At 51.9% G+C, this 140,387-nt stretch overlaps 1 protein-coding gene across 6 annotated transcripts; it reads left to right on the top strand.

Annotated features, from left to right (window-relative positions):
• The first annotated feature begins 11,775 nt into the window (after positions 1 to 11,775).
• Positions 11,776 to 100,702, top strand: LARP4B (La ribonucleoprotein 4B). Of its 6 annotated transcripts, none has more exons than XM_032349892.1 (18): positions 11,776 to 11,865; positions 38,740 to 38,874; positions 39,460 to 39,519; positions 56,626 to 56,776; positions 57,369 to 57,509; positions 70,071 to 70,149; positions 71,628 to 71,764; positions 77,817 to 77,920; positions 80,842 to 80,952; positions 82,313 to 82,366; positions 82,450 to 82,659; positions 85,060 to 85,166; positions 85,683 to 85,934; positions 86,912 to 86,957; positions 95,700 to 95,864; positions 98,161 to 98,285; positions 98,380 to 98,488; positions 99,845 to 100,702. In XM_032349892.1, exons 2-18 carry the CDS (start codon positions 38,794 to 38,796, stop codon positions 100,115 to 100,117), a joined length of 2,205 nt encoding a protein of 734 aa, XP_032205783.1. In that variant the 5' UTR covers positions 11,776 to 11,865; positions 38,740 to 38,793; the 3' UTR covers positions 100,118 to 100,702. The 6 variants fall into 6 exon arrangements, with proteins under 6 accessions (XP_032205783.1, XP_032205781.1, XP_032205780.1 ...); XM_032349890.1 differs by having other exon boundaries at positions 11,797 to 12,062; XM_032349889.1 differs by lacking the exon at positions 11,776 to 11,865 and adding an exon at positions 29,192 to 29,844.
• The last annotated feature ends 39,685 nt before the right edge of the window (positions 100,703 to 140,387 follow it).

Here is a 140,387-nt window from a genome sequence, read left to right on the forward strand (position 1 = left end):
GGTCACGGCTGCTCGGAGGAATGGCTCTGCTCTACCAAACCCCTGCTGGCTTGGGTTCTGCACCCGCGGGGGCCAGAGTCACAGGCCCTAGGGGGCTGAGGACGAGGAGGAGACCAGGGCCTGGGAGAAGGGCGTCAGCCCCCATGTGCAGGGTGCACCGTTCAGAGCTGACTGTGGCAGAAATTCGCCCCCCAGAAGAGCGCAGTGAGAAGATGGGTCACAGCCCCAGACCACACAGCAGTGGTGCTGAGAGGGGCAGGGCAGCCACTGCATGGGTCCAGTTCTGGGAACAGAGGAAGGGACAGGGAGCAAGACTGGCACAGGGACTCATGGCTGTAGCCAAATAGGCCAGGTTTCTGGGCAAGACCGATTCCAGCAGGAAGTGGAGACAGAGACAGGGGCGGACGCTGCGGCCAAGATGGGCCCAGATGCCGGAGCGCCCCTCACCCCACGGGCCATGGTGCCAGGTCCGGGCCCGGCCCCAGCACTGCTTGTGCAAACGCTTTCATTTGTGCTGCTTGGACTGAGAAGGAATCGTGTACATGAAGCAAGGTAAATAGTCCCAGGGAACACGGGGGCCACGGGGGCCACTGACGCCGTTCCTTGGGTGTCGCAGCACGTTTGAAGGTGTTGCGCGAAGTGTGGGAGGGAATCCCTCAAGCCCCTCCCCCAGTTCCAGCTCACCTTCCCGCCAGCACCCCAACCCCGTTATGACTGTGCCAGACCCGCTCAGGACAGCCCCTCCTTGCTCCCGGACACCGCTTTGCCCTGGCTGGGAATCAGTGCGGGGCCTGCACCGAGCTCCCGGGGCGAGGTCGGCGGGACTGAGGCGGACCCTGTGGGCTGCGTGGGAGCTGCTTGGGAATGGACCGGCTTCGGCTGGGGCCCGGCGAGCGGAGCCGCCTGACACCCGCATGTGTGCCTCCTGCCTCCACACCCGGGGCTGGGCCGTGTGCAAACTCGAGAAGGGTCAGACCCCAGAAGCCCCGAGCTTGCCTCCCCTCCCTGCACAGTCAGAGCCCGCACAAGCTCGCAGAGCCGCGTGCCAAAACGGGACGCTGAGGATGCTGAGGCTCCGGCGACGCTTTGAGGGGTGGGGGAGGCCCGGGAACTGCGGCGATAAAGGGGGGCTGAGTGTGCGTGCTGCGGGCTCGGTGGGGCTCGCTGGGGCTGCCCAGCTTTTCCTCCCATGCGGCCAGGCGTTGCTAGCCCTACGAGCTCCTCGCTCATTGTCCGAACCGCCCCAGCATCTCCGAGGCCTGGGCGAGGACGGGCTGCGTGCGGAGGTCGGGGCGCTCTTCCTGCCTCTCGGAGCGGCCCTCTCTGCTTAGCAGACAAGGGGAGAGACCGCAGGCTCCGTGCGGTTAGCTTTCTCCTGGGGTGCTTTCTGCAGGAGAAGACCGGGCCGGACCTCTTGTCTCATAAAGGCCACATGTGAACGGTGTGTCAAGATACAGTACAAACCCGTGTCCCTAAGGGCGTTTCTGCTCCTGGGCTCAAACATCCCCCAGCACGCCTGTCCCAACAGACAGAAACACGCGCTCTGTGGACCGACGCTCGCACGTCCTTCCGCGCACCTGCCTCTCCCCGGAGAGCCTAGTGTGTAACCCAGCCTGACGCAGACTCGCAGCCTCCGCTGCGAAACAGCACGCCTTTGCTCCTTCCTGCTTATTAAGTGAGCGTGGATGAGTCATTCAACCTTTGAGCCTGTTTCTTGAGCAGAAATACAATTAAAAGGAGAGGGTAATGCCGCCCTGCTGATTTCACAACGTCGACATGATGGTCCGGCGGACGGGGAGTGTGAGAAGGCGACCTCACTGCAGGAGGTCACACCACGCAGGGAAAGCAGCTTTGTGCCCTGAGGACGACCATCTCCAGCCCAGACGTTTTCAGGGTCGCATTCTACCAAACACTTACTGAATTAACTCCACTTCAGCATATTCTCAGCCAAGACACAGGAAAGGAGGGAACGTCTCTCAGTTCATGTCAGGAAGCTCGTATTTCGTGGGCTAGTATCATCCTGACACCAAAGTCAGACAAAGACAGAACAAACATGGGGCCCCTGGGTGGCTCAGTGGGTTAAAGCCTCTGCCTTCAGCTCAGGCCACGATCCCAGGGTCCTGGGATCGGGCCCACGCATCGGGCTGGGAGCCTGCTTACCCGTTCTCTCTCTCTGCCTACCTGTGATCTCTGTCAAATAAATAGATAAAATCTGAAAAAAAAAAAAAAAAAACAGAACAAATGAAACAAAATAAAACCCCCCAAAGCCCTGTAGACCTAAAAAATGCAAATGCAAAAATTCACAACCAAATGGCACATAGAATTTGGCATCTATAAAAACAATTCCATACCTTGACCAGGCTTCTTTCCTGACCTTCTCCCTACCCCTTGGTATTTATACCTCTATTTTTGACGTATTTTGTCTTCTGATTATTTGCCATTTTGTTACATACTATCTTGTTCATAAATGTCTCATCTCCCCCCAAATACTTCAGTGTTCTTGAGAACGCGGCCCATATCACATGCAGTATTTCCTTTGTATGCCTACAAAAAATAAGCCTTTTGTTGTCTACCCTTTAACAAACCACCGGGCTCAAGAGCAAAGCTGGGACTTTGCCAGCGCTCAGTGGACGCTCCTGTTTCTTGGGGGGAGGAAGGGGAGCATATCAAGAACTACGCTCGCCTGTGTGCAAGCAAGGGCTCCGGTCGGGGGTCTCGGGCCTGAAGGATCCCGATTTCAAGCAGATCTGAAATAACGCGTGTCTTCATTCAGTAAAGGTTATGCAGCCAGAGCTGGACCTGCGGGTCCCTTTACTGTCTTCCTGCAGAAGCGGCGTTCTCTGAGCAAAGAGGTCTCAGTCTGACGGAACTTTATCAGAGGGCGATGTAGTAAGTCCCATGAATTCTCTGTGTGGGAAGCTACCCGTCTTCCACTCTGCCACGAGAAACAAAGTACGGCATACTTAGAAATTTCAATTTAATCCCATACTTAGAGATTTCAAAGTGAGGAAGGAAGGGTGTGCCCACTGAGATATAACTTACAGGGCATGCCGTATTTTCTTGTCTTTTTTCCCCAAAGATTCTATTTGCCTATTATTTGAGAGAGAAAGAGAGAACATGAGAGCGCACAAGCAGTGGAGGGGGAGAAGCAGGCTCCCCGCTGAGCAGGGAGCCCGACCGAGGACGCGATCCCAGGACCCGGGATCATGACCTGAGCCAAAGGCAGGTGCTGAACGACTGAGCCACCCAGACAACTCTAAGCCGTATTTTCTAAACGTTCCAGTTGGAGTCTTTAAACAGTGGATTCTACATGCGTAGATGGAGAACAATCCACTTCTACGCGTGTAGACAGAGAATGATCAACTCATTTTACTCTTTTTGATAACATTGCTTCGAATGTTTGGGAAAAGCAAACAGTGCCATGGGCTGTGTGAAAATCGAGGAATAAGCCGCTGCTGTCTCTCCCCCACTCCGCTCAGTGGTTCACCAGTGCGTGGAAGGTGCGACCGCGGCAAGTCCTAAGTCGATTGACATGTTGCACCTAGAATGAGCAAAAATAAACCAGGATAGAGGGCATCAGAGAAAACCGGCACAGAGTAGGGAAATACTATTTCACAAAACTTTAAAAATTTGTGGCAGGATATGCACAATATAAAATTTACCATTTTGACCACTTGGAAGTGGCATTAAGCCCCTTGACGGTGTGCTGCTTCCGCTACCACCATTTCACGAAAGTCTGGCTGGGCATGTGTGTGTGGTGTGTCGTGGGCTCTCATAGAAAATGTACTTTTTTTTTTTTCTAAGATTTATTTATTTATTTGACAGAGAGAGATCACAAGTAGTCAGAGAGAGACAGAGAGAGAGAGGGAAGCAGGCTCCCCGCTGAGCAGAGAGCGCGATGTGGGGCTCGATCCCAGGACCCTGGGATCATGACCTGAGCCAAAGGCAGAGGCTTTAACCCACTGAGCCACCCAGGTGCCCCGAAAATGTACTTTTTAAAAGATTTTATTTGTTTATTTGACACAGAGAGCGCACGCATGTGCAAGCAGGGGGAGTAGCAGGCAGAGGGAGAGAGAGAGAGAGAGAGACAGCAGACTCCTCGCTGAGCAAGAACCCTGACCCGGGGCTCGATCTCGGGACTCTGGGCTCATGATCTGAGCTGACGGCAGGCACTTCATCGACCGAGTCACACAAGTGCTCCTTAATATGTATTTTTTACTGCGGGTCATGGTTTTTTCAAAAAGCATGGAAACCCACATAGGCTCACTCTTCTTCTGTGTTAAATGATAGAAATTTCATGAACTCTGGGACTCTAGCAGAGCTAAGCATGAGATGATTCTAAAGAAGAGGGTAAATTCAGGTATTTGACATAATGAAAAATTTGAAATACGTATCTGCTCTCATGTGTGTTCTGCCTTTGTTCCTAGAACGAAAGCACGGGGGTCGTACTCCGACCCAGTGAGAACCCCAGAGGTCGGGGGGAGGTTGGGAAGTGTTGTCCTGTGTCACTGAGAGTGGGGATGACGACGGGCAGAAATGGGCGGAGGGGCCTCCTGCGGTGGCAGCTGTGACTGAGATGCCCGTCTTTGTGTCCCGAGGAGACGCCAGTGTGTCACGCCGTGGATTAAGTGCGTCCTACGTCTAATCAGAGTGACTGAGATATCGCCAGAGGAAAGCACCGTTGTGATAATGCCGCCATGTGGGGAATTATAATCCCCCACTCTGGCGTGTGGGGTCTAAGGTTACGGAGTTGTCGGAACAAACAGGAGACAGAGGTAGGCATCGCCGTGCAGTGCTGGGAAAAGTGCAGCCGGTAAGAACTGCAGGTCCGCTGGGTCCCCCCAGGGAGCAGAGCTGGGAACCAAGGCCGAAGCCTCCGGAGGCTGGCGCGCGAGTTTGCCGCTGGGAGGACTTCCCTTCGGCACACACTCACTGACGCCGGTGGCCGGGAAACGACTAGGATACAAACTGTACGACTGGCTCCTGCCTTTGCAGAGTTTATAAGGAGCCAAGAGAAAGGACAGCACACAAGCGGCGTTTCTCTGCCTTGCCGCAGCAGCTGGTATTGCAGGCGCACCTTGAAGGACCGGGTCCCGCCGATGATGGGGTGAGGCAGGTATTCCGGGAAGGCTTCCCGGAGGAGGTGCACGCGTCTGCCTTCTGTCTGGGAAAGAACCGCTGACCACTTCCAGGAAGAAAGACAGGAAAGACAGAAGGGGAAGCACACTGGGGCGGCGGCAGCTCAGCGTGCTTGGGGACTCTGGCTGGTCTATAATCAGGGAGGGAGATGCCAAGGCCTGTCAGGCGGGTGTGGTTAGTGGTTAAAAATGGAGCCCGCTGTCTTTCGGGCTGTCCCCTCTGTGAGCTCTTCACGGCTGGCGAGCAGCAGGGTCCACACGTCTCTGATGACTGCACGGGGCGCCCATTTCAGAGGAGTGAGGCTGACAGTCTTCATTAGAGAAGTTTTGCGGGGAGAGGCCTGCCTCTCAGGAGACGTGTGGGAGCGTAGCCCGGGGCACCTGCTCGGCACCTGCTCGGTCCTCCGGGAGGGGCGGGGGCCACGCTCCAGCTGGGGTGGCGGCCCGGTACAATCAGCAGCGAAGCTGGTGGTCGCCGTGGGCGCTCCAGGCTCAGGACACAGGCAGCCTGCCTCGCCGGGGCTTCCTCTCCCGTTGGGGATGTCTCTCATTTCTCAGCAGGCGGAGTGTCCACAGATGCTGGGTTAAAAAGAGGTGTCCAGTGTGCCAGGTCCCCAAGATTAAAATGTTCCCATTAATTTAAAAAAAGTTTATTTAGCCCAGTTCTCTGCCTGAAACATCCAGGCAAGTGTCTCCAAATGTGTCTCATCAACTCCTCCTTCATTTGGCTCAGGTCTCCTGGACAGGAGAACTAGAGGGGCAGCCAGTTGTGCTGGAAATGCGGTCTTTTCTGGGACCTGGAGGCGGCGAGGCTCCATGCAGCTCAGCTATCCCAGACGACCTCCGCCGGAAACGGCAAGGATTTAAGCTGCAGTTCCCGCCAGGGTCCTCCGTCCGCCCTGATGGAGCCGCTTTCCAAGGAAGCGCGCATCCAACCACAGGAGCCTCGAAGGACCAACCTGGGTGTTCACCGTGGCTTTCCACAGAGGAGCTAGACTGAAACTGCATGGAAGTTTCTCAGACCCTTTCTCGAGGTAGGGCCTCTCTTCCCAGAATTTCCGAGCTCCCGGAAGCCCCGCACCTCCGCTAGCGGCCCACAGTTGTGAGGCTCTCCCTTCTCCTGTTCCCTGCCCCGAGGCCTCCCGGCCCTGGGCGGGGGGGGGGGGAGCTAACACCCACACCCACCGTCCCAGCCTCTGCAGGGGAAGACGTGGGGGTCTCGCCGGACAATGTTCCAGAAGGCCCTGGCGCAGCCTGGGAAGAAGTCCTCTCCCGCTGCTTTTGAGCAGGACATGCTTCTGGGTTATGCCCAGACAGTGACTTGAAACCTCCCATCTCACCCCCGCAGTTTTGTTATGGTGGGGGAATTTAAACACCTCCAGGAGTGGGGAGGAGTTTTGGGAGCCCCTACACGAGGGGTCTATCCTGGAGCTTGGACAGCGGCCTGCCGCTGGCCTCTGTTCCCACTGACCGCCTCCCTATCCGATGATCTGGAAGGAGATCTGAGACATCAGGTCATGCCGCTCCCTGAGGCTTCAGTACTACCTCTAAGAGCAGATCTCGCCTTTGCCGAGTTCCCAACTCACAGACAAGTCGCAGCACTTCGTACCCTACACCTAGACTTACGAGTCAGCTTCGGCCGCACTCTCTGTGCGTGGGAGTTCCGACCGCGTCCACCATTGCAAACGTCACTCTGACGGAGCAGCCGGGGTGGGGTCACACACCGCATTCACCTGTCACGTCTCCTCTGTTGCCTTTGATTTGGAAAAGTCCCTCAACCTTTCACTGTCATTTATGTCCTTGGTATTTTTGAGGATCAGGGGCCTATTGTTTTGTTTATGTCTTTGCTTTAAATTCGTGATTGTTCCCTCTTATTAGTTTTTGCACTTTCAGCAGGAACGCCACATAGCTGAGGTCATGTCCCCTGACATTAGGAGGCCACCATTATTGGGGATGCCAACTTTCAACCCTTGAGTCACATGAGGTCCACATGTGTATCCGCTGGAAACACACCCTGTCCCCCTTGAAATCACCGAAGCGTGCGCAGTTAGGGAGCTGTGAAATGGCGGCATAACTCGTCCCTCAACAGCCTCCCCCAGTGACGTCAGCCTTCCCGGATGACTCCTGCCCGGACCGCATGACAGCCGCATGGGACTTGTGAAATCACTCCTTTTCGATGTCTCAGTCAGCTTACTGTAAAGAAAAGCTTTCCCTTTTCCTTCCTCATCTTTAGTATTTTTTTTTTTTTACTTACCATGTATTTGAATTTCCTAGGATGAACTCATGCATTCTTTCCCCCACCCCCAACGTGTTCTCATGTATTACTGTCCTATTCCTTCAGACACTACCACTAATTTGACTAAGCTAGTTCCTTATTATATTTCTATTCGAGTGACTTTTTGGGGACAGAGCTCCACCAAAACTTAACACCTTTTTTGAGTCCCCTCTTGCCTCTTAGTAAAATCTCGACTCACTGTCAAATCCAAATATCCAAATCACTAGACCCCTGGGGTTCTTCCTTCCTTGCCCTTTTGGGTCCTGTGCCCTCCACACACCTCACCAACTTGACTTTTTGCCTTGCTGTGCTCAAATACTTCTGTTTTGACCTGGACTGGCCTCGCCCTCCTTGCCAGGGTGCTTCTCTGCAGCCTCTCCACTCTGGTCTCCTTGGCCTTGGCTCACTTCTCACTCAGATTCCCCCTGCAACTGGGCTCTGGCCCCTCCAGTGCTCGGCCTCCCCAGGTGCAGGTCCATGCACGCACCGGGGGAACCTTTCACGCACTGTCCCTGACTGCCCGTCCACTTGCTGTCTCCCCAGCACTTAGCACAGCCCTGGACGGGAAGCAGGTACCTGGTGAGGACTTGTTTAATTTAATAAGTGAATAGTTCTAAATCATTAGGAATAAAGCTTGAGCATTGTGGCTAAGCCACAAATGAGTTCCCTAACGTAGAGGTGACTTTTGATGGTGCTATACACAATGGAGAAAAAGTGTTTATTTTTCACAGAAAATGCTGGGAGAATAAAAGAAAATGTTCTCAGACACTAGCTGAAATTTCGGCCTTTACTCAGAGAAAAATATGTTGTTTTTTTTGATTGGGCAATTCAGCAGACATTAGGGAGGTCTTAGGCACCCCTCCTCCCCACCACACACACACACACACACACACACACACACGGAACTAGATACCACAGATGGTTTCTACCTGTGCAACTGGCCACTGTCAGGCCTGACCGGCACGTCCGTGGCAAATTCTAGCAGTGTTGACAGAGCTATGAATACAGCACTATGACGACCCGGAAAGGAAACCAACCGTCAAAAAAGAAAAGGTTTAAATGGTTGACATTGAGCAGTACCTTGAAAACAAAGCCTGATTTTACCAGAAGTGGAAGGGAGACGGACAGTCAGGCAGAGGGCAGAGAACAGACGTGTGTGTGTGTGTGTGTGTGTCTGTGTGTGTGTCTGTGTGTGTGTGTGCACTGAAGAACCCAGGTGCTCAAAAGTGAAAAGAGGCTCCAGGCTCACCAGGAGCCCCTGAGCCTCCTACTGCTCTTTCCTTAAAAGGACTGTCAGGGACGCCTGGGTGGCTCAGTCGGTCAAGCCTCTGCCTTTGGCTGAGGTCATGATCCCGGGGGAGCCTGCTTCTCCCTCTGTCTGCCACTCCCCCTGCTTGTGTTCCCTTGGCTCTGACAAGTAAATAAAATCTTTTTAAAGGGACTGTCAGTAAATGGTACCATCCTACCGCATAGAGCCCGCGCTTCACTCCGTGACCACACCCAGTGTCTCCCCCAGAGTCAGGTGCATGTGATGTAGGTCAGGTGTCCGACCCGAGGGCAGGGAAAGAGAGGCAAGGAAACAGCTGCCCTGAGGACCAGTTTGTGAAGGGCCTTCTGCTCCATAAAACACAACCTGGACTTGACCCTCCATGGCCATCATCAGAGGACGGCAGGGAGGATTTTTAAGGAGATGTGTGTTGGCACCGTGACTGGGGGGTGAACAGATGTGGAACAGAGACCGGCCACCATGCTAGTGAATCAGGAGAGAGGAAACAGGAAGCGAAACCATCCCCACGGGGAGGAATGATTTCTTAGGTGGGATAGGTAGAGCTCGTAACTGTATGACATGGGAAGTGAGGGGACCATGGGTTGAGAAATTTACACTGAAAAAAATTTTTTTAATCGATCTTATCTTTCTAAGCGGAAATGCCATAAAAATGTGTTTTGTGGTATAACCTCACGTTCCAAGGTGAAAATGGGTGTTTCTTTTGAAACACAGGTGAAAAAAAAACCAAACAAAAAACTAAAACCAAAACCAAAACAACACAGGGGTGCCTGCTTGGCTCATTGGGTTAAGTGTCTGCCTCTGTGCAGGTCATGATCTCAGGGTCCTGGGATTGGGCCCCTCGTCTGGGCTCCCTGCTCGGTGGGGAGCCTGCTTCTCTCTCCCTCTGCCCTTCCCCCTGCTCATGCTCTCTCTCTCTCCCTCTCTCTCAAATAAATAAGGTCTTTAAAAAAAACCCACAAAAAACAAAGGGGAATAAAAACCCAGTTTTTCTTTTATTTTGTAAATTTTATTTGTATTTTCACTCCAGCACAGTTCACTTTCAGCGTGATATTAGTTTCAGGGGTACAATGTAGTGATTCAACACGTCCATCCACCGCCTGGTGCAGGAGCCTCCCCACCGCCCAGCCGCCCATCCCCCACCATCTCCGTGCTGGTGACCAGCAGTGTGAGCTCCACAGTGAAGAGTCTGTTTCTTGGTTTGTCTTTTTTTTCTCTGTTTGTCTGTGTTGTCTCTTAAGCTCCACATCTAAGTGGAATCATATGGTGTTTGCCTTTCTCCGACTGGCTTACTGCATTTAGCCTAGGAGCCTTCCGCTCCATCCGTGTTTGTGCAAATGGCTAGATTTCAGTCTTTCCCATGGCTGAGTAATACCCCACTGCACCCAGACCACGTCTCTTCATCCATTCATCTGTCAGCAGACACTTGGGCTCTCTCCAGTCTGGGTGTTGCGGACATTGCTGCTGTGAACATTAGGGTGCGGGTGTCCCTTCAGATCACTCTGCTTGTATCTTTTGGGATAAAGACCCAGTAGTGCGATTGCTGGGGTGTAGGGTAGCTCTACCTTTAACTCTCTGAGGACCCTCCACACTGTCTTCCAGAGCCGCTGCACCGGCTTGCATTCCACCAACACTGCAGGAGGGTCCCCCTTCTCTGCATCCTGGCCAGCACCTGCTGTTCCTGGTGCTGCTGATTTTAGCCCAACAGGTGTGAGTGGTATCTACAAAGAGCCAGTTTTGACTGAAGAAGGATCACACTGTGTGAGTACGAAAGAGGAGATGTCATTTCAGTATAAAGATGCCATTTCAATAGGAAGTATTCTCGGATCCCTTAGGTTACTGACCTTTTCCGTAATTTAGGAAATTATCTGTGTCAAAATGTCTGCTTCAATGTTGACACAGGCAAAAACGGTGGAAGTCTCCCACCAGCTTTGGAGAATTCCCCATCTTCCCAAGCTGGTCTGCAGCGCTGAGTTCAGCCGTGGGGAAGAGGGGTCTGGGCCCAGGAGTGGCCAAGTGCAGGGAAGCAGGCCGCGGCACTGACAAGGCCCCCTCGACCCGCCTGTCCCCTCCGGAAGGGAGCTCCAAATGCTCGAGCTCCGCGCTCTCCGCGCTGCGGGACGTTCCACTCTTCCTGCCTGTTACGAAGTCCTTACAACGATTTTATTTTTTAATTTATTTAAAAAAAGACGTTTATTTATTTGCAGAGATCACAAGCAGGCAGAGAGAGAGAAAGAGCGATTGAGAGAGAGAGAGAGGAGGAAGCAGGCCCCCGACCAAGCAGAGAGCCCGATGCGGGGCTCGACCCCAGGACCCTGAGATCATGACCTGAGCCGAAGGCAGAGGCTTAACCCACTGAACCGCCCAGGCACCGCCCCCCCTTTTAGAATATTTTTATTTATCTAAAATGATTTTAAATATCATTATTTAGCCTGTGAGCTTTCTTGCCACTTGGACGTGACAACGTATCAAAGGGGCGCGGGGTCTGGGGGGGCCGAGGCCTGATTCTGCGGGGAGGTGGGGGGCGCGGCCCCGGGGTCGTCGGGGTTGGATCGCGGTGCCGGGAGTCGAGGCAGGGGTGTGGCGTGTGTGGGTCTCTGCCCCGGGGGAAGGGGGCGGGGGGCGCGGTCCCGGGAGGGAGGGCGGGGGTCGGGGGGGGGGGTGTCTGCCGCTGCCCCAGGGAGAGTGGGGGCTGCAGTCCCGGGGTCAAGGACGCGGAGGGTGCGGTCCCTAGGGCCGGGGGAGCGGGTGCGGCGGCCGCCGGCAGACGGGTATCGCGGAGCCCGGTCCACGCCGCGCAGGGTCGCCGGCTCGGGTCGCCGCGGGGGCGGCGAGGGCGGCGGGGCGGGGCCGGGAAGCGTGCGCGGCATGGGGCGGGGCTGCGTGCGCGCCCGCGCCAATCACAAGCGCCGCCGGGAGGGGCGCGCGCACGGAAAGGCCGGGAAGCGGAGGGGCGGGGCGGGCGCCGCGCGCAGCCAATCGGGACGCCGCGCCGCCCTGACGAGAGGCTCTCCCGGGCTCCGAGCGCCAGTCGGCAGGCCGGGGGCGGAGTGCGCGGGCGCGCGGGCGCGCGGGCGCGCCGGGCGGGACTTCCGCCGAGCCCCGGAAGCGGGAGCTGTGTGTTCTCATGCGAACGGGAAGGAGCGTTGGGGCGCCGGAGTCGCGAGGTTGAGACATTTTCGGGCCCGAAACGGGAAGGAGCCGCCGCCGCCCGCCGCCAGCCCGCGCCGCGCCGCCCCCGCCGCTCGTCCGGGCCGGCCGCGCCCTCCCCGCCCCTCCCTCTCGGCCCGTCCGCGTGTGGCGCGGTCGCCGGGCACCGGGGCTGCGGCGGTCGGCGGCCGGGCGGCGGCGGCGCTGCTGACAGGTGAGCGCGGCGGGCGGCGGGCGGGCCTCGGTGCCGGCGCTCCCCGCTCGGTGCCGGGCCGCCGCCTGGACCCGCGCCGCGCCCGCCTGTCACGGGCCGCCATCTTCCCGGAGGACGCGGCGGGCGGAGTGCGGGCCGGACGGGGCCGGGCGGCGGGCAGGGCCGCGGTGGCGGGGCGCGGGGCGGCCGGCGGGGCAGGGCCCGAGCGCGGGGCGGGCCGGGGGGGGGGGGACCGGGCGGCGCGGGGGGGGGGGCGGCGGGCGGGGGCCGGGCCGGGGTCTGGGGCCGGGCCGGGCCGCGCCGCCGTCCGGCCCGCACTGCGGAGGCCTCGCCCTGCCCTGCGCCCGGGGGCCCGGCCCGGCGGCCGTCCGGGCGGGGAGGGGACGGGTCACGGGGACCAGGAAGTGGGGCTCCTGTTGCTCCGGGCGTGTCCGGGCGCTCGCGTCCTCCCCTCGGGCGGCTGCAGCCCAGGCGGGCCCCGGAGGCGCTGGAGGAGCCGGGCTCGGGGGCCGCGCGGTGCGGGCGGGTCAGCGGCGTCCCGGCAGCGGCCGCCGGGCGCGGCCCGTCCGTGGGAACTTCCCGTCGGCGCGGTTCCGCGCTCCGTCCGGCGCCGGCGGCCGCGCTTCTGGACGCGCCGCGCGGGAGCCCCCGGGAGGGCTTCGGGGCGTCCGGCCCGCCCGGCCGCGGGCTGTGTGTCCTGCTGCCAGGGGACGCTCCGAGCCGCGGCCGGGCGGGCGGCCGGGCGGGCGCGGCCTGCGGACCAGCGTCGTTGGCGTCCGGGGGTCCCTTCGGGGCTGCGGGTTCTCCTGCCGCCGCGCTCCGCCGCCTGAGGGACGCCGACGCGCCGGAGTCGGGGCCCCGGGGTCGTTGGCGGGAGGGCGGGGGAAGGACGAGGTCCCCGTCCCGGGCTCTGCCCTCGCGGGGCGCGGTCTCCCGGCTTGCCGCGGCCGCTCCGTCCGGGCCGCAGCCCCGCCGCTCACAGGGGTTGACCGGCGGCGGCCGCCCGGCCTTCCCCGCGGGCAGCGCAGGAGCCGCCGCCGCGGGAGTCAGGCTGCGAGCGCCCGTCCGCTGCGGTGCGCTGCGGGGCCGGAGGCCTCGGGCCGGCCGTGCGGGGACCGCTGGCCTCCGTCCGACGCTCGCCCGCGGCCAGAAGCGCGGTTGGCTCCGCTCCGGAGCAGGGCCTGAGCTCACTGGCCGGCACCAAGGCGTCTTCCTGCTCGGCAGGGACGGTCCTCGCGGGGCCGCGCTTTCCTCGTCTCCTCGTCCGGTGTCGGCCTCGCGGGGCTGCCGTGCCCCCGTCCGTGGTGCCGTCTCCGCCCTGCTTGTACGACCACTTTGTCCCCGACACCTGCGGGCGCCGCGGGCCGCCTCGCTGTCCCCGTTCTGTCCGCCGTGCCCGTGCCGGCGGCTGGACGGCGCCTGCCGGGCTCGCTGGCGGCGCGGTCGCCTGCCTTTGCGCAGGGGAAGCAGGATCTGAGGCTCAAGTGTGCATGTTGAGAAAGGGGCTGCCCCGTTGGAGTGGGAGCCGGAGAGAAAATGGGGGTGACCAGTTAGCCGGTGAGTGGGCTTCGGGAAGAGCGGCTGACCCTGGCCGCACCGGGAGGGCCGCGCTTGACTTTACGCAGGGCTCCGGGGTTGTGCTTTCTTTTATGTTTTTATGTTCTTAAAGAGTTTGTGTACTTGGCAGCCGGAGACAGCAAGAGCAGAAACAAGCAGAGGCAGTGCGACAGGGAAGGCAGGCTCCTGGCTGAGCGGGCGCTATCCAGGACCCCGCACCATGACCCGCCCGAGCCGGGCGCTGAGCCCCCCGAGGCCTCCCAGGGATTGTGCTTTAAAAACAGTTGGGAGTTGGAGAATTTATGGAACTTCATATGACTTCCACTAATAAGCACAAGTTTTGACAAATACATATTAAAACTGTGCGGAAACATTCCAGTCGCTTGTTTTTGCGAAGTCTTCACGTATGGTAACACACGGTTCTGAAACGCAAGGTGCAAGTCGAGAGCCCCAGGTTGTGAACAGTCATACCGTAAGCAGCGCCTTCAAGGAGCCCCAAGACTCTGAGTGGATCTGCAACAGTTTGACAAGTTTTCTAGTGGGAGACCCGAGGGCCTGTTACCAGTGGGAAGTGGGTGCGGCCGACTCCTTCCACTGTTACTTCCACGGAATGCTGCAGGTCAGACTTTCCGTCGTGATAAGTAGCGTTATTATTTAGGCCTTCTAATTTTAGTAACATGCTATCTTTTTTTTTTAGATTTTATTTATTCGACAGATCACAAGCAGGCAGAGAGGCAGGCAGAGAGAGAGAGGAGGAAGCAGGCTCCCCGCCCAGCAGAGACCCCCTCCCCCCAATGTGGGGCTCGATCCCAGGACCCTGGGATCGTGACCTGAGCCGAAGGCAGAGGCTTTAACCCCCTGAGCCACCCCGGCGCCCCTGACGTCTGCTGTCTTCATGATGGTCCCTCGAGATTGTTGAAAGCGGTGTAGACAGAGGATACTTGGAATGCTGTTCGTCGTGTCGTCATGTTCAAGGCACGAGCGAGTGTTAAATATGGTTTCAGAAGCCCTGGTTGTACTCTTGCAGACTTCGCTCATACTTAAGGATTTTTTCAGATAGGTAAAGGCAAGAAAATCTCAGTATATTCTTGTAATTCCTCCTACAAGGCCATTGACTCAACAGTTTTCTAATGGACAGAAGAAAACAAACACTGAGGTTTGTTTTTATGGAAAATACATGGTTAGAAACAGAAACTTGCTGGGCATTATTGCTTATGCTGTTCTGTAAGATTTTATTCCTGTGAAGAGTTCTCTTTTCTGTAAGAGCTCATTTCGGAGTCTGCAGTCAACGAGGCCCTGCCTTTGAGCGCACAACTCACCAGATCTGATTTGGGTTCAGTTCAGTTCAGGCTGTGCCGCTCGGTGTTGCACTTGTTGGTGTCCCTGGAGCGACTCCGCTCCTCCTGCAGTTCTCGGGGTTGGAAATTGAGTTTCTTTATAGGAATATTGAAAGTGGAAAGTTTAGGTTCTTTTATTAGAAGGAAGAGAACTCCAATGTGGAAATGATTTTTTTCCCAATGTTCCAACGCTTTATTTTTCCTGCACGTGTCTTTAACCTCAGGAACAGCTAAGAGAAGTGTTAAGTCAGCTCATACTTCCTTCCGTTCCTATTTTCCCTCACCCCAAAACTCCTTCTGTCCCTTTGATACTTTTTTCCTTCCTTTGATACATTTTTTTTTTTTAAAGATTTTATTATTTGTTTGACACAGAGAGAGATCACAAGTAGACGGAGAGGCAGGCAGAGAGAGAGAGAGGGAAGCAGGCTCCCCGCTGAGCAGAGAGCCGGATGCGGGGCTCGATCCCAGGATCTGAGATCATGACCTGAGCTGAAGGCAGAGGCTTAACCCACTGAGCCACCCAGGTGCCCCTCCTTTGATACTTTCATAAACTATCTTTTCACCATTTTTCTGTGAATCCCTCATAGCTTAGTTAATAAGGGCTGCTGCTGAGTGATGCCAACACTTTCATGTCCTCTCTCGCGGTTCGGTTTTTTCTTCAGTGTCCTTCCTGCTTCCCTGATAGTGAGACCTAGGTCACAGAGTGCATTGTAGAGCACTAGGACATTTCGTATTTAAGTCACATTTGAAAGCGTGCTACTTAATTTTTAGAGGGAGTTTAATAATCATTGAGATGAGACTTAGTTTTCACTGAAAGTGTTCTTAATGGAATTTGGAATGCATATGTATGGGCTTAAAAACTTAAAATTAGGATAGTATTTATTTGTGTGATAAAATAAAGTGCCTTTTTTATTTGCAACATACCATTTTACTCAAACTGCGGCCAGAGCTTGCTTTACAGGCATATCCTGATTGCTAAGCCCTTGTAAAAACTCCTCCGTGACTGTCCCCTGTCTAAATGAGAAACGCCCAGGGGCCCTGCTCCAGGGGCCTTGGCATTTCTGCGTCCTCCTTGCTGGCTGGGCTGCCTTCCTTTGGCCTAAGCTGACCACTGCGTCTCCCTCGGAAGCATGGAGTTGCAAGTGCTGTTGCCTTTGCTCCCCGTTTCTCTGGTTGAGATGGAATCTTCTTCTTTTTTTTTTTTTTTACTTCTTCGCTCTTTAATCCATCTTTATAAAGGTATTTCAGGAGTCCTTCAGGAATCCTTGCCTTAATTTCTAAGGTTGTGCTTAGTGCTTTGCTGTTTCTGTAGCAGCTCAGGCACAGCCCCTAATGAATTAATGTAAGCTCCTGTGGGTGAGATCTCTTTTGTTTGTAACCTCTTTGGGCAGCTTAGGTCCAGGTGCACTATACAGATCTTCTCGACTTGTGGTAGGTTATGTCCCGGTAGACCTACTGAAGGCTGAAAATACTAAGTTGAAAGTGGGTTTCATGCACCTGAGCTAGAGTATCACAGCTTAGCCTTGTTGGCTGTAAACAGGCTCAGAGCACTTACATTAGCCTGCACTTAGGGCAGAATCTTCTAACACAAAGCCTATTTGTTTATGAAGTGTTGAGTATCTGTCTCCTGGAATTCACTGAACACTGTACTGACAGTGACAGAATGGTCGCATGGGTGCAGGACGGTAGTCAGTGTATCTCAGTTGTCACTCCTCTGATCTAGGGGCTCACTGGGAGCAAGATTGAAATTCAGAGTTTGAGGTCCGGTTTCCACTGAGTGTGTATTGCTTTTGCACCATTGTGAAGTTGAAAAATTGTAAGTCCAGCCATTGAAGGTTGGGGACCCATCTGTAGATGTTTAGTAAACTTTGTTCAACCAGCTGGAAAAAGGCGTGTCTGAAGACACCTCTCATTTTGGTTGTAGGGAAATGATCGGCAGATTGTACAGTTGCACGCCTTTGTAAACAAACATAAAAATCTTCACTTGAAATGATTGCAGTAGTGCACAGTTATACAAAATAGACAAAATATTAGTGATTTGATAGTGGTATCTAGTGCATGCTGTGAATTGGATGGAGTCATTTAATCATGTGACCTAGATTGTACCCTTTCTCAGTCTTTAAAAACTTGCCCCCTTTTAATAAAAAATGTTTCTTGGCTTTAAAGTTAAAGCAGATTGTATTAACCTAAAACAAATCAATTACAATACACAAAAATTAAATTTATTTATTTACTTCTTACAAGATTTTAAAAATTTATTTGGCAAGAGAGAGACACAGCAAGAGAGGGAACACAAGGAGGGGAAGTGGCAGAGGGAGAAGCAGGCTTCCTGCTGAAGAGGGAGCCTAATGCGGGGCTTGATCCCAGGACCCTGGGATCATGACTTGAGCCAAAGGCAGACACTTAATAACTGAGCCACCCAGGCACCCTGGGAATGTATTTTTAAACTTCAGTGGGTTTTTCCATTTTTCATTTCCTGTAGAGAGTCTTCGCTTCAGGATTTGGTAGGAACGAAAGGCAAGAGGTTGTGCCTTCCTTGAGCAGGTGTGTTTGATCAGTAAGACACTAGCAGTACGAAGACAAATGATGCCGGAACTTTTCACTAAGGCTCCTGGTCTACAAGGGATTAGAAAAGTGGGATGTTTTATTTAAAGGAAAGCAGGCAGGCATTTGGATTCTTGAAGCTTCCATCCCCAACACTTACTGACGGCTCTCAGCACCACACTCGGTCGAGTGGTCTCGCTCTTACTGCAGCGCACCCCGTGGCGCACCCTCATCTCCTGTCCCTGCCTTGGTTTTCTCTGTAGCGCTTACTACATTGTAACGTACCATGTCATTTCCGTAGGTCGTGTATGGTGTGTCTTCTGGGGCTTGAATTAACTCTGTAAGCTTGAGGGTTTCTATTTTGTTCGTGGACAGGAACCCAGGCCTCTCAGTGGTACAGAGTATTCACCACATAATTCATGAATACATCTGGGGGCTAGAGTGGTGAACAAAAGGGATGGATTGCCTTGCTTTTTGGAGCTCATGGGCCACAGGGGCAGGTGGATGACCAGATAACCTCATATGAGAGCCATACATTGTGCTGGCCTTGTGGGCCTCGCGGGGCCAGGAGGCTCTGGAAGGAAGAGTGTGGTGGGGCAGAGTCAGCCTGCTGGACAGGATGAGTGTCAGCGATTCCCCGTGCAGGGACTTGGACGAATAATCTGAGGGAGGCTCAGTAAAGAAGGGCGAGTCAAGGTAGCGGCTGGATCGTATAGAATGTGAGACGTCTTTGTGTAGGTGAGAAGTTCTCTCTGTATCCCCAGAACAGTGGAAAGCGCTTGGAGGGTTTTCAGCAGGAGAATTACATGACCAGAACTGCCATTTTAGGTGATTAGCCGGCTTTGTGGAGAGTGACACGAGAGGAAGGAGAGGGCACACATGGGCGGGCGTTCCGCACGGGTCCCTGGGGTGGAGGGCCCTGGTGTTTATGCTTCCATGCGTCACGGGGGCAAAGGCCAGGCCCTGGCCTAAATGGAGAATAGCTCGCTTAGAAACTCATTCAGTTTTATTATACAGAATGTTTAAAGTGATGGTTTAAAACTATGCCTTAAATTTACTAGTGTTTAACAGTTGTAAAGTACATTACATCAGCTTTTAAGGTGGGCTAATTATTGACAGATCCCTTTTTAGAAACATTGCTGAAAAATGAGAACATCCTGTTTTCAGACTTCAAAAAGCTTTGTTTTACTGTCAAAGCTCAAAATATAAGAACAAAAACAGTGATCGATTTGATACACATTTACAAGTCACCTTAATTTACAAGTTGATTATAGCTCTCTGAACATGTGAAACATGCCCTTTAAGTATTTTTTTTTTGAAAATACCGTGTCCTTTAAAACCTGTTCTTTAAAGACTGCTTTCCGAATATTTCTCTTTGTTGATTACTTTATGTCTGTTTTATTCTTCAGTCTTCCGTCTGTGTAATTCCTGCCCCATCATATATATCTGTTTATGCCCACAGAGGTGCAGTACGGTAATCCTTTGCTGCCTGGCTTTTCCCAGCTCTGCAGAGTCATAGGATAGCAGGCACTTTTGAAAGTAGACTTGAAGTCCCTATGGAAAGTTACCTTTTAGCAATCTAGGTGTTTAGAATGCAAAACCATTTTCTCCTTAGGAGGTAAAAACATTCAAATAATTGGTGGGACGCTGGTTGTCATTGAGTGCAGAAGTTTAGTGTGAAAACCTTTTTGGATGAAACTTTCCTTGGGATTATTGGAAGTTCCATGTTCCTTTTTGATTAATATCCATAACTCCAGTGCTGCTTGTTTTCAGACTCTAATGCTATTTCCGGTTTCCCTTCAACAGGTCACTTGTGTACAGACCATTGTACAAATGAGTAACTAGTGAATCAGCAGTATTTTCTTCTGCACCTCTTAAACACGGGGGTGGGGCCAGCAGTGCAGACCGAAGGTCTGCATGACCGCGGGTCCGCACACTTCTTTCTCTGTGTTGTTGTGTTTCCATTTCTTCTGCTGAAATCATTACCTTTCAGGCCTCTGTGCCGGAGAATTGACCCCTAAGGGTAACGGCATGAGGGAAGAAGAAGATACCTTTGCAGGCCGTTTGGGGTTCAGTCGATTGAGCTCCTGTCTTCAGTCAGGCCGTCATCCTAGGATCGAGTCCTGCAGCAGGCTCCCTGCTCAGTGGGGCTGCTTCTCCCTCTCCCCTGTCTGCTGCTCCCCTGCCCTCTTTCTCTCGTTGTGTCAAGTAAATGAATAAAATTTTTTTTAAAAAAGAAAGAACAACATGCATCTGCCATACACATCTGCAGGAGTGTCTGTGACCTGGTGAGGCTTCCCTCGGAGTGCAGCCTCTTCCTGCACAGAGTTCCTTGAGGGCCTCCTGACCTTGAGTTTTAGGAGGTTCGGTTAGGCGCATGGACAGTCTTGGCACTTGTCCTTTGAAGTTCAGAATATGGAAAGTGTGCTTGTCACTGTGCAGGTTAACAGGTGCTCTGTTAACTCACTGTTTTTCTTGAAAATGCAAGATTATAGCTCAAGGTAAAGAGCCATAGGTCAGATGTTTTCCGAGGATCATTATGTGGCCATAAATGCTATTACTGGGCGGTTTTATGAGCAGGGAAATTAAAGCTAGATCATTAACTTCCGGTTTACGGTTTACGTTGCCGCGCGTTGCTGTGGTAAGTTTGTCGGACACTTGGAAGCATCGTACTGGCCGAGTGTTTAGTAATGACATAGTACATTTGATCAGCCTTAATCCAGTTGCGTGGAGAATGTTGTTTCCATCAGCAGCATCGGGCACTGTGGAGTTACCAGACGGGGACGAGAGAGAGCTTTTGTTCTTCTGCCCTGTTCCTGCAGTGCTCTGGGTGAGTGCGGTAGCGCTTGGGACGGTCGCTGTCTGAGGCTGAGTGTTGGTCTGCTTTATTTTATTAACTGAGATTTGATAACTTATTTCTGAAATAACTGTCAGAAAAATAGTGTAATTCTGCAGTTCCTGTTCGAGGATTTTGGAGCTTTAACGACTCAAACTGAAGGCCCCAGAAGTGTAAAGTTAGTGCAGAGGCAGCCATTTAGCAGGCGGCAGAGTGCTGTGCCTGTGCTGTCCACTCTGAGCTCAGCCCTGCGTTGTGCTCTAATTACAGACCTCACATAAGATGCTTCTTAATAGTGGGATTTCGAAAGAAAAAGTGAAACTGGTAAAAGCGTTCACTTTATGTATGCTACAGAATTTTAAGTTGGCATTTTATTATTTTTTTTAAAGCAGAATCTTAAAGCTGCTATTAAACTGTGTTTTTAAAAACATTTTTAAGAAAAGTAAGGATATTGTTTGTCATGTTAGATAATTTAACATACTGGCTTTAATTACCTTTGGAAGGCGCTAATAGGTCTTCCAGTTTGTGTCCTATATTAAGACTGCGGTTTACATATTGTCTTTGAGAATTAGTTTGAGAAATTCCCAAGAATTTGGTAGTTTCCTTCCTAAACGGCACCGTGGTATCTCGCTGCTGGTGCAGGGTTCCGTGTTCAGGCTTCGGTAGTGTCCGCACCTGTGTTCGTGCTCCTCCCCTTTCGGTAAAGAGGAGCTCGCACCTGAGAGAGGATCACTTCGGTGACGCGCTGCCGACGCGCTACCGCCTCTCCCGGCCGAGTTGACTGGTTTACCGTCCTCGGCCGCTGTTCTCGCCCGCTCCCTGCCGTGTGCAATGACTTCAGATTTTAGCAGCCTAGAGTTTGCCTACACAATGTGAGAAATGAATGCAGATTGCCACAGTTCTCATCCTCAGCAATGTGTTTGGCTTGGAATTCAGAGGACCCAAAATCCTTGCTTGTTTTTGTTTTCGTTTTTCAGAACACCTGTTTTGCTATTTGGAAAACTGAGGCCTGGAGACAGTTTGCTTTACATGACATGATGAAGACCAGAAAATGGGGTCTATCTTGTTTGTTTCTTCTAAGTCCATTGAAAATAGGACCCAGCTCTTGTATGCATTAGGTACAGTAGCCTGATACATTTGTGGCCTATGCCACAGCCCAGCTGAGCTTCAGAAATGCTGGTTTTATTTAATTAAATTAATTAATTAATTTTTTTAAAGATTTTACTTATTTATTTGACAGAGATCTCAAGCAAGCAGAGAAGCAGGCAGAGAGAGAGGAAGAGAAGCAGACTCGCTGCTGAGCAGAGAGCCGGATGTGGGGCTCTGTCCCAGGACCCTGGGATCATGACCTGAGCCCAAGGCAGAGGCTTTAACCCACTGAGCCACCCAGGCGCCCCAGAAATGCTGGTTTTAACCAGAACATTTTAATAGTACTTTTTATAGTGAGTGTCATTGGGGTCAGGGGCTCCCCAAATCCCAGGACGGAGGGAAGTTCATTTACCTTCCTGAACAGCCTCTCAGAATTATTGGAGTTGATGCGGACTCTGATAGTTTGCTTGGAACATCTGTGGTGTTGTTAAGTTCATCTGTTGAACTCCAATCCTGACTGAGTCGTGATCCAGTTATTTCTAAAATGGAGATGGGGGGCGCCTGGGTGGCTCAGTGGGTTAAGCCGCTGCCTTCGGCTCAGGTCATGATCTCAGGGTCCTGGGATCGAGTTCCGCATCGGGCTCTCTGCTCGTCAGGGAGCCTGCTTCCCTCTCTCTCTCTCTGCCTGCCTCTCCATCTACTTGTGATTTCTCTCTGTCAAATAAATAAATAAAATCTTTAAAAAAAAAAAAATAATAAAATAAAATGGAGATGGTATTAGGGCTGGGATACATATCCTTTGGTATATCAGAATGAAAGATTATCTAAAGTGGTATGTATTTTTGAACTCATTAGCTGTGGAACTTAAATTCTTTTTTAAGAGTAGTGTCAGTTTTATAAGGAACACTTCATGCTAGGTGGTATTCGTTGCATTTCAGTATTCCCTTTTAGCATGGTCATGCTGGGCGGTGTGAAAGCAAGCTCAGGTTGTCACACCTGGCCTTTGAGCCCTGTGCTCAGGCTCCGGCTGCTACTTTGTGAGTCAGGGTGGTGCTTCGTGGCTCCTCGTGTCCGGCCTTTGCCTAGTAATTAGTTATGACTGCATTGGTGTTTAATCGTGCTCTGTGCCGTACCTGCCCTCAACACGCCCACGGCAGGTCAGATGAGCGTGCCCGGTGTCGCTGCCCGGTTAGTGGGAGTCAGGGTGCTGGGTGCTCCTCGAGTCGCTGCTCTTGACCACCTCCTCAGATGTCCAGCTTGCTGTCCGTAAGCTTGCTGTCCGTAAGGTGGACTAGGGGGTCCTTGAACTTCCTAGTCTGTGTTTAACATTCAGGTATAGGTCTGTTTTCCCTGGGGAAGGACTCAGCTTTCAGCAGATTTTCAAAAAGATATTTGACCTCCACCTTCAGTACAAGTTATAGTTTTAGTGTGTTTGCCACTTGGAAGTTCAAGGATTCGTTGTTATTTTTTTAGTTAAATGTGATTTTTTTATTGTCAGCATCACCGTAGTTAACTCTTCTGCATGCTCAGATTCCAAGTACACACATATGCACACACACATACAGCATCTCGAGAGTATTTGAGATGAAATGAAAATGAACCCACAGTAATTTTGCCCCAACCTAAAAACACTGCCTTTTCCTACATTAACACATTTTTATAGTATGTAGCAACAGAGGCTTTTACTGGGCATCATCATTTTAAATACCAAGAATTTCTTCTCATGTGTTTATTGCATGAAAAATGCAGTGACTAAACAAACACGTATCTGCTGAGGTTTTGTTCTGTTAGGTTCTGTGTCATAAATACAGTGACCGAGAAGGTAGACTTTCCTGCCTTCCCAGCACTGAAGAGACAGTGTGCATTTGGCGTACACCGTCCCTGGGAGTGAAGGGCTCGCAGCCCAGGCAGTGGAGAAGATGGGGAGTCCCAAGTGCGGGCCTTTGGGGATGAAAACGACGGAGTGGAAGACCACCTCCTGCATCAGAAAAGTCATCTACGAAGAATTGGTGTGGGGTTGGAGATGCAAAAGAAGTTGGGGTGGTAATTTGGTTCAGAGATGATGGTTATCTGAGCAGTTTTTATCAGTAATAGAGATCGGGAGACAGATACAGGCTTATTTGAGAGGAAGTTCAAAGTGTTTTGTAGATTTCTGGATTGGGCAGCTGGGTAGATGATCTCTTTCCTTGAGACGGAGGGATTGTCAGTTTTTGTTTATTTGTCTGAAATGAGAAGGGTGGCGGGAATGGGTTTTTTCTTTTTTTTTTTTACAGATAATATTTTACAGATCTTTTTTTTTTTTTTAAAGATTTTATTTATTTATTTGACAGAGATCACAGGCTGGTAGAGAGGCAGGCAGAGAGAAGCGGGGGGAGGGGGGAAGCAGGCTCCCTGCTGAGCAGAGAGCCCGATGTGAGGCTCGACCCCATAACCCTGAGATCATGACCCAAGCCCAAGGCAGAGGCCCGACCCATTGAACCACCCCAGGTACCCCAGGAATGGATTTCTTTTAAACAGCTGATTTTGAGGAATCTGTAGGTCAAAAAAATGGTCTGCGGAGGGGCACCTGGGTGGCTCAGTAGGCTAAAGCCTCTGCCTTCGGCTCAGGTCGTGATCCCAGGGTCCTGGGATCGAGCCCCGCATCGGGCTTTCTGCTCGGCAGGGAGTCTGCTTCTCCCTCTCTGCCTGCCTCTGTGCCGACTTGTGCTCTCTGTCAAATAAATAAATAAAATCTTAAAAAAAAATGATCTGCAGATATTTGCTTAGTTACACTGATGTTCGATCTGTGGTGTTCACTGAAGCCATGAACGCAGAGCCCAGGGAAGCACAGCTCACGCCGGTGAGCCAGGTGCGGCGCCTAGTGGCCCGTGGGCCAGGCCGGCCGCGCCGGTGCCACCTGCACCCCGCCGCCCTCTTTCTCTGCCTGCCTGTTACACTGTCGGCTTAGAAAAGCCAGTGCAGTGCGTTCCCAAACTTTTTCAGCGCAGTTAGACTCCTTAGTGCAGTTACAGGATTTAACTAATAGAAATTGATAAAAAATAGTGGAAAAACATCCGTAGGAAAACTAATTTGAAAACTTGGGAGTGTCTCAGTAAAAACAAACCACTAAGAAAACTATTCACTTGGGTCTATGGATAAGACAGTTGTAAAAAATTGGAGAATAATTATTCCAGCAGGACGGTACCGTTCACACTTTGAAACTAAGCTGTACGTTAAAGAGACAAAGTGGAAGTCTTAGGTGATGCGTTACGGTTTATGTGAGAAGAAAAGACGGCTTCGACCGACCGGCTCGCTCTAAGATGAGATCCCACGGGAAGGAGCCTGCACAAGTCGAAGTGGGTACGGACCGTGCCCGGGCTTTAGAGTGACCTGCTTTCGTTTCCAGTTGCTTCCGGCCACGCAGGGCAAGCCAGCGCTTCCCTGCGCTCTGCGGAGGAGCAGCATCCGCGGCGGCGAAGGGAGCGGGAGGCCGGCCGGCCGCTGGGATGACCTGTGTCCCGTGGCCTGGGGGAGCGTCTCCGCGGCAAGCGGGGAGCCCGTCCCTGGGAGCGGCGTCTCCGGAGAGGCTGCACCTGCCCGGAAGGCGCCCAGCTTCTCCCGCCCGTCCTGCCGGTCTCTGCTCCGGTCTCTGCTCCGCCGGCCTCCTCCCGCTCAGCTCCTCGGGTGCTTCGTGCTCCGAGGGAGCCCCGGGAGCGTGTCTGAGCGGTGAAGGAGGGAGAAGGGGAGCTCCGGGCGGAGAGTGGGGTCCAGACCGCGGATAGAGGACCAGTGCGCCTTCCGCGAGTACGTCCTTGTAGGATTGATGTATTCGAGAGAGAGGGAGAGCACGAGTGTGAGAGCTTGAGGGGGGAGAGCCTGAGCCTGAGGGGGGGCGGAGGCCGAGGGAGAGGGAGAAGCAGACTCCCGACATGGGCTCGAGCCCAGGACCCTGCCATGATGACCTGAGCCAAAGGCAGACAATTCCTCGACTGAGCCACCCAGGTGCTCACTCCAGACCTTCCTTGAGGTGGAAACCACTAAGGAAAAACTTGGTCATTTTCATGAAGGTTTTTCAGGTTGTCTTACGTATAGGCTGTCCTTGGGTCCCTAGCGTTGACTTAGGAGGCCTGATTTTCAGGAGCTGTGTAGGAGTGTAGTTGTTACGGAGTATCTCCCTCTCACCACAGTGCTAAGAAATACACATCTGTTAGGAATGTGAAATTCAAGAAAGGAGGACGCGCTTTAATGTAGGTTTGAAATTAGGCGTATTATATCACCACTTAGAAAGCTATTAAATGGCTTTTAATTTCTTTAAAGACTTACTAGAGTGAGCCACCGCAGGACAGCAGGGGCAGGGGCAGGGAGAGGGAGAGAGCATCTTGAGACAGACTTCCCGTTGAGATCAGTCTGACGCGGCTCCGTTCCACGACCCAGAGATCCTGACCTGCGCGGAGGGCAGGCGCGTGCCCCACTGAGCCCCCGGGCACGGTAGTCGCCTCTATCACTTCATCTGTCCGACCGGACAGCTCGGGACTTCGAGCCCTGCTCACTCTTGGGAATGTTTTCACGACTGGCCGAGTTCCATGGTCCTTCATTTGGAGAAACACTGTTCTTCCTTTGTTTTGATTAACTGGCTGTTGATAACGCAGATCAAAAGTACCTTTTCTGAAAGTAAAGCTTTTTTTTTTTTTAAAGATTTTATTTATTTTTCAGAGACAGAGGGAGAGAGCGCGAGCGAGCACAGGCAGACAGAGAGGCAGGCAGAGGCAGAGGGAGAAGCAGGCTCCCCGCCGAGCAAGGAGCCCAATGTGGGACTCGATCCCAGGACCCTGGGATCATGACCTGAGCCGAAGGCAGCTGCTCAACCAACTGAGCCACCCAGGCGTCCCTTTTTTTTTTTTTTTAATTTAACATCTTTGCAAACTGCATGCCTGTTACAGGGTGAAGAAGTGGAAATAGTCTGTCAGTGTCAGGTGTACAGGTTTTTGTCGTGTTGGCTTTTCTTAAATTTAACTTTTTTTAAGTAAACTATATATAGTTCCGGACTTCACACTGGTTTTCCACCTCTGGTTCTGATCTTTGGCCCCCTCCTGGGTCAGCGGCGTGCGGCTGTCCGAGCCCGGCTCAGGGCGCTCTAACGTTGTAGTTCGGTGACCGTAGATGGAAAGGGTAATAAAATGTGATCGGCGTTCCTCGGGGGAATGAAAGCTGGACGAGAAGACCGAGGTGCATGGAGACTTTCCTTTGAAAAGCGTTGAAGCAAGGTCCTATCCAGAGCCTTGTTTTTTTTTGAAGAGGGCTTCGGGGTCTCTTGAAAGACTTTTTTGTGGTGTTGATTCTGACCTTTCCTTGGTGCAGCTGTACACTGATACTACATTAAGCCGTCGGCATTTTTTGTGTTCAGATGTAAAAGAGCGAAAGTGAAGATTCTTAGGGAGAGTGTGGATTATCTCAAGAAGATGATGCCATGTTCAAAATGAAGTTAACAAAACTGTGTCATCAAACAAGGGAGAGCCACATACAATGCAGTTCCCTGGGGTAAAAATAAATTCTGAAAGAGACTGAATGGGCCAGTTCTGCTCTTTCCATAAGGTGATAATACAGATGAAATGCCAGCAGTAGGCCTTCTTTTTCTGCCCTGGACACTAGACACACTTGGCTTGCACTCGGTGGTTGTGTGTGGCAGAGGTGGAGGTGCCCCTTGACCCGAAAGTGCCTGGGTGGCCGTGATCCTGGGACTGAGGGGGCCTGAGTAAGGCCTGAGCGGTTCAGCGGGCTGTCCGTCTGGCCGGCCACTGGGGCAGCTCTGGCTGGCCCGGGCTTATGGTTTACAATAGGGGAAGTGGTTCTTAATGGGGAAATGATGATGGACAAATGGAGGTCAGAGTACATTCCAAACAGGCTGGATTCGGGGCAGTTACCTTTTCAAGTATGGGATTGAACTTTGTGGAAAATAGATCTTCCTGTATTTTACTCCTTTCATTTTAGATGGCACGGAGTAGACAGGCTGCATTGTGTCCGTAAGGGCGCCGGTTTGGGCTGGCCTTGCGCTTGCTGGTCGTGTTCAGACAGGCGTGCGGACCAGCTGAGCTCGTGCCCTATGTAGCTAGGCCTAATGTGGTCAGTGCTCCTTCCGTCTGCTGCTTTTGGGTGAAAAGATGTGTATCTGTTTCGGGAGATGGTCTTCTGGAAAAGAAGTGACTCATGGTCAGAGGAAAAGATAGAGTTGGAGGGCCGAAAGGCGCTGTATCTAAGGATATGATCACCCACCCCAGCTGTGTGCCCTCTTACAAAATAACCATCACAGTCACACGCAGGGTAAGAGATAGGACTTTTTAGTCTTCCTATTTGTTTCACTTGTTTCAAATAATATTTTATTTAGGCTTCCTTATGACCAAGTATTGGACTGGTAGTTTGAAGTTTGTCAGAAATGCTTGTAACCAGAGGGTTAATGAGATGACCTAAACTCTCCCTTTGTTTTGTGCTATATTTTCATAAGAATTCCAGCTAAGACAATCTTTTGAAATAATTGACCTCTTCAGAGTGAGATAACGTGTCATGCATCATTTTTTTTTTTTCTTTTGAGGTAGTGTGGAGAGAGGCAGAGAGAGAAGAAGAGAAAGAATCTTTTTGAAAAAGATTGTATTTATTCATTTGGCAGGCAGAGATCACAAGCCGGCAGAGAGAGGGGGAAGCAGGCTCCCCGCCGAGCAGAGAGCCCGATGCGGGGGCTCGGTCCCAGGACGCTGTCCCAGGACGCTGAGATCATGACCTGAGCGGAAGCCGAGTGCTGACACTTCACCCACTGACCCACCCAGGCGCCCCGCCACCAACCAGCTTATTCATAAAGCTGGAAGGGACCTTTCTGAGTGTGTGTGTGCAGTTTCTAGAGAAGTTCTAAAAAGCTGTTAGTGGGATAATTTTTAAATGTAACTTCGGGGGTTTACTTCTCATGTGGGTACTTTTCTAGTCCTGTTGGCTAGAGAAATAAGTGTGTCTTGTGTCTGATTCTCTGCCCTCTCTAGGAGCAGAATCTGATCGAACTGTAAAAAATAAGTTCCCTTTTCCCACTGCCGGCTCTTTCAGTAGAAGCACAGGTGTACATGTGTGAAAGGAAATTAGAAAAATTAATCTGGAAGCTTACGGGCAGCATCTGTTCAGGACTGTTTCCCTACGGTTTCCTACAGTTTAAATGTGTCATCGAGCAGCCACTCACTAAGGTTGGATTCCTTCCTTTCATTTGTTTGTCTTTGCGCGCCAGCCACAGTTGGGGGAAGGGGCTCTGGAGAGAACGGGCTGTCGTGGAGAGAGTGCGTCTGAGAAATCGCTCTCCTGGAGACAGCTGTCTGTTGCTCTGTGAGTGTTCGCGCTCTTCAAGCCTACAGAGTCCGTGGAATATATGATCTTTGTAAGGTGCTGTGGAAGGTACACAGACTAACCTGTAAGACAGGATCCCGCGATGCAGACAGCCGCTGAGCCGCGAGAGAAACCGGGCAGTGCGGCCTGCAGCGTTCGGGGATGCGGAGGGACCCTGACGCCTGTGGCAGTACTTCATTTTCTTTCTTTTTTTTTTTTTTTTAAAGATTTTATTTATTTATTTGACTGACAGATCACAAGTAGGCAGAAAGGCAGGCAGAGAGAGAGGGGGAAGCAGGCTCCCCACAGAGCAGAGAGCCCGATGCGGGGCTTGATCCCAGGACCCTGGGATCATGACCTGAGCCGAAGGCAGAGGCTTTAGCCCACTGAGCCACCCAGGCGCCCCAGTACTTCATTTTCTTAACGCCTCCATTTAGAGGTGTGCAAATGGAGTTCCTAGGAGAAAGTTGCTCTTCTTAACAAATGTCCTTCCGGATCTGCAGACGCTGTGATTGTACTGGAATGACTTGATGTAGCTTCTTTGACCATTTCTGTTTTTCCCAAGGAGTTTTAGTTCTAGAGGTCTGGAGGTAAACTGTCTCTCTACAAAGTATGTCTAGACTTTGAAAGTAACAGATTTCGGCTTTTCTAATTGATTCTCAAAGGGCATCATGTAGTACTCTATTAAGGGCAGTCTCTAACGTTTTCCACCACCCGTTTTCCATATTTGGATAAAACTATGTTTACTTACCTAGTTGAATATTCATTTACGGTTTGTGGAAAACAGTCCGAGCAGTTCCCGGTGTTCTCAGAAGGCGAGTCTGTGCAGCGGCATCTTGTCCTGTCCCGCTGCTCTTCTCAGGCTCTGCCCCTGAGCCCCTTGCTCCCAGCTGCAGACTGCTGGAGGTGGAAGGCGCCTTAGCTGACTTGACCTCTCCCTCATTTTGGGGTTGCAGGCACGGAAGCAGAGCGTGGAGACAGCACTGGAGCTACGCCACCTGTGTACGGGTGTTACTGACAGAAGGACTCTCTCGGGGGTGAACTGTAGCATCCATTGCTGGGGTACATACTCCTCCCGTACCCTGTATGTAAGGACATGAAACACCTGGGTTCCTTAAAGAGGGTCGGATAGTAGGGGAGAAGCCCAGATCTGGTCAGTGCCCCCGAAGAACCGGGAAGGCTTTGCGTGCCTGGAGGAGGGAGAGAGGAATGGGAAGGAAGCTCTCCAAGACGGAGGAGCGGCCCAGGCCGGAAGAGAGGGTGTGACCTGTTGAACGCTGGGTGAGGGGAGAGCCTGGAGGGCGACCTGGGGACGCAGAGACTCTCGGCTTCAGAGGAATGTTTTTAGATCGAGAAAAGAGGTCTTATAGCTGGTCCCCATAGAGTAGAATCTCATCTCATATGAAATGTTTTACATTTCAAGGTCAACTGATAAAAAATTATCTGTATACTTGAAAACTTCCCAGGAGGGTGCAACAAATCATCTCAATGCGGCGCGTTTTTCTTTTGGCATTCAATCAGGTCTTCGTCGTATAAAGAGATGAAATATTTGGCTTCTATTTAGGCACCGTGTTGGTTTTTTAAAAAGTGCTTGTTTTTAAATGCTTTCTTCAATCATCTATGCACCGGTGCGCTATGGCCGGTCCCCCGAGAAGGGAGGAAGGAACGGAGACGGGCTGCGGAAGCTGCGGGGCTGGCTCGTGTCCCGGATGCCCACTGGCCTGGGTCGGCGGGGTGAGCGGCCTGCCCTGCTGAACTCCTGTGTGGGCACACAGAGTGGCAGAGCGGAAACTAGATGTGTGTCTGCGGATGAGCTCGCTGTGTAACCGTGACTGAGTCACCCCTGAACTCACTTTCCCAGTCCGCTAAGTGGGCAGGAGACCTTACGAAGAGAATGGAAGTCGATTCTGTGACCTGTAAAGCTCTTTGAGGAATTATTGCATAACAGAGATCCAAATGCTAATTCTTTCCTTTTTGGATTTCTAATACGCAGACAAATCCTCTATGTTTACACACCACCTGTCTTGTAAGCAGGGGGAAAAATCATGTTTAAGAGAGTGATATCTTCATTTTGATTGTTTTAGAAATTATCGAGTTCTTCAGCTATGGTTCTCGTTGTTTGAAGCATGCCAAGCACATGGATGAAAATAAGGATCTTGACCTCTCAAATGGTTTGAGTTATTTCCACTTTCTGGCTATCATGTTGCGATGAGTATTCATGTGCGATTTTTGGTGATGATACGCGCTTTCTGTCCTCGTGGGTGTGTATCTGGGTGTGGGATTGCTCAGTCACTCGATGAGCTTGTGTTCAGCATCTGCAGCCGTTTCCCAGAGGGGCCGTGCGGCCTCCCGTTCCCACCGGCAGCGTGCTGCGATTCCAGTTCTTTCCGTCCTTGCCAACACTTGTTGTTTGTCTTTTGATTATATCCATTCCAGTGAGTTTGAAGTGGCATTTCGTGTTTTGGTTTGCATTTTGCTAATGACTAATGATGTTGAGCATCTTTTCATGTGCTTATTGGCCATTTGTATGTCTTTGGGAAAATGTCAGTTCAGACTCTGCCTGTCTTTTACTTACTTGTCTCTTAAAATTGGGTTCTAGGAACACGCTCTTCCCTCTCTAGCTCCGTATATATACACATATCCTTTACGAAGTATGTAATTTGCAAATACTCTTTTCCATTCTCTGGGTTATCTTTTCACTTGGCTGGTGCTGTGCTTTGAAGTCCAAAAGTTTTTAATTTTGATGGATACCAGTGGATTTTTTTCTTCTGCTACCTGTGCTTTTGGTGTCCTCTCTAAGAGGACATTGCCTGACCCAGGCCATGAAGATTTACTCCTATGTTTTCTTCTGAGTGTTGCAGTTCTGTACTTACATTTAGGTGGTTTTTTTTTTTAAAGTTTATTTTACTTTTTAGTAATCTCTGTACCCAACATGGCGCTGGAGCCCACAACCCTGCCATCAAGAGTTACGTGCTCTACCCACTGAACCTCCTGAACCTCCCAGGTGCCCGTATTTAGGTGTTCGATCCATTTTGAATTAATTTTTATGTACAGAGTTGGACAGAGTCCGCCCCCGTTCTGCTGCACGGGGATCCCAGTTGTCCCAGCACCGTTTGTTGAGAAGAGCTTGCTTCCCCCATTCAAAGGTCTTGGCACCCATTTGAACATTAACTGACCGTAAACGTGAGGGTCTGTTTCTGGACTCTCAGCGCTATCTGTTGATCTCTGTGTCTCTCCTTACACCGGTACCACACGGTCTTAATTGCTGTAGTTTTGTAGTAGGTTTTGGAATTAGGAAGTGTGAGTCTTTTGGCTTTGTCCTTTGCAAGACTGTTTGGCTATTCTGGGTCCCTTGAATTTCCATAGGAATTTTAGGATCAGCTCATTAATTTCTGCAGAAAAGGCAGGGGGGATTTTGATAGGGATTGGGTTGACTCTTTAGATATGGGGACTGTTGCCATCAGAATACTACGTCTTCCCATCTGTGAACATACGGTGTCTCCTCTCCATGAACACAGGCATCTGCACATCAGGACTAGTTTTGTCTTCTGTTGGTGGTTCTCAAACATTGTGGTCTTGGGACCTCTTTGCACTTTGAAACATTATTGCAGATCTTTAAGAATTTAGTCTGTAGGGCTTATCTTTGTATTAAAAATTAACACTCAAATATAAAAAGATTTTTCTTTGACAATAATAACAAAGCCATTACATGTAATATAAATAACAGTAGTTATGATAAAAGGTAACAGTCTTTTCAAAAAAACAAAAAATAGATGAGAAAGACATTGTTTTATATTTTTATAAATCTCTTCAATGTCTAATAGACTCTCAAGTCGCTTCTCTCTTTCTGCATTTGATATGTTAGCAATAGGTTATTTTGGTTGAAGGATGAGAAGGAAATCTGACCTTACACAAATACACAGTTTGAAAAGTGAGGAATCTTTATTTAATAGTCTTTTCATATAACCTTGGCCATTCTCTGTAACTGCCCCAGAACCCCACGGCAGTTTACGAGGAGAGAATGTGTGGCTTTTTGGCATTGTTGTGCCAATTCGTATGACCTGGGGGCCCTGGGAAGGTCTCTGGGTCCCCTGACAGGCCCAGGCCACCCTTTGTGACCCTCTCTCTTAGAGAACAGGACTGAGTTATGCATTTTCACAAGAAAAATGCTGTGACACCCATTTGGCAGTTTTATTAATCTGTATTGACAACCCACTGGGAAGGGAGTTGGATGCTTTTCCTGCTGGATCAGTGCTTACTCCTTTCTAGAGGAAAAGTGTGATGGGGCTCCGGGTTGTGTGCTTGCTTGGCACACATGCAGCCAGCAAGCCCGATGAGTTTTATGACGTGTGTGTGGTTATGAAACAATAAGGTATTCAAAAAATTGACACCACAGAAATGAAACAAAATAAAAAACTACCCCTTTTTTTAAACACCTAGTTCATATTATTTTTGCATTTTCCTTTTTTTTTTTTTAAGATTTTGCTTATTATTAGATTGAGAGAATGAGTGGGGGGAGCGACAGAGGGAGAAGCAGACCGCCTGCTGTGCGGGGAGTCTGATGTGGGACTCTGTCCCAGGACGCTGGGATCATGACCTAAGCCCAGTATATACACAGGATGGGGCTCAGTTGGACAAACGCTTAACCAGCTGAGCCCCATCCTAGTGAATATACTTGTAAATATTCACGGTTAGTTATGTGAATTTTAGAACATAGCTGTAATTATCCTGTCCGCAGTCTGATACCCTGCTTTTTTAACTTAATGTAACCTCTGAATATTTTAAATAGTTTCTGCTTTTCTATAATTATTTTTATTTTTTTGTTTCTTGCTAAAGCTGCTGTGAACATGGTTTGTGAAATAGTTTAGTTATTTTTATATTATTTCATTAGCACAGATTTTTAAAAAAGATTTTATTTATTTATTTGACAGAGATTACAAGTAGACAGAGAGGCAGGCAGAGAAAGAGAGAGAGAGAGAGAGAGAGAGGGAAGCAGGCTCCCTGCCGAGCAGACAGCCCAATGCAGGGCTCGATCCCAGGACCCTGGAATCATGACCTGAGCCAAAGTCAGAGGCTTAACTCACTGAGCCACCCAGGCGCCCCGGCACAGATTTTAAATAACAGCAAGTATGTGAAGTTTTAGATGGATGTTGATACTATATCCTAGTCAAATTTTTCTTTTTACTTTTTATTGTGGGATTTTTTTTTTAAAGATATTTATTTATTTGACAGAGCGAGCGAGAGCACAAGTCGTCAGAGAGGCAGGCAGAGAGAGAGGGGTGAATAGGCTCCCCGCTGAGCAGAGAGCCCATGCGGGACTTGATCCCAGGACCCTGGGATCATGAGCTCAGCCAAAGGCAGAGGCTTAACCCACTGAGCCCCCCAGGCGCCCCTATTGTGGGAGTTTCTAAGCACAGAAGGAGAGAGGGAGGGAGCAGAGCAGCCTCTGTCTTCAACTGCCGGCTGCGTGCTGCAGTCCTGTGTTTTTGTTTCTTAAATTTACCAAAAAATTATTAGTGTATTTTAAAGCAAATTCTGGGTATGTAATGTCATCTGTAGTCTTGCAGTTTATATGTTTCCCAGATAAGACCTTTAAACAGATGTAGCACCTGGTTTGTGCCCAGTGGAATCAATAATCATTCGATAATACCCTTTGTTTCCTAGGCAACAGTCAGTTTTTCCTGTCAAAAATGTCATTCTAAAATTAATTTATTTCAATCCAGATACAGTTCTCACGTTACGTAAGGTTATTTTGGTTAAAGCTTTTGTATTTTGTGGCAATAAAAAATCCCTCCCATTTTTCCATGTCTTAAGTGTGCTGCAGAAATGAGGTCATCTGTCTTCTAGAATGCCCCACATTTTGGATTTAGCTAATGGCTTTGTGTTGATGTGATTAAACATGTATTTTCCAGAATTTCCTTTGAATTGGGAGTTCGATCGAGAGGTCTGATTAACGACAGGTTCTTTTCTTGGGAAGAATGACTGATAAATGGTGCTCGCTGTTCCCATCAGGAAGGATGTACACCTGGTCGTTGCACTTTCCCGACAGGATGGGAAGTTGCTCTGGTGTCCCCTCTCGTGCAGCCGTTGGGAAGTCCTCCATCAGCTCTGCCCCGGGCTTGAGCAGACATCAGTGGTTATTGCTTTTTTATTTCATTAGCTCTTGGAAACAGTTTGATTTTCCAATTTGGTCTCTCAGTGTTTATTAGTTGTGGCTCCTGTACGGAGAGCCGTTCGCCCTGACCAGCTGCGTGGCTGCGCTGCAGGCGTCACGCGGGAACGGCCGGCCGATGACTGCTGGCCTGGAGAAAGCTTCAGAGAGGTGACTTGGTATCCTGAGATCCTCCAGAGGTGACCGGCGTGGTGTGTGGATTAGGACACGTTTGTTACCCGTTCGTTCTTTCCAGGCTCTGTCCTTCTGTGGCCGTGAGAGCCCTGCCCTGCCCGCTGCTGCTGTGCCGAGACCGCAGGCAGGCTCCCGGGCTTCCTCGCTGTCATACTGAGTGCGGCCCAGGTTGGCGTGACAGAAGCAGTCTCCGGTGCTCTTGGAGAGTGTGGACAAGCTGAGGAAAGCCTGAGGAGTTGTCACGGGTGGAAGAGACCACTGAATGCCGTGGGAGGTCCCAGGCGGGACCCCCGAGACCTTAATGAAGATTTCATTATGAAACAGACACCTCTGGTACATGGGAGAAGGATTCTTTCGGAACCGATCCGAGACAACCATCCTCTCCCAAGTGTTTAATAAGACTGATTAAACTTTTAGGTGTAGCTTTGGCAGGTGAAATTAAAAATGTCCAGCTAGCATAGAGACCACAGGACAGGAAGGAGGCCCTTTGATTTCATCTCTGCCTTTTTACTTCCAGAGATGAAATCAAACCAGGGAAGTAAGTCCTTTTGTTCGGCTCAGGAAGGCTTTGTGAAGGCTTCCTCTGAACACTATCAGGTTTTCAAATTCCTAGGTCTTATGCTGGCAAATGCTTTGTTTTGGTGATACCCACCCCCCTCCCCCCCATTTCTCTTTAAAGCCTGGAGACCTACTCTTTGGCCATTCCTGGAAGCAGTAGTTTAAATGGTTTAAGTCTCAGGGCGGTTTGGGGCTCTTGAGTGAGTGATGAAAAGGTGGTTTTGTTATTTATTGAACTCTTGTCAGTGTTGCATCATCGTACTCTGTCTTTATTTTAGATTCAGACATTTGATAAAGTCTGATTTTAATGCTTTGTACCTTTTGTGCTGCTTAAACAAGGTGGAGATCAGTAAGGTCTTTCAGGTGTAGGACTTAGAAGAACAGTGCACGTTAGATCAGTAATGAAGAGATCTTGTGGTGTGACGCCAGGAGTATTTGTTTGGGGACAGGAGGCCTGGGACAGACCAGGTCGGCTGTGTCTGTCGTGCTAGGACACTGCCCTGCTACCTTTTCAGCCTTTTGTCGTGGAACATTTTCAAGCATGTACAAGCAGACTGGATCGAATTGTGCACCCCCATGTCCCTCTTCCAGGGGGAGCAAATACGAACTCCCACCTCTCTGTCCGCATGTTATTTTGAGGAGAATTCCAGACATCACATTATTGACCCTGTATATATTTCAGTATGCAACGCTGTAAGGCCTGTTTTTGTTTTTGTTTTTTTAAATTAAAGATAACCATAGCATCATTCTCACGTGTTCGAAAATTTAGTAATTGTTTGATACCATCAAATATCCCATTGGTACTACTTCCCTGATTGTCATTTGTTTGAATTGAATAAAGCCACACAAACCAAGTAAAGCCATGGTTTGGCCAGTACGTGCATCTTGTGTCGGTTGGTGTTGAGGAAGCCAGGCTACTTGTCGGCGTATTCCGCACCCCTGGGATCTGCACGGGCACTGTTTGAGGCGAGTTGGTCAGTAAGGAGCAGTAGGTTAGCCATGAGCCCGGCCTGGGTGCGTGCGTACTGGTCGTTTGTTTGTTTTGCAAGACCACTTCCTGGCCTTGCTCTGGTTCTGTCAGGAGGCACAGAGTCTCTGACTGAAAAAATAGAGGTAGTAGTTGTAATAAAGGATTCTTACAGTTGAACTTCCCCCTTTTGGCTCTCTTACCTTGTTTTTAACGAAACATTATTTTTCGTTGAGAATCTTTCAAATCGAGGAGTTCGTGGTGGTAAAGTGTTTACAACACCTTCTGGGTGCCAACACGTAGTTAGCATCCCATGACTTCATTTTCTGGATGTGGTGTTTGGGGAGAGTCGTGTCCGTCCGTCCGTCTGTCTCTTCCTTTCTTTCTCTTTTTCTTTCTTTCGGTTGTGTTGATTTGAGAGAGAGGGAGAGAAAGAGTATCAGTAGGGGAGGTGTGGAGGGGAGGGAGAGGTGGTTGTGCAGCAGAGCAGGGAGCCCAGGGTCGTGACAGGAGCCGAAGGCACATGCTTCATCGAGTCACCCAGGCGCCCGTTGATGTTCGTTTCTGTGATAGTTTCACATGTTGCAGACTCTTACAGTTCAGCATCTGATACTCTGATTTTGGAGGACGTCGCCGTCCATCCATGAAACTGGTCTGTTTCAGGCGTTTCTTCGCTTCCTGCGGTTTATATTGCCAAACCTGTCAGCACAGGAGTGATTTTGTGCTTTCGTGCCTGATGGTAGCATTGACTGTTGGAAGAGATTACCTCCGATCTCCAGATGGTTTCATCCACAAGAGTTTTGGGAATTTCTCATAAGCAGGTTATCGAGAGTAGGGAGCACCATCGTAAAACTAAGAACCTGCCCGGTTACCTTGCGAGACACAAGTAGCGAGCTTTTAAGTCTCTGTATCTGGCCTGTGGCTGCTGTGTTTCAGGAGAGCCTGAGAGGAACCTGGATTAAAGCCAGTCCTAGTGGTGCCCTGTGGCAGCGCGACGCTGCAGAAAGAGGGAAACACCCAGAGGTCAGCCCCGGGTGTCTGAGAGCCCTGGTTCTTAAGCTGATCGTACGAAATAATGAGTATTGTTGTCTTCAAGAGTTATTATTTATGCTGTTTGGGAAAATCAGGTGAGATCTCTTGTTGGAAGTTCAGTCTCTAACTGTTGAGGCGAATCGGCGCTTTGGAAAGTCTGCTTTGCAGCAGCGGGGCTCCATCCCAGGACCCTGGGATCATGCCCGGAGCTGAAGGCAGATGCTTAACCACTGAGCCACCCAGATGCCCCAGTCCTGCTATCTTGAGGTGGTTTTCGGTTTGTGTGGATCAGGATTTTGAAGGGATTCCTTTTTAACTAATTATTGTTTATTTCTCTTTAAAACTCTCGTTCTGGAACAAAATAAATTAATGGGGCCAGTCAGAATGATACATGTGAATTTGGGATTCATCAAAGCACAAATTGGAGTCCTATTCATTTTATTATTTTCTGTTTTTAAGAAAATGGTTTTCTGAGTATGAGTGGGTTTGTATGTGTTAACACATGATTTCTAGTCTTAGTATATTCTTGGGTTGAATTATGGGCAGATTCCTTTTCTTTTTTTTTTTAAGATTTTATTTGTTTAAGACAGAGACAGAAAGAGAGCCAGCGAGAAAGAGAGAGAGAGAATGTGCGCACGAGCAGTGGGAGAGGGAGAAGCAGGCGCCCCTGCTGAGCAGGAAGCCTCATACGGCTCAGTCCCAGGACCCTGAGATCACGACCTGAGTTGAAGGCAGACGTGTTACCTCTGGAGCCACCCAGGCACCCTGTGGGTAGATTTTTTTAACTACCCAGACTGCAGAGGCGCCTGGGTGGCTCAGTCCGTTGGGTGGTTGACTCTTGATCTCTCCTGGGCTCTTGATCTCAGGGTCATGAGTTCAAGCCCTGAGTTGGGCTCCGTGCTGGGCGTGAGCCCAAATTTAAAGTAAAGAGGTAAATAAACCGCTTGGACTCCAGAGGGATAAACACATGCCCTGGAAAACCTGAGAGTTTTAAGACTTCCTAGTAACTTAATTTCGAGCATCCGTTGTATTCTGTACTTCAGGTTACTGATGTGTTGTCTTCTGTTGTTTCACAGCATTCTACGGTCGCCATTCAGCTTCTCCCAGTGCAGCCACAAAGCAAACAGCTCATGACTTCTGATCAGGACACTAAGGTCGTGGCTGAACCGCAGGGCCAGCGAGTCCAGGAAGGGAAAGACAGCGCTCATCTGGTGAGTGTGGGTCGAGGCCAGAATTGGCCTGGTGCCTCGCTCTCCTTTTCTCGTCACAGAGGCTGTGAATCAGAGGAGTGACTCTGGCATGCCTTAGAACCGAAGTATTGGTGTTATATTCTGAATAAGTTCATGGGGAGCTTAGTAGTAGAGGAAGCAGTAGTGGGTGAGAGAGAAAACATGTATCTCTAGACACTTAAAAGCTTTTGGAGTTGAAATCACCAAGAAAAATGCAGTGATTTATAAATACTGTAATAACATTACACCTGTTGTACTGGTAGGTATTTAAAGAATTAACTAGGCCTGTAAAATAAATTTGGACTGCTTTTAAGATTTTACCATATCAAGCAAAGCAGATTTTTAATTAATTTTCCCCATTGAAACTATAAGGAATTTTGCTTACAGTGGTCAGTTAGAATTTTAATATATTTTAAGTTTCTAGGCTCCCTCATCTGTCTGAATATTATTGGTTTGTCATGTAAAAATGTGTTTTTCTTAGGGGTTTTGTTTTTGCTAAGCTACTGTGGTTTGAAAATACTGCTTTCCATTGTAATGATGGTGTGTTTGATGTTTTCAATTTTACAGATGAATGGTCCCATATCTCAGACCACTCCTCAGACAAGCTCCATCCCAGCTCTGAGTCAGGTAATTCACAGCTGAGGCTCACAAACAACTGTGTATGTAACAAAATTAGAACATGTTGATGTTTCCCAACAAAGGGGGGTCTGGTGGTGGGGGGGTCCCGTGTGGGTTGTTGTAAACGGCCAGTACTTTGTGTCCTCCTCTGACTTCTGTGTGTGCCGCATGTCTGGGTCTGCAGATGGGTGGGCCGCATGCTCGTTTAGCCTCGGGTACTCATCTCCGTGTTCTTCGTGATCCACTGGTAATCTGTGGGCTCTGTATGATTAGAGCTACATTTTGAACGTCTTTGTTCTTTAAAGTACACAAGTCATAGTAAGCTTTTACTAAGAAAATCAGTTTCACATTTTGGCTGTGGTGAATGAAAGAATAAGCAAATGGAGATGCATTGGTGTTTAACTGTCTTTGCCTTATGCGCATACGCGTATGTCAGGTGCATTTGGAGCCGCTGCAGCTTCAGCTTGGCATCTTCTAAGTGATCTTATAAACCTGGCACAATTAAAAAAATAAAAACTTCTAAAGTAATCTTAGAAAACTTAGAGTAAATTTTGTCCAAATTGCAAGCAGTTCATGTAGCAACTGAAGGAGGGATTGGATTGCTGATCCTTTTAATAAGGTAGAATTTTTTTTTTTTTTAAGATTTTATTTATTTATTGGACAGAGATCACAAGTAGGCACAGAGGCAGGCAGAGAGAGAGAGGAGGAAGCAGGCTCCCTGCTGAACAGAGAACCCGACTCGGGGCTGGATCCCAGGACCCTGGGATCATGACGTGAGCCGAAGGCAGAAGCTTTAACCCACTGAGCCACCCAGGCGCCCCCATTAAGGTAGAATTTTTAAAAATGAAAGATTCCCTCCAAACTATTATTATTTCATTGTTGTTATTGTATGTGTACTTTTTTTGTATATTGTATTTTACATTGATTTTTTAAAATGAATTTTATAATATTTTAAGTAGTTTAAGATCCCAATACAAGACCTTTAGTAATCTAAAAAGGAAATTATACAGAAATCATTAAAAAAAATCTTTTTAGGACCAATCTTCTTCCTCCCCATGGTTGATTTATGGTCCAACATAATATTCAGATAATCTTTTTAAAACTTATTGCAAGGATAAAATTAATTTTGGATTTTTTTTTGCCTGTTTTATTAATTTATGCATAAATATTGACACAAGATCTATCTAGAAAAGAACTGAAACACTTGAGCCAGAGTGTAGAATTTCACTTCTGTATAGAAACAATTTGCAACTAGTACTGCCTGTATATGCTTTGTCACTTTTAAGAGCTAATGCCCTGTAAGAGACCCTTGATGGCAAGTTCTTGGTTCGGCCTTGATCTTTTGCAGCCCTGGTGGCCCTTGGGCACATCCCGTCTCTGATGAAAAGTTTTGTAAAATGTGGATGTATTATTTGCCAGTGTTAACAGGGTGTTGCATACTTAGGTTTTCATAGGATCATTAAATAGTAGAGCTCAAGGTGCCCTGGGAGATATCTAGGCTTATAACAAAGCTTTCCTTTCTTTTCTTTCTTTTTTTTTTTTTTTTTTAAAGATTTTATTTATTTATTTGAGAGAGATTTATTGAGAGAGATCACAAGCAGGCAGGGAGGCAGGCAGAGAGAGAGGAGGAAGCAGGCTCCCCGCTGAGCAGAGAGCCCGATGCGGGACTCGATCCCAGGACTCTGAGTTCATGACCCGAGTCGAAGGCAGCGGCTTAACCCGCTGAGCCGCCCAGGCTCCCCACAAAGCTTTATTTTCAACAAACTTGAGCATCTTTACAGAAAACGAAAGGGTACCACATTTTTATGGAGTTGTAATCAGCATACATACATTTCCCTCATCTTTTCCCACATGGCATGATTTTGTCTGTGTATCTCCTTGGCCTTGCCATTATGGTATTTTCTTTATATTGTAGTGCTCTGGTTCTTTAGCCATTGGTTTGTGGGCATTTATATTGTTTTCTTTCTTTCCTGCTGTTACAAACGTCATGGCTTTGAAGAGTTTTCTAGCTGGCATCGTCTCGGTGCGCCCGAGTGTGGGCGTGGCTGTCGGTGTAGAGCTGCCCGTGTTTCGGTGGCTGAGTGGGAGAGTCTGGCAGGCTGATTGGGGAAGTGGTCTCTTGAAGGTTCAGCCTTCCTCCAGCTGGACATGGCTGAGAGTAGAATTGCCGTACTGGTGCCCAAATAAATGTCTGAATAATTCAGGAGCAACTTTGCATTTATCCAGTGGTAATATCAATCCTATCTATTGTACAGCGCCTCGCCCCTGCCACTGAAACCTTACTAAATAGTAATTCTTCACGACCCCAGCCAGTCAGTGAGCATCAAAAAAAAAAAAAAAATGATCTTTAGCTCATGAAGTTGAGACCCAGAGAGGCTTAAGTAATTTCCCCAAGATTACTTATCTGTAGAGTGGCAGAACCATGATTTGAACCCAGGCAACCCCGCTTCAGAGTCCAAACTCAAGGTGAGATGCACCTCCTCTCTGGTGTCTGTTATTTCATTTAAAAAAAGAAACAAGTAGAAAATAATACCCGAAACAACCTATTTGACTGATCTCTGAGTGGATGGAATTAACTTGGGATAAAGTTGTGAGGATTTTAGGTGGGGAATAGCATGACTTGTATTTTAGGAAGATGACTTTGGCTTCATTTGTTTTTATAGATAGTAGATTGTAGTGAGCAAAGAAGGCAACTAGGAAACTGTTAACGAACGGAGGTTAGAAGTGATGATGGTGGATCGGACTAGGAATGAACGGATTTCAGATATTCTGGAGGTGGGCTTAACCACATCAAGTGGTGGATTGGGTTGGCGTGAGGGGGAGATAAATCGGGGGTAGTGGGACAGCTTGATGGATAGCGGTTTCTTTTATTACGAGATGGAAAAAATTGGAGCAAGGTTTGTGGAGGGGAAATCCAGCTGGTAGAAACTCAAGCAAGCAGTGGGGGGGGCAGTGGGCGCAGTTGGACCCCAGTGGAGTGGTTGGAGTCTGATGGGTTTAAGTTTGAAATAAACAGATAGAGATTTTATTACTTGATAAATTTATTATATAGAAAAGACCATTAAAACTATGCAAATATGGATTGGGGATATATAATTGAAAAGTAACTGAGTTACTACTTGGAATAAAATCAGCTCTAATCCTTTTTTCCCCCGCCCCGTAATATTTTGCTTATCTTGATAGACGTTGATGTCCCACAGTGGCATTCTTGGCTTTAATTTTTCTTTTCATTGATTCATCCTTTTCTAATCACCTGTATTCCTTTTATAATTTGATTAAAATTTATTTAAGAAGTTATGTTCTATATTATTTTTAAAACATGTTTCAACTGGGGCACCTGGGTGGCTCAGCTGGTTAAGCATTGGCTTTCAGCTCAGCTCGTGATCCCAGGGTCCTGGGATGGAGCCCCTCATCGGGCTCCCTGCTGGGTGGGGAGCCTGCTTCCTCCTCTGCCATTCACTCTGCTTGTGCTCTCTGACTCTCTCTATCAAATAATAAAATAATTAAAAAAAAATGTTTCAAATGTCTTAGTTTTCTCTCAGCAGTTTTAAGACCCCAAAGGGCAGGAACTGTGTAATGGACTTCATTGATACATCTTTGCAAGGCATACTTACCTAAATTGAAAAATCTCATTAATATCAGCACGTTATAATTGATAGTTTAGTTGTTCATTCTAAAACTTATCTTTATCTAATCACACATACATCTGGTTACCATAGGAATTACGTGTAATATCCAGAAGTTATAACTGCCTAATCTTTCGTCCCACTTAACTTCAGTAACACACAAAACTGTTCTTGTAAAATCCTCCTCCTCCTTTACGCTATCGTGCCACAAATCACATCTTTACCGCTACATGCCCAGTAACATGGACTTAAAATTTTTTTTATGCACTTGCCTTTTAAATCTGTAGAAAATAAAAAATGGAGCAGTAAATCAAAATAATAATCCTGCCTTTTGTAACTGTCCGTGTATTCGCCTTTGTCAGAGAGCTTTGTGTCTTCACACAGCTTTGTGTTACTGTGTCATGTGTTGCACTTCAGCCTGAAGGACTCCGTTAGCCTTTCTTCCTGGGCAGACCCGCTGTTAACACACTACTTCAGCTTCTGTCTCTCTGAGAATGTTTTAGTTTCTTCTTCAGTTTGGAAGGACAGTTTTGCTGGGTAAGGAATTCTCAGCGGAGTTTTTTCTTTCAGTGCTTTAACTGTATCCGCTCCTGCCTTCCCACCCTGTGAGGTTCTGGTGAGAAACTGGCCGACGCTCCTACTGAAGAGCTCTTGCACCTTACAGGAGGCTTTTTTCTTGCTGCTTTCAAGATTGCTTTGTTTTTCAGCAGTTTGATTGTAATGTGTCTTGGTGTGGGGCTTTGTGTTTATCCTACTTGAAGTTTGTTGAGTTTGTGGACTTGTAAATTTGTGTATTCATGAAAATTGGGAAGTTTTGGGCTACTGTTTCTTCAGATTCTCTTTTGCCCTTCCTCTGTTGGGACTCCCACGACGAGTGTGTTGGTCCACAGGGGACATAGATGATCTCCTGTAAGTCCTTCAGGCTCTGCTCACTTTTCTCTGGTTTTTTGTTTTTTTGTTTTGTTTTGTTTCTTTTTTGTTTTTTTTTTTTTACTCCTCTAGATAATTTCATTTGTCCCCTGTTTAAATTTGCTGATTCTTTTGTCTACCCGAGACTGCTGTTGAAAACCCTCTAGTGAATTTTTCAGTTCAGTAACTGTACTGCTGTGCAGCTCCAGAATATTTCCTTTTGGTTCTTTTTATAAATACCTGTCTCTTTGTTGGTATTCTCGTTTTGTTTGTATATCATTCTCCTGGCTCACATTAGTTCCTTGTCCATTGTTTTTCCCTTGTTCTTGGAGCACATTTAAAAGTGTTTTCAAGTCTTCATGGAGTAAGTCCCATCTCTGAGCTTTCTCCAGGATAGTGAATTTGGTTCCTTTGAGTGAGTTGTGTTTCCCTGTGTCTTTGTTTGCCTTGTGATTTTTGTTGTTGCCGAGAACTGGGCATTTGATTTTATGTGTATAATGTCTTACTGTTTTGAGGCTTTCCCAAATTATTTTTGTAAAGACTGTCCCTTGTCATCTGTGCGTTCATTGAAGTCTCTGTTCTTTTAGCTTGTGTTAGCAAATGTTTTGACAGAGACTTCTGTTAATGCGGGGAACTGAAGCAGATAGTCCAGACACCTTCCTCACCGAAGGAAACAGTAGAGAGATTACAACTGCCCTTTCTGGTCTTCGTACACTGGCTGTGTTCTGAAACAGCCCCTCACTGATCAGCTCAGTGAGCTTAGAGACTTGGGGACCAACCCAAGGAGAAAGCGAAGGTCTTCTCCGCACTCTTCTGAGCGTCTGTCTCGCCTGGGTGTGGCTTTTAGAATTTCCCGCATACATGACTGCCGTTGATTTCCCAGAGCTTCACCCTAGCTTTTGTGGGCTTCAGACAGTCCTTTCTTTACTTTATTTTTCTTTTTTAAGATTTTATTTATTTATTTGACAGAGATCACAAGCAGGCAGAGAGAGGGAGAAGCAGGCTCCCTGCGGAGCAGAGAGCCCGATGCGGGGCTCCATCCTAGGACCCTGAGATCGTGACCTGAGCTGAAGGCAGAGAGGCTTTAACCCACTGAGCCACCCAGGTGCCCCTCTTTTTTTTTTTTTTTTACACTTTAAACTGAAATTTTTTTCAATTTTTAAAGATTTTATATTTTTATGAAATATGAGAGAGCGAGAGAGCATGAGCAAGGGGGAGGGGCGGAGGGAGAAGCAGATTTCCCGCCGAGCAGGGGCCGGACTCAGGACTCGATCCCAGGACCCTGGGATCATGGCCTGAACTGAAGGCAGTTGCTTAACTGACTGAGCCACCCAGGCGCCCCTTTTCGTTGTTTTCTTGATATTTCTGAGGGGAATGAAAGCTTGGGGATTCTTAGTTCCCCATTTTCCTCAACTTTTTATAACATTTTAAATGAGAACGTTTTCTAAGCTGTTACTGAATTGATTTTCTTTTCTTTCTTTCTTTCTTTATTTTTTTTAAAAGATTTTATTTATTTATTTGACAGAGAGAGATCACAAGCAGCAGAGAGGCAGGCAGAGAGAGAGAGGGAAGCAGGCTCCCCGCTGAGCAGAGAGCCCGATGCGGGGCTCGATCCCAGGACCCTGAGATCATGACCTGAGCTGAAGGCAGAGGCTCAACCCACTGAGCCACCCAGGCACCCCTGAATTGATTTTCTAATAATGGGGAACTACTGATAAACTCTACTGCATGTAACTTTTACAGAAATACAAAACTTGATTGCCCAAACCAATAAAATGCAAATTAATGACATTCATTTAGTCTGGCAGGTGATGTTTTATTGGAACTAAAGCTGCATCGCCAGATACTTGTGTTAGTAGTTCCCCAGGGTTTCTTCAGCCTGAGCTGCTGTACGCCACATGCACAACTTGCCCGTGACTTTGCTGGTGCGTTTCTATGGCATACCTTGTGTCGCTTGGCCCTCACCAGGCGTGAGTGAGTTTGGGACACTTTTTTTTTTAAAGATTTTATTTATTTATTTCACAGAGAGAGAGAGAGAGAGATCACAAGTAGGCAGAGAGGCAGGCAGAGAGAGAGAGAGGGAGAAGCAGGCTCCCTGCTGAGCAGAGAGCCTGAAGCGGGGCTCGATCCTAGGACCCCAGGATCATGACCTGAGCCAAACTGAGCCACCCAGCCGCCTCTGATGCTGGGACATTTTAAATCCAACTCTTCTCAACAGAGCAGGTCAGTTAAAGTATTGTTGCGCCGTGCTGCTGTGCTCCTCAACTTATGTACAAACGTGGGCATGTCTTTAAGATTTTGTGTTTACATCTTTTTAAATTAAATTATTTACTTGAGAGTGAGAGAGTGTGCACGAGTGTGGGGAGAAGCAGAGGGAGAGGGACAAGCAGACGCCACGCTGAGCACGGAGCCTGACATGGCGCTGGATCTCATGACCCCGAAATTATGACCTGAGCTGAAATCGGAAGGTGGATGTTTAAGGGACTGAGCCACCCAGATGTTCCTGTGTTTGCGTCTTTTAATCCTTTGAGAGCACCTGCAGATTCCGAGGCCAGTACAGAGCCCGGTTTGAAGTAGTTGATGGGACCAGCGCTGAGACTTGCTGTTCGCATGCTTTCCTAGAGGCACAAAGAGGGACCAGCGTGTGGAGATGGGAGACGGTAGTCCTGCCTAGTGGGGGGGATGATCTTACAAAGGATGGTGCGATTGGAAAGCTTGGCTAGGAGTCATGACAGATGGGCAAACGCAGGCCGTGCTGGGGTTGTTTGGTTGCGTTCCGTGGATGAGCTAGAGAAGGTGAGGAGGGAGGCATGACAGAGTAGGAGGTGGCTCTGGAGGTGGCCTGACGCCAGAGTGCGTGGACTTCAGTGGGGTGTTAAGGTTCTGACCTGAGTATTGTACTTACTGTCCTCATGCCAACTCTTCAAAACAGCTGTTGTTGGCCCCACTTTACAAATCAGAAAGCTCATAACACAGAGTAGGTGATATTCCAAAGCTTATGCATGTAGTAATCCAAAACCGAGCCTCACACCTGGACGGTAACCTGGACTAGGAAGGGTTTTGGGAACTTTCAAGGGACTTGGTGCTGTTGGCCTGGTGGGTGTTGATTTTCTTTTTTTCTCTCATTTGCTCTTTCCTTTGTCTTAGTGAGAATATATAGACATCTGTGCAAGTGAAAATAATAAAGTAAACCTGATGTGCCCATCGTGACCTTGAAGAGCCCCCCCCCCATTTTGCTACTGGTATTTTATCTCTTCCTTCCCTATACACACACACTTAAAAAAAAAACGATGTGTATGTATTTACTTCTTGACTTGCTGGGGTGTTTGAGAGCAAATCCCGACTAGGCGCCATTCACCATAAACACGGCCGTGTGTGTCCCTTGTGGACACCATTCTGGCGTCGCGCCTCGCAGGTACTCCTCGGTACCTGCGGTCTTGGTTCTCAAAGCCGGGAGTGAGCTGCAGCTCCCGCTGCCTGTACGCTCTAGCGAACACGTCTTTGTTGTCGTTCTCCTTGGGGAACAGACCCGCTAACCCTTGGGTTGCCGTCATCCCATGGCATGTAATTCAGAGAATGCGGAAACAGCGTGGAAAACGCGGGAGTCTGGGAGGGCTTGTTCCGGCTGGGATAACAATGGCAGGGTTTTTTTAAATTGAATTTATGAGAATAGGAAAAATACTACGAAAATTATGTATTGTTCTGCTGAGGCTTTGGATTCCACGTGGCGTTTGGTCTCTAGTGCGTGGCGGAGGATGGCTGCTCGGCAGGGCCTGTTGTAGTTCGGGTTTGGATTTGAGTGGCAGGGACATGTGACTGCTGTGCAAGGGGTTATTTTTGGTGTCTGGGTGTCGGCCTCTCGTCAGAAGTCACAGCAAGTTAGCGCGAGATGCACTTGGGGAGGCTCCGACAACGGCAGGCATGGTTGTGTGAGCTTTTCAACTTTCGAACATGGGTTGTTGCTTCAGCAAAGAAGTAAGCAGTGACAGGGACAGCGAAAAAGCTGGCCTGTTGCCGGAATCTGTGGAGGAGGCGGAGTCAGGGCACCAGATAAGTAAAGCTTTGTCTTCATTACTTGATACCCTTGAAGGTGAGGAGCTGCCCAGCGTCCGACATGGAGGCGGCGGCGGAGCGGCTGCCGAAGCTGCTCTGTGGGTGAGGGCTTCCGCGAGGACGGGGCCCCCGCGGGGGCTGAGGCTGTCGTCGGACTCTGTGTCCCCTCCTGTGCCCCAGTTCCTGCCTAGGTCTGAAAGCGTCGAGGAGAGAGAGACGATTTCAGAGGCTGTTGCTCTTGAGCGCGGTTGTGGCCGTGTGTCGGTCACTCGCGGAGTGAGCTCTGTCGGGGAACAGGGTTTCTCTGAAGACATTCGTCCCAAAGGTGACGAGGCTCTGTCTTCTGGCCAGGGCGTGCAGGGAGGCGCCCTCGTAGGGAGCCATCTCGGCCGTCCTCCAGCCGCTCGCATAAGTGCCCTCACCGAGCACGACAGGGTGGTAAACGTTCAGATCCGAAGTGACAGTAGCTCTTCAGACAGGTCTGGCGGGGGGGTGACGGGCAGACACCCTGTTTGCAGTGGTCACCAGGCACAGGGGGCTCGGAGAGAGAGCGAGTTGTACAGTGTTTGTGTTGTAGATCCTGACAGCCTGGGCCTTGCCGAGGAGCTGTGTGCCCCTGTGTGTGGCGCAGCTGCCGGGGAAGACAGTTGCTCAGCTGTCACCTCTGAGGAACTTCGCAGAGGGGCCCGGCCGCCGGGGAAGGCTGCACAAGGCCCAGGACAGTTAGCTGCCCCGCAGGAAGAGCGGTCCCCACGGGGCATGCCCAGCCCAAATGAAAGGAAGGAAGTTTTTAAGGAAAATACTAAACCTGGTTTGGAACTAACAACTGTGTCTTTAAGGGCTCACGCTTACACCGGGTTCCCTCGAGATTGCACAGAAAGCAGCGCAGTATGTAATGCGGGCACACTCCCTGCGCTTAACCGTAACGTGGGCACTAGCTCGCCGGGACGTGTGTGTGCCCTCCCTGAAGGAAGTGAGAACTGTAGTCTAGAACAGGTAAGTCCCACGGGTGACTCGCACGTTGATTCACTAACCCACCCTTCAGAAACGGAGAGAAATGGTGAATCTGGGGCTGTAGCAGCGAGCGTAGGCCAGAGCTTTAACTCTGAAAAGGAAAGAGAAGATAGTTCTTTGAGACCACTGAAAGATAGCGATTATTTCCGCTTTGATGTTAGCAGGCCAGAAGGTAGTCTGCTTCCCCGGAGTCTAGATAGGATTCATCCGAGTTGGGAAAGCTGTGTCCCTTGCCTGAGCCTTAGAAACCAGCGTCTTCCCATTCATGCCAGTTTCCGAGAAGCAGCCCGTAACGGACCCGGTGATGCTGGACCGGCCCGCCTGCTGGGGCCAGCCATGGCTGGGGGGCAGCAGCCCGGTGTCTGCGGCCTGGGACCTGGAAGCATCCAGCCTGTGAACAAAGCACACTTGTCTTTGCAATCTGAAAGTAGATCATCTTACCCAGATAAGGATAAAATGAGCATTTTTGAAGAAGAGGGTCATGGACAGAGGGCTTGCGAATGGAGACCTTCACATCAGGTGGCAGACCTGTGTGCAGACCCTGGGGCCAGCGCGGCCCAAGCACAGACCTGCGATGTAGCTGCTGCGCTGTGCAAGACGGGCGCGGAGGGGGTGTTCCCCAGAACAGGCACCCCGGAACTCAGAAGCTCCCAGGAAGTGCCCCCAGATGGCAAGTCTCCGGACGGCTCCCGCTGTTTGCAGGGTAGTTTTATTTCCTCTGCGTTTGCTTTTGCCGGCCCAGAAGAACGTGAAACGGGCCTGTGTGTTAAAACGGAAGATGTATGTGTGAAGAGCGCAGTGAGCGACCGGCCAGGGTCGGGAAGTGCCCGAAAAGAGTCACTGAAGGCCAGTCCAAGAGAGCCCCGTGAGGATGACAGAGGAGATGTGAAGTCAGGCTCAGAAACCGCCTCCCTCTGGGGGACCAGCGCAGCACCCCACGGGGCGGCTTGCGGGCTGGCGACCTCCACCGCGCCGCCTGGTGGCAGCAGCCGCCGCCCACAGGAGGGCGGCGCGGCCGGAGCCCTGAGTGCTTGCAGACGGGAGGGTCCAGGTCGCGCTCCGCCTCTGAGCCAGGGTTCGAGTTCGGGTGAGCAGAGGTCACAGGTAGGAGAGACGGACTCTGTTCACAGCCGTGAAGAGGCAGGACTGCAGCAGGTTTGCTCAGACTCGGCTGAGGAGTGCGTGGATGCCTTAGGGGGTGGCGCGACGGGGTTGACCGGGCCGGCAGCAGCAGGTCAGGGGCGGGAGAGGGACAGCATCCACGCGTGCCAGGTGAGCACACACGCACGCCACATCGGGCAGAGTCGTGCCAGACCCGTGCCCAGTGGCCCTGCGTGGAGCGGCGGAGCGGACATTGTGGGAAGTCCACAGGTTACTGTCCGAGAAATGGAGCTGGGGGAGACTCTCGAGGCATGTTCCCGTGTGGCCCGAGTGGACGGATGCACAGACCCTCCTCACGAGGTGCTGCAGGTGGTTCCCGTCCCCCTAGGGGACAGTGCAGAAATAGCAGTGCCATATGGCGGGGCCCGTGTCGTCCCCCTCCCAGGAGACGCTGTAAATACACCTGCGAGTCCCGCAGGAGGGGGCTTGCCCAGCTTCCCAGGGCCGTGGTGCTCCCCGCCTCTGCATGAACCCGCCTGTTACCCAGTGGGAGCGTTTGCGAGTGCGACGTTTCCTGAGGGACTGGCCGACGGCTGCCGGGAGCATCCAGAGGGCTGCGCGTGGGCTTGCGCCGTCGGGAACGAGGCCTTGGAAGAGGAGCAGGTGCCCAGCGCGTGTCTGCACGGGAGGCCGCCGGCCGTAGAGGTCGCTCTCTTGTGGCTGGAGAAGCCCCCCTACCAGCTACCAGCGGCAGAAGAGGCTGTTCTCTGGGGATGGCAGAATAGAGGTGGACAGTTAGTAAGTATGTTTATTGGTTTTTATTATGGGGGAAGGCTGGGGCTTCACGTGGAAGTTTTATTCTTTAAATAACAGACAGTCATTTGAATGTTTATGTCAGGCCGTGAGTTCTTTTTTTTTTTTTTTAAAGATTTTATTTATTTATTTGACAGAGAGATCACAAGTAGATGGAGAGGCAGGCAGAGAGAGAGAGGGAAGCAGGCTCCCCGCTGAGCAGAGAGCCCGATGTGGGGCTCGATCCCAGGACCCAGAGATCATGACCTGAGCCGAAGGCAGCGGCTTAACCCACTGAGCCACCCAGGCGCCCAAGGCCGTGAGTTCTTGTAGCCTCAACTTAACCATTTCCCACTTGGGGACTGTGACTCAGTTTACCACGTGATATATTTGGGCCAGCGTTTGTGGGCCGGCTGTCGCTGGCTCGTGTCTGGCTGTCGGACGCAGCTCGGTGCAGGCCTCTGCGGTGAGGGCGCGGCGGCTGCTCCTGAGGGCTGCCCTGCCCGGCCCGACCTCTCCCTCACCACCCGTTGTCGGAGCGGAGCAAGCGTTTGTCCCGTGGCATTTTAAAGTCCTTTCACAGAGGCCACAGTCGGACAGTAGAGAAGACTCAAAATCTGTGCTTTCTGCTACACGTTAGCTACTTTTCACTGGTGTGGAAGTCTGTCTCGTGTCTGGAGAAGCCCCTGCAGGCCCTGGCCACAGGGTGCTGCTCCTTGGAGAGGCCGCACGTGCCGCTGCAGCCGCTGGTCGGTGGAGCGGCCTCTCCGCAGCCCGCGGCGAGCCTGCACACCGCCAGACGTGCGGCCCGCCCTGCGCTTCACGGTCCTTCTGGACACGCGTGACTGAAGGGCAAACTTCTAACAGCAGAATCTGGTTGGCTCAACCGCCGGTTTGTTTTGTTTATAAATTCAGTTTATTTAAGCTATAAACCGGGACGCCTGGTCGCTCAGTGGGTTAAGCCTCTGCCTTCGGCTCAGGCCGTGATCCCCGGGTCCCGGGATCGAGCCCCGCCCTGGCTTTCCTTCTCAGTGGGAAGCCTGCTCCCCCTCTGTCTGCAGCTCCCCCTGCTTCTGTGCTCGCTCTTTCTCTCTCACACACACACGTAAAAAATTTTAAAACTAAAAAAAGTTCACCCATTTTCCCAGCCCCCCGCCACGGCCACCAGATTTGTTCTACAAGCTTGGTTCATTTGTTCGTTTTTAAATTCCGCACAGAAGTGAGATCATAGGGTGTCTGTCTGACTTGTTTCCTTCAGCCGAGAACCCTGACAGTTCTGTCCGCACCGTTGCAGGCAGCAGGACTTTGCTGGTTTCATTTACGACCGAGTCGTGTTCCGTCGCAGCAGCAGACACTCGGTGGCTTCCATATCTTGGCTTCTATAAATAATGTTGCAGGGGACATCCGGTGCAGATACTTTTTTTCAAATCAGTATTTTTGATTTCTTCAGGTAAACATCGGGAAGTGGGGCCGCTGGATCTTATGGGTTTCTACTTTCAGGTTTTTTTTGTTTTTTTTTAAAGATTTTATTTATTTGACAGAGATCACAAGTAGGCGGAGAGGCAGGCAGAGAAAGAGGAGGAAACGGGCTCCCTGCTGAGCAGGCAGCCCAATGCGGCACTCGATCCCAGGACCCTGGGATCATGACCCGATCCGAAGGCAGAGGCTCAACCCACTGAGCCACCCAGGCGCCCATTACTTTCAGTTTTTTGAGGAGCATCCATACTGTTTCCTAGAGTGGCTGCCCCAGTCTGCATTCCCCCCAACAGTGCATGGCCTCCCTTGTCAGCATCCTCACCAGCACTTGTTGTTTCTTACCTTTTTGATGATAGTTTATTTACCTTTTTAAATTTTTATTTTATTTATTTATTTTAAAATAAAGATTTTATTTATTTGTTTGACAGATAGAGATCACAAGTAGGCAGAAGGGCAGGCAGAGACAAAGGAGGAAGCAGGCTCCCCGCTGAGCAGAGAGACCGATGTGGGGCCCGATCCCAGGGCTCTGAGATCATGACCTGAGCCGAAGGCAGCGGCCCAACCCACCGAGCCACCCAGGCGCCCCTATTTACCCTTTTTTTTTTTTAAAGGATTTTATTTATTTGAGAGAAGAGAGAGAGCTCATGCATGCACGTGTGCACACGGGAGGGAGAGGGGAGGGTCAGAGGCAGAGGGAGAGACAGAAGCAGATTCCCCTCTGAGCAGGGAGCCTGACTCGGCGCTGGATCCCAGGACCCTGGGCTCGGGATCCAAGCTGAAGGCAGGCGCTTAACTGACTCAGCCACCCAGGTGCCCCATGATAGTTTATTTATTACTAGTGATTTTTGTTGCATTAAGCAAGAAAAATGATTGATGGTAGCGAGGAGACAGATGCGGTTCAGATGTTAACGTCAGTTACGTAAGCATCAGTAACGTAGGGACTTACCCATTAGTCTCTTTTCCATTCCCACATTTGGGACTTTTGCCAAAAGGAGTTACATTCAAGTTAATTGCTTTTGTTTCCTAAATAGTCGTGGAGGCAGAACATAACAAAATTAGGCCTTTAAGTGATACGCACAGAACTGTTTGTGTAGCGGGTGTCGGGACCAGGCCGCCGCCAGTCTGTGCGGGGCTCATCCGTGTGGCGCGCTCGGGCCCTGGTGCTCCCTTCAGGTGAGATGCGCGGGTCCTTGCCGATTGTGACGCAGGCCTGCGTGCTGCTCTCGTCTGAGCACATTTAATGCAGGCCTTTTCTTTTCACCACTTCCATTTCTCAGGGCGCTTGGCCGGACGCTGTTTCCCGCCGGTCCTAGGCAGTGCCTCTTACTGCATTTTGCAGATGAAGAACCGGAGGTAGCAGAGGCTTGAGAAGCCAGTGGACTGCACTGAATGACTCTGCTTCTTCGGCGGCAGCAGCCCGCGCTAACCTGAAATAAAATACTTGACAGTTTCCTTTCCGCACTGCCTTACCTACTTTATATTCCCCAGCTCCCTCATCCGCTTCTCTGATGCTCGTTACTGATTCCTACTCAGCAGCGCGTCAGTGGGACCGTTCTATCTCGTGCCCAGAAAAGAGATTCATGAATTGTTAGGTTTTGTGTTTTTGTTTTGTCTTTTTTTTTTTTAATGGAGCCTACTGTTGGGGGATAGAGTTTCTTTGGAGTGTCAGAATTTATTTATTGATTTATTATTATTTTTTTAAAGGTTTTATTTCTTTATTAGAGAGAGAGAGAATGAGAGAGAGAGAGAGCATGAAAAGCGGGGGGTGGGGTCAGAGGGAAAAGCAGACTCCCTGCCAAGCAGGGAGCCTGATGCGGGACTTGATGCCAGGACTCCGGGATCATGACCTGAGCCGAAGGCAGTTGCTTAACCAACTGAGCCACCCGGGCGCCCTTGATTGACTGATTGATTGATTGATTGATTTTTTAAAAGATTTTATTTATTTATTTGACAGAGAGAGATCACAAGTAGGCAGAGAGGCAGGCAGAGAGAGAGGAGGAAGCAGGCTCCCTGCGGAGCAGAGAGCCCAATGTGGGGCTCGATCCCAGAACCCTGAGATCATGACCTGAGCCGAAGGCAGCAGCTCAACCCACTGAGCCACCCAGGTGCCCCTTGATTTATTATTTTTTGAGAATTTCTGGTTGCTCTACTTTGAAGGAGCAGTGTTGGTCATTAATATAAAATTACTTCAGGGATGGGGCCCCTGGGTGGCTCAGTAGGTTAAGGCCTCTGCCTTCGGCTCAGGTCATGATCCCTGGTCCTGGGATCGAGCCCTGCATCGGGCTCTCTGTTCTGTGGGGAGCCTGTTTCCTTCTCTCTCTCTCTGCCTGCCTCTCTGCCTATTTGTGATCTCTGTCAAATAAATAAATAAAATACTAAAAAAAAAAAAAATTACTTCAGGGCGTGGCTACTAAGGTCAGCTCAGTTTTTTCCTTTTTTTTTAAGGTTTTATTTATTTGACAGAGAGAGGGAGATCCCCTAGCAGACTCGAGGTAGTTGTCATGCCGTCAGCTCCTAAGTCTGTGTCTCCATTCTTTCATCCCTTGTCACTCAGGAGTATCCCCTGAGCTCCGGTTAACCGCTTACAGTTGTGCCGCGTCCCGAGTTCTCGACTTGGACCGCAGTATTCACCGCCCGAGAAGTGGTACCTTTCACAAGGATGGGTTTCCTTTCAGTTCTGTCACAAAATTCTTGTTGTTCTTTATTAAACATTGATTCCTTGAGCCCCTTTCGCAGGCACAACTGTACTGAGGTCAGGACTGCGAGGCACTAGCAGTACCGTGGCGAGCAGAAAGGGCGGACTAGTGGGAAGGTCAAGTGTGTCGTAGCAGGGCGAGCCCTGCACTGGCTCTGAGGCTGTTGCTTTGGGCGTTGCGTCCTAGTGTGGCGGGCAGTCGGTGCAGGGGACGCCCCAGGGCAGGTGGCTCCAGAAGGTGCTCACGCTGGGAAGGACCCGTGTCCATGGGCGGCAGGAACTGGAGTGTGCGCCTCCACTTCAGGGGGTTGAATACAGTAGCGTGGGAAGGCGTGGGGGGAGCGGGGGGCGGTTCCCTCACCTTGTAGGTGTGAGCAAAGTGCATCCTGTCGCCTAACCACATGGCCTCTCGTGTCCGCGTCCTTTTTGGTTCTCACTGCAAGCCTTCATCACCCCCACCCCGGGGACTTACTCTGTCTTCTGAAGGTTGTTAATCCACACTTGTCCTCCATGGAGGGTCATGGTATTTCCTGACCCTTTTCACATCTGGGGACAGTACTGCGTAACATTTGCCCTGGGGCTCAGGCAGGGCGGCTGCTCCCAGTTCGGGGCTCCTGCCTGACATTCCCTGGGAGCTCCTGGGACGAGCACCCTTGTCGCTCTGCTAGGGAACTCCGACTTCTGTGTGGTGGTATCAAGGCTGTGTTACGTGGGCAAAGGAAGTTATTTTAGGTTTGCTGGGAGCATTGTGACGACGAATTGGAGTGAGTTGGAGCAGCTGCCCCAGGGACATTGATTTTTCTTTAGACTCAGGTACCACTTGAGGCGTGTGAGCCAGAGAAGAAAAATCAGGGGCTAGTTAGGTGCACCAGAGAAGAGCTCACCCATGCCCAAAGGAAGTGAAGGTGTGAGCCTGCGGACAGTGGGGGAGCGTTCGGGACGAGCCGCACGTCGGAGCGGGAAGGAGACGAGGATCCTGCGCGTGAGCGGCTCGGAGCCCTTGCCCGACACACCCATCGTGAGACCTTTGCGCTTCTGAGGGTCTTGTGTTGTCTGTCTCCTTTGCTTATGTGAATGCTGGAGATTGAAGAATTTTATCCATCTACTGTCCGTTCAGGTGGTCAGTCTGTGAGTTGTGTCTAGGACAGACATGACAGTTGGGTCCCCTGTTACTTCCCGAATGTCCACGAAGGCAGGTACCTCGTCTTCCGTGTGCAGTTTCTGGAGAGCCTTCTGCTTACTGGGAATGGAGGAGCCTGCTGGTGGACGAAGCTGAGCTCGGCCTGTCAACTTCTGTTCCGTTGCACGACGTTTCCTCCCCAGTGGACGTGTCAATAGACTCTGCCTTTCCGGCCTAACTCTCTCACTAATCCGTTTCAAGTATGAATTAGTAAGTAAAATTGTGTTTGATTGGATTGGGATACAGATGTTTGTCACATTCTCCCCTAGGTACCGACAGCCAAGGTTTCGGAGCTAAACCCTAATGCTAAAGTGTGGGGGACGCCGGTGCTGCACTTGGAAGCGGGCAGCGCGGCGGACGGCGGTGTGAGTGCCGACTGGGCGGAGCTGTCGGGCCCTTGCACGGACTGCAGCCAGGAGGGTGAGCGGTGGGCGTGACTGGGACGAGGAGAGCCTTTGCTCTCACGGTGGTGCCTTGTTCCCGTTGAACCCACCTTGAAGGACTTGCTGACTGGGGCTCCTGGCTGGTTCAGTGCGCAGAGCGTGCGACTCTGGATCTCAGGGTTGTGAGCTCAAGCCCCACACTGGGCAGGAGGGAGCCCAGTTAAAATTTTAAAAAAAGGAAAAGAATTGAAAAAGGAAATTGTTAATTAAGATCTGTGTTGTGGTTATAGTAGAAGAACCAAGGAGTCCAAGTTGCAGAAATTGAAGTAACTGCAGCTGTAAGCTTTTATTTTGTTTTTTTTGTTTTTGTTGTTTTTTAAAAGATTTTATTTATTTATTTGACAGAGATGATAAGTAGGCAGAGAGGCAGCAGAGAGAGGAAGGAAAGCAGGCTCCCCGCTGAGCAGAGAACCCGATGTGGGGCTCCATCCCAGGACCCCGGGATCATGACCTGAGCCGAAGGCAGAGGCTTAACCCACTGAGCCACCCAGGCGCCCCTATTTTGTTTTGTTTTAAAAAGAAAGTTACTCTTCTGATTTTGTCTTTTGGGATCAAATTCCTAATTACAGGATTGGATGCCAATGGTGATGGTGACAAAAGTCGTGAGAATGTGGCGCTGTCAGATTTGCAGGAGTCAGACCAGACGGCGGTGAGCTCTTTGGCTCTGGGTCGCTCGGAACATGAGTCTCCGCCTGAAAATAGCGAGACCGGTAAGGCTGTGACATGAACTCATTTTTATATAGAGTGTGAGCTTTTTCATTTTGCTTCTTATAATTTAGCTTAAGTCTTCCTCCAAACACCGTGCCTTTCATTGGTTCCTTTGATTCTCCTTGAAATTCCCTCGTAAGTGGGTACGGAGCTCTGTCAGGAAGTCGCCGCAGGGAGCGGGAGAGCCCATGGGTGCCTGGAAGGCGGGTCTGGGTTGACTGGGAGAAGCGGGAGGGGGACTGCAGGGCGAGGCGTCCGGGACAGTGCGGCGCGGGGCGGTGAGTGCGGAGCCTGCGGAGTGGCTGCTTCATGAAAAGGGCGGGTGAGTGGAAGGCTGTTTGCAGAGGAGAAGGCGCGGGGCGCCGGGGGAAGAGCGGTTGTCGTGGGGCCGGGATGGGGGCCGCGTAGAGCCACGTCAGGGAGATGGTTCTGTGTCTGGAAGGCGAGCGCAGTGCGAAGGCCCCGCAGACGGCGGGCCGGGCCGGGCTGCGGCTGCCTCATGAGCGGCTGATGGGGCGGTGGGAGCGGGACAGGTAACTCGCCGAAGGTGGCTGACGGGAGTCACGCAGACCAGAGGCACGGGGAGTGTGTCTGGTCCCCCAGGGGACAGGCCGGAGCCACACGCGATCTCGAGAAGGCCCACCTTTCCGGCGTGTCGCCGCGCAGGCTTCCCAGGAGGCAATGTGGAGGGCGCAGCAGCGCGTCCGTGTTGGTGTGTCCCCGTCAGGGCGAGCCCCGTGAACACCTTGCCTTCACGTGGCCGCTGGCACTCGCGCCCCCGCCGTCTCTTCCTCCCGCCTCTGCCTCCGTCACCCAGAGCCGGGTCTCCCTTCTTTCCATCCGTGCGCTCTCGGCCTCGGGTGTGTGTGGTCCTGGCCGGATTGACGGTGGCCGAACCAAACATGCGGTGTGCAGTGCTGTCGTTTTGAGTTCGGGATCGCAAACTCCCAGCTGTGCTGCCGCGGGGCCGGTGTGGCCGGGCTCCTGGACGGCCGGGGCAAGCCCTCTGTTTCCTCCTAGACCCTGGCGCTCCTCCGCTTTCTTCGGGCTGCAGAGCTGTGCACGGACGCACGAGCAGCATCACGTGCCGGAAGTGGAGCCCAGCTTTCCTGTAGATTTTATTTGCCCTGGTTTGGCGCACACGGTTGGGGGCGCGGTCGGGTCGATTTCCTGACTTCTCCCACTCTGTTCTCTGCCGTGTCTGGTGAGATGTGTGTGTCCCTGTAACGCCGTCCAGATCGTGGCATACCTGTCACCGCTGAAAGCTTCCTGGGCCCCTCCCTGCCCAGGGCAACCACTGACTGATACAGGCTCTCTGTCACTCTGCGTTGGTTTGCATTTTCTAGAATTTTATATAAATGGATTTTTATGACATGTGTGCTTTTTGTGAGGCTTCTTTACTTGGCTTACTAATTTCAGGATTCACTCACGTTGTGACATTCATAGGTCATTGTTTGCTTCTTCCGAGCGCAGCATTCTGTTCCATCCTGTGCCTCGGTTGGTTTTTCATTCACCTGCTAGTGAATATTACGGTGTTTTCCGGTGTGGGGTGGGGCTCTTACCAATAAAGCTGCTATGAACACTTATAAGGCAGGACTTGGTATACATGTATGTTTTCGCGTCTCTTGGGGAAATACATAAGAACGGAACCGATGATCATCTGGTAGGTTATCTTCTTAAGAAATGGTGGGGCTGTGGTCTGTAGTGGTGCTGCCGTGAGCACGTCCGCCAGGGAGTGAATCCCCGGCCGCGCCACCCGTTGTGACCAGTCCTTTAATTTCAGCCCTTCAGAAGGTGGTTGGATCGTACTGTAGTTTTTAAGTTCGTTTTCCTAATGACTAATAGTGTCGACTATCTTTAACATACGCATTTACCATTTTGGTGAAGGATCTGTTTGGGTCTTCTGCCCATTTTCCTGCTGGGTTGTTTAATCACTGAGTTTTGGGAGTTCTTTATATGTTTGTACACAAGCTCTTATCAGGTTTATAATTGCAAATACATTCTCTCGGTCTGTGGCTTGTCTTTTGTTCTTGTGACATTATCTTTTGAAAATTAGAAGTTTAAATTTTATAGGTAGTCTAGTTTTTTTTTTTTTTTTTTAGATTTATTTATTTATTAGACAGAGAGAGAGCACAAGTAGTCAGAGAGGCAGGCAGAGAGAGGGGGAAGCAGGCTCACTGCTGAGCAGAGAGCCCAATGCGGGGCTCGATCCCAGGATCCTGAGATCATGACCCGAGCTGAAGGCAGATATCTAACCCACTGAGCCACCCCGGCGCCCCAGTCTAGTTTTTTTTTTTTTTTTTTTTAATCTTTTTTTCTTTTATGAATCTTCTGGTTTTGTATCCAAGAAATCTGTGCTTAATCCAGAGTCACAAAGGTGTTCTCCCAGAGAGAGAGAACATTTTAAATTTTACATTTTAAGGTCTGTGGCTCATTTTCAGTTAATTGTTGGATATAGTGTGAGGTACAGCAGCAAAGTCTTTTTTCGATCACCATTTGCTAGAAAGACTTCCCCTTTTCCTTTGAGCTGTCTTTGTGTTGCCATCAGGATCATTGTCCCTACACGTGTCAGTTTATCTCTGGACTGTGTCTTTCCTTTCCGTGTATCTATTACATCTGTTTTCACAACAGTGCCACACTGTTGTGATTACTGGAAGTAATTCTTAAAAACAAGCGGTGTTAGCTTTCCAATTTTGTTCTTTTTCAGAATTATTTTGGCTATTCTAGTTCCTCCTTTTCATTTCCATACAGGTTACAATGACCTGGTCAGTGTCTGTCTCCAAAGTGGTGAGATTTTTATTGGGATAGCATCGAATCCATAGATCTCTTGGAGAAAAATGACATTCAAAAAAAAATTTTTTTTTTGAGACTGTATTTATTTATTTGACAGAGATCACAGGTAGGCAGAGAGGCAGGCAGAGAGAAGGGGGGGAAGCAGGCTCCCTGCTGAGCAGAGAGCCCGATGCGGGACTCGATCCCTGGACCCTGAGATCATGACCTGAGCTGGAGGCAGAGGCTCAACCCACTGAGCCCCCCAGGTGCCCCGAAAAATGGCATTTTCGTGTGGTGCATGCGAGCTGTTGCATGTCTACACCTGGTGTTAGGTCTTCCTTAATATCTCTCGGCTGTATTTTTTACTTTTCAGTGTCCTGGTCTTCCATGTCTTCTGTACTTAAATAATTATCCTTAAGTATTTCATATTTGGGGGGGGGGCTGTTGTAAGTGATTTTTAAAAAATTTAATTGGAAATTATTCTAGTATGTAGAAATACAGTTAATTTTTTAAATTGATGTTCTCTGGAAACATGTTAATGTCACTTACTAGTTATGGGAACTTTTTTGTGGATTCCATATCTTTTGCATAGTCATGTTATTCGTGAATACATTCAGCTTTATTTCTTATCCAGTCTGATTCCTTTCTCTTTCATTCTTTCTTTCTCTTTGTCTTTCTGTCATTCTTTCTTTTTTCTTTTTATCTTTCTGTCTGTCTTTGCCTCTAACTTCTTTGTCTTGCCTGATCTCCCTGGATAGAGCCTTCATTACAAAGGTGAACAGAGGGGTACCTGGATGGCTTAGTCATTGGAGTGTGTGGCTCTTGATACAGGGTTGTGAGTTCAAGCTCCACGGTGAGTGCAGGGATTACTTAAAACAGGTGAGCAGATCATGAGAGCAAACGTCTGACTAATCGTAGGGGAGAGACACTGCATTTTACAGTAAGTGTAATGTTAGTTTTGGCTTTACGTACATGACCTTTATCAGGTTCATGAGGTGCCCTTCTGTTAGGCTTGCTGAGAGTTCATATAAGGAGGGGTTGTTGGAGTTTGTCCTGCTTTTTTCTCCATCGTGGCAATGATCATACTTTTCTCGTTTAGTCTTAGGACGATTTTTCATGTATTCAGCTTATCCTGGGATAAGCTTCGCTGCGTCATGATGTAACACACTTGATTCGTTGTTAGATTAGATTGGCCAGAATTCTGCATAGAATTTTTATACCTGCGTTCATGAGGGATGTTGGTCTGTAGTTTTCTTTTCAATGTATTCTTTCCTATGCAGTTTTTTTGGGAGGGGGGGGAAGAGGTTATTTCTTTTTTAAATGAAGAAGTAGAGCTATGTGGGCCTAGGGTTTTGTGTTAGGGTAAGTTTTCAGCTGTAGCTTTTGTTTGTTTTTAAGTAGACTCCACACCTAGCACAGAGCCCAGCACGGGGCTGAAAACCCATAATCAGAGACCAAGACCTGAGCCAAAACCCTAAGTCAGACACTCAGCTGTCTGAGCCACCCAGGTGGTCCTACAGTTTGCTTTTTCATGTAGGGCTACTCAGGTTTTCTGTATCTTCCTGAGGGAGTTTTAGTTACTCGGGTCTTGTAAAGATTCTGTCCCCGTCATTGGAAGTGTCAACTCTGTTTCTTAGACTTGCTCCTAATGCTGTGTTGATTCACCGTCTGTAGGATCTGCAGCTGTGTCACATAACTCCTTACTGTTATTGGTAATTCGTGTCTCTGCTCTCCCTGTAATAAATCCGTGTAGAGGTTCGTCAGCTTTGGTGATCATCTGAAAGAACCAGTAGTTGGTTTAGTTGTTTTTCCTCCATTGTTTTTCTCCTTCAGCTTTCCTTGGTTTACTTCTGATCTGTATGATCTACTTCCTCTTGGTTACTTGGGGTTTACTTTTTTCCCTAGTGTCTTACAGTGGAAACGGAGCTCGTTGATGAGAGGCATTTCTTCTTTTCTGAGGTAGCTGTTCACTTCCGTAAGTCTCCGAAGTAGTCTGTCAGCCTCACAAGTTCCGAGACATCGTGGGTGTGGTTTTTGAAAAATGCAGCTCAGAATTATTTCTGATTTCTTTTTGAATTTTTTTTCTTTGATCCATTGGTAATTTACAAGTCTGGTATTTAGTTTCCAAATATTTAGGGATTTTCCGGGAACCTTTTTTTTCTTGGTTTCTAATTTAATCTCCTTGTACGCATAGGACGTAATTCGTATGACTTGAATCCCTTTAAATTTATTAAGATTTGTACTGTGGCCCAGAATCTGGGCCATCTTAGTACGTGTTCCCTTTGCCCTTGAGAAGAATATGTATTTTGCTTTTGTTAGGGGTGCTCTGTGGTCATCACTTCTGGTGGTCTTCGTTTGTGCAAATTTGGAGCTCTTCTGGTACCCTTTTGTTTCCGCCTAAAGGACTTGGATGTTTCTTGTAGTGCGTATCTGCTGTGGTGGATTGCTTCAGCCAAAGCATTTTTATTTTACACTCATTTTTGCTTTGTATAGAATTCTCTTGTCAGATTTTGTTTGTCAAGCCCTTTTTCTTTATCAGTGGTCTTGGGCGTTTTGATTATGATATAACTTAAAGACAGTCTTTATGTTTCTTATGGTAGGTGTTCATTGAGTTTCTTCAGTCTGTGATTTATAAATGTTTTCACCAGACTTGGAGAAATGTTGGCTATAATATCTTCAAATGTTGCTCCTCCCCCGGTGCCTCCCTGGCCGTTTCTTTCCTTTCTTGATCGCTGGCTATTCCTCTATTAAGACCCTTGAAGTTGTCTGAGTTCACTGATCCTCTCTCCTTTTTTTTTTTTTTTTAATTATTATTATTTATTATTTTATTTTTATTATTTATTTTATTTATTATTTATTTGACAGACAGAGATTACAAGTAGGCAGAGAGACAGGCAGACAGAGAAGAAGCAGCAGGGAGCCCGATGCGGGGCTCGATCCCAGGACCCTGGGATCATGACCTGAGCCGAAGGCAGAGGCTGAAATCACTGAACCACACAGGCACGCCCGTCCTCTGTCCTTTTAAAAAATTCTTATTTCTTGGTTTCATTTTGGAAAGTTTCTGGTATATCTGTCTTCAGGCTCATTAATCTTCTCTAATGTCTAATCTGTTGTTAATTCCATCAAGTATGTTTTTCGTATCAGACCTTGTAGTTTTCATCTGTAGAAGTCTGATTTGGGTCTTTTAAATATTTTTCATGTTTCTGCCTAACTTTTGAAGCATGTGGACAGTTGCCATGATAATTATCTTGGTCAGTGTTTACACCTGTGTCGACTGCTCTTGCTAGGTCACTGTTCGTTAATGGGTGACTTTTCCTGCTTGGCATTCATGGTAATTTTTGGTTGGGTGCTTGGTATTTTTGTATTTCTTTCTTTAGATAGTTGGATTATTGTTCCAGGATGCATCTAACTGACATGGAAATAGTGTGATCCTTTTAAAATCTTGTTTTAAGGTTTGTTAGGCAGGAATGGAGTGCTGCTTAGGAGCCAGTTACTTCCAGCCCCCGAGGCAAGGCTGCATGCTCTGTGTAGCTGTGGCGTTCTGGTCCCGCTGGTGGGAGCAGGCACTGCTTCCAGCCCTGTGTGAGGGAGGGATGCATGCTGCTTCTCGTCCTTTTGGGTGGTTCTTCCCCGCTTCCTGGGATCGCATCACACCCGTGCTGTGACAGGGCTGCCTGCTTGTGAGGCCTTCCTGGTGCGGCCTGTCCTGGCACCCTCTTCTGTGCCTCTTAGCTCAGCGTGCCCACTGGGTGCGGCCGTCCTGGCACCCTCTTCTGTGCCTCTTAGCTCTCCGCTTGCAGAGCCCCGGCTTGGGAAGGTTGTAGGTCTCACATCTCTTAGGGACCAGTGTTCCTACATCTGGAAAACTTGTTTCATTTACTCTGTTTTGTTTTTCCATTCAGAAGTATTTATTCAGAACCCACCATGTGCCCTGTCTACTTGGGATGCATCAGTGAGTGTCGCGGACAAGAGCCCCTGCTGTACGTGAGCTGCTTCTGCTTGGCAGAGACAGACAGTGACTACTACACATACTGAGCTTGCGATAGGTAGGGTAAGAGGATGGGAGCTACAGTAGGAAAGGCAAAAGCGTAAGGAAACAGTCTAAGAAAAATGGGGTAAGGTTACAATTTTTTCTAGCTTTATTAGGTATAATTGACAAATAAAATTTGAATATGTTTATGGTATCCAACATTGATCCTTTGATATTATATAGTCACTGTGAAATGATTACCATAGTCAAGCTAATTAACACACCTATTACCTCACAGAGGGTTTTTGTTTTTCTGGTTTCCGTGTGCTGAGAACACGTACGATCTACTCTCCTAGCAAGTTTGCGGCATTTGATACAGTATTGTTGACTGTAGTCAGCATGCTGTACCTAAGACCCCCAGAACCTCACTGAGCTGGTCAGTGAATCGTATCTTGTGACCAGCACCTCCCCATGGTTCCCACTTTCCAGCCGTGGGTCCGTCCTTTGCTTGTATGGTTTGGACTTTGTAGATTCCACATGCAGATGAGATCATGTAGTTTTTCCCTTTCTCTGACTTCTGTCACTTAGCGTAGTGCCTCGGTGCTCATGTTGTCTCACATGGCAGGACTCTGTGTATCTCAGTGTGTGTATACATCACAGCGTCTTCATCCGCGCGTCCGCGGACAGCCGCGGGGGTGGTCCTCGGTCTGGGCTCCCGTGAGCAGAGCCGCCGGGAGCACGGGCGCGCAGAGCCTTCCGGTGCTGACGTCCCTTCTGCGGGATGTGCGCCCCGTCGTGCGATTGCTGGGCCGGAGGGCGGCTCTGGTTTTAACGTTCTGTGGACGCTCCGTACTGGTTTCCAGAGGGCCGGCCCCAGCTTGCATTCCCAGCAGTTCCTTTTTCTTCACATCCTGGCCAATACTTGTTGTCTTGGTTTTCGATGGTAACTGTCCTGCCAGGTCTGATGAGTGATACCTCACCGGGGTTCTGATGCACATTCCCCAATGGCTGGTGATGTTGGGCACCTTTTATGTACCCGCTAGCCATTGGTAAATCTTCTTTGGAAAAATGTCTGTTTAGGCCCTTTGCTCAGTTTTTTTTTGAACATTTAATTCATTTATGAGGGAGAAAGTATGAGTAGGCGGAGGAGAGAGGGAGAAGCAGGCTCCCTGCTGAGGATAGAGCCTGATGTGGGAGTTGATCCCAAGACCCGGAGATCATGACCTGAGCTGAAGGCAGACGCTTAAACTTTGGCTGAGCCCCCCAGGCGCCCCCTTTGCCCATTTTTAAATCAGGTTTTTGTTTTGCTCTTAAGTGTGAATAAATTCCTTATATGTTTTGGATATAACCCCTTATCAGATAAATAGAGATACTATAAATATTTTCTCCCATTCCATAGGTGACCTTTTAATTTTGTCAATGGCTTCCTTTGCTGTGCAAAAACTTTTAGTTTGATGTAATCCCACTTGTTTGTTTTTGTTTCTGTTGCCTGTGCTTTTGGTGTAGGTCCAAAAAGTTGTTGCCAAGACCAGTGTTGGGGAGCTTTTCTCCCGCATTTTCTTCTAGGAGTTCTACAGTTTTAGATGTTACATGCATCTTTAACCCATTTTGAGTTGATTTATGTCTGCTTCACAACAACATGACATCTTATGTGATGTAAAATAAAGGTTCAGTTTCATTTTTTTGCATGTGGCTGTCCAATTTTCCCAGCACCACTCATTGAAGACACTTCTTCCCCATTAAATATTCTTGTTAGCCTTGTTGACAATCAGTTGACTGTGTGTGTGTGGGTTTATTCACTGATTGTGAATTGTGTTCACTGATTGTGTGTCTTTTTTAATTCTCATACCAGCCTGTTCTGATCACTTAACTTGGTTGCGTAATTTGAAGTCCTCTTTGTCCTTCTTGAGATTGCTTCGGCTATTCAGGGTCTTTGTGGTTTCATATGAGTTTTAGGATTGTTTGGTCTGTTTCTTTGAAAAATGCCATTGGAACTTTGGGTTGGATTGCATCGAATCTATGGATTGCTTTGGGAGTGTGGACATTCTAATGATAATGTTGCAGTCCATAAGTGCAGACTGTCTTTCCACTTACTTATGTCTTACTCCGTTTCTTTCATCAGCGTCTGTAGCTCTCAGGGTACAGGTCTTTCACTTCCTTGGTTGAATTCTTTCGTGGGTGTTTTGTTCTTTCCGATGCAGTTGTGAGTGGGTTTGTTTTCTTGATCTCTCTCTCAGGTTGTTGGTGTTCACGCGCAGACAGGCACATGGTCTCTCTCAGGTTGTTGGTGTTCACACGCAGATGGGCGCGTGGTGCCTGTCGCTCACGTAGACTTCCCACTTGTCTTCATTCTTGGTTCTTGTCGTCTCTCTAAGGGGCTGTAGTCACGTGACCCGTCTTTGCATTTGCTGAGTCTTCCTCCGCACGGCTGACTGCTGTGGAAGTGCTGTGTTGAGTTCTCGGGTTTATCCTTGTGTTCGTCAACTCCAAGGTTTCTGTTTGGTTCTTTCCTGTGGCTTCTGTTTTGTTACTAAACTTCTTACTTTGTTTCTGCATCATTTTCCCGATTGCATTTAGTTGTCTGTGTGTGTGTTCTCTTGGATTTCACCGAGTTTCTTTAAGGTGATTCTTTTGAATCCATCTGTGTTTCATTGGCATCAGTCACTAGAGCCTTGTTAGTTTCCCATTGGTTGTGTCATACGTGCCGATTCTTGTCGCTGCATTTTGATGGTGCGCATTTGAAGGAGCAGACCCCTCTTCCTGTCTTTACAGACTGGCTTTGTCTGGCAAGGACATTCTCCTGTGGGTTTGGGCTGATGGCATTCCCTCTGCTTTCACAGTCATGATGGGTCGGAGCTGGGTCACGAGGCTGCTGCTGGGTCTGCAGTGGAGTTAGTGGGCTTGTTAGCAGGCTGTGGGTCTTGCCTGGTCCCTGGGCGCATCTCCGGGTGGGCAGAACTGCTTGTGGACTGGTGCAGCTGGGAGGAGCTGAAGCCGAGTCCCAGGTGTGCTTCAGGACCCTGAGGTCGGCTGGCCTGTCTCTAGGGGCACTGACTGCAGGCATTTTCCTTTGGGACCCTTGGCCAACAGACCTGCTCAGGGACCAGCTGGAAGGTGGCTGGAGCGCACTTCCAGGACCCTGGTAGTACTTGAGTATGACCGAGTATGCTAACTGGACTGCAGCCCAGTGGGACTGGAGCTGGGTTATCAGCCATTGTGGGGTCCAAAGCCAGGACTGAGGTCTGTGCACCTATGACCTGGGGCTTGGGTGGGCAAGGCTCCTTCTTGGCAGAGGATGCTGGGGACAGAACCAAGTCAAACAAGGCTGTAGCTGGGGCCTCTGGCAAGTCAGCTGCCTGCATGCAGGGCCCGCTTTCTCAAACGGCTCTGCTTAGCCTTGGACTGCTTGCGGGTTTCAGTCTCCTCCCTGGGTGCCACAGCTGCCGTAGGGCATTTTTGTCTGAGGACGGACGCTGGATTGTTGCTGAGGAGGGAGCATGAGTGGGGACCTCCTCTTCTGCCATCTTGCAGCTGGCACGGCCCCTCCATTTCCAGCTGTCTGCTGGTGGTTCTCTCTCTTGCCTAGAAGCAGATGACCTCATATCTGTGTCTTAATTGTGAGGACTGGCGCTGTCAGAAGAGTACTTTACCCCTGACACCTGTCTGTCTCCCATCCTCTGTGACCCCTCGGCTCGTACGTTCAGAGGGGCCCTGCCTCGGCCGCGTGAGGAGTCTTCCACAGAGCTCTGTCCCCAATTCCGTACATGAGACCGCCTTCGATGTCCTGTCTTCCCCCACCAGAACTCTCCAGAAGCATCGTCAGGATCAGCTGCCTCTATGTGCTCGCCTCCCATGTGCCCTCACGCCCCGTCCAGGTGGACTGTTGCCTCAGCCTCCTCACCAGCACCGCCTTTCTCCAGGCCTCCGGTGACGGGGTGCTGCCAGTCTGAGTGGGGAACCCGTGTCCTCCCTCATCCGGCCTGGCTGTGTCCTGTCTCCTGCTGGCTCCACGTCCCGTCGCCCTGGCCTTGTCTTCCTGTGTTCGTGGCTCAAGTCCCATCCCTCACCTAGAGTGGCCCCGAGTACTCGTTGGTCCTGGATTGTTGCCCAGGCCTCCGAACGAGGCTCTGCTTCTCTCTTGTGCCTTCACCGATGCAGAGCGGAGCAGAGAAATTGCTCCAAGACGTCCGTCGGCTTCCTATCCCATTTAGGTTAGAATTCTCATCTCCTCAGCCTCCCTCCCTGCCTCTGTGGCCTCATCCCTCACGTGTCCCCCTATGCACATGGGGGAGCTGCCTGCTAGGGGGTGCGCTCCCTCGGATCCCTGCCAGGCCTGCCGTCCCCTCCGCCGGGCTCTGCCCCACGCCTCCTCTGCGGCGGCGCCCCTCTGGCTGCTGGGACGAGCAGCTCCGCCCTGCTCTCCCGCACCTGTGGTGGTCTCCTCGGTGTCCGCTTGCTTCTGACTTGATGTCCATGTTTATTTATTCAGCCGCGCATTGCCTCTCCCTCCAGGAGCAGAGTTGGACGCCTTTAGGCTGAGGAACCAGCGTTGCCACAGTGCCTGGCGTGCGGGAGACAGTAGATGTCTGAATCTGTGGTGGGATCGGAGTTTAACTGAGTGCCCAGGAGAGGCCTTTCTGGACAAAGGAGTGACATTAGATTGTGTTTCAAGGGCCTTTCGTAATTTCCAGCCTCATCAAGTCCGTTGGTTTTATTCTGTTGGTTGTGGGTTTTTTTGCTTTGTTTTATTGTTTGCTTTTGCTGTTTGGGGGTGGATTTTGGTAAAGCTCTATATGAAACAGGCACGAGCTCTCTGTTCTTATTTGTTAATAAATGCCTTCCTTTCTCCTTACTTCTTGTTGGTCTTTGACTTTTAAAATTTAAGTGTGTGTTCTCAGAAAATTCCACATATAGGATTACGCAGATCTATAGAGAAGTGTATGAAAAACTTGTTAGTTCTTTGTGTTTCCGTGCCTCTGCTATCCTGACAACCTACAAATAGGGTCCTCGCCTGCTGTGCAGAGTCCGGGGGCGGGGAGCAGGGACTCACCCCAGACTCCAGTATGAAAATCCTCCTGTCACATTGTGTGGCTGCTGGCGGTGCCAGGGCCTTCCCCTGAGCTCCAGCCCCCCGGTCCGTGTCCAGTGCCTCACGGGAGACACACTTCAGTGGCCCCCACTGTACCATCGGGCATCTTGGGAGAAGTCTCTGCTAGAAGCGGGTGCCGGCCCCCGCCTGCTCGTGAGGGCCGCGTGTGTGCTCCCTCCCGTCACACTCTGAAGCCCAGCACTTGCCGCCTGGAGCTTTGACCACGTGGGCTTAGAGCAAGTTCGTAAGACTCCGGTGTGGAGACTGCGTCGTCCTGACGGCCCGTGGGCTTAGGAGCCCCAGCCTTTATCGTTCTGGCCTGTTTATCTTTTTCCTTGCTTTTATTCTTTCCTTTATATTTTGTTAATGTTTAAGTATCTGCGATCTTGCAGGCTCCCTGGAAGTCCTTTTTGAATTGATACAAGGTATTAAAGAAACTTAACACGTTTTCACAGGGCGGAGGACCAGGGAAGGAGGACCTCGCACTTCACTAACAAGGCCGGCTCCTCAGATTAACTGTTGTTTTGGGTTAGGGGAGGGGGATTTTGAGTTTTTTGCCTCTGATTTCCCTTTCTTAGTAGGTAAAGTAGCGGTTTTCTTACTGTCTGCACAGATGTGTAGATGTGTAGATGAATTAATACGTATGTTGGAAACAGGAGAATCACTGTGCTGAATCATCTGCTTGGTAAATTTTAAACCATTTTTCCTGAGTTGATCATTTCTTTTATGTAGGAGGAAATGAGTCTCAGCCGGAAAGCCCGGAGGACCCCCGAGAAGTACTTAAAAAGACGTTGGAATTCTGCTTATCTAGGTAAGGATGCCGAGGGCTGTTCTAGTGCCTGCTCTCTCGGCTGTTGCGCACTGGCTGTTACGTACAGCTGTGACACTGTGCAGAAGAGGCAAGGAGCTGCTGACCTCGGCCCAGGACACGCGGAATGTGGAGGAGGGAAAGCCTTTGCCGGGGAGAACTGAACCGAATCAGCTAGGCCGGTGTTTCCCACAGTTCTCCCCAATTCATTGTGATGATCATGACCTGGGTTGCTTTTTGAAATTCAGAGTCCTGGACGCGACCCCCGCCCCCAGTCCCACGGAATCAGACTCTGAGGGCGGGACCTCACAGGGACACGGTTGAGCGCGGTGAAGTCAGGACAGACTTCCTGTTCCAGCTCCCCCAGCACGCCGGGCTCTGCAGTGGCAAGCCGTTCTGGGTCTGCGTGTGCCGCCTGTAGTTTCACGTGTGCCTTCGTCCTGAGTACCGCCTTTTCTGTTGACACGCGGAGTGGAGCCTTTAAAGTTCCAGGTGGCGGAAACATACATACAGGAAGGTGGGATTGGGCTCAGTGTAGTTCTCTTTGTGAGGATAACTGACGGGCCCTGTGGAAGGTCTTCTGTCAGCGATGGTGATATTTCAAGTGTTTCTCTGGGGCTGCTTTCGGACTTCCACAGAGCCTCTGGGAAGGGCTGCTGTAGAGACCGTGGAGCTGCGTGGAGGGGAGAGGCGGGACGGGTGCCCCAGCTTGCCTTCCTGGCCCACCCCTCCCCAGTTAGGGCCTTGGCACACGGCCTCCGTGTACGCTCGGCAGGGGAGAGCCGCTGCTCCGAGGCCGCGAGGTGGAAGGGAGGCGTCTGCATCTCACACAGCTCCCTCCGGGCCGCCTGCGCCGCCGGACCGGTGGGGACGGAGCAGCGATGCCGTCTGCAGACCTTGGAGACTGGCCTCTGCCTTCCCTAGGACCAGTGTGTCTGCGTTGAGGTGTTCTGAGCACGTTGTCCTGTTAACGGAGACTTCTTATTAGAAGCCTCTCCAGAGGTCCAAACCCCTGAGCTGCCAGCGCCTGCAGCCTGCCTGCTGTGACCCCGAGGGCTGTGGGATTGGTTCTGGGTCCTTCTCTGCTTCCGGCTGCTAGCGTTCCAGATGGCTCGGCGGGCACAGCAGGCACTTGGGCACCGGCCTTTCCTGGCCTGTTCTTTCAGCTGGATTTTCTTACCTAAAAAACTGTGTATTTTTAATAAGTTTACTCAGATACTTTTTAGCACAAAGATAAGCTATAAATACATTTTTAATGGATTATCCACTCAGTCATTGTGATTGTAAAAGGTGCACTGTACTACTCTCTCTGCCTCCCCAGAGGTCTCTAATAAAAAAGTTTTCCCTAAGGTCCGAGAGAGGATGAGGCCCAGTTGGGGTTGGAGCTCTCCTCCGGCTCTGAAGCCGGGCCATGCTCACCCCTCTCTGGAAGCGTCCCTTTAGAGAAGGAGACATTAAAAGCTCTTGTCTTCTTTCCGCAGGGAGAACCTGGCTAGCGACATGTACCTTATATCGCAGATGGACAGTGATCAGTATGTGCCAATCACCACGGTAGCTAACCTGGACCACGTCAAGAAGCTCAGCACTGACATGAACTTGATTGTGGAGGTGCTGAGGTGTAAGTAAACGGCGGTCTGGGTGGGTGAGAATGTGGTCTTGACGCAGGTGGGGTCTTCCCTCAGCTTCCTGGCTGCTCCGGCCGGCGCCCTGTCTGGTGGGGGGTGTTGACGGGCTCAGAAACGCATCTCACCGGGAGTGCGCCCGAGAAAGGCTGCTGCAGAGGCGGAGGGCCGCTGGGGCTGGTGACAGATGTGGGGAAGGGTGGCGCTGGCGGCCGGTTCCATTAGCTTAAGGGCTGTAAATTTCAAATTCTGGCTCAAGTTTGGGTGGAGTGGGACTGTTTTCTTTAGAAGGTTATTGTGAGTGAAGTTGTTTCTTGGACCTCTGACCACCTCAGAGCAAGGTTTAGTACCTCAGAGACCGGCAGGGGTTCCGGGACTGTGGGCTTCTAAGCTGTGGTTTGCTGGTGCAGGCGTCTACAACCCAGCCACTTGGTCGTGTGTTTCCGAAGACACCATCTGCCTGGGTTACAGGCGACATCCTGGGCGCTGCGCTGTGCGTGCGTGTGCCGCTTGGCTGCGTCAGCGTGGGCCTCAGCGTGCGGCTGCGAGACCACCGCCGCCCGCAGCTTTTGGAGGGCCCCTGTACTGCCTCCACCCTCCCTGCCGCCTGGGATAGCTTCCCTGGGGATGAGTTTTAAATTCAGTGTACAGTATATTGGATATCTTTTCAAATGGGATTGTTTTTAATTATAGAAAGTCACTTTTTATAATAGGACTGCAAGTACCAGATGATTTATTTCTGCAGTCTCCCTTCTCAGGGCTGCTCTGACTCCTTCATAAAGAACACAGTGTACAGTATGTCCCCTTGCCCCAAATATTTCTAAATGAGGGGACATCCGTCAAGCCAGAACTGAAACCCCGTTTCTCTGTGTCACCGCTGTGACTCTCCGTCACTGAGGCAGCAGTGATTCTACACTCTCCCCAGCATGACTGACGGGTGGTGATGACTTCTTGTGTGCATTCGACTTCATAGAAGAATAGGTGAACATTTTATCTTAAAACTTGTTTGGATTTCTATTCGCAAATGAAAGTTCTCTGCTTCCTGTTCCTAGACAGATTTTGTAAGGTCACTAAATTATTTGAGCAGATAGTGAAGAAGCGAGCAAGCATCATCTATGAAGTTTGAACTCTGAAAATTACAACCGTCGTTTCCCAAGATAGTTTATGCTTTCCCGTGTGGCTTTGTTTTTGACGGTCCGTTCAGAATAGAAGTCTGTTTGCTGGTCGGGTTGAGTCTGGTCCTGTCTGGCGCACTTAAATAAAGGCCAGTGGCTTTCCTGACCCAAAAACGCTTTTCTCAGTTCACGGTCTTTGGTCCTTATCAGGAGTCCCGGGTGTAGTTATTTCTTCCAGGCGTTGCTTGGGAGCTTGGCTGCCCCGTGGCTGATTCCTGGGTGACGCTGGCAGGAGTCGTTCCTGCGGCGCAAGAGGCTGTTGGGTTGCCGGGTGTGGTTGCTGCAGGGAGGCTGTTTCTCCCCGTGGACCCACAGCCCCGCCGGCCGCTCCGCCCTTCTGCCTTCCCTGCTGGGTGGGAGGGTCTGGAGTTGCAGGGGTACCTCCTTGCCTTCCTCCTCAGCTCTGAAGCGTCTCATTGCCTCGTTCACTTGGCTTCCGACAGAGACACGTGCCAGCACGACGGCCTGTTGGATCATGGAGTTAGTGTAGCGGTTGTAGTTCTGCGGACGGTGAGAGAAATGAGCCTCTGTGAGCAGAGATCTCCTGTTTAAATCTTACTCCTGTCCCCAGAATGCCTCGCACGTAGCATTAGATACCCAGTAGACCCTTGATAACATTTTATTTTGAATATTCCCCAGTACAACACCAGAACTCTAGTGTTGGTTGAACTGCATAAATTACGTTTTTGTGTCATAATATACGTGGTACGGAGTGCATGGCACAGAATGCCCAGTTCAAACGCTTTGCTTTTATACTTAATACAGTTGAAATTGCAAATTTAAGAATAGACTCAGGTGTTTGTCCCCAGAGCATGAATAGATGTGACGGAGCCTCACCGTGAGCGCTGGAACGATTAAAATAAACTAGGCTACGTTTTCAGCAGGAATCCGTCATAATGCTGACTACAAAGTCTGTTTCACATACCTGCGGGACGATAACGTCTGCAGCGTGTAGGTACGAGTCACATAGATCGGAGTCGGCCTTTCATGGGTTCCGAGGTCCAGGGGTGAGAGTATAAAGACCCGAGTGGGACTGACCTTCCTGGTTCAAGGTGACCCTTGGTGGGGGGCACACGAACTGGGGACAAAATCAGGAGATGAGAAGCACAGGTCCCTGCTTGTTTTGTTTTTACAGCTTTCCTGAGGTAGAGTTTACACACCTTAAATTACCGCCTGTACATCTGTCAAGTCACAACATCTTTATGCACCTGCAGAGCTAGCGTAGTGGCGATGACGACCGTACTGTCCGCCCGGGAGTTTCCTCCTGCTTCAGGCCACCCCCCATCTGCTTTTTGTCCCTGTGCCTTAGTTTGCATTTTCTGAAGCTTCGTGCAAATGCAGTCGGTCGTGTAGTGACCTTTAGGGGTGGGGGTCCGGTCTCCCGCGCTCAGCACGATTGTTGGAGAGCGCATCCATAGCTTTTGGTCTCTCATTGCCGAGTCCTGCTCCGCGCTGTAGATGGGCCGCACTTGGTTATTCACCCCCGTTGTGAGACTCGCTCTGGCCAGGCTTGCACCACTCCAGATCAGGTGCCACGAGCACTGGTGTGCAAGTCCCCTCGTGCGCGGTGCCTGGGGCTTCTGCTTCTCTCAGTAGCCGGCCCGGGACAGAGGGTGTGTTCTGACTTGTGAAACTGCCTGCGGTGGTGCGGCAGGTTGCCCCACACCTTTGCTGTCGCGGGCTGCCTGTGGGGGTCTTCCTTGCAGATTCTCTGACTTTATCTCATTGCTCTTTCGGTTTCTGTTTCCCTCATGGCTGGTGACAGGGAACAGTCTTTTCAGGTGCCTCTTTGCTCTGCTTTTATCTTTGTTGAAGTGTCTGTTCTTGTGCCCCCACCCCCGCCTCTTTATTAGTGTTCGTACAGTTGAGGTTTGTGGGAGGGCGTGTAGTGTGAGACCTGTGTTATCGTTACCTGGGTCCGGGTATAAGCTGTTATCAGGGGTGTGATTTGCAAATACATTCTCCTAGTCTCTAGCTTCTCTTTTGTATTCTACCAATGATAGTGTCTTTGGAACAACACTCTTTTGAATTTTTGGTATAGTTCAATTTATTAATTTTTTTCTTTTATGATCTTGCATTTGGTGGCATAGCGATTAAGAAAATTGTGGTTACCAAAGCCATGGAGGTTTTCTCCCAGAAGTTTATAGTTTTAGGGTTTACATTTTTAGGTCTGTGGTCCATTTTAAGCTAATACTAGTATGTGGTTTGAGGTATGGATCTAAGTTCTCTGCCCCGCTCACATGTGGATGTGCAGCTGTTCCAGTGCCGTCAGCTGGACGGGCTCTCCCTTCGCCCCTAAGTTGGATGGTGCCATTGTCTGGACCGTCCGCCCCCCACTGCCGGTTTATCTCCGGGCCTGTGTCCTTGATTTGCTTCTTGGTTTTGACACCTGCCCTGCAGTGTCTTTTTTTTTTTTTTAATTAAGGTTTCTTGTTGTTGTTGTTGTTAAGATTTTATTTATTTATTTGTCAGAGAGAGAGAGCACGCACAAGCGGGCAGAGGGGCAGGCAGAGGTGGAGAGAGCAGCAGGCTTCCCGCTGAGCAGAGAGCGCGATGCGGGACTCGGTCCCAGGACCCTGGGATCATGACCTGAGCCGAAGGCAGCCGCTTATCTGACTGAGCCACCCTTAAAAAAATTTTTATTGGGATTGCATCGAATGTACAAATTGATTTGGGGAGAATTGACACATAACGATGGTGAGGTTTACATTCCATGAGCACAGTAACTCTCCATTGATTTACATCTTTTATAATTTGTTCTTGGTAATTTCTGCAGTATTCAATGTACAGGTAGTCCGTATCTTTTTTTTTTTTTTTAAAGATTTTATTTATTTATTTGACAGAGAGAGATCACAAGTAGACGGAGAGGCAGGCAGAGAGAGAGAGAGGAGGAAGCAGGCTCCCTGCTGAGCAGAGAGCCCGATGCGGGACTCGATCCCAGGACCCTGGGGCCAAAAGCAGAGGCTTTAACCCATATCTTAACAGATTTTATAATTATTTTCCTGCTTTTCACACAGTTTTAAATGTGTTTATTTCAGTTTTCCATCAGTGCTAGGATGTAGAAATACAATTCATTTTTGTATTTTTTGTAACAAAGTTTCAAACTTTGTTAAAACTCCTCAATTCTAGTTTTTTGGGAAATTTTTTCAGATTTTCTTCATAGAGATAAGCTTGTTGCCTGTGAATGGAAAGTTTCAGCTCTTCGTACCCGGTCTGGGTGTGTCCAGTTTCTGTCGCTCGCGTTACTGCCCTGGTTGAGCCTTTGGGACAGCGCCGACCAGAAGCTGAGAGCGGCTGTTGTTGCTTTGTCCTGTCTTCAGTAAGTGTGATGCTAGACGTTGGCTTTTCCTCCGTGAGGAGGTTTCTCTCGTTCCTGATTTGCTGAAAAAATTTCTTTTCAGGATTGTTGGGTTCTGCCACATACTGTGCATCTGTGAGGTGATTGTATGTTTTTTTGTTTAGCCCATTAATGTGAATTCTGTTGCTTAATTTTTTTTTTAAGATTTTATTTATTTATTTGACAGACAGAGATCACAAGTCGGCAGAGAGGCAGGCAGAGGGAGAAGCAGGCTCCCCACAGAGCAGAGAGCCCAGTGCGGGGCTCGATCCCAGGACCCTGGGATCACAACCTGAGCTGAAGGCAGAGGCTTAACCCACTGAGCCACCCAGGTGCCCCTGTTGCTTAATTTTTGATTGGTAAACCAACCTTTCATTACTGAGATAAACCCCACTTGTCATGGTTTATTATCATTTTTATATATTGTATGGTTTTATTTGGCAGAATTTGGTGAGAATTTTTCATCTGTGTTCACAGGGGATATTGGTCTTTAGTTTTCTTGCTTTGTGTTGTCTTTGCTCCGTCTGAGTATCGGAGAGCGGCCAGCTTCGCAGGTGGAGCTGGCGTGTATTCTCTTTCAGGTATTTGGGAAGAGGTTGTGCTGTAGAACAGGTTTATTTTTTTCTCAAGTGTTTGATAGGATTCTCCGGGGATATCACGTGGGCCTTGAGTTTCTCTCATAGATCAGGGTCTGTGTTGGTGACTGTCTTCTTAGAGTGAACGTTGCTAGTGTGTATCTTTAAGGATGTTTCTGTTTCGTGTAAGTTGTCTAACTTACGTTTATTGGCAGGAACTTTTTCATAATGTTCCCTTAAGGTACTTTCAGTGTCAGTAGAACCTGTAGTGAAGTTAGTCTTCGCTCCTCATGTTGGCAGCATGTCTTCGTTGGGGGGTGGACAGCTCTGAGCCCTGACTGTGTCATGCTGCGTTGTGACTGGAATCTACACGTGGTACAGTTTCATAGACGTGACACCAAAACAGAACATCACAAAAAGGAGCGTATGTAGAAACTTGTGAGGTCTGAATCCGGCTTGTCCCCATGTTGGCACTGTTGGCCCAGCACCACCACGCTCCTTGTGCTGACCGTGGGCTGTGGTTGTGGAGGACGTCATTGCTGGAAAAAGCTGTGTAGGATGCCCGTGGCACCTCGTGATTCAAAATAAAGAGTCGTGGTGGGTCAGAAAATTATTTGACGCTAGGGGCTCGTAGAAAAGAGGAAGCCAGTTACTCTTGAGTTGTCGTCTACAGGTCGTTTGCGCTGTTGAATCCTTGTTTCATGGCGTTGAATTTATTCTAGATCTTAAAGGACTTTTTAAATTCCTGTGCTCCTTGGTTTTGAGAAATTTAACCTGTGAGATGGGTGTAAAACCTTCTGATGGGTTGTGTTAAGGTGTCCCAGTGCATACACGTGTCTTCTTTGTGTTTAGTAAGTGAGATACAGCACATCGCACCGGAGTGCCTGTTATGTCATAACTAGAAGACAGACAGACAGTTTGAATATTTGTGTTTTACCATTCATTTTTCTTCTCTTTGTAGCTTTACCGTTGGTCCAAGTGGATGAGAAGGGAGAAAAAGTGAGGCCAAATCAGAGTCGTTGCATTGTGATCCTGCGGGAAATACCGGAGTCCACGCCGGTAGAAGTAAGTCTCCTCTGAAGCGTGCTCAGACTTTGTTTGTAGGTTTTTGTGTTATTTCTGTTTACTTCTGTGGTTTTTTTAGAGGGCGTATTGTAAAGAATACACACAGTAACACTTTCTTCCCAGGATTTACACACTGTTGGCTACAGTGTGACTCATTTTTAAGAGTGGTGCTCAAACTTTCGTTCTTGGAGCTCCATTCTATTCTTCATGGTAAAAAATACTGACGAGGGTGGGCGCCTGGGTGGCTCGGTCGGTCGGTTAAGCGATCCCCAGGGTCCTGGGATCGAGCCCCGTGTGGGGCGCCTGCTTCTCCCGGCTACCCACCTTGTGCTCTCTCCTCTCACTCCATCTCAAATTTTAAAAAAATAAAAAAAGGTACCAACTTAGGCAATAATTTGAGGGAACCGCAGTATTTGATCGTGTCAGAGTCAGGAAAAGTCTTCCACAGTTACTGCGTTGCTATAAAACTCCGTCCCATGTCCGAAAGCGTAGACTGCGGTGCCTCTTGCAGTGACGAACTGGCAGCCACCCCAGAAATGATGAGGAGCCTTCATGTGAGGCTCTGACAGCGCCAGCTCTGGCCTGGGGACAGCACGACCGCTGTCTGCTGCAGGGACTGTCTGCAACCCCAGGAGGTTCGTTCCGTCCGTCACGGGTGTTTGTGGGTCAGGCCTGAGGGACTCGAGCCGCCCGCGCGCTCAGCGCCGTCTCTGTGGAGGCGGTCAGTGCGTGTGTGGGTGTCTGAGGGACGCTTCTTGGTGCGGTGTGAAGGAGGTGTGGTGTGACAACCCTGGCCGAAGAAGTCTCGCCCTTCTCGAGTGCCACCCTGTTCCAGCGAGTTTTACTTTTTGTTCAGGTAACACTGTTTTCTAGTTCTGGGTTCTCTATGAAGAAAAAGAAATTGGGAATGAATTTTTTATCTTCTTCTTTCTGAGGTTGTAAATGTGGAGTGTCCCCTTACTTCTTTCTGCCGGTCCGGAGTCTTGGTGAGCTCCCGGTGACCCCGCACACGGAGGTCCTCTGAGACACTCGGAAGGGCTAAAGCGGAATTTTCTCTTTTGAGCCGCACACGTTGATCTTGGTATATTTGTGTCATTCCAAACGGCACCCCCTAGATCTGTTGTAAGATTGAGCCATGGGAGTGTTTTAGATTTTTGGTAAACTGAGTTTGAAACAGAAGCGAAGGGGAGAGCGGGCCCGGCTGCAGTGGCGGACGCGTGCCTGCCCGTGGTTGGAGAAGTCTTTAAATGGTAGTTCATTTGGTTGAGTAATGGACTTTCACAGAATGGCCCTGATTCCCCGGGAGTACTTTGCTCTGGAACCAACCGGGGTGTCCGCAGCGTTGCCCCCGTGCTGTCCTGTCCCTGTACGGCCCCGGCGTCTCCGCCTTTAGCCCCTTGGCCGTCGGCGGCGGGAGCCGATGGCCCGCGGGCTGCCTGGACAGGCGTCCTGCTCTCCTGGGCCGCTTGGAGGTTCGTGGCCTTCTCGGCGGGGACTTGGGAGCGTTTGGTGTGAGCCCTCAGTGGTGGGACTGGGTTTGGATCCCCACCTGCTGCTCGTCTCTCCGTGCTGGGCCACATTTCCTTTCTTGCCGCGCCTCCCATTCGGCTTGGGTCACGTTCGTTCTCTCGGTCTCCCTTTCTTGGCTTCTCGCTCTAGCTCTTTCGTTTTCCCGGCCGGAACGTCGGTGGGTACGTCCGGGGTCGGTGGGGCTGTCCTCCGCGGGCGTCGCTGCTCCCATGCCCGGCTGGCATGCGCTGCTGCCCCGAACCACACAGTATTTTGTTACGTTTGCGTCCGACAAGCTCATTTTCTTTCCGAGAGATTGAAAGTAAGCGAGATGTCTTTATGCAGCATTTGCCATTGACGTGGCTTTTTGTGCGCGTGTCCAGGTCCGCCCTTGCTCCGGCCTCCTTTCTGCCCACGTGGCCCTTCAGTTCTCGGGCTCGGCTCTCCTGGCAGCGAGGGTTTTCAGCTTTGGTGTGTTTGAGAAATTCTTTTCTTTTCTTTTTTATTCATTCTTTTTGAGAAAATCTGTATTTTTCCTTCATTTATGGAAGCCCTTTCCTCTGGGTGTAGAATTCGGGGTTCCAGGTTTGCGTTCCTTCCTGTGTCCGCAGCCGCTGCTGTCCTGCGCTCTGGTGCGCGTCGCGTCTCCTTTGCTCCTCCGCGTGTTAGCGCTGCTCCCCTGCTCCCCGGTGCTGTGAGGTTTTAAGCCATTTGATGGTGATGCCCCTTGGTGCCGCTCGCACGTCTCTTGAACAGAAGTTTCCTGAAGTGTCATTTCTTCACTTTTTCTCTTCTCCTGTCTTTTCTTGTCAAAAGTTCCTAACTAACGGCTAATCCTACATACCGCATTTTTCATTCCAGAAGTTCTTTCTGGATCTTTGTTTCTTTCCTCTTCTGTGTCTCTCTTTAACATGCTCAGTCTTTACCTTTTTGAATATAGAATATATATCCCAGAGCTGCTTTAATATTCTTGCCTTTTTATTCTGTCGTCTGTATCACTTCTGGGTCTAATGTGATGGATTCTTTTTTTCTCCTTCAGGGCCCATTTTTCTGTTTCTTTGTGCGCCCAGTAGATTTTGAATGGATGCCAGGCATTTTGGATTTTACTTTATTGGGTACTAAGTGTTCGCGTGTTGTTTCCTGGAACTGGTGTTGAGCTTCATGTGAGGTTCCCTTTGACCTTCCAGGAGTGCTGTGAAGCGGAAGTAGGGCCCCATGACTCCAGGGCGTGTCCGTGCCCACGCCAGAGCGGTGCCCTTCTGCGCGCTGTGCCCGAGCGCCTGTGCGCCGGGAGTGTTCTCTGCTCTGCCTGGTGGGGGAGACGCACCCCCTGTCCCTGGGAGTCGTTTCTACTTGGTAAGGACACATGTGGCAGAGAAGAGAGTTAATTTCTCCCTCTCTCTTTCCTGTAGGAAGTAGAAGCACTATTTAAAGGAGACAATTTACCGAAATTTATAAACTGTGAATTTGCCTATAACGATAATTGGTTTATTACGTTTGAAACTGAAGCTGACGCACAGCAGGTAAGCTGTCCCCCCACCCCTGTGTTACCCTTACCTCACAAGCCATACGTGGGGGGCACTACATTGGGGCCTGGAGATGACTGCTGTGTGGTGGTCCCAGGTTTGACTATAAAGCACAGGGGGATCAGGTTAGAGAGACTGAAGTAGGCTGTTGTGAAGACCATTTGTGTGGCAGTGGAGCACGTGACGTTATTTCCCAAGGACGTGTAGCCCGTGAACATGACTTCTATTCTTTCATCTGGGTGAGAGAAAGTTTTAATATTCGAAAACTGTTCTGGGAAATCGGAACGTCATTTTAAGTTTCACGAGGCGTCACTGTGCGTGTCAGAGTTGGCAGAGGCCTTGGGGAAGCTCTGTGAGGACAGGGAAGGAGTGAAGGCGCTCTCCCTGGCCTGAAAGAGGGGCCTTGATTGGGGGAAACATGAACGTGATTCGAGGACTGCCGGTACGGTGAACCCCTGAGCGACAGGGGAATTACGGATGCTGACCCCATGCAGGGGGGACGCACCTCGAACTCCGGACGGCTCGTACTCCACCGCCAGCCGCCCCGTGGGCTTACTGAGAGCAGCAACATTTGGCACGTGTTTTGTGTGTTATTTGTGAGGTGTACTGTGTCCTCGCCATAAAGTAAGCTAGAGGAGGGAGGAGACTGAAGAAAACCGCGGGGAGGAGAAAGTCCGTTCATAGTCCTGTCCTGTGTGTGTCCGCTGAAGCCTGCCCTTAAGTGGACCCTCGCGGTTCCGACTCCGGTTGTTCTGGGGGGAGCCGTGTGGTGGGAAGCGATGTGGGTGCTGCGATGATCCGAAGAAACAGGCCTCTGAAGGACGCGCTTGACTGGGTTGGAGGGAGGGGGCATAGGAGGGGCCGGGCCGTGGGAGATGAGGGGAGTCCCGTCGGCGGAGCAGGCGCAAGGCCCCTCAGCAGCACGGGCCGGGGCGCGGCTGGGGGCGGCGCAGGCGGCGCGGAGCCTTCCCAGCTAAGGAGGGCACCTAGGAGAGGCGTAGGAGCTGCACCGGTACCGCCATCAGAGTGTCTCCCCTTCTCCAACTGTGACTCCGCTTTCACATCAGGGTAACTGCTAGGGGCTCGGTGTCCTTAGCCTGTGGTCGTGCGAGGCTTTGGTGGTGTGTGTTAGCACTGAGAGAATCGTACGTCGTTCAGGAGAGTTTTTGCGAGAGGCTCCCTGGGTCTTAGAGGTTCTTTGAAGGAGTCTGTGACCCGAAGTGGATTAAGAGTCGGTGTTCTGGGTCTGTGTCTGTCATACCCTACCGGTACCGTTCCCGGCGCGAGGCCTTGGGTTGTCAGTTCATTTGACTTACAGGATTAACATGGTGGCATTTTGGGTGATTTTTGCCCTCAGGCTTACAAGTATCTACGAGAAGAAGTCAAAACTTTTCAAGGAAAACCAATTAAGGTAAGCAAGACCTTGGTTATACTTTCTTTACTTGCAGACCGGTTCTCGAGCACTCTGACAGAAATCTCTCTGTTCCCACATAGGCACGGATAAAAGCAAAGGCAATAGCTATAAACACATTTTTGCCAAAGAATGGATTTAGACCTCTGGACATGAGCCTTTATGCGCAGCAGCGCTACACAGCCTCCTTTTACTTGCCTCCGGTCTACAGCCCCCAGCAGCAGTTCCCCCTGTACAGCCTGATCGCCCCCCAGACGTGGTCGGCGACACACAGCTATCTCGACCCCCCCCTGGTGAGTCCTGTCGTTGCTGGGAGCTCGTGCAGCAGGACGCTGTGGACGCTGCACTGGGTGCTCGGGAGGGATGTTCTGGTAGCGAATCGGGCGTAGGTGGTTTGCCAGCATAAAACAGACCTGAGTTCTTCGGTGGATTTAAACTTAATCAGGAGATCAGTATGCAGCTTCGTATCCGTAAAAAAAGCGTTCGGAGGCTCTACTATTGATCTCGGCCCAGTCTGCCTGCTCTCCCGTGTGGCGGCACCTTCCTACGCTGTGTAATCCCCAGGAACACACACAGCGTGGTCCGGGCTCTGGGAGGCCTGGGTTACTCCTGAGCGCGGGGCGGGTTGCAGCGAGAAGTGCGTTTGAGGAGGTGGAGGAAGGAGTTTCAGTAATTCCAGCAGCCGAGGACGAGCGGAAGGCCTGCGAGCGTCCCTCACACCAGCCCTAGAGCTGACCGGCCTGTGAAGTGGCGCCGTCGCTTTCCTCCGGGGGCGCTGCTGGCCGGAGGGGAGAGGTCCGAGAGGTAGGCGGACCCTGCCTCGGCGCTGCTGCGCGCTTGTGGAGCGTGGGCGTGAGAGGCAGCACTTGGCTGCTCCCGTCCGAGACAGTGCGGATGGACGGACAGATGGACAGGTGTGCCTGGGGCTGCAGGGCGGCTTTCGTGGGCACCAGAGCGGGGCAGTGGAGTGTGTGGAAGGTCGTGGTCAGAAAGCAGGAGGCCAGTCGATGACTGAGGATGTGGCTGTGGCGTGAGTCAGGGCCAGTCGGGCGGCGCTCAGGTCAGGTGCGGGGCACGGGAGACGCCTGCGAGCCAGGCCGGGCCGCGGCTCCCCTTACCACTGGCAGTGGGAGGAGGGCGTTGGCTGAAGGGAGGGCCGGAGAGGAGCGAGTCGCCGGAGCGGGGATGCTGCCTGTTCCCTGCTGCCTCGTGGAGATGTGTCCGCGGAGGGAGGCAGCCCGGGGAAGACAGCAGTGTCCGTCGGACGCACGGTCATTGACAAAGCGGGACTGAACATGGTGAAGCCTCAAACTTGGAGGTTGCCCGGGGTCCCGTCCTCCTCCGTTGAGCTTACAGCAGGGGTGTGAGGGAGGCGAGGCTGCAGGAGAGGGGGCGGCGTGTGCCGAGGCACTGGCAGTGCTGGCATCGTGGGGGTCTCTGAGCTGACCCAGAGGCGGAGGCGGGGAACTGGGAGACAAAGCTGTTCGGCTTCTTACTGTGCCCTGAGGCATGTGCTGTTGGCCTGGGGCTTACGGGATGGGAGGAGGGCAGACGGGGAGGGTCAGGAGGGGTCCTCTCTGGCGCTGGCGCAGGATTTCAGAAAAAGATTTCAGAAAAAGACAGCGGTGGCAGAGGCAGTTAGCAGACAGGTGCTGGTGTTGAGCCGCGTCTCTCTCTTCAGAGGGACTCCTCATAATGCTGTCTTTTTCTGAAATCTTTGTTGCTTTCTGTAAAAGTGTGCCGACAGCCATGGAGCTGATATAGGATGAGAGAACCTTCCAGGGGGATAAAGTCCTCAAATTCTTGTGTGGGAGAATTTCTCCCAAGGAAGCTAGCCGCCGTGGTTATGCAGTTCAGTTCCTCGTAAGTCTCTGCTCTGACTTCTCTGATGGCACCCATATCGGGCTGGAGTAGGGGCCCTTGGCACCTGGGGTCAGCTGTCTGGCCACTTAGGAGGTTTCCTGTGATCCTGGTTCGGGGGTGGGCACCTGCGACCTTGTGCTTGCTCGAAAGTGTGCTGTGTTATTTTGAGCAGATGTGAATATACGGTGCCTGTGAATTCTCTGAGTCCTATTAAATTACTGGGTCAGGAGCTAATTTATTTCTTTAACTCTTGAGCACAGTCACGCAGATAGCAGGATTGTGTATGTAAAAGTACATCCAGGAAGTGATTTGGTACGAGTGACCTTCGCATTGTTTATAATCTCAGAATCTGGTTCTGGTGTGATTGATCCATTTTTAAATAGTCTGACGCTGGCGGCTGTTCTCAAGCAGGCTATTGAGGTGGCTTACAAAGTTCCAAGGGTATCTTTCTGACCCTGAGTTTCCTCTGCTGCTTTTCCTTTTTCCTTTTTTAAAAAATCAACTTCTGGTCCTCCACTGTCCTGAACATCCGTTTTCTGCCCCGCTTGCTCTCGGCTCTAGCTTCCGAGTAGGTGTCAGTGGCTTCCTCGGCAGGCTGCTGTGACATCGCCCGAGTCGACCCAGAAAAAGGTCTTGCCCCAGCCCGGCTCAGGAAATACGCGTCATTGACAATGATCTAACACCATGTTCTTTTCAGCCTGGGAATATTTTCAGTATAAAATTGAATAAAATGTCGAGAAACAGCCCAGATAAGCAGAAGGTCTGCATGGTGTTCACCAGTTCCAGGTCTGTTTACGGCTTGTTGACTTGTTTGTTTTTAATGAATCTAGGTGACTCCGTTTCCAAATACTGGATTTATAAATGGGTTTACGTCTCCAACCTTCAAACCTGCAGCCTCTCCTCTGACTTCCCTCAGACAGTACCCTCCACGAAGCAGGCAAGTTGCATGAGTGGTCGAAGGGCGGTGGTTGTCTGGCGTTGGGGGTGACAGGTCCCTGCCGTGTGGTGTGCTCGAGGGCACAGCAAGACAGATGGCGTTAAACCAGGTGGTCCTCCCCACATGCTCGAGTCACTTTGACTTAGTGAAGAAACGGCCTTGGCGATCTGTCGGGATGTGTTTGACTGTGCGAATCAGACTGCTTGAGGCACGACTTACGTTTCGTGGGATGAATGAAGCCCTGACACGTGTGCGGGGAGCCTGCAGATTGTCTGCACCTGTCTCTGCGGGCGTCCGCTTTTAACGTGGGCTGGGACGCCGCTGAGCAGGACGTTGATACCTCACAGATTCGCGCTGGCAGACACGGTATGCGTGAGCTGTTTCTTCAGTAACATTTTTAAGATTTTTCTAAGTAGAGAGCACATTTGAGCCGGGACATTCCTATATTAGTAATCCCATTTTAGGATGCCACGATCCCATTATAACTGAATGAGCATGCAAACCTTTTGTTTACAGGAATCCTAGTAAATCTCATCTACGCCATGCCGTTCCCACCGCAGAGAGAGGAGCTGGGCTATTAGAAAGCCCTTCGATATTTAACTTCACCGCTGATCGGCTAATTAACGGTGTTCGAAGCCCGCAGACACGGCAGACAGGTCAGCCTAGAACACGGATACAGAATCCTCCGACCTACACCAAGAGGGAGGTTGGGTCTGGCCGAGTGGAGCAGAGCAGCGCGGAGTCGCCTCCTGGCTTAGGGAGAGGGAGGTGAGTCCTTCCGAGCTGCTGTCAGATAGCCGTGACCTGCCTTTCCTAATAAGTTCTTAATATTTACAAGTTCCATCAATTTAGGCATGTTTTATAAATGTTATTTTCAAATACATCACAGGCAAGGGCTCTCAGCTCGTTAGGCCATCTTGGGCAAGACTGCTTGTAGGCTTTCTATAAAGGAAAGGAATTAGTCAAAATTACTTCTTTGAACTCCTGTCCAGCTCACACAGACAGTACCAGTGTGTTCTGTTGGAATAACAAAGGGATGAGTAAATAAAAACAAAATTGTGGAATAGAATTAGCCTGCGGGCTACGAGGCCACAGAAGCCTGTCCAGGGCATGAGAGTGGCATGTGGCCTCCGGGCCTGCCAGGGCTTGGCCGCTCCATCGGTGTTTGTTGCTTCAGTGCGGGACACGGTGCCGGTCCCAGGCCTCTTGAGCCCTGTGCACACAGCTGGGAGCTGGCTGTCGCAGGTGCCTGGGGCTTGGAAACCTTCGTGCCGGCGGCGGCGGTGGACGGGGGCTGATGTGGTCATGTCCGGGCTGAGATGGAGGAGAGCGGGCCGGGCTGCGTTGGCGTCTCTCCGGCTCGACGGTTAACCCGGTCCACTTCCATTGGCAGTGTTTAACGGCTCACTGCGGAGCTCACTGTCTGATTTTATGGGTCTTGTCATGGCAGCTGAATGGACAGTCAGGTATTTCTGTAACAAAAATCCTAAATGTCCACTAGGAAAATTCTCTCAGTAAACGTTTTTCTTACTCTTTTTTTTTTTTTCTTTAAATCTCGACATTACTTTTATTCTTTTACTACAAAAGTTTTGTTTTGCTTATACTTCCTAAGGTTGGGATTTTAGAATAAAAAGTCAACTGTAACCGATTACAAAGTAAGAAAGACTGTGTGCGCTTACACGTGCTCCGTGAAAAACCTTTCAAGTGGGAAGAAGTTCAAAGTGTTTTGCTTTCCTCTTCTCTAGGAAGAATTCCTTTGGCTACCGGAAGAAACGGGAGGAGAAGCTGACAGTGAGTACATCCAGCCCTTGACCCCGTATAAGACTTTAAACCCAATTTGTACTAAACAGACGTGTGATTTAACGGCATGATTGAAGGTTAAGTCGCGTGGAGCTTTTCTCTACCGTGATGAGCGTCAGGTGATAACTGACTCGGCGGCCTGAAGGGGACAGGCTGGCGGCACATCTGTAGACATGCTGCTGGCCCCCGTGGCTGCAGAGTGTCGCCCCGTGGTGTCTCCATGCGCATGCGCTGTGTGGCAGGCAGCGCCGACCACCCAGTAGGCGCGCAGGGCGGTCTGTGCACACGTGGAGATGCGTTGTCTGTCTGGGTGACCGTGCAGTGCCAGTGAGAGTAACGGAACTTAACAGTTCTTGACAAGCAGAGTGGACTTCTAAGTGGGAATTGGTTCATTGGTATTTTTCGTTCAGAACATTTAACTTGTATCCCCTACACAGAAAGCGTTAACTGCCAGAGCTCCGGGGGCGCTCAGTGGGTTACGTGTCTGCCTCCAGCTCGGGTCATGATTTCCAGGTCCTGGGATCGAGTCCTATATCGGGCTCCCTGCTGGGTGGGGAGTCTGCTACTCCCTCTCCCTCTCCTCCTGCTTTTGCCTCTTTCTGTCTCTTAAAGAGAAAGAAAGCAAGAAAGCATTACTGCCTTCTGTTGTAACTTACGTTTGGAACAAACCCAGGAATAAAGGGTGGCTCATGTGAGTGCTGAGTACCTGGGGCACGGCCACATTTGCTGGGGTTCTGTACGAGTTTCTCCCGTGGCTACGGCTTCTGCCCAGCTCTGGTGTGCAGGTGGAGCCGCTGTGTGTCCACACGTGGGAGGAAGGATGTAGACACCGACACTTAGGACTGGAGAGACGGAGTGAATTCTTGGTCCAGCCCCCCGAGCCAGTGGGTAGGTGCGCTCCCATTGTACAAGGTCAGTTTTCTCTGTCTTGAACTCAGAAAGTACGAATTAGTAGTTAGTAAAACACCCAGAATTCTACCTTGTTGGTTAGTTTAGTCTGGTTTTGGTGAACCTTTGGTCCAGTCATTTTTATTGGCTGATTATGGTTGGAATTAATTCCTGTAACGTTTGGATTGGCAAGGCTAGCATCAGAGTAGGTCGTCAGTTAATAGTTACCTTAAATGAATTGTTTTCCCTGGTTACTAAATTACATTTAGAGGTGACATTTCTTCCATTGCCATCTCTGCTACATTTTGTGTTCCGGACTCCCAGTGGTCGTGGCCACGTGGAAGGCCAGGCATGCGATGCAGGTGCATTTCTTAAGGGGAGTGCATTTGTGGTTGCATCGGGACAGTCTGGTGACTTCTGGAACTTAGAAATGGGCAATAGCGTGTGCTTGCTTGGCCCACCCAGGCTGTGGGACAAGGGCCACATTCGTACCTCACCTCAAGCCGTGCAAATCCTAAAAACTTTTTGAACGCTGCACTCAAGACGAGCCTTCACCTGTGGGTGCGGCCGCTCAGCAGCTCTGTGCCTCGGCCGTTGTCGCCTGCTCCTCTTGTTCCCCAGGACTCGGGGTCTAGTAAACTTTTGTGAAGTTTGAATGCCTGGAAATGTGGTCTTCTGAAAACCTGGGTTCCCTTCAGAAAATGCAAATGTTGAAAGCCCCTGAGAAGTACTTGGAGACCACAGGTCTGGGCCTCACTCAGAGCCTTGCTGAGTCACCAAGGTTCCCGAAGTGTGGAGGGGCCTAGTGATCGTAAGTGCGGGCCTGCTTCTGAGGGCACATCGCCCACCGGAACAAGCTGAACCTCAGCTACCTGCACCGTGATAAAGGTGAGAAACAGGCAGGGACTCCGGAAAGACACGGTGGGGTTGATATTTTTAACTTCTTACCGCATTGTATTGGCTTATTGTTAAAAGTGTTCAGTTGCACTTAGTCGACCCAGTGTCGCTTCAGCGCGCAGCGTAGTGATTCAGGACTGCCACGCGTCACCAGTGCTCGTCACAGCAGGTGCGCACTTCCTCCCCGTCACCTGTGTCCCCCATCCCCTGCCCCTCTCCCCTCTGGCAACCAGCAGTGTGTGCTCTACAGGGACGAGTCTGTGCCTTGGTTTCTCTCTTCCCCTTGCTCATCTGCTCTTTCTTCAGTTCTGCATATGCGTGAGATCAGATGGTACTGTCTGTCTTTGACTTACTTCACTTAGCTTAATACCCTCTAGGTCCATTCATGTCATTCCAAATGACAAGATTTTGTTCTTTTTGATGGCTGACTAATATTCCATTGTTACACACACACACACACACACACACACACACACACACACACAGTTTGGCTGTTGTAAATAGCGCTGCTGTAAACATGCTGTGTGTGCATCCCTTTGAATTAGTGTTTTTTTGTTTTCTTTGGGAAAATACCCAGTGTAATTGCTGGGTCAGAGGGTAGCTCTATTTTTATGTTTTTGAGGAATCTCCATATTGTTCTCCAGAGCAGCTGCACCAGTTTGCACTCCCAGCAACAGTGCACGGGGGTCCCCTTCCTCTGCACCCTTGTCAACACCTTCATTTTCTGACTTGTTAATTTTAGCCATTCTGACCACTGTGACGTTTTATCTCATTGTGGTTTTGATTTGCATTTCCTTGATGATGGGTGATGTGGAGCATCTTTTCATGTGTCTGTTCGCCATCCAGAGATCTCTGGAGAAATGTCTGTTCATGTCTTCTGCCTGTTTTTTAATAGGAGTATTAATTTTGGGGTGTTGAGTTGTAGAAGTTCTTGTAATTTTGGACACTAACACTTTATTAGATACATCACTTGCATGTAACTTCTCCCATTCTGAAAGTTGCCCTGCAGTTTGGTTGATTGTGTTTCCCGTGCTGTGCAGAAAGTTTGTATCTTGATGAAGTCCCACTAGTTCATTTTTGCTTTTATTTCCCTTGCCTCTGGAGACTTACCAAGAAAGAAGTTGCTACTGCCACGGTCAGAGAAATTACTGCCTGTATTCTCTTTAGGATTTTTATGGTTTCATGTGTCACATTGAGGTCTCTGAATTTATTTCTGTGTGTGGTAAGAAAATGGTCCAGTTTTATTCTTCTGCATGTGGCTGTCCAATTTTCCCAGCACCATCTGTTGAAGAGACTGTCTTGTTTCCGTTGGACATTGTTTCCTGTTTTGTCGGAGATTAGTTGATCGTAGAGTTGAGGGTCCATTTCTGGGCTTTCTGTTCTGTTCTACTGATTTATGCGTCTGTTTCTGTGCCAGAACCACACTGTCTTTAGGACCGCAGCTTTGTAATACAGCTGGAAGTCCGGAATTGTGATGCTTCCAGCTTTATTTTCTTTTTCAAGATTGCTTTGCCTATTTGAGGTCTTGGGTGATTCCGTACAAATTTTAGGATCATTTGTTCTAGCTCTGAGAAAAATGCTGTTGGTATTTTGGTAGGGGTTACATTCAACGTGCAGACTGCTTTAGGTCTTACAGACATTTTCACAACATCGCTTCTTCCAGTCCATGAACATGGAACACCTTTCCATTTCTTCATGTCCTCTTCAGTTTCTCTCATCAGTGTTTCACAGTTTGCAGAGTGTGCACGTCTTTCTCCCGTTTGGTCAGGCTTCTTTCTTCCCAGTATCTTACCTGGTTTTGGTGCAGTATTGAATGGGATTGATTCTTCAATTTCTCTTTGTGCTGCTTCATTATTGGTGTATAGATAAACAACAGATTTCTATACATGGATTTTGTAACCTGTGTCTTTACTGAATTTGTTTATCAGTTCTAACAGTTTTTTGGTGGAATCTTTCCAGTTTAAGGTGTGGGCCGTTATCTGAAAATAATGGACGTTTTGACTTCTTCCTTGCCGATTTGGATGACCTTCATTCCGTCCTTCCTTAAGATTTAATTATGAGAGAGACAGAGACAGTGAGAGAGTGGAGGTGGGGTGGAGAAAGAGAGAGCCTGATGGGGGGCTTGATCCCAGGACCCTGGGATCATGACCTGAGCCGAAGGCAGACACTTAACTGACTGAGTCACTCAGGCGCCCCTGGACGACCTTTAGTTCTCCCTGTTGTCTGACTGCTGAGGCCAGGACTTCTTCCAGTGCTGTCACAAATAACAGTGGTGAGAGCAGACGTCCTTCTTGTGTGGCTGCCCATACAGGAAAGGCTCTCACCTCTTCCCCATTGAGGATGCTGTGGGTTGTTCGTAGACGGCCTTTATTATATATGGAGGTATTTTCCCTCGGTACCTACTTTACTGGGGGGGTTTTATCATGATTGGATGTTGTGCTTTGTCTGCATCTACGGAAATGATCATGTGGTTTTTTATTTGTAAGCATTTTATTTATTGGACAAAGAGAACAGCGATGGAACACAAGCAGGGTCAGTGGGAGAGGGAGAAGCAGGCTTCCTGTGGAGCAGGGAGCCCGATGCGGGGCTCGATCCCAGGACCCTGGGATCATGACCTGAGCCGAAAGCAGAGGCTTAACCACTGAGCGGCCGAGGCGCCTGCTCACATATGATTTTTATCCTTTCTTTTATTAATGTGGTAAATCATGTTGATTGATTTGTGAATATTGAACCATGCTTGAAGGCAGGAATAAATTCCACTTGATTGTAGTGAATGATTTTTTAATGGGTTGTTGGATTTTGTTTGCTAGTATTTTATTGAGAATTGTTGCATCTATGTTCATCAGGGATAAATATGCCTGAACTTCTCTCTTTTTTTATTTTTAGTGCAGTCTTTATCTGATTTTAAAATTAGGGTAATTCTGGTAGAATTCTCCCGGGAAGCCATTTGGCCCTGGACTTTTGTTTTTTGGGAGTTTTTGGATTACTTATTCAATTTCTTTGCCTGTTATTTGTCTGTTTAAATTTTCTGCTTTTTCTTATTTCAGTTTTTGTAGATTATAGGTTTCTAGGAGCTTATCTATGTCTTCCAAGTTGCCCATTTTTTTGGCATGTAATTTTTTTTATAATATCCTCTTACTGCTTGTATTTCTGTGGTGTTGGCTGTTATTTCATCTCTCTCATTTGTGATTTTATTTATTTTTGATAAGTCTTGCCAGGGGTTTATCAGTTTTATTCGTTTTTTCAAAGAACCAGCTCCTGGTTTCATTGATCTGTTCTGTTGTTTTCTTTAGTTTCTGTATCACTTTTTTCTGCTCTAATCTTTATTATTTCCTTCCTTTGGTTGGTTTCGGCTTTGTTGTTCTTTTTCTACCTCTTCTAGGTGTGAGATTGTTTATTTGAGATTTTTCTTGCTTCTTGACATAGGCCTGTGCTATATGCTTTGCTCCTAGAACAGCTTGTGCTGCGTCCCAAAGGTTTTGGAGCTTTGAGTTTTCGTTGTCATTTGTTTCTCTTTGTTTTTTAATTTCTTATTTGATTTCCTGATTGACCCATTCATTCATTGTTTAGTAGCATGTTGTTTAACCTTCAAATATTTGTGGTCTTTCAGATTTTTTCTTGTGGTTGACTTCAAGTTTCATAACCTTGCAGTCTGAAAAGATGCATGGTATGATCTGAGTCTTTTTTGTAGTTGTTGAGGCCTGCTTTGTGACCCAGTATGTGGTCTGTTCTAGAGAATGTCCCGTGTGCACTTGAAAAGAATGTGTACTCTGCTGTGTTAGAATGAAGTGTTCTAAATATATCTGTTAAGTCCATCTGCTCCATTGTGTCATTCCAAGCCATTATGTCCTTGTGGCTTTGCTGCTTATATGTTCTGTCCATTGCTGTGAGTGGGGTGTGGAAGTCCCCTACTCTTATTTGTGTTAACACCAATATGTTTATGTTTGTTATTAATAGGTTTATATATTTGGGTGCTCCCCTGTTGGGTGCATAAATACAATTTTTAGGTCTTTTTTTGTTGGATTGTCCCCTTTTCTATGGTACAGTGCCCTCCTGTTCTCTTTTTACAGTCTTTGGTTTATAATCTAGACTGTCTGTTGTAAGTCTTGCTACTCTGGTTTTCTTTGACAGCCATGTACCTGGATAAATGGTTCTCCATCCCCTCCCTTTCAATCTGGAGGTGTCTTTGGGTCAAAAATGAGTCATAGGCAGCACATAGATGGATCTTAGTTTTTTTTTTTTTTAATCTATTTTGAGGCTTTGTGTCTTTTGATTGGAGCATTTAGTCCATTTACGTACAGAGTGGTTGTTGATAGATCTATATTTAGTGCCATTTTATTACTGATTCCATTGTCTCTGGAGATTTTCTCTGATCATTTCCTGTCTTTGTCATTTTTGGTCTTTCTTTTCCCCTCAAAGAGTTACCTTAATATTTCTTGCAGGGCTGGTTTAGTGGTCATGAACTTCTTTAGGTTTTGTTGGTCTGGGAAACCCTTTGTGTCTCCTATTCTGAATGACAGCCTTGCTGGATCCAGTGTTCTTGGATGCAGGTTTTTCCCATTCAGCACAGTGACTATATCATGCCACTCCCTTGTGCTTTGCCAGGTTTCTGTTGCAGAATCTCCAGCTAACTTTATGGGTCTTCCTTTTTAAGTTAATGATTTGTGTTGGTGCTTTTAAGTCATTTTCTTTATCACTATTTTTTGCAAGTTTAATTTACAGTATGTCTTGGTGTTGGCCTGCTTTTATTGATTTTGATGGGAGTTCTTTTTTTTTCTTCTGGATCCCAGCGTAGGGAAGTTTTCAGTTGTTACTTCCTCAAATAAACTTTCTGTCCCTTTTCTCTCTCCTTCTGGGACTCCTGTTGATAAGAACGTTGCTGTGTTTGATAGGGTCACTGAGCTCCCCGAGTCTGTTCTTGTGTTCCTTATGTCCCACAATGCTTGCTTTCTTTTGTTTGATTTCATTACTTTCCATGACTTCACCTTCTAGGTCACTAATTTGTTCCTGTTTCCGCTAGCCTGCGGTTCATTGCATCAGGCCTGTTCGGTCTTGTGTATTGTGCTCATCACCTCTGGTCGATTGTTTTTTGTGTGTTTTTTATTTGTTTGTTTGTTTTTGCTCTTTTATCTCTGGGGTAAGGGTCTCCCTGATGTCTTCTTCTCTCAAGCTCAGTGGGCATTTTTATGGTCATTATTTTAAGTTCTCTGTCAAGCATATTACTTACATTTTTTTGCTTCGATCTCTGGCTGTGGTCTTACCTTATTCTGTGATTTGGGATGAGTTCCCTTAAGACACAGTGGGATTTTTGTTAACGTGGATCCTTTTTCATTCTTTAACCTGCTGTCTCTCGAGTTCTAACAGACTTTCCAGATTCTGCCTCTGTAGGGAATCCTCTTCCTGTTGGTGTAAGCTGCCCGGCAGTATTGGTCCTTTGAAGCTACCTGAGCCCCATGAAAGCCTTGTTTCCGGTCAGAGTAGCCTGCACCTCACCCAGATAACTGTCCCCCGCTGTCCCTTATCTTCTCCAAGGAACTGGATGCTCACAGTATGACTCTAGCTTCTTAAAGCAACTTGCTCTGATAATTTTTCAATAAAAATACATCCCTTGCTTCGGGATCTTGGGTTTATACATAACTCTTGGATATTTTTGTGAAGCAAACTCAAGAAGTCTGATAAAAATCTGTCCTCAAATACCATGTTTTTACATAGTGATTTTAAAGTATAGAGTGTTTAAATAAGTAAGGTTTCAGGTAACTGAAGTCCCTTCCCCCTTCTTAAACTTTTTTTTTTTTTTAAAGAATTTATTTGACAGAGATCACAGGTAGGCAGAGAGGCAGGCAGAGAGGGCGGAGGGAAGCCGGCTCCCCACCTAGCAGAGAGCCTGACGCCGGGCTCGATCCCAGGACCCTGGGATCATGACCTGAGCCGAAGGCAAAGGCTTTAACTCACTGAGCCACCCAGGCACCTCTTAAACTTTTTTTTTTTTTTTTTTTTTAAGATTTTATTTATTTATTTGACAGGCAGACATCACAAGTCGGCAGAGAGGCAGGCAGAGAGAGAGGGGGAAGCAGTCTCCCTGCTGAGCAGAGAGCCCGATGCAGGGCTCGATCCCAGGACCCTGGGATCATGACCTGAGCTGAAGGCAGAGGCTTTAACCCACTGAGCCACCCAGGCACCCCCACCTTAAACTGTTTTTTTAAAGATTTTATTTATTTATTTGAGAGAGTGAGACAGTGAGCCAGCAGGAGAGGGGAGGAGGGGCAGAGGGAGAGGGAGAAGCAGACTCCCCACTGAGCAGAGGGCCGGATGGGGGAGTTGATACCAGGACCGTGGGATCATGACCTGAGGCGAAGGCAGATGCTTAAGTGACTGAGCCACCCAGGCCCCCCTTTTAAACTATTTTTTAATGGAAATCTTTGCTCTGAAACTTATGTAAGAAACTTTACAGAGTGGCATTTTTTTGTTTCTTTCTTTCACTGTCTCCTCTGTAAGTCAGGTGACAGGCTCTCCGGTAGTAACACAGTCCTTGTTGGGAGATGCATACGGTCCATGGCCGCACTCAGGCCGCTGTGGTGTTCAGCCGGGGTCGAATCCGCCTCCCTCACTTGTCCCTCTGCGGCGGGTGTGCTGTGCTCTGCTCTGCTCAGCATGCTCGTGTGCCCCGGTCTGTGGCCGGGAGCCGGACGGTCTCGGCATGCCAGAGAGGTAGCTCTGTACAGCCGGCGGCAGCCTCAGGAGGGCTCAGCTTCCTAGCTGTGCTCCGGGTGGTTCCAGCTGGGTAATAAATGACCTTTGCTTAAATGACGAAGTGCTGTGGTGGTGGGAGACGTCTGTTGTTCCCAGACGGGTGGAAGCCGGAACGCATCGCCTGCCTTGCTCTCGGGCCCCGGGGCGCAGTCCGGACAGTCCGCACTCCTGCAGTGTGACCGTGTTGTTCTCTTTCAGAGGAGTCAAACTCAGTCTCCAACGCCACCAAAGCCCCCGTCCCCGAGCTTCGAGTTAGGACTGTCCAACTTCCCTCCGTTGCCTGGGGCAGCAGGCCACCTGAAGACAGAGGACCTGTTTGAAAACAGGCTGTCTAGCTTGTTACTAGGGTCCTCGAAAGAAAGGGTAAGCTCCGGACCGCGGTGTGTGCCTGGTGCCGAGTCGGCGCAGGCGCTCTGCCGCACTCTTCCTGCAGGCCATGCCGACGTGTGTGGGAGCTCCAGGGAAGGGGGTGGGCCAGAGGCTATGTGGGTGTGCACTGGCGGGGTCAGACTGGAACCCGTGACTAGAGCTTCCCTGTTCATTCCCTTACTGCCCACCAAGGACAGGTGTAGACCGGTGTCGCGTGCCATACAGACGCTCCGTGTCCCCACAAGGTTCAGATCACACTTCTGTTGTTACTTAGGACGTGCCTTTAATTTACAAGTCCACAAAGTAAAACAGAAATCTAAGTTGCAACAGAAGTGGTAGACTTTTTAGTGACGCACGCCACGGCACGGGGCCTGGAGGCATCCTGCCGTAATTCTGCTTGGCGGCTTTGGTCGGCTCTGCGACCACACTAGTTGCTCTCCCTCTTCTGTAAGCACCTGGTGAGCTACGTGAGCCAGAGACGGTGAGTCTGCAGTGCTCCTTCTGGCTTCTGCAGCAGCTGCCAAGGGATGGACGGTCTGTGCAGCTGCTGGGAGCGATGCATGGTGCCTGCGTGAGCTCTCTCCGGGGCAGAGGCGTGGGGCACCCAGCAAGCTGCCACAGAAACATGCGTCCTTGTGTGAGACTTCTGCCTGGTCAGTCGCAGTCCCCTCCTGCGCCCTGATGGAAGGCCTCTAGATTGGGGCAGGTGCCGCCTTGCAGCTGCACCAGCCCGCGCGGATGTACCACCACAGAGCTCCTGCGTTACCAGCTCTGGGAACCAGAGGCTCAGGGTACCAGGGGTTCGGGGAGGGGTTCATCAAGCCCCGTGTCCTGTCCCCGTCATGCTGCCACGTGCTTACTGCTCTGGTCCTTAACCTTGGAGGAGGCGTGGACTGCAGGAGGCTGTGCGTGGCAGTAACCAGCACATGCTGCCCTTGGCATGTCTTGTGTGTTAAGTCTTAAACCTTGAGACCGTAGTCTCTGGGTTACAGCTGCCTTCTCCATCAATGTCAGAGTGTGAGCGCTGGAGGGACCTTGACTTCCAGCATTGCCCCTGGCCTTAACTCCCCTTGGTGGCGGGAACGGGAAGAGAACAGGCCGGCCTCCACCTGCTTCAAAAGCAGGAACTGCAGTGGTTCACATTTCGAGTCTCCATGTAATTTTTTTTTTTAAAGAAAAAAGGGCCACTTTAAACAGGTCTGAGCTGGATCCCACTGCCGGGGGAGTCACAGCTTCTCCCCGAAGCCCCTCCAGCAGCTTTTTCCGTTGCCTTGGCGCTTGCGTGTGGGAGGCGGCTGGAAGGGGCTTGGCAGCTTGCCCACGAGGGCAGCGGGTCGCACACCGGCTGCTGTCTGCACGGCAGCGTAGCGAGGCCCCTGGAGTCGATGAAGCTTTACAGAAGGGAGGCGTTTTCCGCTCCCGCCGTGGAGCACGGACTCGTGGAGAGTCTGGTGCTTTGGGAGGCCCCGGCGCGGGGGCAGAGGGCCCGGACCGTGCCGTCCCGCTCGCCTTGCTCCCCCCGGGCGTTCCCAGCTCAGCCCGCCTCTGAGCCTTTGGTCCCCTCGGAACGGAGCATCGGAAGAAAGCTCTGTTTGTGCTTGTGCGGACCTGGAGTGACACGGCCGTCACCCGGCACGAGGAACGCCGCCCTGGTGCACCGCCTGGAGCAAGTGCCGCGGGTGCTGCTCACGGCCATCTCCCACGGCCAAGGACAGGTTCCTGTCCAGGTTCCCAGCTTCCGTTTCCACAGCTGCTAACCTGGGGGTTCATACACCTGCTTCCAGGGCTGGGAGCTGTCGGTGCCTGCCACCCACCTGGAGGCACCCAAGTTGATTTGTCTGTATTGAAGGGTTGATCTTTCGGGCTTTAGTTACGAGGAGCTGTGCGGAACTCGGTCAGGAACTCCGCATGTAGCAGAGACTTGAAGACTCCTCATGTGCCGGCTGTGCCGGGCACTGGGGTGTTAGGGATAAGATGCCTTTGATACTTACAGCTTACGGGCGATGCAAATGGAGCCCGAGGGGGGCCCGAGTCGCAGAAGTGGTGAGGGGTCCGTGAGCCATGAGGGGGCACTCTGGACAGGCGGGGCTCTCTTTCCTCCTGCTGCTGTGTTTTCCAGCTGCCCCGCTTGGTCTAGGCCATGCTCTGACCCCGATGCCCCCCCACCGGCGGAAGGTGGGAAGGCTTGTCATTCAGACTAGGACCTTTGTTTGTGTGTCTGATTCACGGAGGGAGAAGTCTGAGGGCTGCGTCTCTACCCAAGTTCAACTGTCCTCCTCCTGGTTTTCAGAGCCTAAACGCGGATGCAGGCACGAGCACACTTCCCGTGGTGACCCCCAGAGAGCCCTTGGTGCCGGCTCCCTGTGCCGCGTCTGCAGCCTATGGGCGCTCCCCCTCCCCCGTCCGGCTGCCGGAGTAAGTACTGCCTTCTGCCGTGCTCAGCGCCGTCGGACTGCCCTTGCCTGTCGCAGGTGAGCGTGAGAGTCACGCCTGCGTTGGCATTTTACAGGGATCCCAAGATGGTGGAGAAGCAGAGAGAAGCCTCGAGTGTGGATAGACTTCCTTCCGCCCTAACTGCGACGGCCAGTAAGTCGGTGCAGGTGAACGGCGCTGCCACGGTACGTGTCCCAGCCGCCCCAGCGGGGAGGGGCTCCTTTCCTGTGTCCACTGCTTTTCAGTGACCTCTGGCTTGCAGGGTTTTCACCTGTGTCGGTGCCGTGGTTTCTGCACCGAATACCTTGGGTGTGGCGGTCGACCTCCCACCGAGGGCGCCGGTTGTCGCCGGTTGTCGCCGGTTGCTGCCCCCCTGGGGGCTGCTGCTCTCGCTGCTGGTTGAGTGAGGTTGTCTTTCGAAGTGTCAAGACCGCAGCCCCACGTGTTCCATGGATTCTCGTCACTTGGGCAAGTCTCCTCCCAAGGGATGTCGAGAAGGAGCCGCGCCACCCCTGCCCGCCTGTTCTCCCCGCCGGGCGGCCCCATCCTGCCCACGGCCTCCCCTCCAGCTCCTCTGCCTGCCTCCTTCCCCCTTGGTGCACCCGGCCTTTTTACTCTGATTTGGGGAACTTTTGTCAGTTAGATTTGGGAGTTAAAGCCCAGCTATAAGGTTGCATCTTGAAAGGAAACGTTTATAATTACAGTTACTTTTAAGTTAGTACACGGCTTATGGAGGTGAGACAGTTCTAAGTTTCTCTTCTGTGACTTGGCTTTCAAGCTTCTACTTACCTGAAAAATTAACTTTTTTTTTTTTTTAAAGATTTTATTTATTTATTTGAGAGAGAGACAGTGAGAGAGAGCATGAGTGAGGAGAAGGTCAGAGGGAGAAGCAGACTCCCCGTGGAGCTGGGAGCCCGATGCAGGACTCGATCCCGGGACTCCGGGATCATGACCTGAGCCTAAGGCAGTCGTCCAACCAACTGAGCCACCCAGGCGTCCCTGAAAAATTAACTTTTTAAAAAGTTTTTTAACTCTGTCTTCACCTTTCCTGAATCCACACCACCAGCCTCAGGTTTGAAATGGGCACAGACATTATTTGAATCTCCTTGGTCAATGATGGGCAGCGTGGTTTTCGGGGGTTCCAGGAAGCCCATGCTGTGCAAAGTGACGGTGTTTGCAAGGACCCGTGGGCAGGGAAAGTAGATGCTGCTTCTGGCTCTTTCCAGAGGCACCTTTTCTCACACCTTTTAGGCTTCCATGTGACTCAGGAGGGCACAGAGGTCGGCACTGTGTATCTCAGGACTGTTTCTGGTTTTACCCATTTTTATGAGATGTTCCTAGAGAGTGTCTCAGAGAGAACCTTGTGCTGCAGGGGAAACAAAACCTATTGAAATTCATGAACTTTTACAAGCGATAGCACTTCCGAGTGTGGAATCGAGCACCTGCTGAAAACTTGGTTCACTTAGCAGGAGCGAACTTACTCTCGCACATGTGGAGGTGTCCTTTTGTGTACGTAACCCCAGCATTGCGTCTGTTCCCAGGAATTGCGAAAACCCAGCTACGCGGAGATTTGTCAGAGGACGAGTAGAGAGCCTCCGTCTTCCCCGTCGCAGCCGCCGAAAGAACAGAAGCCCAACGCCGTCGGCTGCGGGAAGGAAGAAAAGAAGCTCGCCGAGAGAGAGCCCCCCGCCCCCAAGTCCAACCCGGGACCACCCAAAGACCAGAGGAGGCCGCCAGGCCGCCGGCCCTCGCCCCCGGCCGCCGGGAAGCGTCCACACAGAGAACAGAGCCCCCCTCCCAAGTCCCCTCAGTGAGCGCCGAGGTCTGGGAGGGCTGTGAGGAGCTGGGGTCGCCACAACGAAGCACTGCCCCCCTCGGGGCCAAGAATGAGCCGCTGGTTAGGGGCTTGCAGCGTAGACAAGGCCGGTGAGGTGCCTGCAAGTGGTTTTTCTTCCATGAGTCAGATTTCCCCCCTCTTGAAAAAAATCTATTTTTCAGGATTTAATTAATATAAACCTTATTTTAGGTTGGTGCTTAACTGGAGGTGATGCATAAGTCTGATTTTTTTCAGGATAGAAAATGCATTTATCCTAACAAATTGATATTTTTATTAAGCCTCCATGTGGCTATGAATGCAAGCTATATATAGTGAGTTTTTCTAAATTAAGCGGAACTATGCTACTTCTTTTTTTAAAATAACTGGTTAGCAAGTGCATTCCCCTGCGATGTCCAGACCGATGCGTGGGCTGAGGACGGCCGGGATGGAGGCTGGAGGTGACACGGTCCGTGTGGCCCGGAGAAGAGATGGGGTCCGGTCGCGCCCTCGCTGGCATGGGAGTTGTACTTCATTCAGAACCTTAGCAAGTGACGCTAGTGTTTTTGTTTTTGTTTTTGTTTTTGTTTTTAAAAAAGTGTAGCCCGTTTTTGATCTACTGGGCGAGATGCACCCAAGAGAGCCCTGAAACCTTGAGTTTTGACGTGCTGCAAGCAAGTAACCAGCCGCTCACTCCTGGCTCACATGGCTGTTGTGTAAGATAGAGTCAAAGCACATTGTGAATAGAACTGAAATGAAAACATAAACCTGGTTGCCCACTGACGTGTCCCCGCGAAAATGTGCCCTGATGTTGTCTTGCTCCTGGGAGCTGCGGGGTGGGCGTGGGTGCCGGCGTGGCTCCCGCGTCTGTCCCCCGTTAGCCGGCTCCGTGGGCGCCTTCCCGGACCTCCGCGGCGGCACACAGTGGAAGTGTTCCTTAAGTCGTGAGAGAGCGGTGTCTGCGGTGCCCTTGGCGGCGAGGCTCGCCGTTCCTCCGAGATGAGGGTCTCCGTGACCCTCTGGAAGTGCTGCGCTCAACACCACGCATGCACTCACGCTAGCAGTTCATAATAAAGTTAAATATAAATTATTTTGTTTTAAAATGCCTAAATTTTTTCTTGAAGTATTCTGAGCAGCAGACATTAAAACATTTCCTGCTAAATGTAACCATACAGTTTATTCTACAGAAAGTTATTTAACAAGACTGAGGGTTCTTTTTAAAACATTATTTCCATCCAATATTTAAAGACTTGAATTTTATTTAAACTTGAAAATGACTTTGCCTTAACTTTTGTATAAGACAGCTTAGAGTTGGTGGAGACTGGCCCCTGGGTTGGCGCGAGTGGGTCACAGAGCCGCTCGGTTTGGTGGGGCTGCCGCCGCGGGTGTCGCTGAGCGCACGCTCTGTAGCACAGGGCCTGGCAGTGGCGTCTGTCACAGACCCGAAGATCTTCAACAGTTGACCTTTTTCAGATGGTTGGGAAATCCTGTAAATGCAGATGGTCAATGCTGTATTACATACGTGCACCTGGGAGTGTGTGCTTTGCTTGTACAGTTGTAAATAATCAGAACATATTAAAAAGGTACCCTACAGAGAAAAATCTGATAAAAATTATTGATATATTATAAATGTTGCTATTGAGCTGGATGTAGATAAACTAAATGTTGTGGTTTGAATATTATTTTAATTTGTTGAGGTGTTTTTCTTTTTCTCTGATGCTGGTCTGTCGGTCTGATTAATGGAAAGTCCCAGCAAAGCCTCCGACGTTTTCCTGCACTTCTCACGAGTCTGTAAGTGCGCACTAAGCATAGCTAATGTGAAAGCAGGATGTAGGAAGCAGAAACTGGCAGGGCCTCAGGAGACCGTAAAAGATAATCTACTAAAAATCAGAACTAGCACGGTTCGCCCTGCCAGAGGGGCGCCCGCCCCGGTGCGCGGGACCGTCTCCTCAGAGAAGCCGTCAGGACGCGAGTGCCCGCAGCACACGGTGCTAGCATCAGAGGAGCGTGGGGTTTCTTTTTCTGTAGGCGAGGGATTGCGGACTTAAGAAATCAGGAATTAATTGACCTCTGATGCCCCGACTCCCACGAGTGCTGTAAGGAGAGCTGGAAAGGTGAGGCCCAAGATGTCCTGCCTGCGGTGGTCTTTGCCGGCGGAGGGAGCGGACGCAGTCTGCCTCCGTGCCCCCCCGTCCGCAAACCCCGTGGAGCTGACACTGCTAGCGCCAGCTGTAGCCGTTCCCCGCAGGCAGGGTGAAGGTGGCCAGTAGTGACAGCCAGCGGGGCCTGACCAGGCCCAGGGGCGGCTGGCGCGCGGGAGCGGCGTGGCCTGGCGGTCTGGCCCCGCGCCGCTGCCCCGCGGCCTCGCCGGTGGCGTCCAGGGTTGCGGCTCGCCTGCGGGGGTGTTTATAGCGCCCTTCCCAGTGAAGCCAAGATGATCCGTGAAGTAGCTCCGTCTCGTGTCTGAGCACCAGCGTTCAGAGAGCACGGGAGACTTTCCACTCACGGAAGGGGAGCCCTGCTAGAGGAGGCTGGGACGCGGCTGGGAGACGGTGGCTCCGCGCCAGCGGCCAGCGGTCGGAGGCTTTTGTCCGTCTGTAGAAGCAGAAGTCTTTGCTTTCCCCGCAGCGTCTCGGGGCGAGGAGTCAGAGAGACAGCACTCACAGATGACATGTAACTTGTGAAACCGTGTGGGGACACTTGCAATTTGGAAATCGAGGGAGGAGAGTCTCGCCCCACTTCACCAGACATGAATTTCCGTAGAGTAGTTGCTTTTTAAGAGTCGGGGTCCCGATGTTCCTGGTCTGGCCTGCCGGTCCCCGCATCACTGACTGTCACTAGCGGGCAGCAGTGGACGCTTCAGGCGGCCGAGTAGGCCAGGGTCGCGCGGTTTGCACGTACGAGCCGGTTCGGCGTGCTGCCAGAGCCGCGGGTGAGAAGGTGCGCGTCTGCGCCTGCCGCCAGCGGCTGTGGTCGCGGCTGGGGGCCTGTCCCCTGGAGCGGCAGACAATCCAAGCCGGAGGTGGGGCCGGCAGCCGCCAGGCCACGGAGGGGGACGTAATCCGGAAGCTTTCTGGAGGGCCTTTGTTTTTGTTCTACTTCTTTTCATTAAGACTGGAATCAAGCTTACGTGTAAACTATTGATAATTTAAGTTTCCTTTTGTGTCATTCAGTGTAAAACTGTCTAATTTGGAAAAAATGTAGGTTATGAAAAATAAAGATTTAGGCACTGTTCAATTTTTCTTTTGATTTTTTTAAATTAAAAATTCCTTCAAGAATACATCTTTTTAAAAAATAATTCTTGTCTCTTCCCGTCAGTGTACATGAGAATGGAAAGTGGTTGCCTCCCAGCCGGTGTGGGATTGTCGCGGCTTCTCGCACACTCCTAGCGGGAGTGGCCGCGGCGTGAGGGGCCCCGGGCGGCGTGGCGGCCTGAGGCGTTCCGGGGAGCCCTGCACGGAGTCCGGGTTTGACCACGGAGCGGAGGGTCCCCGTGTTGGGGTCTTGCACGGCTTGCGTGAAACGGCCCGTCTCTTGTGCGATGTTCCCACAGAGGCCCTTGGGGAGGGGCTTTTGTGGTTTTTGGGGCAGACGGAGCCTCGGAAACAAGGTCACCGACTCTCCGCCCAGGGCTGCAGGCGGGTGCACGGCCCAGAGGTGGCTGAGTTGGGGCGCGCACGGGTGGGCTGCGTAGATGGCGCGGGACTGCTCGCCCTCGTCGAGCGGTTTCCTTTTCCCGTTTCTTCCTGCGGGGTTGTCGCGCTCACGCTGGCGTGTTCCTGCTCCGTTCCGCTGCTGACTGTTGCGTGTGTTACAGATACGTCCCTCGACCCCGCCAGCTGTCTTGTCTTCTTACCTCACAGTTTCTGATTATCATTCTGCTCTGTGGTGCTAGCGTCGTGGTCCTGTTTATGAAGGATTTTCCTCCTCTGTAGGCGTAGGATAGCGTGTGTGCGTGTGAGCGCGTGTGCGTGCGTTCAGTCCACCTCGGACCGCCGGCCTGTGCGTGCGCGTGTGGTCTGGGTCACGGCCGCATTCTACTTGGGCCATACGGAGACGGTCTTTTCTCTGTGTCGCTCGTTTCTTCTCCGTGATGTGTGCTGCCACCCTTGGTGCCTGCAGAGTCCCCACAGACGCGTGCGTGTTGTCTGGGCGCCCCGTCCTTTACCGTGCATAGTTCGGTCTCTGCTGACACCGTAGGCTTCCGCTCGGCTGTCGTCCCGCGTCACTAGGAGCTTCTTTCACGGAACTCCCCGCGGCCGACATTCGGTGTGCGTCCCGAAGGCAGGGACTGAGCCCAGCCCAGTCGCCTCTGTATCCCCGGTTCGGAGTACACTGTCTGCCGCGTGGTTGGGCTCAGTAAATGTTTGTCAGGTTGATGGGATACCGGGTACGTATTCTTTTTAGCACAGCACGGGCCTAGAGAATTCGAAAGAACTGGACAGATGCTTTGCTGCTTCCAGGCGACCATTCAAAACTCAGTGGCTTGACGTGACAGTCAAACATCAGGATCGGCTGATAAAGGCTCGGTGTGGCGGCTCTGCCGACCCTGGCCCCACTTGTCACAGATGCATGGGAGACACACGCCTCACCACTGCGCGCTGCTCCTCTGGGCCCGCAGGCCAGCCAAAGCCCATGTTCTGCTGGCCACGGGAGGGTGCAGGGGCTGAACCGCGGCGTTGCGGCGTCCCTTCCCCCAAGAAGGTGGAATTGTTGCATTCCGCTCCGTGGGCCACCCACATCTGTCACCAACGTTGAAATCCTGTGCTTTTCTGAATCCTGGAACCAAAGCGATGGTGGCAGCACCACCAGCAGACGGTCTCACACTGCAGGGTGCGACGGGCAGGGAGCCCCGTTGGAGGCCAGGGCGCTCAGACTGGCGTGTCTGGGATTCCCTTTGACGCGCTGTTCCTGGACCCCTGCGGAGGCGGGTGGGAGGTAAGGTGGGCAGTCCGAACGACGGGGGACTTGCAGCAGCGCCTCCCCACTCGGGTCTGCGTGTCCGTGGATCCAGAAGCACCACGGAGTGCTGCTAGCACATCGGTGCCCACCAGAAGCCCGGCCTTGTGCTCCCGTGCCGGGAGGCTGGGTGGGCGGCGTGGGCCTGCTCTGAGCTGCAGCGGGCAGGTGGGGCACCAGGCAAGGGGGTTCCGCTGCACTGGCAGGGCCTAGGGTGGCATTACCAGAGGAGGCCCCCTCCGAGCCCACGGGGTGGGGGGAGGAACAGCTCTTCATGGCAGGCACTGGTGATGGCGTGTGCGAGCCACAAGGTGGCGCTGCAGCCGTCAGTGCGTGACCCCGGTGGGGCCAGTGCCTGGGTTCGCTCCAGCCCAGGCTGTCCTTTGAGCCACAGTAGCCCTTTGTGTTGCTGAAACTCACGACCGGTTCAGGAACAGTTGTGCGTCCGGGGGCTCTGTCAGAACACACGTGTGTGCAAGGGCCTCCGGAACATGGAGAAGCAGAGCAGGCGCACTCGGGGGGCGGCCGCTGGTCCCGCAGACGGGATGCGTGCTCAGAACACCAGGGCCCGTACGAGAGGGCCCTTCTGAACGGGTGCTGTGGCGAGGCCCCGACGACTGTGGTCGCACGAGTCTGGGATCCACAGAAGGAAGGAAGAGCCGGCCCTGCCTGGCTTGGCCCCCGTGGCCTGCGAGGCGTTCGGCACAGAAAGGTTGGCGGGCGGTGTCTGAACGTGGGAACAGGTGGGAGAGGTGGACGGGCAGGTGGCCGCGTGTCAGGGCCGAAGCCCCGCCCAGTCCGCACCCAGCCTTAGAATCAGACCTTTCGCTGTCGTGACCTGGGTGACCTGGGAGCCGTCCCTGCCGCCACAGCAGGAGCGGGAGTGCCGGAGGTGAGAGCCGGCCCAGGCCTCAGGGCAGGAGGCCAGCTCGGCTCCCAGCCACGTCCGGCTCCCATGGACCCCGGGCAGCCTCCCGGCAGAGGCCATGTGCTGGCGGGTCACCGTCCGACCTGACGACAGGGCTCGCTTGCGGCCGCAGTGGGGGCCTGGCCCGATACCCCTGAAAACCACACCAGCAGACTCTTCTTGTTGGGACCAGCTTCCGAACTAGCCTGAACCCAACCAGCAAAGGCAAACTGAGATTTCTTCCTGCTGCCTCTCCTGCCGTGAGCTTGGGGTTCAGGGCAGGGGGTGGGGTAGGGACACGGGAAGGTCGCCCTGCACGCCAGCCGCTGTGGAGGACAGTCAGGGGGTACTTGTGGTCGACAGGTCGAGTGCCCTGGGGAAGAAGCGGGCAGCCCCGCAGGAGCCCTGGACTCGTGCGGGCTCGGGGGCAGCCTGGGGGCAAGCCGGGGCCCAGTCGTCCTTGAGAGTTTCCTTCCTCCCGCTGGCTTTGGGTTTCTTTTGCTCTTCTCTCCCTACTTTCTCAGGAGCTTAAGAGGACAGGTTTACGGTCCTTTCCGAGGTCGGCGTTCCGTGCTATATGTTTCCCTTGAATGCCAGTCTTTGTTTTAATTTTTTTTTTTTTTGAGATTTCTTCTTTGACCCATGGATTCTGTAGAAGGTGGTGTTTCACTTCACGGTGTTGGGAGGTTTTCCTCTTGTCTTCGTGTTGCCGGTGCCTAGTTTGGTGCCCCCGTGCTCAGGCAGGTCGCCGTATGACCGCCGTCCCCTCCGATGCGTCAGGCTGGGCTTGGCGGCGTGCTGAGGGGCGCTCGGGCCTGCCCTCTGTGGGGCGGCCCCCGGTCCCCGCTGTGGCGTGCGCTCCGCCGGCCAGTGAGCATTTGCGGGGTGTTGGGGAGCTCGGCTGTGGGAGCCTGCGCCTCTACCGCCCCCTCCCCCCCTCGCTCTGAGGTGTCCCCTCATTGGGCATCATGGTTCCCCTTCCCACCGGCGCCCTCTCCGGCCCCCTGTCTGCTCGTGGCCGTGTGCGCAGCGAGGACCCGTCCCTGCGCCGCGCGGTGTGTCTTCCACGAGCTGCTCTGTCTCGTCCCGTCCTCCCTTCCCGGACGGTGCTGGGCGTCATCTGCCAAGTCCTCACGCCCCAGGTCACCCGGGGGGACGGTAAACACACGATTCCGCTGCCTGTCAGAGCCGCCAGGAGTTTCTCACCTCACTGGGTGGACTCGGGCTGACTCCATCCTTGAGCAGCACTGGTCAGACCTGCGGGTCCAGCCTGGGGTGGTGGGAGGGCGCCTGTGAGGCGTGGCCCGGACACACGGGGATGCTCCTCGGGAAACGCCGCTGCTGACACCGTGCATCCCCACCCCTCGGGCCCCACGGTCCCTGAGCCCTCCCTGAACCTGCCGGCTCGATGCCGCTGTGCGCCTGGGCCGGGCAGCTGACCTCCTCGTGGTGCCCGGGCGGCCCACGGCCTCATGAGCCTCTAACGGCTGCCCTGACCGGCCATCCACCCCAGCCCGCACGCCTGCCGCCACCCGTGGGAGTGCATGTGACCTCCGGGCCTGCTGACCTTGAGGCCCAGTGGCCATCTGACCAGATGTGGCCGTGTGGCTGGCCCCCAGTGGAGTGCACGCCCCTACCTGGGCACGCACTGTAATGCCGTTGGCCTAGTGCCTGGAAGTGTCTGACGTGTTGGGCAGGGCGGTCCGAGTGGAGCCGTGTGTGAGGCCGTCCGGGTCGCCTCGGGAGAAAGAAGAGGTGGGTGGGGGTCCAGCGGGAGTGTGGCCGGGAGAGGCTGGAGGACCACGGCCTGAGCCCAGGGGTGCAGGGGTGGAGCATGGGGCAGCTCCGGAGTTGCATTCGCACACTTGAATTTTGTGAGGCCACAGTGGTTGGGGAGTCCGGGCGCCAGCGGAGCTGGAGCACAGAGGGAGGCGACACGGGCCAGCGCATGGGGACAGCGCCCTGTGGGCAAGCGTCCCCGGAACGCCCTGCGGGCAAGGGTCCCCAGAGCTCCCTGCGGGCAAGGGTCCCCGGAGCACCCTGCGTGACCACCGCTGCTCCAGGAGGGGCCCAGCTGCAGTGCGGGCTGGGGACGCTGGGTGCGGGGGTGCCCGCCTCCTCCAGGCGGTCGCCAGGCTGACGGGTGTGCCAAGCATCTCGAGGGCAGAGGGGCTAGCAGGCTGAGCTGGGCCATGCTTCCCACGCAGACAGGGGAGCCACAGCGGTCCCCTCTTCCGCCCTCATGGGCCCCTCCTCGACCACCTGTGGGCAGCAGTCTTGGTTTCCCTGGCTTCCCGTCCCAGTTCGCAGAAGGGTCACCTTCAGGGCCAGTCGCCCTGACCCCGAGCCCGACAGTCAGACTGGGCTGGAGGCCGGCTGAGTGGAGCCCGGTGGCCACAGGGCTGTGTGTCCTGCTGTTCTGATGGGACACACAGTCTGCTGCGGTGGGAGTGGCCCAGGGGAGGCCTCCCACCTGTGCGAAGACAGGAAAGGAACAGCGCTTCCCACCCCGCCCTGGGTCCTGCCCACCTCGGCCCTTTCTCAGTAAACCCACTCACGGCCAGTGCTCTTGGCCAGCACCGTCCTGCCAAAATGCAGCGTGAGTCCACACGGGACCGTGAGCACCCTAGTCGGTAAGAGCATAAAAAGAAACAGGGGCCACCAACCTGGAGCTAAGTTCACGTCCCCCATCTGTGTGTGCCTGCTTCGCTGCAAGACGCTAGGCTTCCTCGGAGCTCCAGACGCCTTCAGGGGTGCAAGGCCTTCGGGGGTCCCAGCACCATTGGCCCCCCCTTGTGTTTCTGGGAGTGTCTGACCTTCCTTGCGTGCTCTGTGGAATTAAGCCAGGAGTCTGGAGAGGCTGTTGTGCAACCTTGAGGGTCTCCGTCCCTCCTGCCTGGACCGTCGGCATCCCTGCGGCCTTTGCTGCTAAGGTCCACACTCTGGCCTGTGCTGGGTCCCTGCGCAGTGGACGGATGCCCGTCACCCGGGCAGCCGCGATGTGCTCACAGGGGAGCTGCACCCAGCAGGGGATCGCGGGACGGCTCAGCGTGGACGGGCAGTTCTGGCTTCTCTGCCACCTGCCTGTGCACCTGCTGGGGACCTGATGTCCACGTGTCGGGATCCAAGGGTCGAAGCAGGTCTTGCCTCCCCAACGGCAGTCCTGGCTCCCGCCACCGCCTTCCAGTGCACGTGGCGTTGCACCACACGGGTCTGTCCCTCCCCGACCCTTTCAGGAGCAGTTCTTCATTCCGAGGTAGAAAGTTCTGCAAACCGCGGCCACAGAGATTACCTGCCCCGTGTTTTCAGGTGGTTTCATGGTTTCAGTCCTCGCGGTTAGCTCTGAGATCCATTGTGCTAACTTCCGCGTGGGAGGTGAGGGGCGAGCAGGGTGCTGTCGCCTGCGGGTTGAGTGACTTTTTCCTGGTGGTTTACTTTGCACCTTTGTTGAACATCAGCTGATCCGGCGTGTGGGGGTCTGATTCCCCCCGCTGGGTGCTGAGCCTGCCCGTCTGTCTGCCCGCTAACATGTCGGCCTCTGCTGACTGTGGCTTCCCGGTGGCTGGGGACCGGGAGGCGCCCGCCCTCCACTTAGTCCTTCATCTGCGAGGTTGTGGGGCCGCGGCAGCTGGTCAGTTCTCACCAGAACGTCCTTCTGGGATTCGGATGGGCATCAGCCTGGATCCGCAGACCCATCGGGGGGTACAGAGTCCCCGGCCCTTTCCGAGGCTCTCCTGACAGCCCTCCGATGGGTTTTGGACCTTCCCGCGCCGCGCCGCTCTGTGTGTCTTCCATTAAATTCATCTCCGCACGGCTCGTGTTCTGGCGCGGCCGTGACTGGCACGGTAGTGACTGGCGCGGTAGTGACTGGCGCGGCCGTGACTGGGGCTCCCCGCTTTCTTGCCATCATTCAGGCACATGGGAACACGGCGAATAGGTGTCTGCGTCCCTCTGCTTGTCCCTGCCGGTTCAGACCTCAGCCGTGCCTCCGGCTGCGACCGTGGGACGGGTCTGGTCCTGCTGAGCCCTCGAGAATGTATCTTTATTTATTATTTATTATTTATTTTTAAAGATTTTATTATTTGAGAGAGAGAGCATGGGGGGGAGGGTCTGAGAGAGAACAGACACCCCCGTGAGCAGGGAGTCCCATGCGGGACTTGATCCCAGGACCCCAGGATCATCACCCAATCCGAAGGCAGACGCTTCAGGCATGGAGCGCCCCAGGGGCCCGGGAATGTGTCTTTAAATCAAACATTTCGTAGGGTCAAATAAGCCCTCTGAAAACTGGAGTGCTGTCTGGAGATCAAGGGACCAAAAGGCCTACAGAGGCCGGGGCACTGCTGGTCTCCCTGCCCCCGCCTGCCTGCCCTCTCCTTTGAAGATTAAAAATACTCAAAAGCAGCCCACAGCCTGGAAGCCGCAGGTGGCACAGCTCTGCCAGGACTCAGTGCCTTTCCGGGGCGCACAGAGCGCGGGGCACCCGGGGCTTGGGGTGGAAGCCCGTGTGCTACCCTGTTGCCCCGGAGCGTCTGGCCGTGCAGCCCCGGCCCCGCCCGAAGACCACGCGTGGCCTCACCGAGAATGGGCGCTGGGGGCCCCCAACAGGGACCCTGCAACGTCAGCTCGCTGGGGGCTCCGGGGCGCAGAGCCGCTCAGCTCAGGTCCGCGGGATCCAGGCGCGCTGCTGTCCGGCGCCGGATCGTGCACAGCTGCAGCCGCCAAGCCCGCACGTACACGGAGCACGCACGCCCGAGCTTGGACGCCCGAGCACGCACACAGAGCACGCACACGGAGCACGCACACGGAGCACGCAGACACGTGCACGCACGCCCGAGCCCGCACACGCCGCGGCAGTCGCAGGAAGGCCCGCCCGGCCCCGGCGTCACATGTCCCCAGCAGGGACGCCCAAGGAGTCAGCCAGCAAGAAAGCAAGGTCATGAGGACAGTGGGGGGAGCCGGCGCCGCATGGGAGGCCGCGCGTGGACGGCGCGTGGACGGCGCGGAGGAGCTCCGTGTCGGAGAGAGCCGAGGCGCCCACGGTAAGGACAAGCGCCGGGACTCTGGCCCCGGAGCGCTTTACCGACCCGCGTCGCCGATGCCAGGCTGAGCCTGGAGCCTCTGCATTGCGCGCGGTGGAGCTCAGCGATTCTGCTCTTCAGTGGAGACGCAGTGACCGCAGGCACGCACGGGCCGGGGGTGCGGGTAGGGACGCGCAGCGCGCACGCCCCGAGACAGTGCCGCGCCGAGCCCAGGGCGCCCGCGGCCCCGCGCACTCCCTGGCGGCGGTGAGAGCGCTCGGGGCGCGCCGGACCTGCTCCCCGGGGAGGAGCGTGTCAGGACGCCCCAGGCCCGCTTCTGTTTCGCTGCGAGTGTGGTCCCGGTTGACCCGCTTCCCCGTGTCGCCTGCGCCCCACCCCCCCGCTGGGGACCACCAGTCTGTTCTTGCTCTGGGAGTTTATTCCGTTCTTTTTCTAGGTTCCACAGATGAGCGAGGTCCTGCCGTCTTTGCTGTGACTGAATTCACGGCACGCAGTGCCGTCAGGATCCCTGCACGTGCCTGCACACGCACAATCTCTCTTCTTTATGGCTGAGGAATATTTATACACGGTCCTCCCTGTCCCTCCGTCGTGGAGCGCGCGCGCTGCTCCCGCATCTGCTGCTGGCGACGCGATGCTGCAGGGGGCAGGGGGCAGGGGGCAGGGGCGTGGGGTGAAATGCCTGTTTGAGTTCCAGGTTTTGTTTTCTTCAGATAAATACCCGGCACTGCAATTGCTGGGTCCTAGGGTCGCTGTGCGTTAACACCTGGAGGACCCGCCACACCGTCCTCCAGAGCGAACGCACCAGTTCGCACTCCTGCCGCAGCTGCGGGAGTTTCCCACTTCTCCACAGCCCCGCGACACCCGCTGTTTGTTCTGCCCTTGACTTCTGCGGTTCCGGCCAGAGTGAGCGGTAGCCGCAGCGCACTGCGGTTTGGATGTGTGTCATGCGTACTTCCCCGATGACACATTGTATCATGTGTTCTTCCCTGATGACACGTTGTATCATGTGTTCTTCCCTGATGACACGTTGTATCATGCGTACTTCCCGGGTGACACGTGCTGGTGACCATCTTCTCAAGAGCCCGTCGACGGCTTTCTTTGGAAAATGTCCATTTAGTACCTCTGCCCATTTTTTAATTGAATTTTTTGTCTTCCTACTCTTAGATTTTAGAAGTTCTTTGCATATTTTGGATGTTGGCCCCTTATTGGACACATGATCCGCAAGTACTTTCTCCTTTTCCAGAGGCTGCCTTTTCGCTGTAGTGATGGATTCCTTTGCCGTGCGGAATGTTTTAGTCTGATGTAACCCCACGTATTTATTGGTGGTTTTGTCGCCTTTGCTATTGGTGTCAAATCCAGAAAATCCAGGAAAACAACATCAGGGCGTTTAGTGCTAAGTTTTCTTTTAGGAGTTTTATGGTTTCAGGCCTTACTTTCAAGTCTTTGATCCATTTCGGGTGAATTTTTGTGTATGGAGTACAGGAGTCGTCCCTTTTCTTCTTCTGCCTTGGCTGTCAAGTTTCCCAGCACCAGTTCTTGCCTCTTTTGTCATGAATTAATTGCCCATAGATGTGTGGGTTTGTTTCTGGGGTCTCTCTTCCATCAATCTCTAGGTCTGTTTTTAGGCCAATTCCAAATGGCTTTCATTACTGTGGCTTGTGATACAGATAGAAACTGGCAAATGCGATGCCTTCCGCTTTCCTCTTCTTTCTCAAGATTACTTTGGCTATTTGGGCCCTTTAGTGGTTCTGTATAAATTTCAGGATAGTTTGTTTTATTTCTGTGAAAAAATGTCATTGGAATTTTGGTACGGACTGAATTAAATCTGTAGATTGCTTTGGATAATGTGGACATTTTAACCATGTTAATTCTTCCAGTCCACAAACGTGCTAGATCTTTCATCCGTGCGTTACAGATTTTTGCACACAGATAGCTCACCTCCGTGGTTAATTTTATCCCTAAGTATTTTATTGTTTTTGATCCAATTGTAAATGGTGTTATTAATTTCTCTTCTGATCATTTGTTATTAATGTATGGAAACACAACAGATTTCTGTGCATTGACTTTATATCTCACAATCAATAATCAGTACTGAATTCATCGATTACATCTAATAGTTTTGGGTGGAGTCTTCAGGGTTCATTGTGTAAATATGATGTCATCTGCAAAAAGTGACAGTTTTACTTCTTCTTTTCCAATTTAGATGCCCTGTATTTTTTGTCTGGCCTGGCCACTATGGGTAGGATGTCCAGGAGTGGCTTGAACAGGAGTGTAAGTGTGGACCTCCCGGTCCTGTCCCTGGTCTTAGGGGAAGAGCCTTCAGCTTTCCACCGTTGGGGTGATGTCAGCTGTAGGCTTGTCATACGTGCCCTTTATCCTGTGGAGGAGTGTTTCCTCTGTTCTCACTTTGTTGGAGTTTTTATCGCGAACGGATGTTGAGTTTCATCCAGTGCTTTTTCCGCACCCGTGTTTCTGCACCATGTGTTGAGATGCTGATGGCACTTCTGTGTCTCACTGTGTCACTGTGCTGCATGCCACGTCGGTCTGCAGATGTCAGACGCTCTGTGCATCCCAGGGGTAGTCCTACTGGATCACGGTGTAGGATCATTTTACAGTGTTGTTGGATTTGGTTTGCTAATAATTCCCTGAGGATTTTTTTGGATCCACATTCGTTAGAGATACTGGCCTGTAGTTCTCTTTTCTTGTGTCCTTGTGACTTGGTATCAGGGTAATGCTGCCCTCGTAAAATGAATTTTTAATTGTTCTCTTCTGTGTTTTGGAAGAGTTTGGGAAGGACAGCTGTTAATTTTTTCTCTGAGCGTTCCGTGGAATCCCCCAGCAAGGCTGTCTGGTTCTGGACTTTTGTCTGTCGTGGGTTTTCTATCACTGAGTCAACCTCCTTAGCAGTAATGAGTATCCAGATTATCTATTTCTTCAAAGCTCGGTCTTCTAAGTGACCTTCTAGGTGCACGCACACGGACAGGCTTCTTAAGTTACCTGGAGTCTGCGAAGCCGGGGGCTTGAACTGCCCCATGGGCCTCTGGGTCAGGTCCCTGCAGCTGTTAGGTCTGCTGCTGTTGGAAGGCGGCTTGGAGGCAGTTGGAGTCTCCTCCAGGGATGGAGCCCACTGCTGGGGACAGTGGGCAGGCGGTGGGCCCATCTGAGCATCAGCAATGGGAAGGGGAGCATCAAGAGGGCCAGCCAGGCTCAGATCCCGCAGCACAGGCCTTCATCAGGACTTGCCCCTGGGCCCCCACACAGCCGGAGCTCTGGAGGTCCGTCCTGCGCGCCCCGCCACCATCGCTGGGTCAGCACCTGCCGGGGTAAGGGGTGGGGTCTGCAGGACACACAAGCGCAGGTTTGGGCTCGGTCACCAGAGGGCGGTGGAAAGCCGTGAAGGCTGCAGGCTTGGCCGTGGTGCCTCCTCCTCCTGGGGGCAAGATCAAGGCTCCGCCTGACGCCTGTGGGCCCCGGGCCTGGTCAGTCCTCGCGGCATTAGTGCCTGCGGCCACAGTCCTCTCAGGCAGCTCTGCTCCTGTTTCAAAGCTGATTTCGGGGCTGTGAGTTCTGGCTGGGCCTGGGGAGGCCACCGCTGTGGGCAGTGCAGGCCTGGCCTGGGACGCCCAGAAGGTGCTTTCACAGCCGGGGCCAGCGCAGAATGTGGTGGTGGGCGCTATCTAAACGTCTCCAGCCCTCTGTCCCCGTAACCATAAGGGTCAGATCAGCCACAGCCTGGCGGGCCTCCCTGTCCCTCGCCCCCATCCAAGGCTGCTCTGGGGCTTCCCGGCCAGGCCCGGAGGCTCCGTGGCCGGAGTTCCCGACCTTCAGGCACAGTGGGGCCCAGGGAGCCGTGGGTGCTGCTGCGGGTCTGCAGCCCCGGGATGTAGATGGAGCCGCGCGCGGGGATGCCCGCCTTTGCCGGAAGAGCTGGAAGACACCGAGGCCAGGGTCCGTGTTTTCTTGGAGGGGGAGGCATGTTTAGGCTGGACAGCCCCTTGTCTGGTGCTGGAGGATCTGAGGACCTGGCGGTCTCCCCTGTGTCACCGTGTGAGTCCCCAGAGGTAACCCCGTGTCTGCCGGCTCGGCCCTGCCGGCTCCAGGCCCTGCGCGGGTGGCTGCCGAGCCCCACGGGGTCGTTCGCACAACCGCCCAGCAGCCGCCTCCGCCTTCTCTCCCGAACACGTTTTCCTGCTTCTTCCAGATTCTTCCCAAATGTCCCCCATCGCCAGGCTCTGGCTCCTTTTCCCGGAACAATTCCGGCAATTTGTGTCCGTTCCGTTGTTTTCCTGAGCGGTCCGGGGAAGCCGGCGCGGCGCAGCCCCAGCTCAGAAGCCTCCCGGGCGCGTGGGTCCAGCCTCGGCCGCGGCGGCTCCGGCGTTCGTGGGCGTGCGCGGTGTTCCCGAGTGTTCCCGAGTGTGTGCGGGCGTGCGCGGTGTTCCCGAGTGTTCCCGAGTGTGCGCGGTGTTCCCGAGTGTGCGTGGTGTTCCCGAGTGTGCGCGGTGTTCCCGAGTGTTCCCGAGTGTGTGCGGGCGTGCGTGGTGTTCCTGAGTGTGCGCGGTGTTCCCGAGTGTTCCCGAGTGTGCGCGGTGTTCCCGGGTGTTCCCGAGTGTGCGCGGTGTTCCCGGGTGTTCCCGAGTGCGTGCGTGGTGTTCCCGAGTGTGCGCGGTGTTCCCGAGTGTTCCCGAGTGTGTGCGGGCGTGCGCGGTGTTCCGAGTGTGCGCGGTGTTCCCGAGTGTGCGCGGGCGTGCATGGTGTTCCCGAGTGTTCCCGAGTGTGCGCGGTGTTCCCGAGTGTGCGTGGTGTTCCCGAGTGTTCCCGAGTGTGCGCGGGCGTGCGCGGTGTTCCCGAGTGTGCGCGGTGTTCCCGAGTGTTCCCGAGTGTGCGCGGGCGTGCGTGGTGTTCCCGAGTGTGCGCGGTGTTCCCGAGTGTTCCCGAGTGTGCGCGGTGTTCCCGAGTATTCCCGAGTGTGCGCGGGCGTGCGCGGTGTTCCCGAGTGTGCGCGGGCGTGCGCGGTGTTCCCGAGTGTGCGCGGTGTTCCCGAGTGTGCGCGGTATTCCCGAGTGTTCCCGAGTGTGCGCGGTGTTCCCGAGTGTTCCCGAGTGTGCGCGGTATTCCCGAGTGTTCCCGAGTGTGCGCGGTGTTCCCGAGTGTTCCCGAGTGTGTGCGGGCGTGCGCGGTGTTCCGAGTGTGCGCGGTGTTCCCGAGTGTGCGCGGGCGTGCATGGTGTTCCCGAGTGTTCCCGAGTGTGCGCGGTGTTCCCGAGTGTGCGTGGTGTTCCCGAGTGTTCCCAAGTGTGCGCGGGCGTGCGCGGTGTTCCCGAGTGTGCGCGGTGTTCCCGAGTGTTCCCGAGTGTGCGCGGGCGTGCGTGGTGTTCCCGAGTGTGCGCGGTGTTCCCGAGTGTTCCCGAGTGTGCGCGGTGTTCCCGAGTATTCCCGAGTGTGCGCGGGCGTGCGCGGTGTTCCCGAGTGTGCGCGGGCGTGCGCGGTGTTCCCGAGTGTGCGCGGTGTTCCCGAGTGTGCGCGGTGTTCCCGAGTGTGCGCGGTATTCCCGAGTGTTCCCGAGTGTGCGCGGTGTTCCCGAGTGTGCGCGGTATTCCCGAGTGTTCCCGAGTGTGCGCGGTGTTCCCGAGTGTTCCCGAGTGTGCGCGGGCGTGCGCGGTGTTCCCCAGCGCTGGGCTCCCGCGGTCCGCGCCCCGGAGGCCTGGTTCCCACCAGACGCTCTGTAACGCGGGGGTTTCTCTCCTGCCCTCACCCGAACCCCTTGAACATCCACGTTCCGGCCGACATATGTATGGTTTTCCAGAAGCTTCCCTAAGTGCCTGCCCCGCCATCACCCGGCCCCCACGTACCCGAACCGGGCTCTGCCGCCGCTCCCCGCCCCTCCGCGCCGGGATCTCGTCTGCTGTGCGGCCACGCCGGGCTGGGCTCAGCACTGGACGCGGAGGGAGCCGTGAGGGGCGGAGGCTGGGGGCGGGAGGGGCAGGGGTCCGGCGGGCCGGAGCCCCTCGGGAAGCCGGGCTGGAGCCGCGCAGGCTGCCGCGGCCGGATGAAGGGGGGCCGCGACCCTACCCCGGGCGCCGAGTGCGAGGGCACCAGGAACGGTATCAGGTTCACACGTGGGCAGTTCACGGCAACTTACACATGGGGGGACTGGGCAGGGAAGAGGCTGGGAGAAGGGGTGCGAGTCCCGAAGACCGTGCAAGGGAAGATGGGATCTTGGTGGGAGAGACAGGGGCGGGGGGCCTGCCAGGGAGCCGGCACCACCTGAGCCGTGAGCGGTGCGGCGTGGGCCGGCGGCCGGGGCGGGGAGTGCGGGGCCCAGCGGAGGGCACGGGCTCTGACAGAGCGGGACAGAGCAGTGTGGCCCGTGCGCCCATCTCCGCTGCAGATGGCAGGTGGCTGGTGGGGGCCTTCAGGGGATACACATGGCGTCCGTGTCCAGTGGGTCTGGGCTAGTCTCCAGAGAGGGGAGCCCTGTGTCCCTTTGTGGAGAATGGGGGACATGGGGAACTACCCCGGGTCCTCCTGGTCCTGCGCCAGTGTCCAGAGAGATGGAAGCTGACCCAAGACCAGCCCAGCTGGCAGCAGGTGATGGGCTGGAGAGACAAGTGTGCTGTGGACAAATCCTGCAAGGGACAAGCGTCACTGAACTCCGTGGGAAAAAAAGATAAGCCCCTCCCTGGCTCTCCACAGGGGGAGGTCCTCACGGGAGCCTCTTACCGACCACAGGACAGGGAGGGCATCTCAGCAGACACTGCCGCTGTGGTTGGGTTTGGGAGAGACAGGAGCGTGGGGGAGGGGCCTGACCTGCATCTCACTGAGAACACTGTCACACTTCGGGGTCCTTGGTGCCGCGTGCGTTTTCTGCCTATAAAAAGTAAAATTATGGGGCGCCTGGGTGGCTCAGTGGGTTGAGGCCTCTGCCTTCGGCTGGGGTCATGATCTCAGGGTCCTGCGATCGGGCCCCACATCGGGCTCTCTGCTCAGTGGGGAGCCTGCTTCCTCCTCTCTCTCTCTGCCTGCCTCTCTGCCTGCTTGTGATCTCTGTCAAATAAATAAATCTTAAAAAAAAAAAAAAAAGAAGTAAAATTATTTGCCCTCTGCTCGGACTGTAAAAAGGAAGGATCTGAGCAGTGCTCTCCGATAGCATGAGTTACTGAATGCCTCCTTTGGCCCTCACCACCTCCCTGGCCCTGTGTGCCCGAAGGGCCTTCGCCCCAATCCTCCTGCCTCTAGCCAGCCTTGCGCACCGGATGCCACCGGGCCCCTGAGCCCCAGCCCTCCCCCCTGCCGCCCACCTTCGCTGACTCTGCTGGGGTCTCCAGGCTGAGGGAAGCCGCTGGGTTGAATCTGGTTGAGGCCCAGGGGCCCTCTCCCTCTGTAAGGATCCCGCTGTGGCCGTATGTTTGCCAGAAACATTGCCACAATTCCTTAAGCACTCGGAGCTGGTCTCGGTGCCCCTTCCCCTCCCCGGGCTTCGGTCCTTAGCAGGGGACTGGGGACCCAGCACGGTGGACACTGCTGTCCCCCCCAGGGGTTCCCCGATGCCCCACCTTCCCTGTCTCTGGATGCCATCCCACCGGACCCCTGCCCCTCAGGCCTGTCAGAAGTCGCAGGTGTCCGAGGGGAGCATCCGAGAGCCGGGTCTGGCTTCTCTGTGTGCTTTCTTCCACCCGGATGCGCGACCTCTGTCCCTGGAGGCCTGGAATGAGGCAGGTGGGGGCGGGTGCGCCGGCGAGCACCGGGCGCTGGCAGGCAGCCCGTGTGAGCAGGCAGGAGGGCGGGTGTGTTGCACGGGGTAACGGGGCGTCCTGAGGGCCCACACGCTCTTCCCTCTGACTGCCTCTGAGCCCCGGCCCCCCCTGCCTCCTTACTCACAGGCGATGCTCCTGCAGGGGCGGGGCGGGGCGGGGCTGGGAGCACCTGTTTCCGGTGCAGGCGAGGGCCGCCGCAGGGGTGGCTCCGCGTGCTCGGGCTCATCAGGGGCAATTCCAGAAGCCTCGGCCCCGCCCCCAACCCCGGCGGCCGTGGCTTTGCAGCGCGGGGAAGCCTCGGCCCCGCTTCCGGCTGCAGACCCCCCCGCCGCCCCCGGCCGGGCCCCTGCTGTCTGGGTGCTCAGGAAAGCTAACCGCGAGCGAGGGCGACAGAGCCAGGGGAGGAGGGGTGCGCAGCGAACCCAGAAGGAGCCCGCTTTGCCGCGGCCACCGTCGCGTCCTTCCCCGTGCTGCGAGCGCGCACGCCGGCTCTGGGGACGCAGACGGCCCAGTCCCCCCAGTCCGGCGTCAGCCGCAGACGTGAGGCGGCTCAGCACCGATTTCCAAACACAGGCACCGCGGAGGAACGTGCGCCCCGCGGAGAGGGCGGCGGCGGCGCGCTCAGGGCGCAGCCGGTCCTGGTGCCGACGCTGGAGAAGGCGCGCCGCGCAGGGAGGAGGCTGGGGCTCGCGCGGCGCAGGAGCGAACCCCGGACTCCGGTGCTGGGCGGGGGTGGGGCTCGGCATCCTCAGCCGTCCGAGAGCCCTTTCCCCGCAGCGCGGGCTGCGGGCGGCGACTCCGCGCGCTCCTCCTGCTGCGGGCCCGGCGGCGGCGTCCTCGGCGGCCCGCACCCCTGCAGGCGGGCTCTGCGGGCTGCGGGCGCGGCTGGGAGCGGGCGTCTGCCTCCAGGCAGGGGCTCCTCCCCGGTCTCTGCTGCTGCCCAAACGGGGGTGGGCGTCCCGCCCAGCTCCGGCGTCTCCAAGGGCCTTTCCGCGGCGAGGATGGGTTCCGGGAGTTCCGGACCCGCCCAGCCGCTCGCCTCCCCGTGAGGGGCGGGAATGCCAGCCGCCGCCAGGGGATTCTGCAGGGGCGCCCCTGCCCGCCTCCTGCCCCCTGCAGATGCCCCACGCTGGCCTGAAGGCCAGTCCTCCGCCTACCCCGCGGGGACTCCGCACTCAGGGGAGGGAGCGGTTCGAGGCCCTCCAGGGCCTGGACAACGGGTGCCAGCAGAGATACAACGCGAGGCACAGAAGTAATTTTAAATTTCCTAGTAGCCATGCTAAAAAATATACAAAATTAATTTAAGCATTTTTAATTTACTCAACACATCCAGAATACTGCCGGTTCAATAGATAGTATCAGAAATGATCAAAGCCCCGTGGCACTGCACACCCAGCACCAGGCGCTCTGGAGACCGGGGGCTCTGGCCAGAGGGGCTCCCCTTCCGCAGCCAAGTGGGCCTCCTGAGCTATGTCTCCTCCTCCAACCAGGGACTGCAGAGCTCAGGAGCTGAGCAACACCAGCCCATCTCCCACGAGGGAGAAGCCTTGGGACAGTGGCTAGCTCTGGGGACACAGCGCTCTTGTTCCAACTCGCACAAAGGCCAAGGGGCCTGTGGGCCAAGGGGAAGCAAGTTCAAGTTCTGCTTTGCCATTTAATAGCTATGTGACCTGGGGCATGTCACCTAACCTCTCTGAGCCCACGTGAATGCAGATGACAAACGGGGGAAGTAAAACCCACCTGTTGGGTGTTTTGAAATGAAGGAAATCATGCGTGAAAATGCTAAGACCAGGACCTAGGAGGACCCCGTGTGGGGTGACAGTGAGGCTCCTGTGCCTCAGCTCGGGGAGCTCAGTACCATGAGTGGCTGACTTGTCCCCCCAGGACCACCGAGCTTTAAGCCCAGCCCCTCGCCCCCCTGCCCCATGCCCCATCAGCCTCAGCGGTCCCCAGGAGTCTGTCAACCCCCGACCCATGCAGGGACCGATCTTGAAGGTCCACCGCTGTGCCCCCAGAGCCGGCCACTGTCCCTTCTTCTCTGAGAAGTGCCTCTCCTTCCCACCTGTCAGGCCGTGCCCCAGTGGCCACCTCTGGTTATGCGGCTCCTGAGGCACAAAGAGAGACAGACAGGCAGGGAGAGAGACCTGGGCACGGGTCTGGCCTGGGGTCCGGTTGGTTTTCCATGGTCTAGCCCCTGCGGAAAGTGGATGGTGCCCCTGCCCTCGCCTTGATGTGAGGCTCCTGCCACCTGACCGGCTAAGCCAGGGCGGTGGTTTCCATGCGGCCACACAGTGAGCTGAGCTGGCATGAGCCCGGGGAGGGGGGCTGCAGCCCGCCGAGCCGTGCCACCGTGGAAGGGACAGGAGCCTTCTTGAGACCCTAGCCCTCCCTGGCTGCTGTGCTGTGCTGGCCGTGGTGCTGGGGGGCCAGATCCCCTGCAGCTGGGGCCCCCGGTCTTGCTGCTGGTGGACATGAAGCCAGGCCTCCCGCCTTCACCCGGTATCCTGGGCCCTTGCCTGCCCCACAGGGACTCCCTCTGGGACCACCTGCCATGCCTGGGGAGAGCCAGAGCCCGACTGCCCTCACTGGTCAGCCTGTCCTCCTGTCCAGGCTCTGGACACTTGTCTGTCTGCAACAGAAGGCAGCAGCAAGCCTGCCTCCGTTCAGGTGCTCCCCTATGACTGGGTGACCAGGACGCTGGCCCGGCCGCCCTCCCCGTCGGCCGACCGGGGGAAGCAGGCCTCTTGGTGTCCTGCAGAGCGTGCGTGGGGCCTCCAGCCGGTGTGGCGGGACCGGAGACTCTTCTGCTCTGCGTAGAAACCCGTGCAGCAGATGGGCAGGGTCATTTCCAGGGTCGGGTCACAAGGGGCTCCTCCGCTGGGCGCCGGGGCTGTGTGCGCCGGGGCTACTGACGGACGGGCTGTTTGCTACCCAGCAGCTGGCAGCCACGCCATTCTTCCTTGTCTAGGTGTGATCTCCAAGGACAGTGGAAGCCCCTGCAATGGAACTGTGCCCTTGGCATTCTTTGGGGGCCCGCGAGCAGCGGGACAGGATGATCACAGGTGGAATGTTCAGGAAAGGTCCCCAGGGCAGGGGTACCCCCAGCTGTGGCAACCTGCACCCACGTGCTCTCCCAGGATAGGGGCATGGCAGTGCTTGGTCCTGGCAGTGACCGATGAGTCTGAAGGGGGTCGAGGAGGTCTCCCCCTCTCTGGTCCTCTCTGGTCTGGTCATGGAGCACAGACCTAGCATAAGGTGTGCCTGCGGCGTTCACGGCCATCACGCCAGCTAACCCGCCATCTGGGCTACCCTCTGCAGGGGAGACGTGGAGGGGGGGCATCTGCAATCCCCCAGTGATGGGGCCTGTCCCTGAGGGAGTTGTACACGCTTCTGGGACCTGCTGAGGGAGCCCCAGCTTTTTTCCGAAGACTGCCCCGGAGTCGGCAGGGCCCATCCCACGCCTGTCCTGTCCACTGTTCAGTTACATTTTGGGGGGAAATCCAGTCAGGGCACACCTCTAAGGCAGGACATTACCGAGTGAGGAACGCTCTCTGGCTGGCTGCCCGGGACGCAGGGCCTGGTTCCCAGGGGTCCCTGGCCCCAGGTCTGACTGCCTTCATTGTTGGGGGACAACATGCTTCCAGTTGTGGGCCCCCAGTTTAGAGCAGAGTCCTGTCTAGACCTGATCCCCCATTGTAGGCCTGGCTTCTATCCCCAGGCAGATCCCCTGTTATAGATCTGGGTCCTGTCCCTGGGCAGACCCCCCATCACAGACCTGGGTCCTGTCCCTGTGCAGCTCCCCCTCACCACAGAGCCAGGTCCTGCCCTGTACTGATCCCCTGTTACTGACCAGGGTCCTGTCCACACGAGATGCTCCTCCACAGGTCTTGGCAGAACCCACACTGAAGACCTAGGTCAGGTCCCTGTGAGACGCTCTTCCGTCTGCTGGGCTCCAGGTGTGTGGCAGGACCTGATCCTCAGTCAGAGGGGCCTGAGGCTGGCAAGGTCCCTGTGGGCAGCCGCATCTCTTGGGCGGCGGGGTGGGGGGGGCACTTTCTCTTCCGGTTCTGCCCGCTGGGAAGTAGTGCTCGAAAATTCTATTCTGATAGTGGGATTTCTGATTCACTGGCACTGAGCCCTCAGTGAGGCTCTAAAAATGGCTTTTATGAGCACTGACTCAGTGGTTCAGAGGCATCTGGAAAGCTTGTCCCTGCGGCAGAGGAAGGAATGACTCACCCGCCCACGCGGAGCTGGAGAGGTCCTTGACCTAACTCAGGAGTCGGAGTCCAGGTCCAGGCTACTGCTGAGCCGGGCAGCTCGGGGAGAGAACGCGTCGGCCCAGCCCCCTGCCTCCCAGGACAGATGGACCCTGTGTACCTGCCCCGGCCACGAGCCGGGAGCACACTGTCCCGTGAGCTCGGAGCTGGCCTCCAGGAGCCAGCACACCTGCCCGCGGCTCCTGCCCCTCCCTGCACGGAGGCCTCTTGCTCTGCGTCACAGAGGGGCACCACCTTTGACCAGAGGTCAAGGCCAAGACCAGGGCGCGGCATAAAACACGATTCGTCCGTCCCTGGTGCTGGTCCACTCTCCTTTATCTTGCCGCGCTCTCCGGACAAGGCCCCTGTGTCTCCCCTGGAAAGTCTAGCGCCCCCAGGCCTCTGCCCACATGCTGGTCAGCGGCACGTCCTCTGCTGCCGGCCCCTGGGTGCTGGGGAGCCAGGAGGCAGCAGAAATACCTTGTCTCCACCAGGAGCTCATGGGACGCTTCCCCATAAGTAGTGCCGTAGTTGGCATTTGTGGGCACAGGGCCTGCAAGAGCCGTTCGGAGAGCCCCGGGGCGGGGGGGCAGCAGATGCCAGAGCCCTGTCCAGTGCCGACAGTCCAGGCAGATCCAGGGTGTCACTCACGGCCCCACAGGGAGGAAAGCCCAGCCCAGGTCTGGGTGATCGGGGGACATGGTGGGTGGCAGGTGGGCCTCAGTGGCCACAAGGCGTCCAGCCTCTGTCCTTGGGCGCCCCCCACAGCCTTCAGGTCAGACCATCCTTCTTTCCCCCGGGGAGCAAGCAGGTGCGTGCCGACTGCGCGTCTAAGGCCCTCGAGGTGCCATGGCTTTGGTGACGCCAGCGGCGAGCCCTGAGCCCACAGGAAAGCCGGGAATGCTGGAGGTGCGGTGAGCAGGAGGACGCGTGTGGGAGGGAAGGCCGCGCGCCCAGGCCGGCCTGCAGAGGCCCAGCGGGCCCAGTTCTGAAGGGCGCGGCATGTGCGGCCTGACAGCCTCCTTCCCCAGCGAGGAGGGGTTTTCCGCTTCCAGGCTCCCCGCAGCCGTGGAGGGGTGGACGGAACGGGCTCTGAGTGCATCTTTGGCTGCCCGCCAGGGCTGAGAGCCGCTGCGGACAGCGCAGAGGGACCAACCTTATAAATAATCCAGGGGAGGGAGCCGGCCTCACCCTGCGGAGCCCAGCCCAGTCCGGGGCTGGACTTCTCTGAAAAGAGGGCAGATCTTTCTGGCTCAGAGGACACCCAGAGGGCCTCCTGGCCTGGCGGCCCAGCTGCTGCCTTGGAAAGACAGTGAAGGCGGGATGCTAATGCCAGGCCCTCGCCAGCGCTGTGTCACAAGGCCCGGAGACTCCCTGAAATGCGAAAATCAAAATCAGGCTTCACATCTGGAGGGTAGGGCTCCTGGTCAGAGCTGGAAAGAGGTCCCCTGTGCCTCAGGCCCTGCTCACGGTGTGGGGGTCGTCTCACCCGGGGGGCTGGGAGGCTCTGTGGGGCACATAACACCTCCTCCAAAACCAAGCAGCATAAACTCACAGCTGTTTTACTGATTTTGTGGGCCAGAGTTCAGTTCAGCAGAGCTGTCTGGGGTGGGTTAGGGGGCTCCGAGGCCGGCCAGCACGCCTCCAATGGGCCAGCTGCCTTCCCCTCGTGCAGGTGGCCTCTGGGAGGGCAGGAAGGTGCCGGCAGGGTCCTCCCTCGGGGGCGGAGGCCCGACCCCTGCACGGCCGCCACTCTCCCCACGGTGGACCTCAGGGGCTGATGCAGCTGACGGGGTCGCCAGGGGGCAGCCCTGGAAACTGGGCACTACACGACTGAAAGCCCAGCTGAGAACAGAGGCCACGTCTGCCACGTGGAAGGCGCCGGAGACGCAGGCGGAGGGAAGGAGTAAATGCAGGAGAACGTGAGGCTGAGGCGCGGCGACTGCTCTTGGGCAGCAAGGAAAACCGACGTCTCCTGCCGGGGCGGTCCTACAGACGAGCTCTGCCCAGCTCGAAGGGCTCCCAGGGACCCGACTCTCGCTTCCTGCATGGACCTCCACCCGCAGGCCTCCCCGGCTGAGTCTGGGGCGGCACCCAGGCCCTGGGGCCCATTGCAATACCAATGAAGTGAGTTTTGAGGAGGACAACCAGAAATCAGGAATGCCCACAGTCCGATGGGCAGAGCATGGTGGGGACCAGCTCTGAAGAGGGGACCTGGGATTGCAGAAACATCTAGAAACAGCAGGCCCTGACCACACCCTTCCTAGCCACCTGGATAATCTGTCCGGACAGCCCTGCCAGCCGCTATTCCCGAGATCCTTAAGTGCAAGTGGGTTGTAGAGCGGACTTGCTCAGCGGTTAAAACCCAAGCCCTGGAGATGGGCGGAGCAGGACGGCGGAGGGGCGGGAGAGGGTCTCCTCCGGCCGCGGGGGTCCGCTGGAGCGACCGAGCCACTCCGAGCGACCGAGCCACTCCGAGCGACCGAGCCACTCCAAGCACCCGCGAGCTCAGCAGGCGGGCGACAGGCGAGCCGCGGGTCTAGACGGAACCGACCACTCCCCAGCAGGCGGCACGTGTGGAGAAGCGGCCCCGTGGAGGGAGGGGTTGGCGGGGAGCCCTGGCAGTGGCGCTCTTATCAATGCCTTTTTAGAAATCTTTTTAAATTTTAATCTTTACAGGGGCGCCTGGGTGGCTCAGTGGGTTGGGCCTCTGCCTTCAGCTCAGGTCATGATCCCAGGGTCCTGGGATCGAGCCCCGCATCGGGCTCTCTGCTCAGCGGGGAGCCTGCGTCCCTCCTCTCTCTCTGCCTGCCTCTCTGCCTACTTGTGATCTCTCTCTGTCAAATAAATAAATAAAATCTTTAAAAACTTTTAATCCTTACAGTCATATTCCATCCCTTCATCATATTTAGCCTTATTTTTGTATTTATATAAGTTTATTTATATAAGTTTTTCTCTTTAAAATTTTGGGAGGCAGTTTCTTCTAACAGACCAAAATACACCCAAAATCTAGTGTGTGGCTCTGTTCTATGCACCAGCCTGATCATATTCTTTTTTTCCCCTTTCTTTCTCCCCTGGTTTTGGGTCTCCTCTTATTTTTTTAGCGTATAATTTTCTGGTGTTATTGTTGCCCTTTTAGCATTTTGTTCTCTTGTTCATCTATTCTATGGAAAAAATGACAAAACAGAAAAACTCACCTCAAACAAACAAACAAACAAACAAAACCAAAAAAAACCCAAAACCAAAAACAAGAGACAGTACTTACTGCCAGGAACCTAATCAATACAGATGTTAGTAAGATGTCAGAACTAGAGATCAGAATGATGATTATATAGACACTAGCTGGGCTTGAAAAAAACAGACGATACTAGAGAATCCCTTTTTGGAGAAATAAAATCTAACAAACTTGAAATAAAAAAGGCTATTAATGAGGTCCCGTCGAAAATGGAGGCTCTTACTGCTAGGATAAATGAGGCAGAAGAGAGAATTAGTGATATAGAAGACCAAATGATGGAGAATAAAGAAGCTGAGCCAAAAAGAGACAAACAACTACTGGACCACGAGGGGAGAATTCGAGAGAGAAGTGATACCATAAGACGAAACAATATTAGAATAATTGGGATCCCAGAAGAAGAAGAGAAAGGGGGGCAGAAGGTATATTGGAACAAATTATAGTGGAGTAGTTCCCTAACTGGGGGAAGGAAACAGGCATCAAAATCCAGGAGGCACAGAGAACCCCCCTCAAAATGGATAAGAATAGGTCCACACCCTGTCATCTAAAGGTGAAACTTACAAGTCTCAGAGACAAAGAGAAAGTTCTGAAAGCAGGTCAGGACAAGAGGTTGGTAACCTACTATGGTAGAAATATTAGATTGGCCGCAGACATATCCACAGAGATCTGGCAGGCCAGAAAGGACCAGCATGATATATTCAGAGCACTAAACAAAAAAAATATGCGGGGCACCTGGGTGGCTCAGTGGGTTAAAACCTCTGTCTTCAGCTCAGGCCATGATCCCAGGGTCCTGGGATCGAGCCCCGCGTCGGGCTTTCTGCTCAGTGGGGAGCCTGCTTTCCCCTCTCTCTCTCTCTCTCTGCCTCCCTCTCTGCCCACTTGTGATTTCTGTCTGTCAAATAAATAAAAAATCTTTAAAAAAAAAATATGCAGCCAAGAATACTATATCCAGCTAGGCTGTCACTGAAAATAGGAGGAGAGATAAAAAGCTTCCGGGACAAACAAAAACTTAAAGAATTTGCAAACACCAAACCAGCTCTACAGGAAATATTAAAAGGGGTCCTCTAAGTAAAGAGAGAGTCTAAAAGTAACATAGACCAGAAAGGAAGAGAGACAATATACAGTAATAGTCCCCTTACAGGCAATACAATGGCACTAAATACTTGTCTTTCAAGGATGTAAATGGGCTAAATGCCCCAATCAAAAAATACAGGGTATCAGAATGGATTTAAAAAAAAAGATTGATTGATATGCTGTCGGCAAGAGACTCATTTTAGACCTAAATACACCTCCAGACTCAAAGTGAGAGGGTGGAAAACCATTTATCATGCTAATGGACATCAAAAGAAAGCAAGGGTGGCAATCCTTATACCAGACAAATTAGATTTTAAACCAAAGACTATAATAGATAAGGGAGGACACTATATCATACTTAAAAGGTCTGTCCAACAAGAAGAGCTAACAACTTTAAATATCTATACCCCTAACATGGGAGCAGCCAACAATAGAAGCCAATTAGTAACAAAATCAAAGAAACATATCGACAATAATACAATAATAGTAGGGGACTTTAACACCCTCTCACGGAAATGGACAATCATCCAAGCAAAAGATCAACAAGGAAATAAAGGCTTTACACGACACACTGGACCAGATGGACATCACAGATATATTCAGAACATTCCATCCCAAAGCAACAGAATACACATTCTTCTCTAGTGCACATGGAACATTTCCAGAATAGATCACATCCTGGGTCACAAGTCAGATCTCAACTGGTACCAAAAGGTTGGGATCATTCCCTGCATATTTTCAGACCACAATGCTGTGAAGCTAGAACTCAATCACAAGAGGAAAGTTGGAAAGAACCCAAATACATGGAGGCTAAAGAGCATCCTTCTAAAGAATGAATGGGTCAACCAGGAAATGAAAAAGTTCATGGGAACAAAGGAAAATGAAAACACAACTGTTCAAAATCTTTGGGACACAGCAAAGATGGTCCTGAGAGGAAAGTATATAGTGATACAAGACTTTCTCAAGAAACAAGAAAGTACACAACCTAACCCAACACCTAAAGAAGCTGGAGAAAGAACAGCAAAGAAAGCCTAAACCCTGCGGGAGAAGAGTAATAACATCAGACCAGAAATCAATGAAATAGAAACAAAAAAACAAACCCTCCCCCCCAAAAACAGTAGAACAAATCAACGAAACTAGGAGCTGGTTCTTTGAAAGAATTAGTAAGGTTGATAAATCCCTAGCCAAACTTACCAAAAATAAAAGAAAGGACCCAAATAAGTAAAATCATGAATGAAAGAGAAGAGATCACAACCAACACCAAAGAAATACAAACAATTAAAAGAACATATTACAAGCAACTGTACACCAGCAAATTAGACAATCTAGAAGAAAGGGATGCATTCCTAGAGTGGTATAAACTACCAAAACTGAACCAGGAATAAATAGAAAACCTGAGCAAACCCATAACCAGTAAGGAGATCGAAGCAGTCATAAAAAATCTCCCAATAAACAAGAGTCCAGAGCCTGATGGCTTCCCAGGGGAATTTACTAAACATTTAAAGAAGAATTAATACCTATTCTGAAACTGTTCCAAAAAATAGAAATGGAAGGAAAACTTCCAAACTCATTTTATGAGGCCAGCATCACCTTGATCGCAAAACCAGACAAAGACCCCATCAAAAAGAAGAATTATAGACTAATATCCCTGATGAACATAGAGCTAAAATTCTCACCAAAACACTAACCAATAGGATCCAACAGTACATTAAAAGGATTATTCACCACGACCAAGTGGGATTTATTCCAGGGCTGCAAGGTTGGTTCAACATCCGCAAATCAGTCAATGTGATACAACACATCAATAAAAGAAAGAACAAGAACCATATGATACTCTCAATAGATGCTGAAAAAGCATTTGACAAAGTAAAGCATCCTTTCTTGATCAAAACTCATCACCGTGTAGGGATAGAGGGTACATCCCTCAGTATCATAAGAGCTGTTTATGAAAAACCCACAGCAAATATAATTCTCAATGGGGAGAAACTGAGAGTTTTTCCCCTAAGGTCAGGAACGTGGCAGGGCTGTCACTATCACCCTTGTTATTCAACATAGTACTAAAGTCCTGGCCTCAGCAATAGCAAAACAAAAAGAAATAAAAGGCATTCAAATTTGGCAAGGAAGAAGTCAAACTCTCACTCTTTACATACAATATGATATTTTGTGTAGAAAACCCAAAAGACTCTATCCCAAATTGGCTAGAACTCATATAGGAATTCAGTAATGTGATAGGATATAAAATCAATGCACAGAAATCAGTTGGATTTCTATACACTAACACTGAGATAGAGGAAAGAGAAATTAAGGAATTGATCCCATTTTAATGTAAGATACCTAGAAATGAATCTAACCAAAGAGGCAAAGAATCTGTACTCAGAAAACTGTAGAATACTCCAGAAAGAAATTGAGGGAGACACAAAGAAATGGAAAAACATTCAATGCTCATGGATTGGAAGAACAAATATCATGAAAATGTCTATGCTACTTAGAGCAATCTACACATTTGAAGCAATCCCTATCAAAATACCATCAACTTGCTTTCAAAGAAATGGAAAAAATAATCCTATAATGTGTATGGAACCACAAAAGACCCCAAATAGTCAGAAAAAGGTTGAAAAAGAAAACCAAAGCTGGTGGAATCACAATCTGGACTTCAAGCTCTATTACAAAGCTGTGATCCTCAAGACAGCATGGTACTGGCACAAAAACAGACACACAGATAAACAGAACAGAATAGAGAGCCCAGAAATAGACCCTCAACTCTATGGTCAACTAATCTTTGACAAAGTGGGAAAAAATGTCCAATGGAAAAAAGACAGCCTCTTCAACAAATGGTGCTGGGAAAATTGGACAGCCACATGCAGAAGAATAAAACTGGACCATTTCCTTACACCACAGAAATAGACTCAAAATGGATGAAATACCTCAATGTGAGACAAGGGTCCATCAAAATCCTTGAGGAGAACACAGGCAGCAACCTCTTCGACCTCAGCTGCAGCAACATCTTCCTAGGAACATCGCCAAAGGCAAGGGAAGCAAGGGCAAAAATGAACTACTGGGACTTCCTCAAGATCAAAAGCTTTTGCACAGCAAAGGAAACAGTCAACAAAACCAAAAGACAACAGACAGAATGGGAGAAGATATTTGCAAATGACATATCAGATAAAGGACTAGTGCCCAGAATCTATAAAGAACTTAGCAAACTCAGCACCCAAAGAACAAATAATCCAATCAAGAAATGGGCAGAGGACATGAACAGACGTTTCTGCAAAGAAGACATCCTAATGGCCAACGGACACATGAAAAAGTGCTCCACATCACTCATTATCAGGGAAATACAAATCAAAACCACAATGAGATATCACCTCACACCAGTCAGAATGGCTAAAATCAACAAGTCAGGAAATGACAGATGCTGGCGAGGATGCGGAGAAAGGGGAACCCTCCTACACTGTTGGTGGGAATGCAAGCTGGTGCAGCCACTCTGGAAAACAGCATGGAGGTTCCTCAAAATGTTGAAAATAGAGCTACCCTATGACCCAGCAATTGCACTACTGGGTATTTACCCTAAGGATACAAACGTAGTGATCCGAAGGGGCACATGCACCTGGATGTTTACAGCAGCAATGTCCACGATAGCCAGACTGTGGAAAGAACCTAGATGTCCATCAACAGATGAATGGATGAAGAAGTTCTGAAGCTTGCTGAGTTTTCAGGGATACCATGGAAACAAAATTGCAAACGCCATATTCTTTGATTCAACAAGTCACATATTCAGTGAGTCCCACGTACTTAGATTAAGCATGGCTCAAAGGATTCAAACACATGGCAGCAACGGGGACTCGTTATGAACGTTTATTAGCAAGAACCTTGGGAAGGTGAGGGGTATCGACTCGAGAAACCAAGGACAAAGGCTGTGGATATTTCGAAGACATCTGGAGATACCAAGAAGGTAAATCTCTGTTTTCTATTTTGTGTTAAAGATTTATCCATTTCAGAGAGAGAAGAAGAGCACACAAGCAGGGCGGAGGGGCAAGGGAATCTCAGGCAGACCCCCCTGAGTGGGAGCCTGATGCGGGGCTCAATCCCACAACCTTGAGATCATGACCCAAGCTGAGACCAAGAGTCAAATGCTTAACTGACCCAACCACCCAGGCGCCTCTCTGCTGCAGTGAAAGACACATCGTGTAGATATTTACTGCCTTAACTATCTTTACCTACAACGTACTGACCTTAAATACATTCATGCTGTCTGTCCCCACCATCTGCCTCTCGAACTCTGGTCATTTTGCAAAGCTGGAACTGTCCCTATTGAGCAATGACTTTCTACTCTCCTCTGCCCTCGGGCCCTGGCGCCGGGCGTCTGCGTTCTGTTCTGAATTTGACGACTCTAGCAACTTCACTGAGCGAAACCATGGGGTATCTGTCCTTTCCTGACCGACTGACTTCATTTCATTCAGGGTCCATCCACGTTCAACATGGGCCCGAATTTCCTTGCTTCTTCACGCTGGATGAGATTTCATTTTATATGTCACCCCACATTGTCCTTACCCACCCGTCCACTGAGGGACACCGGGGTCGCTCCACTGTTCAGCAGCTGTAAACATGCTATCAACAAGGGGGGGGCACAGATATCGGGGCGAGTCTCTGCTTTCATTTCCTCTGGATACATACCAAGAAATGGAATTACTGGATCATGAGCTAATTCTAAATTTTTTATTTTTGTGAGGAATCGTCATACTGTTCTCCAAAGCACCTGCACTATTTTACATTCCCATCAACCACACACTGGGAGTTTTGCCGATACGGGCTGTTCTCTGGCTTTATGGCAGTCACCGTCCTAGTGAGTGTGAGGGGGTATCTCGTTGTGGCTTTGACTTGCGTCCACCCAATAACTAGTAACACAGTATTTTCATGGGTTTAGTGGTCGTTTGTGTGTTTTCTTTGGAGAAACATCTCTTCAAGTCTTTGCCTATCTTTTAGTGGGTTGTTTTTTGGTTGTAGTAGCTCTTTATATATTCTGGATGTTAACTCCTTATCAGATGTATAATTTCCAACTATTTTCTTCCAGTCCATAGGTTGCCTTTTCACTCTGCTGATTGTGTATTTTGATGCACAGAAGTCTTAAATTTTGATGCAACCCTGTTCATCTATTTTTAATTTTGCTGCTTGTGCTCTTGGTGTCAGATGCCAAGAAATGACTGCCAAAGCCAAATTCATGAACATTTCCCCTGTATTTTCTTCTAAGAGTTTTACAGTTTTAACTCTTGCATTTAGGTCTTTGATCCGTTTTGGGTTAAGTTTTGCATATGGCACATGTTACAGTTATGTTACTTCTTTTGTTTGTGGACGGCCCCTTTCCCTAACCCCATTTGTTTTTCGCAATTTATTCGTCTTGGCGCCCGTGTTGACAATCACTTGACTATGGATGTGAGGATTTATTTCTGGGCTCTCCATTTCGCTGTTTTATTCTGCCTGTCGGTCCGTCAGGGGCACACTGTTTTAATAACGTCAGTTTGTAGTAAGTTTTGAGATCAGCAAGTTGGAGCCCTTCAGCTTTGTTCTTCTTCTTCTGGATTGTTCTGGCTGCTTGGGGTCCCTTGACATTCCATATAAATTTTAGGATGGGTTTTTCTGTTTCTGCAAAAACTGTCATTGGGGTTTTGATAGATTGCATTGAATCTGTAAGAGAATGTAAAACTTGATCCAAGTCAGGTCAAGGTCCTTTTCTTTTTTAAAGATTTAATTTATTTACTTGAAAGAGAGAGCGAGCATAAGTGGGCAGAGGGACAGAGAGGAGGAAGCAGACTCCCCGCTGAGCAGGGAGCCCGATGCGGGGCTGGACCCCAGGACCCTGAGATCATGACCTGAGCCAAGGCAGACTCCTCACCGACTGAGCACCCAGGCGCCCTCATGTTGACATTTATAGCTGCTCTAGATCTTGCGCTAGTTCCTGGGAGAGGTTAGATCTCAGGAGCTCCTTTCTGTGTCCTCTAGAATTCAGACACTCACTTTCGAATAATCTCTTGTGGGGCTCAGCAGTCCTGAAGCCACGCACACGCTTGCTTGTCTGGGGAAATGGCATTTTCTGTCTCCTCACTTGTCTGAAAGGAGCTTTGTAGACTTTCAGTTACGAGAAAGCTTCAGGACCTTTGTGTACGCGTCTCGGGTCAAGCTTGACTGCCGCACGTCGGCAACGCAGATTCAATTCTTAGGAGCACATGTGACAAATTTCTATTTATACTCCTTGTCACATAGAGGAAGCTCCCACCCTTTCCAAGGTTGCTGGCAGACTTTATCATAAATGGGTGTTGAGTTTTATCATTTACTGAGAGTCCTGTGCGAGTTCTCTCAGGTAGCTTACAAAGGTGGTAAATTGCATTAATTGATTTTCTGTGTGAAACCACATCATGAGGTCGGCGTAAGTCCAAGATGTCTGTCAGACAGTACTTTCCTCCTGTGGTGCTCAGTTCTGTTGCTAAAGTTTTGTTTAGGGTTTGGCCTCCGTGTTGGTAAGTGATGAGGGAGCCCGTGTTCACGGACGACCCCACATCTCCCGGGATCCGTGCGGCGCGTGGGCAGTCCCCTGGCCCTTCGAGCCCGGATGCAGCCCAGTTTAAGCACTCGGGTGAGGCGGAATTAAGGCCGAGCTCCTTCTGGGCACACGTCTCAGAAAAGCTGTGTGGGTCTGGCGACGTCACTGTCGAGAACCGCCACGGGCCCTGCAGCAAACCTTGCTGACTGGCTGCAGGAGCGCAGGGGGCCGCGTGCTCGAGTTCGCGTTCTGAGACCATGTGGGGAGAGGCCGTCCCCTCGTCCCCGAGTGCTGGCCGAGCCGAGTGTTCCGGGGGTCCCCAGCCCGGCAGCACACGCGTGACGACGCCGTCTCGGACAGCCCCGCAGCTGGGCCTGACACTGGTCCCTGGAGCCTTCTGTGCGCACGAGGGCCTCTGCAGGCGTCCCGCCGTGGACGGAATGAGTGTTTGCTCCACACGCCACCAGGTTTGGAGGGTTTGTTCTGCATTGATACGCCGCCGAAATGCTGCTTTTGTTGGTGTTAGGGTCCGTGATCAAAGGAATGAGACTGATCCAAAGCGAAGGTCAAACAAAACTTTATTTTGCACCAAGCATCAAGAATCAAACTGACCGGTCAGGGCTGTCTCTTCTTACGAAAAGGCGAGGACGATGATCCCGACAAGGTCACTCCGAAGAAGGCCGCTCCGGACGAGGCTGCTCTAGATGAGGCCGCTCCACGGTCAGAGCCGCTCCCAAGAAGATGTCATTCCGGACAAGGCCACTCCCAGGACGAGGCCGCTGCTCGATGAGGTTGCTCCCCGGACAGGGCCGCTCCCAAGAAGAGGCCATTCTGGACAAGACGGCTTCCCAGACGAGGCCGCTCCCGACGACGAAGAGGCAACGATGACCGCGATGATGACAAGGAGGACAACCCGGATGACACAGACTCTGCTCCCCACGAGGCCACTCTGACAAGGCTGCCACCCAGAGGAAGCCACCGCTGCGGACAAGGCCGGGCTTGGCTCGGGGTGGTGAGGCTGCTGGCGGCTAGGGGCCGTTGGCATCTCAGGGCCGCTGGCATCCAGGGGCTGCAGGCATTGGGACCGCTGACCGCTGGACCGCTGGTGTCTCGGCTCTGGGCCGCTGGAAGCTGCAGGCGGCTGAAGGCTGCAGGTGGCTCCAGCCGCCGGAGCTCCTCCGCTCTGCGGACTCTTCCCCGCGCTCGGCCACAGCTCTCCTGCTCTCCTGCTGGCCGCGCAGCGACCTTTATGCGGTTGGTGGAGCCCCGCCCCTACGCAGGCGGCCAATCGGATCTCCATTCCCCAAAGTGGATATCCACACGCCGCCCCGATTGGCCGTCTGCACCCGGCCTGCCCCGCCCCTGCATCCGGGGTCCACTCGCACGTTCATAAGATAATTGGGGACATTCCCCGCCCCCCGCGCTCTGGTTCCCAGAAGCGTGTGTGCCGCGTCGGCGCGGACCGTGGCCTGCCGTCGGGGCGTCCTGCCCGGGGGGACGCTGCGTCGCCCGCTGGGTCGCCCGCTGGGTCGCCCGCTGCGTCGCCCGCTGCGTCGCCCGCTGGGTCGCCCGCTGGGTCGCCCGCTGGGTCGCCCGCTGCGTCGCCCGCTGCGTCGCCCGCTGGGTCGCCCGCTGGGTCGCCCGCTGCGTCGCCCGCTGGGTCGCCCGCTGGGTCGCCCGCTGCGTCGCCCGCTGCGTCGCCCGCTGGGTCGCCCGCTGCGTCGCCCGCTGGGTCGCCCGCTGGGTCGCCCGCTGCGTCGCCCGCTGCGTCGCCCGCTGCGTCGCCCGCTGGGTCGCCCGCTGGGTCGCCCGCTGCGTCGCCCGCTGCGTCGCCCGCTGGGTCGCCCGCTGGGTCGCCCGCTGCGTCGCCCGCTGGGTCGCCCGCTGGGTCGCCCGCTGCGTCGCCCGCTGGGTCGCCCGCTGGGTCGCCCGCTGCGTCGCCCGCTGCGTCGCCCGCTGGGTCGCCCGCTGCGTCGCCCGCTGGGTCGCCCGCTGGGTCGCCCGCTGCGTCGCCCGCTGCGTCGCCCGCTGGGTCGCCCGCTGGGTCGCCCGCTGCGTCGCCCGCTGCGTCGCCCGCTGGGTCGCCCGCTGGGTCGCCCGCTGCGTCGCCCGCTGGGTCGCCCGCTGGGTCGCCCGCTGCGTCGCCCGCTGCGTCGCCCGCTGCGTCGCCCGCTGCGTCGCCCGCTGCGTCGCCCGCTGGGTCGCCCGCTGCGTCGCCCGCTGGGTCGCCCGCTGGGTCGCCCGCTGCGTCGCCCGCTGGGTCGCCCGCTGGGTCGCCCGCTGCGTCGCCCGCTGCGTCGCCCGCTGGGTCGCCCGCTGGGTCGCCCGCTGCGTCGCCCGCTGCGTCGCCCGCTGCGTCGCCCGCTGGGTCGCCCGCTGCGTCGCCCGCTGCGTCGCCCGCTGTCGGCCTGCGCTTACCGAGCTGCTTCTCACCTGATTCTTAGCTGTTGGCGCCTGTTTTGGAGACACGCCCGTGCTTGTCCGCGGCCCGTATTTCAGTTGAGCTCTCGGTCTTTCTGGGGTTCAGCTGTAGGGGTTATTTATGTATTTTGGATGTTGCACCTTCCCCAGACACACGATTTGCAAACACCTTCTCCCATCCGGTACGTTGTCTTTGTATTTCCCAGTGTCCTCTGACACATGAAAAGTTTTCATTTCGACGCAGGACCTCGTGTCTCTGAGCTCTCTTGCGGTCGGTCCTTGTGGCCGTCTCTGAGGATCCACCGGCCAGTTCAAGGCCAGGCCGATCTACCGCACCGTGTCTGTTAGTCTCAGTTCCCGTAGTCAGGGTCCATCTCGGTAAGTATTTCTGTCTGGTGTGAGGACCAAATTCACCCCATTCAGCGTGGAGGGACCAAATTCACCCCATTCAGCGTGGAGATCTGGTCGTCCCAGCCCCGTCCGCTGAGGGCACTTCTCCTTCCGCACTGGGCAGGCGCGGGTCCCTTGCCAGGGGTCGGTCGGCGGTCTCCACCCGGACTCGGTTCTGCTGCCTTCGCCCTGCACTCCACGTAAGACAAGTGCATTGTCTTATGCAACGCCGCGCTCGGTGTGAGGACTTCTGAAATCAGGAGTCCTCTAACTCTGCTCCTTCTCAAGGTGGTTTTGGCCTTTTAGGGTCTGTTGAAGAACCAGATCAGTGTGAGGATCGCCTTCTTCATTTCTACAAAAAAGACTGTTGGAATTTTAGCGGGAAGTGCACTGACTCTGGAGACGGCTTCGAGTGATGCTGACATAACAGCAGTGTTGTGTCTTCCTTCTTAGGAGCAAGGAACCTCTTTCTCCTCATTGCAGCGGTGCGTGGCAGTTTCCAGCGCCCAGCCTGGTCCTGGCTGGGTTTAGGGCTGGCTAGTTCATTCTGCAGACGCTGCTGCGGTGCCGGGACCTCCCTAACTTCTCCCTCGGCTTGCTCCTTGCGCGTGTGTGGAATTGCTGCTGGTTCGTGCTTGTTGGTCTTACAACCTGCAGCTCTGCTGAATCCCTTTATTAATTTTAGGAGCTCCCTTGTGGCTTCTCTAGGATTTTCTGTCCATAGCATTATGCCATCTGCAGATAGGGAGGATTTAATTTCTTCCTTTTGAGTTGGGATGTCTTTGTTTCCTCTCCTGTTCCAGCTGCTTCTGCTAGACCTTCCAGCACGAGGCTGGATAGCAGGACTGGAAGTGAGCGTCTCGGTCTTGTTAATCTCAGGGGTGAAGTTTCTGATCTTTCGCTGCTGGGTATAATATTAGCACTGGTTTCTCGTGAACGATGTTTATTATGTTGAGAAAGATGCCTTCTATCCCTAGTTTTCTGAAACTTTCTATCATAAAAGAGTGTTGGGTTTTTTCAAATGCCTTGTTGCATTAATTTAGGTGCTCACTTGCCTTATTCCCTTTGTTCTAGTGATGGGTGTATTATAGTCACTGATTCGCTTACGGTGAACCACACCTGCATTTTTGGAATAAATCCTGCTTGGGAAGGTGTGTAATCCTTTTAACTTGCCCTTGGGTTTGGTTTGCTACTATTTTAGTGAGGATTTTTAGAATCAGTATTCATAAGGGTTATTGGTCTCCGGTTCCTCTCTTCTGTTGTCCTCATGCGGCTCTGCTGTCAACCTAATGCTTGTTCACTGAGTAAGTTAGCAATGTTCCCTCCTTCTTTCTTGTCTGGAAGAGTTTGAGAAGAATTGGTGCCAATTTTTCTTTAAGTGTTGGATAGAATTTTCCAGTGAAGCCGTCTGGTCCTGGACTTCTCTTCGGTGGAAGAGACATGATCACTGATTCAGTCTCTACCTGTTACCGGTCGGCTAGGATTTTCCATCTCATACTGAGTCTGTTTAGGGGATTTCTATGTTTCTAGGAATCTGTCCATTTCACGAATGCGTCTGTTAGCAAAGGACTGTGTGTGTATCATTTCCCGGTGATCCTTTTCACTTCGGTAATGTCAGTGCTCTGCACCTTCTCTCTTTAGTCTTTCTCAACCAAGGTTTGTCAACTTTGTTCATCTCCAGAAGAAGCTTTCTTGTTCTGTTTTGTTGATTTCATCGTTTTTCTATTCTCCAGTTTACTTATCTCCTCCCTAATTTGTATTATTTTCTTTCTTCTGCTAGCTTTGGGTTTACTTTTCCTTTTCTGGGTCCTCACAGTGTGAAGTTAGGTTATTGATGTGAGATCATTCTTCTTAATTTATTAATTGGTTAATTTTTAAGTTGAAGTATAACGGACATATATTAGTTTCAGGTGTACCCAGTGATTTGATATTTATGTACATTACACAATGCTCAGTGTAAAAAGTGTAGTTACCATCTGTGACCATACAAGGCTATCGCCGTGTGACTATTTCCTATGCTGTGCTGTTCATCTCTGTGCCTCGTTTATTTTGCAACTGGAAGATTTTAACTTTAAGTCCCCTTCGCCAATGCTGTCCCTCCCAACACCGCTCTCCCCTCTGGAAGCCACTAGTTTGTTCTCTGTATTTATGAGTCTGTTTTGTTTTAGTTTTTAGACCGTACATATAAGTGAGATCCTACGGTATTTGTCTGTCTCAGTCCGACTTATTTCACTTAGCATGATACCCTCTAGTTCCATCCATGTTACCACAAATGGCAAGATTTTCTTCTTTTTTATGGTTGAATAATATTCCATTGTGTTTTTACCCCACATCTTTAAAAAAATTTTTTTTAAGATTTTATTTATTTATTTGACAGACAGAGGTCACAAGTAGGCAGAGAGGCAGGCAGAGAGAGAGAGGGAAGCGGGCTCCCTGGTGAGCAGAGAGCCCGATGCGGGACTCGATCCCAGGACCCTAGGATCATGACCCGAGCCGGGCACAGAGGCTTTAACCCATTGAGCCACCCAGGCACCCCTACACCACATCTTTTTTATCCATTCGTCAGCCAATGGACACGAGGGCTGTTTCCATATCTTGGCTGTTGTTTATAACACTGCTGTAAACATCAGGGTGCATGTATCCCTTTAAATTACTATTTTTAGATTCTTTGGGTAAGTGCCCAGTGGTGTGATTGCTGGATTATAGGGCAGCTCTATTTTTAACTTCTTGAGGAAGCCCCACACTGTTTCCCAGAGTGGCTGCCTCAGTCCGCACTCTCACCAGTGGTGCAAAGGGCTCCCCTTTCTGCGCATCCTCTCCAACACCTGTTCTTTCTCGTGTTGTTGGTTTTAGCCGTCCTGGCCGGAGCGGGCGGCATCTCACGGTGGCTGTGGTCTGCATCTCCCTGATGCCGAGCGATGCTGGACACCTTCTCATGTGTCTGTTGGGCACCTGTGTGTCTTCTTTGGAAAAGTGTCTATTTATATCTTTGGTCCATTTTAAAAATTGGATTATTTGGTTTTTTGGGTGTTGAGTTGTATAAGTTCTTTATATATATTTTGGATACTAACCCTTTATCCGTGGTTTTGATTTGTTATTTCTCTGGGGTCTTCTTTTAGAATTTAGGCATTTACAACTTACACCTGTAAGTTTTGGTATGCTGTGTTGTTTTTTATCTCTAAGTATTCCTTCATTTTCTCTTCGACGTCTTTGGCACATCGGTTGGCGGAGACTGTGTTGTGTACCACATATTTGTGATTTCCCAGTTTTCCTTTCATTATCTTTTCTAGCTTCATTTTATTGTCATCGGAAAAGACACTTTGCATGGTTTCGATTGTTCTATTTACGGAGAATTGTTTTGTGGCCTAATGTATGCCTCATCTTGGAGCATGTTCTGTGCGCACTCGAGAAACGTGTGTCCTCCGCCGGGGCTGGATGGCGTGCTCCGCGGGCGTCTGTTGTGTGCAGTTAGCGTGTCGTTCAAGGGCCCTTGCTCCTTAGCGGCCTGTCTGCTCCGTCTGTCCAGTATTGCATTTACCGTGTAACTGTTTCTCTTCCTCTCCTGTCAGGGCTTGCTCTGTACATTTTGGATCTCTGTTGGGTGCATATATTAATACATAATGTCTTTATTTCTTTTAACAATTTCAAAACTTATTTAAGACAATTTTTGACATGGAAGCATTTTTATTTTTTTAACTTTTCTTC

This window comes from Mustela erminea, chromosome 6 (assembly GCF_009829155.1).
Source record: "Mustela erminea isolate mMusErm1 chromosome 6, mMusErm1.Pri, whole genome shotgun sequence".
NCBI classification, from domain to species: Eukaryota; Metazoa; Chordata; class Mammalia; order Carnivora; family Mustelidae; genus Mustela; species Mustela erminea.

Excerpts from the sequence above, each read along its gene's own strand:
- LARP4B (XM_032349887.1), top strand. The coding sequence starts at position 47,997 with ATGGGTTGTTGCTTCAGCAAAGAAGTAAGCAGTGACAGGGACAGCGAA. Across the intron at positions 77,921-80,841 it reads CGGAGTCCACGCCGGTAGAA|GAAGTAGAAGCACTATTTAA; the intron begins GTAAGTCTCCTC and ends TCTTTCCTGTAG. Across the intron at positions 82,660-85,059 it reads GCTATCTCGACCCCCCCCTG|GTGACTCCGTTTCCAAATAC; the intron begins GTGAGTCCTGTC and ends TAATGAATCTAG.